This window comes from Schistocerca piceifrons, chromosome 6 (assembly GCF_021461385.2).
Source record: "Schistocerca piceifrons isolate TAMUIC-IGC-003096 chromosome 6, iqSchPice1.1, whole genome shotgun sequence".
Lineage (NCBI taxonomy): Eukaryota > Metazoa > Arthropoda > Insecta > Orthoptera > Acrididae > Schistocerca > Schistocerca piceifrons.
Window position 1 is genome coordinate 488,306,975 of NC_060143.1, and position 144,179 is coordinate 488,451,153.

Genomic DNA, 144,179 nt, shown 5'->3' on the forward strand with positions numbered 1-144,179 from the left:
CAGATATGCTTAACTACACTCAGTTTTAGCAACGTCCCGTACGCCATATTACAGCGTTTTTCGTTTCACAAAGAAGGTTAACGACTGCCAGAAAGCGGCGCGAATAATTAACCTGAATCTGTGACTTGCGAACAGCATGTCTTAAAGCGAGCAACGAGCAAGGCTGGCTAACGTATAACGACAGACACCAGTTATCTTCATTGCTACTGTGCTTAGTAGCATGAGAGCACAGTGCGAATAAGTAGCCGCGGTGGTCGAGCGGTTCTAGGTGCTTCAGTCCGGAACCACGCAGCTGCTCCGGTCGCAGGTTCGAATCCTGCCTCGGACATAGATGTGTGTGATGTCCTTAGGTGAGTTAGGTTTAAGTAGTTTTAAGTCTAGGGGACTGATAACCCATAGTGCTCAGTGCCATTTGAACCATTTAGTCATAACTAGACCACGGATTTTTAGGTCGTAAAAAAGTGTGTTTTAGGCACCTAAAATAGGCTCCTTCAGTAGTTCATTTAGGCTATATAAAACCTAAAATAGCCTCTAATAAAAATGATGCAGAGAAAATAAAAATAAATTAAAATACACAGTGTTGACAGTATGAACATCTTATTTCTCATTAAAACAAGGAGATTGAATATTTACACAGTTACAGAGCACAGCAATCTACAACATTAATGTTGAACATAACTCAAAATATTTTTGAGATCCTGCAAGATAAAGAACTCCGTAAAAAAGATGTGGCAATGGTTTAATTAATACATTCGTAGTTTCACATATTCTGACCATAGCTGTCTTCACAATAAATAACCAAAATCTTTTCTACGTTTTCTAGTGAAAAACTGTGGCGCTTGTCAGTCAGAATCAATTTATACACTGAAAAAGAACGTTCTACATCAACAGATGTGACATGGGGCGTACTTCATTTTCGGCACATGTTGGACAGAAATGCTGCAGTCAGGAGTGCTGGATTTTCCACTAAGTATGTCGGCAGTTGCACACAACTCCTTCAGTCCAGTGTTCTGCAAAACCGTTTGCATTTTTGCCCGTACTTTTTCCCCTGCTTCACCTGGCGCTTCATTACTTTTCATTTTGACTTCTTCAAGCAAAGAAATATTGTCGTAGATTGGTCTCCCTGGGCCTTCTAATTGTGAAATTATTCTTGCCATAAATGTGTAGTGGGCCCTAATGTAAGATAGGTTCCATTTTAAAGAAGAATCTTTGAGTAACTCCATTGCTGCAGTTACAGTAACAGCATCTTCTGGTATATTTTCAACCACCTTCTGGACAGCTGAGAGATGCGTACTATAGTATTCTGCTGCTATCAGCCACGTGCCCCAGCGGGTGACAACAGGCTCTGGTGGTAATGGGACATCTGGAAGCTGTTCTTTGAATGCCTGTGTTCTTGGTGGTGCCTTAACAAAAATTTTCTTCACCATAGATATTACTTTATTTACTTTAGGAAATTGTAGCCTTACTTGCTGTGCTATGCGGTTGATCCCATGCACTACACAAATTACGTGCAGCATCAATGGGAAGAATACTTTCAATAGTTGAAACACTGCTATCATATATGCAGCAACATCAGTGACGGCCAGAAGCACCTTATTCACATCCACTCCGTTTGGGTATAGCACCTTAAGCCCATTGTTCACAGACTGTGCTATTGTTTGTTGGTTAGTTTCTGCAAGCTGTTTTGAGTAAATCAAATGAGCCCTGGATGGAGCATCTGGATCTAGCTTGCCAATAATCACGTTTGCAATGTAACGGCCAAGACTGTCAGCAGTTTCATCCACAGAAATAGTATTTTGTACCTTTGTTATTGTATTCTTATGTTATAAAATTGTAATTGACACCAGTTCATCAAATTAAGTAACTTGTAAGTTACATTTCACTGCACACGTTTCTGTGGGTCATAGTGTATGGACAATATGTGAGAAGTAGGGACTGATAGTGTTTGCAAGTGTGTTAATAATTCACCAAGGGACTGGATAACAGCATTGCTGGTTCTAAGGACATTTCAAGAAAAATTTTTTGTGAGTGCACGAGTGGTGGTTTATGGACTTGCTGTATTGTCCGCAAGACTCTTCGATGGTGATTGTGTACCTGCACAGTCGCAACAGATGGTTGCTGGCCGTCTCTACAAGGACTATCCTGGCAGGGTCGCCATATGAAACGTCCCCTTAGAAAAATTTATACAAGACTGTGCTTAACCTGACACACAATATTTTTAGCGCAACACAATCTGACTTTCAGAAATCCCTACAAAAGAATGGCCCTGACTAACAATAATCTATACCTTTCACAAATCACTTACCTCACCAAAAATCTTCGTTACTCGAACTACTGCAAAACAGCGAGCGCCACTACTGCCAGCTAAATAAAAGATTCAAACTACGGAAGCCACTAACTACTGATAGGCATAGTTAGCAAATGAAAGATTTTAATAGAGAACAAACAATGTATTTACCTTAATAGTGTTGAAAAATCATAATATACATAACAGATCATGACATCCAGTCTTAGAAATTTCCCAACTCCGCCATCTCTATCCCCACAGCCACCACTGCTGGCGGCTCACCTCCAACTGCGCAAAGCTACGCGCTGTTAACATCCAGCTGCCGCTGCCCAACACTACAATGGCAGACAACAATGCAAACCAGACACAGACTGCACACAGCACAGCCAGTGATTTTTATACAAAGGTGGCGTTACCAATAAAAAAACCTAAACAGCCTACTTACAAAATCCATATACAAGATTCTCCAACATCTTCTCGGATTCTGTGCAATGCAGCATTGTAAGCTGAATCCACATAATTCTTACGTAAAGTTGACTCTGCAGGAATAGACTGACGGCAGTACTTCTCAAGAAAGCCTCTGAAAATAGGGTTTTCTAGTTTCCGAAAGGGGACGTTTGCTGCCACAAGTTCATGACACAAATCACTGCAGAACTTGTTTTTTTCGGAGGATTCACAGTAGTTTGATAGGACTGCCTGTAGACAGCAGCGAGAAAATGCACGAAGGGCAGTAATTAGCTATAGATGGCGTCTACGATTAACATTGTGATTTTTTAATCCGTGCTCAGCTTAAGGCCTACGAAACCGTTTCTTTGCGAAAATTCACAGCTGGTCAGAATCCTTCGAACGAAATATTTTCAAATATAACATTTAGTATTCCCACGTTCGATTCTAATGTGTAACTCAAATCTTTGACCGGTTCCCATTCGCTCACCGAAGTTAGGCATTGTCGTGCTCGGCGCGTACTTGGATGGATGACCATTCGACCGTACCGAGTGCTGTTGGTAGTAAGGTAAGCAAAGGAATTGTAAACAGTCTCTAACGACCTTCGCCTTCGACGAGACGTAAAGCCCTAAGTTTACTTCCTTTTTCTAATCTTTGAAAACACAAGAACTCTATGTCAGATTAACGAAAGATGTACTTTTTAGGATTTTGATGCCGAAATAGGCAAAATTAGGCGTCAACGTCGAAATACGCAATTTTAGGTCCTATAAAACTAATGGTATTCAGTTTAGTTAGTCATGAAACGCATAAGTACCAACTTATATGCAAACTGGAGCTTAGGGAAAAAATAGGTTTTAACCTAAAGATCCGTGATCTATTCTTTACATATGAATAATAAAACACCTATAAAGAGTATTTGGTATTAACAGGGATAGCGATATAAAAAAAATAAATAAAGACCGAAGTCAACGTCGAAATACGCAATTTTAGGTCCTATAAAGCTAATGGTATTCAGTTTAGTTAGTCATGAAACGCATAAGTACCAACTTATATGCAAACTGGAGCTTAGGGAAAAAATAGGTTTTAACCTAAAGATCCGTGATCTATTTTTTACATATGAATAATAAAACACCTATAAAGAGTATTTGGTATTAACAGGGATAGCGATATAAAAAAAATAAATAAAGACCGAAGTGTTAGGCAAATACGAAGCACGAGCCATATCAACTAGTCACCTTGCTGCACGCTGGGCAGAAAATATTTTTTTCCATCTGTCGTATAGCGTGGAAAAACTTGGAGCCACTGTCTTATATGATGAAATAGGCACTTTTTAGGATATTAAAGCCGAAATAGGCAAAAATAGGCACTATCGTTGAAATAGGCTTTTTTAGGTCCTATAGAATTAACGCTATTAAGTGTAAATAGTCATGAAGCGCTTAAGAACAAATTCTTATGCAAATAGGAACTCAGGAACAAAATAGGTTTTTACCTAAAATCCGCGGTCTAGTCATAACATATTATTCAAACATACACGTTACAACCGTGTGCAATTAGCGAGAGTGAACAGTCAATACCGACGCACTATCGCAGCTGCCTACTCGCTACAGCAGTGCTACGCCACATGCACGCAGAAAGCAACAATCACAATTTCAAAAAGCATTATCATACGTGTGTTAAAAATCCAAGGAGTATGAAGTGTGAAGAACAAAACACGCCAAACGAAAAACAGCAACAAGAGAGAGAAACGCAAAAGAAATGCTGGACACGGCTAAACCTGCAGTAGCTGCAGTAATACCCTGCGTAAGCCATATCAGTCAACTTACAAAAAATATCACAAAATATAACAATTATTCCGTGGTGGGTGAACATAGGATGGTCTTCTTTTGACGCACTGAAAATAGCCTTAGAAGAAACATTTAACATACGTGGAACTTGATCAAATACAAGAAAACAACGCCCCAACTACGTCTGAAGAAGAGGTATCGAAACACTATAGTACTGTATTTACCAAATGTAAGGCCGGCCGCGGTGGTCTAGCGGTTCTAGGCGCTCAGTCCGGAGCCGCGCGACTGCTACGGTCGCAGGTTCGAATCCTGCCTCGGGCATGGATGTGTGTGATGTCCTTAGGTTAGTTAGGTTTAAGTAGTTCTATGTTCTAGGGGACTGATGACCATAGATGTTAAGTCCCATAGTGCTCAGAGCCATTTGAACCATTTTTTGAACCAAATGTAAATAAATACTTAACTTAGATCGGTTTATGTGTGTACCGGTACACTTGAAGACCATCAGCTGTTCTCCAATGTTATAGCGACGACATAACCTACTCCTGAATCTCTTCAGCTTTACAAAATGTTAACGACAGTTACGAGTGTGAATGTGGGTTTCCTTTGTGACGACTGTCGCGAGCGTATAGCGGTGTCTGTTCCATCGAATATGTCCAGCAAAACAGACACCCCTCAAACGTATACATTTATACTGGAAAATCAATGGTGACGGATCTCCTCACCAATTCATACTGGTAATTACAGACCTTCCTAACAGAATAGATATCGACAGATTGGTCCTTCGGGAAACAAAAAACTGTTCCGCACGCTTCTAGATTTTTATATTTGTGAAAATTAAAACAATAGATTACAAAGAAATTCCGACAACTCTTGAATATATGAAACGCCGTATGACATAGAGCTGTGTGCCGGTAAGTCCATATGAAGATGAATGTGCAGTACTGAACCCTTCACACGACATAACAATAAACACAAGAGCGGACAGAGCCGATCAAATGGTTCAAATGGCTCTGAGCACTATGCGACTTAACTGCTGAGGTCATGAGTCGCCTAGAACTTAGAATTAATTAAACCTAACTAACCTAAGGACATCACACACATTCATGCCCGAGGCAGGATTCGAACCTGCGACCGTAGCGGTCACGCGGTTCCAAACTGAAGAGCTAGAACCTCAAGGCCACACCGGCCGGCCAGAGCCGATCATTTGCTTACACTTGGTAAGTTAGGCCACACATCTCTGGGCCCTCTTTTCCTGAAGGTAGCATAGTTGTTTGCGGCCCTGTCACCTTGTTAGTACTTGATCAAGTTGAACCTGTTTTATCGCTAAATCCCGTTCCGAAGGTTCTTTCAAGTCCGACAGGGAAAAGGTGTGCAGTTCCGTTAAATTTCCAAGTCGATGTCATTTTCCGCCAACTATAAACGATAAAGATTACTTGTGTGCGTCAGAAATCTCGCAACATTGTCAAATGTAAATCTGCGAAAGCAGCACTTTGTTATATTTCCTTCCTCTGTATACTTTTTGTGTGGCGTCCATGTATTTATACTACGTGATTGTCGTTACACTACTTACTCCACAATAAGAAACCGTGGTTAGCAACAAAACTGATTCTCGCAACGTCTGTGCCACATCACTCCTTTGGCTTTGGGTAGGTGTTAATAAGCTCCCAGTCTTTCGCTGTGTTCTCGTGTTTTATACAAACACTGGCGCCTCAGCAGACACGTGTGGATAATCGCACGGATTTTTCGCAGGTACTTAAGCAACGACGTCTTACTGTAGGTAAGTGCAGGAATGAAGACCTTCACAAACAAACGGTGCAGTGTGGCTGACGGATGCGGAGTGGCAGGTGTCTTCAACAACACTGCAGCGTCATGGCCCAATACCAAACCTATCACCAACGGGAAGATGGTTGAAGAGGGGCAGTTGGCCGAAGCGAAGCCGGCTACGTGGCCTCAGTTACTTGCTGCTATTGTGGGTAAGGCGAGAAATAAATCGTTATTTGAATATGTGTGTGTGTGTGTGTGTGTGTGTGTGTGTGTGTGTGTGTGTGTGGGATGGGGAAAGGGCTGCGGGTTTGCTCATGCAAAATAACCACAAATAGAACCGAGTCTCGAAGAGCAGATTATTTACAATCTTCTCTAGTTGCTGCAGAGCTTTAGAACCAAACAGTCAGCACGTTCTATGAAAGTTGGCAGTCGCTTTTTCACACAACAGCTATTGGCATGACAGAGAAAATTCTTTCCAACACATACTGCAGCATGAAAAACGCAAAATTCTTTAGCGTCATGCTAATATCTGTAGCTACGTCCATACTCTGTTGAGCTCTGTACAATGTGGAAAGATGTTTTTCTTGTTAAGTTTATTTTAAACATCTAGGTCCGTAGGATCAAATAGAGGGGCAAATTTCCATGGTAACAGAACGTGTCGGTACTTGAAATTACGTCAGAAAAGTAATAATAGATAAAATACAATATTTATGAATCCTACAAAGACGAAAAGCTATCTCCTTTGAAGACCGATTCCATCTTCCCGCTTACCGAGTAATAAATCGATGCACTCTCTTGTTTTACCTACCACTAAGGATATGTTACCGGTACATTTCATATCCCCAAATATATTAGATTTACTCGAATGATTGTGGTTCCAACTGGGTAACAGTGATTTTATTTTGCAACAGTAAATTCAGGGCAAAGAGTAGTCTTTATAAATTTCATGGAGAAATGAATTGAATAGGGGATATATCGTCAACTGAGATCCTCAACATGGAACACTGGGAGAAGGGAGTAACGCACAGTTAATGGTTTTTCTGTGACATCCATCCTGGACGATCAAGACTGCCGTAGGGACATGTAAAATAGAATTTGTTTTAGGAAGGACATAAGCAGAAGGATTCGCACGGGACATCCTTCGACCTCAGCCTTATTCCCAGAAAGTGGGTTCGCATTGAGTATAGTCACTATATGAGTCGGGGGTAGTGTGACAGATTTTCAAGACCAAGGACAGAGTACAAAGTACTTCGAGCGTCAGGGCAGGGGGATATTAATAAATGGGACGACGTTTGACATTTGGGTGCTATATTTTTGATTCCCAGGAACTGTAACAGGAGGTACAGTCCTGAACATAACATATCCGCTACTGACATTGCCCGGCAAACCTTTGGGAGTATTACCAGCCGAGACCACGACCTTCGCTCACGATTCCTTGTATCTCACCTAACCCAGTGCGCTGGACGAGGCTACAGCAGTACAGAAGGAGCACATCGGTGCAGAGCAAGTGTTTCAACATGTTCAATAGTATCGCAGTAGAACCTCCACAGAATCATAGTGATGGGAATATTATCAACGGGTACCATCTTGATTATGGTTCTCACTTGTGCAGCCCGTGTCTTTCCATAACGGAGAACCATACACCTTCCCGCACTTCCCAACCACCATACTCTGACTGAGTGGGTTGGTTCAAATGGCTCTGAACACTATGGGTCTTAACTGCTGTGGTCGTCAGTGCCCTAAAACTTAGAACTTCTTAAGCCTAACTAACCTAAGGACATCACACACATCCATGCCCGAAGCAGGATTCGAACCTGCGACCGTAGCGGTCGCGCGGTTCCAGACTGTAGCGCCTAGAACCACTCGGCCATTTCAGACTGAGTGGAAAACGTGCAGAGTTTAAATAATCAAAAGTATCTCATCCATTATGCGCAGAGAGGTGTGCTGGACTAGTATCAAGATAGTTTGTGCAGTTACTGTAAATACACACATAAAGAGTGCACCATCTCGTTTCCTAGAATTCCGGATCCTGTGCAGAAAATTTGAACAGAGATCAACATACACATCATTTCCACCCATTTTATTGCTCATGAAAACTACACATTGCATGTTGTACCACCGTACAGAAAGACCTTCAGAGGAGGTGGTCCAGACTGCTGTACACACTGGTACCTCTAATAGCCAGTAGCACGTCCTCTTGCATTGATGCATGCCTGTACTCATCGTGGAATACTATCCAAAGTTAATCAAAGCACTCTTCGTCCAGATCTCCCCACTCCTCAACGGGGATTCGGCGTAGATCCTTCACAGTGGTTGGTGGGTCACATTAACAGCCCTTTTCAATTTATCCCAGACATGTCGATAGGGTTTATGTCTGGAGAACATGCTGGCCACTCTAGGCGAGCGATGTCGTTATCCTGAAGGAAAACATTCACAAGACGTTCACGATGCGGACGCGAATTGTCATCCATGAAGACGAATGCCTCGCCAATATGATGCCGATATGGTTGCACTATCGATCAGAGGATGGCATTCAGTCGGAGGTTGGCATTCACGTCTCGTACAGCCGGTACGGTGACTTCCATGACCACCGCTGCGTACGTCGGCCCAACATGATGCCACCCCAAAACAGCAGGGAACCACCACCTTACTGCACTTTCTGACCAATGTGTCTAAGGCGTTCAGCATGACGGGGTTGCCTCCAAACACGTCTCCGACGATTGTCTGGTTGAAGGCATATGCGACACTCATCAGTGAAAAGAACGTGATGTCAATCCTGAGCATTCGGCATGTTGTTCGGCCCATCTGTACCGCGCTGAATGGTGTCGTGGTTGTGAAGATGGACCTTACCATGGGCGTCGGGAATGAAGTTGCGCATCACGCAGCCTGTTGCGCACAGTTTGACTCCTAACACGACGTCCTGTGGCTGCAGGAAAAGCATTTTTCAACATGGTGGCGTTGCAGTCAGCGTTACTCCGAGCCATAATACATAGACAGCGGTCATCCACTGCAGCAGTAGCCCTTGGGCGGCCTGAGCGAGGCATGTCATGGACCCCGTCTCTCTGTATCTCCTCCGGACAACATCGCTTTGGTTCACTCAAAGACGCCTGGACACTTACCTCGTTGAGGGACCTTCCAGGCACAAAGTAACAATGCAGACGCGGTCGAATCGCGGTATTGACCGTTTAGGCATGGTTGAACTACAGACAACATGAGCCGTGCACCTCCTTCCTGGTATAAGGACTGGAACTGATCGCTGCTAATGCATGGCTGTTTACATCTTTGTGCGGTTTTAGTGACATCTCTGAACAGTCAGAGGGACTGCGTCTGTGATACAATATGTACATTACGTTGAGCACGGATATCTCGTGCTGCTTCCACTTCTTGTTGAATGAATGCCTGCTGAGCTGCACGACCCATGCTACTCAAAGATCGCAATGAACATTGTGTTATACGTGGTATCACCTCACTTTTAATAGGCTATTAATACTAACCATTTAAATGTCTTACTTAGGGGAGGAAACTTACAAGTCTTTTTTTTATTGAAACAAATGATTAACATGTGTCTAAGCCTCCTAATAATGACACTGAATTTTTGTTCGTTTAGAAATAGTTATATTTAGAGTAACCAGAGGAGAAATAAAATAAAGAGAATATGTTCTTCAACTAAACCTCCGTAACACAAGAACCGCAGTTTTTTGGAAGATTCAAAACTGTGTTTTGAAAGACAAAGAACTTGTTATTCGTGACCAAGGCAGGAGAAACAATGAGGGAACAATGAGGAAAAGAGAACTAGTTGGAAAATCACAATCGATGAAAAAACTGCCAGACAGAGCATCGTGTGAATGATGAAAAGGCGTAGTAAATCTATGACTGTTTGAGGCTGGTAATGAATGGAACTTGCGATAGAAAAGAGAAAAATTTCTGTAATGTTTAGAACATGTTGAGTCTTAGCCCAAGTAAGATACATGCTGGCTAATGACAGTGAAAGGCTCCTAAGCTGTTAAGGTTTCCAAGCTCTTAATCAAGGGCTAACCTACTACAAAAGCAATATGTTACAAGGCAATGGTTGTTTCTCATTATCAGATTCTTGTATAAATTCGAAGGTCTAAAATTAGAAACAAATTAAATTTCATAGTAGGCTTCGCTGAAAAGATTATGTATATACAAAGAAATACGACAGAAATAGCTTCAAGCTAGTTTTAACTACGAGAAAATGTAATAGAAATACTGGAAACACATAAGTGGCAGACAATCACTGAACGAGGCTTCACCTTATGAAAAGTGGTTTATAAAATTTCCACAACCGGTTTAGGGTCAGAGCTTCCGTATTTTGTAGGTACGTCGTCTATCAAAGTAATAGAGGCCGCGAACAACTGAAAGTGCTATGTTATCTTTTCTCTGTAAAGTACTGAATGGATTAAAAAGAAGTTTTTGAACGCTAGGCATCCTTTTTTTTATTTAACCGAGGCGTTCGATTGTGTTGATCACAAAATATTGCCCCAGAAGTTGCACCATTATGGAATATGGGGAGTTGATCACAATTGACTCACCTCTTACTTTAAGAACAGGCAGCAAAAGTAATTCTCCACAGTACTGAGAATGGCTAAGAAGTTGGGTCCGAGTACAGCACAGTTAATTGGGGAGAGAGAGAGAGAGAGAGAGAGAGAGAGAGAGAGAGAGAGGTGCCTCAGGGATCCGTACTGGGGCCACAACTTTCCTTATTTATATAAATGGTATACCTTCTAGTATTACTGGTGGTTCTAAAATATTTCTCTTTGCTGACGACACTTGCTTGATATTAAAGGATGTTGTGTGCATCGCTGGCACTGTTTCAAATAGTGTAGTTCAAGACGTAAGGTAATGCCCTGTAGAAAATAAACTAACGTTAAATCACAGTAAGACACAGTTTTTACAGTTTATAACACCCAGTTCAATAACACCTGACGTTTTAATTACACAGAATGGGAATACTGTTAGTAATACCGAATAGTTCAAATTTCTAGGTGTTCAGATAGAAAACTGGGTTGGACAGCCCATGTTCAGGATCTTGTTCAAAGGCTTAATGCTGCTACTTTTGCTATCAGAACAGTTTCTGTAGTAACTGATAGTTCGACACGAAATGTAGTCTACTTTGCTTATTTTCATTCGTTTATGATGTATGGTGTCATATTTTGGGATAACTCTTCCCATTCTCAAAGGATATATTTGGCTCAGAAACGGGCGGTTCTCGCAATAAATGGTGTAAGTTCGCAAACCTCTTGTCGACCCTTGTTCTGCCTCTGGCCTCTCAATGTATATATATATATATATATATATATATATATATTCCTTGGTGTCGTTTCTCGTTACAATATCAGTTTCTTCCCACGAATTAGCAGTTTTCACTCAGTTAATACCATGCAGAAATGCGATATGCATTTCGATCGCACTTCCTTCACTGTTGTGCAGAATGGCGTGCAGTATTCTGTTGCATCAATTTTCAGTAAGATACCCCAAGAGTTTAAAAATCTTAGCAATAATCCACGTGCATTCAAATCTAAGCTGAAGAGTTTCCTTATGGGCTACTCCTTCTATTCTGTTGAGGAGTTCCATGTAAAATTAACGATCATGTAATACTGTTCAAGTATGTGGGATTCATACCAAATAATGCCATGAGAGGATACTGAACACTTAAAAAGGTGCCGGCCGAAGTGGCCGTGCGGTTAAAGGCGCTGCAGTCTGGAACCGCAAGACCGCTACGTTCGCAGGTTCGAATCCTGCCTCGGGCATGGATGTTTGTGATGTCCTTAGGTTAGTTAGGTTTAACTAGTTCTAAGTTCTAGGGGACTAATGACCTCAGCAGTTGATTCCCATAGTGCTCAGAGCCATTTGAACCATTTGAACTTAAAAAGGTGAGCCGCACGAATGTTCACACTTGTTCCTACCCATAGGAGAGCATCACGGATATTCTGGAAAACCTGAACTGGTAGTCGCATGAATTTAGACGCAATTTCATGAAAGACTTCTTAAAGAATAACAAGGAACAGCATTAAGTGAGGAATCTAGGAACATACTACAGCACTCTACCTATGGCTCCCGGAGTGACCGCAGGGACGAGATTAGCCTAATTGCAGTGCGCACCGACACGGTTAAGCAATCGTTCCTTCTGCACTCCATACGCTTATTACACACATAAAAGACCAAATAATTGCTATAATGCCCTGTACTTCACAGTGGTTTGATGAGTACAGATGAACAGCTGGACTTGTCTGTGTGATGTCCGCGTTCGAGGAATTACACAAAATCGTTCTTACATGGAAAGCGTACATCCAACTATATTGTTCTACCGTCATACAACCAAGGAACGGAATAGTGAGTACGAGAAATGGATCTCAGCTAATGTGTACCCTACTGCACGTAACGAACGACGGGATACTCAGCATGAGTGTATGATGTAGACATACAAATCACCAAGGAGACGAAGACTAAATTTTTTTTATGATAAACAGCTTGGTTAGTATGCGCGGCAGCAGGAAAAGGTATCAGCCACTCACGGTACCATGTGAAGCTTGTTTTTTGGTTCATTAGTCTTGTAAGACGTAGTGGTCTCCTGACCTTCATTGCTTACATATTCCGCCCTCACCATCATATTCTACACATCAAGACGCTTCATTCGAACCCAAACTCGATAAGATAAAGTCAATGTTGTATGAATTCATGTAAACGATATGCAAATAACTAATAAATCGCAAGTGAACACTGTGGTTGAAATACTCGAGGACGGCGTACACAGATACATTCCAGACATGACGGCCACAGGAACTTTTAGTTCGAGAGAGGCAACCGCACGCCAGGAGGCCAGTCCCAACCCTTCTACGTCGGTCGGTGGCCGCCCATGAAGCAGACACCGTTCGCCGGAGGGAAAGCAGGAACGACCACGTGTTCGGCTTAAAAGCAACTTCCGCTACATTGTGTGGGAGCGGCCAGCCTACGCATTCTTTACACATAGCACGCAGTTTCAGAGATTTTCACAGGGGACAGCAAACGCCAAACGTCGATACTACAGATTTCGGGATTGGTCGCCTTAAACGAAACGTCATTCTCCAGTTTTAAAAGAGCAATGCTGATTGGCAGACGATATTTCTGACGCCTTGAGCTGAAGGAGTAATGGAAGAGACCGAAAGATATACCCCTTCACGTCTGCCGTGGAGAGGCGCCGTTCCATTGTCGCTCTTGGAGCGAGGAACAAGTCTCTCCTCAGTAATTCACTGGGAGAGCACCTCTGTCGAGAGCGAATTGAAGTGCGACTCTCTATATTGAGTCCTTGCGATTAAGCGTTGTTCAATGTGTTGGCCAACACACTTATTGTGCATTGTGAACGGACAGAGTTATAGTTAAACGCCTGCAAGTGAATTTTGAGTGGCATCGCGGTGGACTGGTTATCTGACCGGTGTACCACGCCAATAGTTAGACTAGGGCGAATAGGAATCCTAGACTTCATCAAGGCATAGGGAGAGTTTGACTAGCGAAGGTCAAACCAGATAGAACGAGAGTTATCTTATTTGTCAGCAGTGAGCGGCGCAGACAGCAGTCATCGCAGCTTACAGCATTGTGCGCTACAGCTATTGCGAGCCCCATATTTCCTCCACAACAGTACACTTCACTGCATTTCACATGCGACAGCCTTGACCGTACCTAGCAACATTCTAAAGGATAATTATTAAAGTTGAGTAGGCGCGCCTCTCAGCCATTCTGCCAACTCAACAACAATCTTAAACTTTATATGGAAATTTCATTAGCGAATCCTATCCTTGAGAGGTAACTTCACTTTCCAAAAAGAACCAAGATATAACTTGTTCAATTCATAACTAAAAGTGCCATTGCAATCTTTCAGAATTTTTGCAAAATAAATAATAATTTTCATTAGTTTCATGCACTACTCCAGTACCCAAGTATCCCACTAGTTATGTAAGAAATTTTGTGAATTTTTGTGTCATTTCCTTATAGCGGACGATTCCAGAAGATATTTATTGCTGAAAGTTTTTCAGGCATTTCTCTTTAGAACGTTAGGAGCGTCTGTCTGACTTCTGTAGTAGTGTGGGAGTGGAAATTGCATCTTTCAGGAGCCACAGGGCAGAGGGTACATCTCAGATTAATCCGTTGCGCAGAAAAACAGAATAGCAGATCATCCCCACGCTCACAGTCTTCCCACTGGCATGACGCAACCAGCCACACATTCGTCTCGTGACCCAAGCTCTTCGTCTTAAAATTACCATTTATACCCAATGTCCTCAATTTTTTGTATGTTTTCCAATTTCTGTCTTCCCCTCTACAGCTGCCCCCCCCCCCCCTATACCATGGAACTTATTCATTAATGGCTTACCACATATCCTGTCACCCTTTCCCTTCTTCTTGTCAACGTTATTCTTATGTTCCCCTCCTTGGCTATTCTGCGGACTGTGTGCTCATTCCTCATCTTATCAGTCCATCAAGTTTTCACATCACATCTCAAACACCTTGAAGGGTTGCTGTACCTATATAATGTGAGTAGACGTCACGGCAAAATTGTGGATGTGAGCACAGTCTTACTTTGATTTAATTATACTTGCAACAAAAACTGCCTAAGTCGCTGTCCTTACGTACACCAAATTCACTTTTCACACATACCCTGGACAGATTTTAGCGCAGAAATCAAAGGATTGGCCCGACAAAAATGTGGAACGACCACCCATGAATTATTTAATTACGGGACGGGTAACGCGAATGTTAATTTGCATGAATACTAAGTAAGTATGTACGGCTTAGTGAAAGTGGCGTCATAAACATGAAAGGTTCTCTGAATCTTCTACATACAGGTAATCAGCCCTTCCTAACATTCCTATTACACTTTTGTCAGGATATATAACGCTTTGAGGTTGCTTGCAGCGACGAATGAGGAAGAAATAAGTGATCGGGATATAAGCTTCTAAACTAGTTTAATTTAATTTTAACTGTTTCATTACAATTCGGAAAACCAAACTTGACATGCTAGTGCTTATGTTCTCGCAATTAATTATTCAATGCACACAAAATATCTGCGATAAAAGTGATCCCTTAAGGTGAATTGAAACACACAAACTAGATTTATTTAACCTTGCACATTGCTGATAGGACCGAGGACGCGATAACTCTGCACGGTTAAAAAGAAAGGCTATACTCGTTTTCTCAAACATCGATCGGTATATTCCCTTTAAGTTACTGATCTTTGCCATCCAGTAGATGCTGAGACACAATCTGATGGCAATATCTGACAATGTTTGTACTAAAAAATGCTACATGTGCGTAAATAATCTCGATAGAGAGGATAGAAAAGAAAATATATACAAAGCGGTTACTAAAAAAAAGATGAAACTTCCGCTGATGTACTACTGAAACAAAATCCTAGCAATTACGTTCTCAAACTGCAAAGCCAGCCGGAGTGGCCGAGCTGTTGTAGGCGCTTCAGTCTGGAACCGCGCGACCGCTACGGTCGCAGGTTCGAATCCTGCCTCGGGCATTGGTGTGTGTGCTGTCCTTAGGTTAGTTAGGTTTAAGTAGTTCTGAGTACTAGGGGACCGATGACCTCAGATGTTAAGTCCCATAGTGCTCAGAGCCATTTAAACAATTTTTTTTCAAACTTCAAAACAACAAACTATGTAGGAAACACCACGTGGTTGGATCGTGGGACAAAGTTAAAGTATCGTTCAGAAAGAAAATTAGTCAAAAATGTGAGACTTCGCGTGCCACATGAATACAATTGTTACAGCACACGCACAGTCCTTTATGAAATGTTCTGTCTTAGAGACAGAATAACCGACGACATATCTGGTTGAGGGCCACAATAACGAAGATGTGAATCAGAAGCAAAACTAGTTAAAATTACGAAAATTTACACTTAAGTTGTATATCATCGTGCTTATTGTAACACGCGCGGTCATTTTCTAATCGTTCTACATTGGCAGGGGAGAGTTAAAGACTACTTGGTTGGCTGAAGACCACAACAGCAAAGATATGGATCATAAAGAAAACTAGTTATAATGATGAGGTTTCAGGCGCTTTCCATACGAAGTATACTCAATAGTCGAAAAACTAACACGACCCCTAGTAAAGCCTACAACGCCTAGAAACTGAAAAGAAAACGCTACGTAAGTGCCAAGGACCTCTGTCGATAGAATTAAGAGCGCACTTACCAGAGACTTCCACACCTTACCGGTCGTGCTGCCAGGAACCTAGTAGCTCACGCACGTCTCTCTGTCCCAACGACAGGACTAGTCATTGGTTGGGAAAACAGGTACCAACTGATAATAAGATGCATGCGGAGACGGTGGTTCGACAGTACTAGCAGGTCAGCTTCTTCGGTCCCAGCATTACCTACCCAAAAGTTGGAGTTTGCAGTATTACATTAAACCCTAATAGACAACCAAACACTCTGACAATGCTGAAGCGAGTTTTGTGTTCTCTTTTCCCTGTTTCCTCATTCATCCTCATTCATACAGGTTGAATGCAAGGAAGTGGGGCTGTGTATGGGCAGAAAATCAATAAATAGGAGCATTCCTCCTCCAGAGTCTCTGTGTGGGATTGTGAGTGAGCATGTGAAAGAAATTTCGGACATGTCCGAAAGAACGGACATATACCACTTCAGGCAATGATGGCCAATGATCCCTTCAGTGTAGAGGCACACGAAGGTTGAAATGGCTCTGAGCACTATGGGACTTAACATCTGAGGTCATCAGTCCCCTAGAACTTAGAACTACTTAAACCTAACTAACCTAAGGACATCACACAACACCGAGTCATCACGAGGCAGAGAAAATCCCTGACCGCGCCGGGAATCGAACCCGGGAACCCGGGCGTGGGAAACGAGAACGCTACCGCACGACCACGAGCTGCGGTTGGCACACGATGCTCTGACTCTTACTGGAATTGGTGAGATGGAGCGACTAATGAGGCTAAAGAGCAGTGGCACTACTTCAGTAGTGTGTAGTATAAGTAGAGAATTTGAGCCTGACGGGAGGTGTGCTAGGCTAGTCCACGTGGTTGTAATGACTACTGTGTCCAGATGACATAGTGGTCCGCTAACTTACCTAGTAATCAGGAGACCCGGTTCGAATCCTGAAATGGCATAAATTTTCAACTTAAATCAGTGCCCACTGGTAGCTAATATCTTCAATTTCTTTGACTCTTCCAATGACCTCATTATCGACAGGACTTTAAACTCACTTCTTCCTTCCTTCTTCCAAGGTGGGAGAAGTGCCTCATTTCACCTACGGTGTGGTCACCAATTTTGATGTTAAGTTTATCAGTAATCTTATTTCTGGTAATTCTCATGGCTTTCGTCTTTTTTGCGTTACTCTCAATCCATATTCTGTGTGTATTAGACTGGTCTTTATTTTTAACAGGTTCTGCAGTTCTTCCTTACTTTAACAGAGGGTGACATTGTCATCAAAGAATCTTAGATAAATACTATCCTTTCACTCTCAATTTTTATCCCACTATTGAACTTTTCTTTTATTACCGTCATTGCTTCTTCCACGTGTAGACTGAACAGTAGGAGGGAAGGACTACATCCTTGTCTTATATCCTTTCTTAATTCGAGCATTTCGTTGTTTACCTTCCATTCGCATTTTCCCCACGTACCCGTTTTTCCCCATACCTTTCATCTCTATTTGTGCTAATCCCGAACATCTTGCACCATTTTACATTTTCGCAGGTTTTTTTCTAGGTCGACAAATCCTAAGAATATGTCTTGATTTTTCTTATGCCTTTCTCCCATTATCAAGCTCTATGTCAGAAATACCACTCTGGTGCCTTTGCCTTTTCTACAGCCTAACTGGTCGTATTCTAACAGTTGCTAAATTTTACTTTCCACCGTTCTGTGCATTATTATTGTCAGCAGCTTGGATGCACGAACTGTTAAGCTGCTTGTGCGATAGTTCTCGCACTTACCTGCGCTTTCTATCTAACGGTTTGTGTGGACAATATTTTCCCATGAATCTGATGATATTTCTCGTATCTCGTTGATTCTACACACCCACTTCAGTAGTCGTACGGTTGGCACTTTCCTAATGGTTTTAGAAATTCTTACGCAATATTATTTCTGCCCTTCTCCACATCTGATCACAGTTCTTCCATAGCTCTGTTAAACTCTAATACTGGCTCTCCAGTGTCATCCGTAACGACTCCAATTCATCTGTCACACAAGGCTAGTCGTCGTCCTCGTAGAGGTCTTCAGCATACTTTTTCCATCAATCCGCTTCCTCGTCTGTGTTTAACATCGGAACTCCCATTCCACTCTTGCTTTCTTCAACAAGGGATGCTTTGGCTTATTTATGCGCTGAATCAGTCCTTTCGACGACCATTTATTTTCTGATTTCTTCATACCTCCCCTGCAGTCATTTCGCTTTCTCTTCCGTTTTTTTCAAGGCACTAGACCTTTCCTCACCCTCTTAGAGGCCTTCAGTGTACTCTTACCACCTATCCTCTCTCTCATCGTATTTAACATCAGAGATCGTCTTATACTATTAATGTTGACGCCTTTGCTTTTAATTTCACTGAAGATTGTACCGAATTTTCTATGTGCTTGCGCAGTGAGCCTGAACGTATTCGCCATGGGCTCGGCCATGGTGTGGCCGGCGATGGCGCTGCCACAGCTGATGTCTGCAGACAGCGGACTCCGAGATCGGCCGATAACTGTGGATGAGGCATCCTGGGTGGCCTCTCTGCAGCTACTCAGCAACATGGCGTTCATTCCCTTGACTGCGGCTGCCAGCGCTCACGTGGGCCGCAAAATGCTCGGCTACGCCACAGCAACACCGCTGCTCGCCAGTCTGATCATCCAGATGTTCTCAACTTCCATCGAAGCTCTCTACATCGCAAGGTAAGAGTGGTAGTCTTGAGAATTATGGAAACCTGCTTAATTTTTTTTCCCCTTGATTTAACGCAGCCCACCGTGACTTCTTCTCCTGTGCCAGAGTCTTTCCTCACCTCCTCATTTGCACACAACGTCCTGTATTATTTGTTGGGTATGTTCCTACCTCTGTCTTTCCGTACAGCATATCTCCTCTACGGCTACAATTAGTACGTCACTTCCTCTAGTCACTTTTTTCCTGCTAATTCCTTTCCCCGCCAGTTCTTTGGAGAACCTCTTCATTTGCATAAGGAGGCCGCTTTAATCTGAGGAAGAGCAGCCAGAGGCAGTTCACATGTGTCACTGCCCAAGGCCAGGACATTTCCTAGCGAGAAGGCGATAGGCGTCCTCTCTTTTGGCCACGAGAGAATTTTCCGTTGCAGAACTGTTGTAAGTAGGCTGTTTAGGTTTTTATGTTGGTAACGACACGTAGCGCTCTATATGAAAATCACTGACTCTGCTGTGTGCAATCTGTGGCTGGTTGGCATTGTTGGAATATTTGCTATTGTAGTGTTGGGCAGTTGGCTGTTAACAGCGCGTAGCGTTGTGCAGTTGGAGTTGAGCAACCAGCTGTGGTGGGTGTGGGGAGAGAGAAGCCAGAGTTTTGAGATGTTAATATGAGTGGACGATTTGAACGTGTGTCAGTCAGAAAAAGGAATCTTGCCAAACTGGATGTCACAAATCATATAATGAATAATGACCTTTTGATCACTGTTAAGGTAAATACATCTTTTGTTGTCTATCAAAATCTTCCATTTGCTAACTATGCCTATCAGTAGTTAGTGCCTTCAGTAGTTAGAATCTTTTATTTAGCTGGCAGTATTAGCACTCGCTGTATTGCAGTAGTTTGAGTAACGAAGATTTTTGTGAGGTAAGTGATTCATGTAAGGTATAGGCTATTGTTAGTCAGGGCCATTTTTTTTTTTGTAGGGATTATTGTAAGTCAGATTACGTTGCGCTAAAAATATTGTGTGTCAGTTTAAAGACGAACAAAATAAGTAAAGAGAGAAATGTCTGACTACGTTCAGTTTTGCACAGCTGTTTTTTTAAGGGGATGTTTCACTGTAAGAGCCTCCACCGTGCCTTCCAAATACAGTGAAGGCCAAATAAACTGGTACACCTGCCTGATATCGTGTAGGGGCCCCGCGGGCAAGCAGAAGTGCCGCAACACGACGTGACATGGACTCGACTAAAGTCTGAAGTAGTGCTGTAGAGAACTGACAACATGAATCCTGCAGGGCTGTCCATAAATCCGTAAGAGTACGAGAAGGTGGAGATCTCTTCCTAACGGTATGTTACAAGGCATCCCAGACATGTTCAATAATGTTCATTGTAGTGTTGGCAGAAGAGCCAACACTGTGTTGCTAGAGGAGGCCGAAATGCACGCGTTTAATTACACGCTGACTGGTGTGAGGTCTGTAACAGTTAAGGGAATTAATAGTAGCAAATAAAGTACGTAGTTGATATAATACTTAACTTTAATCCACAATTGTATAACATCTCTCGTTACGGTACATGCTTCATAATATTAATTATCAAATGCTATGGCGCCTTGCTAGGTCGTAGCAAATGACGTAGCTGAAGGCTATGCTAACCATCGTCTCGGCAAATGAGAGCGTATCGGTCAGTGTAGCTTCGCTAGCAAAGTCGGCTGTACAACTGGGGCGAGTGCCAGGACGTCTCTCTAGACCTGCCGTGTGGTAGCGCTCGGTCTGCTATCACTGACAGTGGCGACACGCGGGTACGCCGTATACTAACGGACCGCGGCCGATTTAAAGGCTACCACCTAGCAAGTGTGGTTTCTGGCGGTGACACCACATTCATGTCTGGATAGTTTAGTAGCCAACGGAAGTGTTTAGACTCAGAAGAGTAGGCTCACTTCTGGAACCACTCTGCAGCAATTCTGGACGCTTGGGGTGTCGCACTGAAGAGCTGGAATTGCCCAAGTTCGTTGGAATGCACAGTGGACATGAATGGATGCAGGTGATCAAACTGGAAGCTTACGTACGTGTCACCTGTCAGAGTCGTATCTAGATGTATAAGGGAACCCATATACTCCAACTGCACACGCCCCACACAATTGGCCGGCCGGTGTGACCGTGCGTTTCTAGGCGCTTCAGTCTGGAACCGCGTGACCGCTAAGGTCGCAGGTTCGAATCTTGCCTCGGGCATGGATGTGTGTGATGTCCTTAGGTTAGTTAGGTTTAAGTAGTTCTAAGTTCTAGGGGACTGGTGAACTCAGATGTTAAGTCCCATAGTGCTGAGAGCCATTTGAACCATTTGAACCCACACAATTACAGAGCCTCCAAGAGCTTGAACAGTCCCCTGCTGACACGCAGGGTCTGTGGATTCATGAGGTTGTCTCCATACCTGTACACGTCCATTCGTTCGACACAATTTGAAATGAGACCGTCCGACCAGGCAACATGTTTCCAGTCATCAACAGTCCAGTGACGGTGTTGAAGGGGCCAGGCGTGGCGTAAAGGTTTGTGTCGTGCAGTCATCAAGGGTACAAGAGTGGGCCTTGGACTACGAAAGCCTATGTCGATGATGTATCGTTGAACGGTTCGCACGCTGACACTTGCTGATGACCCAGCATTGAAACCTGCATCATATTGCGGAATGGTTCAACGATTCTCTTTAATTGTCTTTGGTCTCGTTCTTGCAGGAACTTGTTCCAGTCGCAGTGCTGTCGGAGATTTCATGTTTCACCGGATTCCTGACGGTCAGAGTACATTCGTGAGATGGTCGTACGGGAAAACCTCATTTCATCGCTACCTCGGAGGTGCTGTGTCCCATTGCTCGTCCGCCGACTGTAACACAACGCTCAAACTCAATTAAATCTTGACACCCTGCCATTGTAGCAGCAGTAACCGATCTAACAACTGCGCCAGACACTTGTTGTCTTATTTAGGCGTTGCCGACCGCAGCGCCGTATTCTGCCTGTTTGCGTATCTTTGTATTTTAATACGCATGCATATACCAGTTTCTACGAAACTAAAAGCTACTGTTCGTTGGTTTAATTCATCATCACCTACACTCTGTAAGTTCAACACGGAAATAATCTTCTTGTAGAAGTAGTAAACAGCTATTCAGTTGCAAAATGGATGGTTTATTAAAACTCTTTCACCATTGTTTCAACGTTTATAAAAATGTCTTCTTCAGAAAGAAATATTGACGACTGGATTACATGTCGTGGCAGAGCTACGTTATAATGCAGCTGAAAGGCATCAGTCAATTATAAAATTTCACCTCCTTAATAATTAAGACATCCATAACATGACGCGTCTTTCGACTGTATTTTAAGGTGTGTCTGCCTTAAGATGTAATGTAGCTGTCAATATTTCTCTCTGTGTAAGAGGTTTTTTTTAACGTTTAAACCATGGTAAAGGGGTATTTATAAACCTTCCGTTTTTCAACTAATTGGCTGTCACTGTTTCTACAAGAAGATTTCAGTCTACGGTTGGTGCTGCAGCCATATACCAAATTTTTAAACGGAAATAATCATTGCGATTGTTATTACCCCAGAACTTAATTGACGCCTGTCGATTTCCAGCATCCTTCTGTAAAAGTACATCTCAAACCCACTTCTCCTCTTTCTCGACGTTAATTATGAAAAACCACAGTTCGTACAGTTCTGTTCTGTTGCAAACATGCCACCTCTTATTAGCCTCTTATAATAAGACGCAATAGATAAGGAAGAAAGTTAAAATTTCTTTTGTGTTCGTACTCGTGAAAACTTAAATTTAAAAAACTGTGCTTAGCAGAGCTGCTACGCTTAGATTCTCTTGCTTCTGCCACAAAAATAGAATGCCAACTTTGGGGATATTTTGAATATTTTCATTGTCAAACGCCACACAAGATAAAATTATGGTATACCGCAAAAAATCATTGTACAAAGAAAGTAATTAGAATTATGTGGAGGGTTCACACGTGTACTTTTTTCAGGCAGCTCCAACCAGCTGGGAACGTCAACTATGGCCTCACAAGACATTTACGCATTTACGAAATTTGCTATGAACATTCCATCTGTTTGGGAAAGCAGAGACATTAACAATGATAATACCACAAATAAATAAATCTGCGATAGTCTTTAACGATTCCAGCTTTGGCGCAAAAAGGGGTGAAATACGTAGCTGCAAAACTGTTTGGCAATCTACCCAGGAAAATAAAACGTCTGACAGATGGCGGAAGTATTTTTCATACGTAGATTTCATAGGTTTACTCCACACGGAGTAGCCGTACGGTCTGCAAAAGTTCGCGCGGGTCGCCCCGTCGGAGGTTCGAGCCCTCCGTCGGGCATAGGTGTGTGTGTTGTCCTTAGTGTAAGTTAGTTTAACTTAGCTTAAGTAGGGTGTAAGCCTAGGGACCGATGAACTCAGCAGTTTTGTCCCATAGAACTTACCACAAATTTCCAAAATTTCCATAGGTTCACGTTACCAACACCTAAAAAAAGAATAGTTCTTGAATAGAAAGTAATCAGTCATTTTTAGAGGGTAAAGCTATAAACGGCCAGCATGTAGGCTTATAAATATTTTTGCAGCTTTTCGCATGTAGTTATTTTATGTTCTATACCGCCTCTGTAGCGAATGGTTAGCGCAGTTGCCTTCGGTGCAGAAAGACTTGCGTTTTATTGTCTATATCTCCTCGGATTTTTGTGAAGTAAGGAGGTCTGGAATGGGGTTCTTCACAGACGAATGGCAAAACTGGTCGAAGCCGACCTCGGGGAAGATCAATTTGGATACCGTACAAATGTTGGAACACGTCAGGCAATACTGACCCTACGACGTATCTTAGAAAATAGAGTAAGGATAGGCAAGCCTACGTTTCTAGCATTTATAGATTTAGAGAAAGCTTTTGACTGACCTCTGTTTAAAATTCTGAAGCTGGTAGGGGTAAGTAAAACACAGGGAGCGAAAGGCTAGTTACAATTTGTACAGAAACCAGATGGCAGTTATAAGAGTCTAGGGGCATGAAATGGAAGCAGTGGTTGGGAAGGGAGTGAAACAGGGTTGTAGCCCATCGCCGATGTTATTTATTCTGTATATTGAGCAAGCAGTAAAGGAAACAAAATAAAATTCGGAGTAGGTATTAAAACCCATGGAGAAGAACTAAAAACTTTGAGGTTCGCCGATGACATTGTAATTCTGCCAGAGACAGCACAGGACCTGGAAGAACAGTTGAACGGAATGGACAGTGTCTTGAAAGGAGGATATAAGATGAACATCAACAAAAGCAAAACGAAGATAATGGAATGCAGTCGAATTAAGTCGGGTGATGCTGAAGGAATTAGATTAGGAAATGAGACACTTAAAGTAGTAAAGGAGTTTTGCTATTTGGGGAGCAAAATAACTGATGATGGTCGAAGTAGAGAGGATACAAAATGTAGACTGGCAATGGCAAGGAAAGCATTTCTGAAGAAGAGAAACTTGTTAACATCGAGTATAGATTTAAGTGTCAGGAAGTCGTTTCTGATAGAATTTGTATGGAGTGTAGCCACGTATGGAAGTGAAACGTGGACGATAAATAGTTTAGACAAGAATAGAATAGAAGTATTCGAAATGTGGTGCTACAGAAGAATGCTGAAAATTAGATGGGCAGATCACATAACTAATTATGGAGTATTGAACAGAATTGGGGAGAGGAGAAATTTGGGGCACGACTTGACTAGAAGGGATCTCTTGGTAGGACATATTCGGAGGCATCAAGAGATCTTCAATTTAGCATTGGAGGGCAGGGTGCGGGGTAAAAATCGTAGAGGGAGACCAAGAGATGAATACACTAAACAGATTGAGAAGGATGTAGGTTGCAGTAGGTACTAGGAGATGAAGAAGCTTCCACAGGAAAGAGTAGCATGGACAGCTGCATTAAACCAGTGTCTGGAATGAAGACCACAACAACAACAACAATTTCATTCTGAAGTTGGTGTTCACTACCGACCAATCTCGCTTCTTCTTCTAGGCGCTTTTGCCTTATTTCTTCCCCATCATATATATAAGTATCTTCGAGTATAGTCTTCCAACAAAAAGGATAACTGTCAATCCTCTAAAAATATTTGGGTCATTCCGTGGCCCTTTTCTATGCACCAGTGTTATGTAATATGATATCCATTCCGATGGAACGTCTTATCCAGTTAGTATACTTTCAAACAACTTCCTTAGTATCTCCAACAACTTCAGTGGTCTGAACTCCACCAGCTCTGGATATATTAATCCTTATCATCTTGCCTAACTCATTTCATAGAGCCTCACAGCTTGATGAACTTTTATATGTAAAGGCCGTGTGTCCTCCTATTGCCTCATCGCCTCCCATACTTTTTCCTTTTTAACACGTCTATTTACAGTTGTGTATGGAGGGTCCAATACTTTGACTGCCATTCACATTCAGGATTCTTTTTTCATTCCTTTCATCTCAGGTAATTCTAGATCCCGCCAAACTTATTTTTTCTTCGTTTCATATTCTCCAAATGCTTCTTTTGCTGCTTCATTTATGGCCTTCTTTATGTTCTCATATTCCTCTTCTACTTTTCTCTCTGCACTCTCCAGTTTTTTTGACAGGTGCTGATGGTATAAGTACTCAGTACTGTCTACTTCGGGCTGGTCAGAATTTTGCGTCGTATTCTGTGCGCCACAGCTTCTGTAAGTATAGGAGAAATATACTTTATATTCCACCAGATGATGGTCACTTCCACAACATTGTCCTCTTTTAACTCTGACATCCGCTATTTTTATATTGGCCTTTTGCCTAAAGATTAGATAATTCGTAACTGATTTCAGCCCTCTCGTATGGTTACACTGTGATAATTTATGTATATCCTTACAAACATTCGTAAATCATATCGCTCTAATCAATCCACCAAACTTTTCACATTCTCATTCCTAAAATCATCCTCAACTTCTTAAGATATAGAATGCAGTATTTTGCCTCGGCAGCGAGTGTTCATCAGAGACATGCGTATCGTCAGGACTGCTCCAGGTAAGTGAGATAGGACGGCTGTTGTTCTCTATACAGGGTGTTACAAAAAGGTAAGGCCAAACTTTCAGGAAACATTCCTCACACACAAATAAAGAAAAGATGTTATGTGGACATGTGTCCGGAAATGCTTAATTTGCATGTTAGAGCTCATTTTAGTTTCGTCAGTATGTACTGTACTTCCTCGATTCACCGCCATGAGTTCATACGGGATACTCTACCTGTGCTGCTAGAACATGTGCCTTTACAAGTACGACACAACATGTGGTTCATGCACGATGGAGCTCCTGTACATTTCAGTCGAAGTGTTCGTACGCTTCTCAACAACAGATTCGGTGACCGACGGATTGGTAGAGGCGGACCAATTCCATGGCCTCCACGCTCTCCTGACCTCAACCCTCTTGATTTTCATTTATGGGGGCATTTAAAAGCTCTTGTCTACGCAACCCCGGGACCAAATGTAGAGACTCTTCGTGCTCGTATTGTGGACGGCTGTGATACAATACGCCATTCTCCAGGGCTGCATCAGAGCATCAGGGATTCCATGCGACGGAGGGTGGATGCATGTATCCTCGCTAACGGAGGACATTTTGAACATTTCCTGTAAAAGAGTGTTTGAAGTCACGCTGGTACGTTCTATTGCTGTGTGTTTCCATTCCATGATTAATGTGATTTGAAGAGAAGTAATAAAATGAGCTCGAACATGGAATGTAAGCGTTTCCGGACACATGTCCACATAACATATTTTCTTTCTTTGTGTGTGACAGGAATGTTTCCTGAAAGTTTGGCCGTACCTTTTTGTAACACCCTGTATACACAAATGATTTGGAGGATAGAGTGGGCAGAAAACTGCGGTTGTTTTCTAATCATGCTGTCGTGTACGGTAAGATTTCGAAGTTGAATGACTGTCTGAGGATACCCGCTGAATTAGACAAAATTTCTAGTTGGTGTGATGAATGGCAGCTAGTTCCAAATGTAGAAAAATGGAAGTTAATATGAATAAGTAGGAGAAACAAGCCTGTAAGATTCGGATACAGTATTAGTAGTGTCCTGCTTGACACAGTCACATTGTTTAAATTTCTGGGCATAGCAATGCAAAGTGATATTAAATGGAGCGATAATGTGAGCACTGTGGTAGGGAAAGCGAATGGTCGGCTTCGGTTTACAGGTTTTACTTGTAGGTTCGAACAACACGTGTCTCGGAAATGCTTCGAGAACACAAGTGGGAGTCACTGGCGAGAAGCAGACGTTCTTTCCGAGAAACACTATCGAGAAAATTCAGAGAACCGGCATTTGAAGCTGACTGCAGAACGATGACGATGCTACTGCCACTTACATAGATTGCGAGTAACGACCACGAAGACAACAAACGATAAATTACGGCTCAACGGAGCATACAGACAGCTGTTTTTCCCTCCTCCACTTGCGACTGAGCAGGAAAGGAAATGACTGGGAGTGGTACAGGATATCCTCTGCCACGCGCCGTACGGTTGCTTTCGGAGCATCTATGCAGATGTAGATGTAGATGTCAATAGCTTTACTGTTGCGCTCTTTCCCTACTGTTCTGTTAAAATCTCCTGCCAGTAGCAATTCATGGTCACTTGGAACGACTTCTATAAGCTCTATCAGCTAATGTTCAAAATCATTTTTACTTTCACGGGTGCACCGTCGGTAGGAGTGAAGACTCCCGTATTCATATTCATAGATCTATCACTTAGACTGAGCATTATTAATCTTTCCTTAACTGCTTTTCTCTAGATAACATATTTAGACCATAGTTTACTTAGAATAATGGACAGTCCTCTTCTCGTCTGTTTTTGACTACTCTACTAAAACAATGGGCGAACTCCTGCAGATATTCACAGCAATACCTCTCCTCTTTGTTTCGGTAAGCATAGCAACATCAGTGGTGTACAGTCTTATGGTGTTTATTCCGGATTCTTTGTACAATCTAGAAATCAAAATGCTAAGACTAGTTTCACCTCCGTCGCCGAATTCCACGAAAACCAGCCGGAAACCCAGTCATATTGCCAGATATTTCAGCTGGCTATCGGCGAGGAGCTGGCCCGTAATACAATCCCCAACCAGGATTTGTCATCACGGTTATCTTTCCCTAGGAAGATTAGCTTCACCAAGCCTTAGAGTTCCGTCTACCTTACCATCAAGAAGATGGGAAATTAGTAACTGAGGGTAGCAAAAGAAGCCGAGTTACTTACTTCACCCACCGACTCTTGCGGGTAAGGAAAGGAAAGGGAGTGGTAGGTCGCTGTAGGACACAGTTCGTGATTCATTAATCGTAATTCATTGAGTATATCTTTAACAAAATCTTTGAGTATTTGCCATATCTCATTTCAGGCGCGAGGAACTGATTACAGCCGCAACTGAAACGGGAAACCATTATCAACAAAACTGTATCCAGTTTCTAAGAACCAAAGTGTAATGTCAGCCTTTCTACAAATTTTTTTCGTCGGTGACTAACGTCCTGCTTTCAAGTGCTAAGGAATGCTGGAGGTGCAGTTCGGTGATAAGTGCGCTACCTCCATGCGTTTGGCGTATGGTATTGGTTGTGGTGGTGATGAGTTCCTATGGGACCAAACTGCTGCGGTCATCAGTCCCTAGGCTTACACACCACTTAATCTAACTTAAACTAACTTACGCTACGGACAACACACACACCCATGCCCGAAGGAGGACTCGAATCTCCGAAGGAGTTAGCGCGCGAACCGTGGCAAAGTGCCTGAGACCGCCCGGCTACCCCGTTCGCGCATGAGTAAAAATTCCGATATCTACGGTTTATTTTTCCTACGCCACCCTTCTTGTTCTCGGTGCAAAGTTAGCCTATCCCAATAAGGCGGCTGACGACTGTTAGCTCTAGAAACGAAATATCGGACCGTTCGTAGGGTTGGCATGCTATACTCGTTGTCTCGCTTTTCTGTGCCGTTCCCTCGAGTACAATCGCTTGTTCACAGATACAAGCGAAAGGTAGTGAGCACTGGCAAATTATCTGAGAATGCTCGTTCGCTTTTGACCGCTTCCATTCGCTGCAGTGTAAACGATACAGTACGCTTCCGTATGTTCACTTTCGTTTCACTTGAACATCGGTATCTCTCAAGATCGCATATACCGTGAGTATCTGGAACATCAGCTGTATAGTCCACCACTGTTTATGCTTGAAACACTGAGCAGACCTTTCCTGTGACACTGAAACATTCACGACCAATCATCTGACCATCCCCATCGCTGTTATTTACGGCCTCTCGTGAAATGCGTGCAAAAACAATGATCTCTTTCGTCTACTGCTGATCACCTAAGTGTTACAGTACTTCGTTTTTTTGGGAGAGCATTTGCGACGTGTCCATCGGATGTATACTATTCCTATCACACGTACAAAATGACATCATTCTCATCTCATCACTGTCTGCCAAAATTACATCGTAGGCGCCTAACATAACAGTCGCTCCAAATGTTAACATAAATTAAGCCGTTAATGAGACCAGGGTACATACGAGGTGCACTTGTAGGTAATCCAGACTTAAGACGTCGTAACGTATTAATTACGTGTAACCTTAATTTTCTTCAGTGGAAAAATTTCCGTGTCGCTGAAGTCGGCAGTGCGCTTCTTAAGACGTTCTTTGAATATTTTGATCCACTATCGTGTTCCTATTCCGCCCATATTGTTCAAAGACAACTCTTTCTGTGGTAAACAGAAAAACGCAGTGCGTTATCACAGTCTCTTGCCACTCGGTATCTTGTTACATTACGAATAAAGTAAAAACTTTGAATATATTTACATGCAATAAACCTCCCGGAAAAAAAATTGTCGCCTGGGAGATGAAAGTTAATTGCTACTTCAGACGACAGTACATGGCTCTGGACGAACCAGATGGATGAATCAATAGAAATCAGATGACATCTCTTTGCTTTCTAGATGCTGCCAAGGTTACCTAGTAGTCAACCAGATATGTATGGTAATTCCATTTACACGCCAGAAGTGGCTCAGAGGCTCCGACCACATAAATGTTATATGTAATCCAGCTTGAAATCATTCTATTTGATAACATGTTACTCCTATGGTACATTGTTGCCGATGGAAAAATGATTTATAGAGTAGCCTTGGAATTGGTGCAAACTGATGCCCATTTCGCCTGACGAGTGTGACGTGAACCCAAGGCTGATGTGGCGGGGTGGCCAAAGAATTTGACCATACCAAGGGTAGTCCAAAGAAGGTTGATGCAGGTTTTGGTTGATCGATCGCATCTACATTTGTTCCCAGATAGGAGCAGAGACTTTCATGTCAAAATTGTAGCCGAAAGACTATCATGTCGTATTAGGATTGGCAGCATGTTTACACCCTCGTGATTATTTATCAATTACCTGTGGATATTGAAAATATGCAGTCACTCTGTAACGGAAGAGTGTGGTTCCTGGCTCAGGCCGCAGAAGGATAGGTAACCCGCTAAATAAAGATCAAGGTCGCCCTCCCCCCACCCCTCACCCCTCCCACATTCTATGTCACGATATCGACAGGCCAACTGAATGAGTCAGAAACTGTGGGAGACTAAAAGGGGCCCTGTTGTACTGGTCGAGAAAGCTGGATGAGCCTACATGATTGCCAGATTTATCCACACCTAGTCAATTCACCTACCAATGAGATTAGATTGCGGTCAAGTTCAAGGTTGAGATTTATTTGATAGGATGATTTACATACAAAATTACACTGTCAGTTACACTTCTCCCACACAACTTCATGTCGTACTGAATACAGTTAACCACAGAGCAGCTGCTGTGTAAGTTATTCATTAGTTGACCCCACATTAGGTGACTGGCACAGAGTTAAGCAGAGCACATCGTAAATACTCTCTGTTAGTATTTAATACAGTTGAATGCTCTTTAGAGCATTCCTATGGACGTCAGAAAATCTCACTTTATAAAGTATAGCCACAGGTTCTTTTATACATCTTCGAAACTATTTCCAGTGCTTCCTTTCGAATATGCCTCTTGCTGCCTCAGTATTGTTCCCATGAAGGGGAAATAGTAGTTTCGTCTTGACACTCTGACTCTAGAATGCTTCGTCTCTCTTCTATTAAAGTACAGATATGTAATGTCATCCACCACTTACTTATCGAGTGCTTACATTAAATACTCATACCTTATATCACAAATTCCCATTACTTCCACTGTATAGTACTTTTTTCTAACAGTAAATGTATGTATAAAATCAGTTTAATATTATGAAAGTGGGAGAGTTTGTAAAGCATTCTATCACAAGAATGTAGGCAACAAATTATAATTGTAGTGTTACAGAGGGATTGTGTGTAACAGAATCAGGTATTTTCCATGCTACCCGTCCTAATGCAGCCTAGAGTCGATACTAGGTTAGTGGAGCATACAATTTGTCGTTGGCGTGCATTTCCTAGATAGCAAAGCCATTCTTAACAGATGACATGGAACAGCTCAGTGCAGGTCTAAATATCTTAACAACAGGTTTTTGCAGAGAATAAAATGATATTTTAGCCCTGCGGAGGGCGTCTACGTAAAAAAAGTTGATATTGTCTGACAGTTCTACGTTTTGACAAAAAATTCAGGATTCTTTTCTACAGGTCAGTTTTTCGAAGAAACATCTGACCTACCTAGGTATTATTTGTTTCTATTATGTGTTTCTACAGAATGTTTTGCGCTGTGTCTCACTGTAACGCATGTAGATGTCTTGTATCCTCCTTTTGTATCCAGATTTATCCCATACCCTCTGTTTTAAGTAATATGTAAGCCTTGCTTACAAATCAGCAGTGGTTTGTTCTTGTTCAGGTAGGAAGCTGTTTATAGTTTTCCTTCATGGCAAAGTTTTTCACGTTAACTGTATTTGAAGCAGTTATTTCTCTAATAAAGAGTAGCCTTAGTCTACTTGACACATTGCTATTTTTTTGTTAAGGCCTCAAGACCTGGAGAATAACATTATTTGTAGAAGATGTAACCGTTTATGAAACTTTTTTTCTTTCCTTAAGACAACATGTGCAATGTCCAGTCCACAATACAATATAACCACCCTTTTTTAAGAAGATCCAAGTGAGGTTTATAATCAGATTTTTTGTATGTTCTCTAATATAATAAACGCCTCAGATCCACCATTTTTCTGCAAGTATGCCAACATGTGACTACTTTCCATTACCATATATAGTGAATGCAGATATCCTTTCTTGCCTTTTGATCCAGATTTTTTTCATATTTCATGTCGAATTGTATATGCAAATTATTAAAGATTTTGAACAAGAATATTTTATTCTTGTTGGTTATCCTGTCAGTTGTAGGCAGCTTTCTTTACCATCAAACAGTGATACAAATGCCAAACCCAACCAGAGCATCTACTAAGTGATTGCAGGAGCACTTCTGCTTCTTCCTCCTCCAAATGATTACCCAGGTAAACTTTTATAAACGCACACAATGCAAACTGCCAAAGCCACCCCTTATGTGGTCTGTGATGGAGTGGGTTAAAGTGTTAGTTATCTGAAATACAGCTTTATGGTTTGCGATTCTTGCAAAAGTCACTCCATGACCCCCCTGACGAATGTGACACCCAGTCTCATTTTCTCATATGTTAATAACTCAGAGTACTGATCAACTCCAGCTGTCAAAGCTTTGTATATGCTCTGAAAATCCAAAATGTATGCAAGAACTGGAAATAATTGTAATCACCTAGCCCTAGTCCTATTTTGTGTATATGCTGGTTTGTTGCCAATGCCCCAAGACCCTACCCTGGACCTAACACAGGTGGACATATCCAAATACTGTTCCAGATGTACCACAGGTAGATACACCTCTGAACCCTACCCAGACCTAATGCTGATAGATTCACCTTCAGACACTATCCCAGACCTAAAGCTGGTGCACCCATCTCCAAACACTATTCTGGTCCAGTGAGGGTGGATTCACCTCCAAACCAGACCTGAAGTTAGCAGTGATGAATTCACCTCAGCACTCTGCTCCAGACCTATACTGTGATCTGGGGTCACTGCCACAAACCACCACATACACAAAGTAGTGCACGTGGGGGCACATTTTTCTCATATGCAGACTGCAGTGGGTGGAAAGGGAAATGGCACGACCCTGCTGTGGCTCATTCAGACACCACAGCCAATTGCAACCACACTCCAGATGCGATGTGTGCATGCTGGTTTGCACTCACTGGCTGTCGATTTTCGAGTATGCATGTGTACAGCATTGTTGCATAATAAAAACTTCATACCATTCCTTCTCCACACTGTACTTGCAAAGTGTGCATCATGTAACACAGACTTCGAAATGGTTCCTAAACAGCGTGCTAATCTCCAAAGTGTGACTGCCGAAGTGAGCTATAGTGTAAATGTACTTGTGAGTCATTTTGTTCAATAAATCTTGATCTTGAAGATTGCAACCAGCTTTTTTGCATACTAAAGACTTCTATAGTTGCATCCACCCTTCCCAACGGCATCCCCGTCGTTTAATTGAAAAAGTGAGTTACATTATACATGTAAAAATAAATAGAATCATTGTAGCTGCCAATATAATTGTGCTCGTAAATCATCCTACCCAATAAATCTCAACTTGAGCACAATCCATCCTCACTAATAGATGAATTGAATAGGTCTCGATAAATCTAGGAACCATTATGTAAACTTAAATCTTTATCCACTGTTCAATAGGTCGATAAGTAAGTATTCACTTTGCTGTTGAGAAGTGAAATATTGGCGTGTTTCGAGTTCTGACAATCATCAGAAATATCTACCAAAGAAGAATACAACGCCATAACCATAAATGTAATTAGCAACATAGCACATATACTAAGTTTTACAAAAGATGTTACGTACATCTGACAGCAGAATGGCATGACAAAGCTTAACCGATATCAGTTGCTGCCAGATACCATGAATGCATAACAGAGTCGATGTACTGTGTTCATAGAATAAGTTGAACTACCTCTATTAAAAATGTAAATAATAAAAGGAAAAAGTTCAAGAGTAAAGCATGAAATATTGTAAAACAATGAATATATACAACAGTGCATTTAGAGCACAGGATTCAATAAACAAAATGTAGCCGACAGGAACAACTACCACGTGGCGAGACTGAGTTAAAAATGACGTTATGTGCGTCACATTAGTAGTAAATGGTAAAATACAAATAACTCCCAATTCATAATTCATACAAAAAGCAAAATATAAAGTAAAATAGTGAGTGACAATATATAACCACAAAGCATTGCAGTAAATAGGCACATTTAGGATGAGGAGAGGTATGTCTGTTGCATATGTGGTGCCACTTTGACAAAACGTTAAGAGTGTGAGCTATTTTATAATAATCATTGGTTCAAAAGTCTGTGTGTGTTTTCATAATTATTTCCTTATATCGTTACTATACAAAGCACAAACATGGTACAATGTATAAAATATTCGAAAAATGTTGACAATGTCAACTGTATGCAATATTGTAAATACTCCTCTTTTTCTAAGTTCATACACAGATTCCTTTCCTTTCATTATTTATGTTTTTAATATAAGGTTTTTCGGCTATTTCTGTTGGTACAATACAGTGATACAGTCCTTATGCATCCACAGCACCTGGTGGCAAATGAAGTCAGTGATGCTATGTAAGGCTGTCCTCCTATCAGTTAAGTTCTGGTTACGATTTGTGGTATACATGACTACATTCTCTATATGAAGATTTTGTTCATATTTTTAGTGTGTCTCCTCCTCTACTTCATGCAACAATTCTCGATAAATTTTATACAATTGATGTGTTGGTCATTACATTACTGGTTATGGCTTTGCATTGTTATTTGACTAGAGTTCTGACGATGGGCAGAGCCCAAAATGTGTCAATAAATCACTTCTGAAAAGCAAAGGGAACATTTCTGTTAGCAACCGTGTTTAAATGTGTTCTACACTTTGTTACTGGGGGACGATAAGAACAACCACAAGGTAAATGGTCTATACGTAAACTTTCCAGGCACTCAGGACCCACAAAACATTATAAACTGTGTTCTGTTTCCCTATGTGGAAATTATTAATGCAGATTCCAACAGAGAAGACGTAAGTATTATACATAAATGTTGTATTAAAGCTGTAGAAACATAATTTTCTGAAACCAAGACGACGATCTCCACAATACCATCAGATATAGATATTATCGAATTAGGATTGATTCCTACAATATTATTCCACAGGCCTTAAAGGAAAAAATGCTGTCTCATACACAGTTAAACCAATCTGTATTAAAGTTGTGGAGTATAAAATGCCTGTGGATGACTGCTGTGACATATTGCAATACACAATAGTTTGCATTATATTTCAGACGTAGGGGACGTGGACGATAAGTTGACCTTTTTGATACCCTACACTGAAGAGCTAAAGAAACTGGTAAACCTGCCAAATATTGTGTACAGCCCTCCGTAAGCACGCAGAAGTGCTGCAACACGACGTGGCATGGACTCTACTGTAGTAGTGCTGGAGGGAATTGACACCATAAATCCGTAAGAGTACGAGGTGGAGGAGATCTCTTTTGAACAGCACGTTGCAAGGCATCCCGGGTATGCTCAATAATGTTCACGTCTGGGGAGTTTCGTGTTTAAAATCAGAAGAGCTTTCCTGGAGGCATTCTGTTGCAATTTTGGATGAGTATTGTGTTTCAATGTCCTGATGGAATTGGCCAAGTACGTCGTTCGTCGGAATGCACACTGGACATGAATGAATGCAGGTGATCAAACAGAGTCGTATCTATACGTATCAGGGGACACACATACTCTAACTGCACACAACCCACACTCTTACAGAGCCTCCACCAGCTTGAACAGTCCCCTTCTAACATGCAGGGTCTGTAGATTCATGAGGTCGTCTCCATACCCGTACACGTCCATGCGCTCGAGACAATTTGAAACTAGACTGTCCGACCAGGCAACATGTTTTCAGTCATCAACAGTCGAATGTCGATGATGACGGGCCCAGGCGAGACGTAAAACTTTGTGTAGTGCTGTCATCAAGGGTACACGATTGGGCTTTTGGTTCCGAAAGCTCATATCGATGATGTTTCGTTGAATGGTTCGCATGCCGGCACTTGCTGATGGCCCAGCATTGAAATCTGCTGCAATTTGCCGAAGGCTTGCACTTCTGTCACGTTGAACGACTCTCTTCAGTCGTCGTTGGACCCGTTCTTGTAGGATCTTTTTCCGGCCGCAGCGATGTCTGAGTTTTGGTGTTTTAAGGGATTCCTGATTTCACGGTACATTCGTGAAATGGTCTTAAGGGAAAATCCGCACTTCATCGCTACCTCAGAGATGCTGTGTTCCTTCGCTCGTGTGCCGACTGTAACACCTCGTTCAAACTCACTTAAATCTTGATAACCTGCCATTTGTTGTCTTATATAGGCGTTGCCGACCGCAGCGCCGTATTCTGCCTGTTTACATATCTCTGTAAGTCAATATGCATGCCTATATTAGTTTCTTTGGCGTTTCATTGTATATAACTTACCTTGCGTTTTAGATACACGGTCACAAATCCTACCGTAGAAATAGCAAAATGTTGTATCATTATATACAGCCATACGCAGTTAATGGATTGTGCGTGTTACTGTGGACATCTTAGGAGTCTATATATGTTCACACAGTTGGAATAAGACATTCAGGTAAGTGAAACAACCTCACTGCCCCAGTACTAAAATATAATTCTGACCTATCTCCCTATTCTACTACACACAGTTGTGGTAGCACTATAAATGTTTAAACAAAATGTGACAGATATATTTACGCCTGGGTAATCATCGTATAAAACACCCTGATATGTTTCTCCCTGACTAAAGAACATAGTATTAAGCTGTTAGTTACGTCATCATGGTGGTACTATGTCGTTTGCATACTACCAGTCGGTTTTTACATAAATTGGCAAACAACCATTTGTTTGTTAAAGTTACAGAAAATCTAATTCTATACACAAGCATACAGGGAAAGCATTTGCTAATGTGCACCCATCTGCTAAAGCCTATCTCAATGTCATCCACCCATTATAGTGACCACTTTATGAGGGTAATTTCTGAAATTAACAGTTGATTGACATTTCCTTGTTTACCGTCTTCGGTTGTTCACCTGGGCATCACATCTTAAAAAGATACGAGGCCGATACTTTATTAAATACACGCCACTAAATTTGTTCCGTAAGTAAATGTTTTTAAGTGCAGAGTGCGACGAGAAATGTCTCATCGACCTTATTAAATATCCTATTAAGCTGCTGTTTGCAACGCCATGGTAGTGCTAGACATTTTATGTATAAGTATTAATAAATATCTACACTTAAGTAAATGTATGATTGCTAAAGAAATATCCTCCACATTCTACAAAGTTATAGCAACGATCTTGACAGAAGCAATCTATTAAGAAGTCGAAATTATGAGTTAGAAACCTTTATCACCTGGACGGACTAGAAATCAATGACTTTGTACGAATTTTGTCTCAAAATCGGTAACAGATTCTTTTAGGATTCCCAATAATATTCTTGGTTACATGTAAGCTTACAGAATTGCGATAGTTTACTCCTTACATCTCCATTTTACAACAAAATTGTGGCAATCTACTCTGATGACAGTAAAATCTTCAGGCATTTAGTAGAATACTACACACATTGCAAATTACAATTGCATAGCTGTACGGGAATTTTATAAATTTTCCAGGAAATTGAATTCTCAAACAAACTTCGGGCTTTCAGCCGCTCGTCATTGAACGATTCTGCCCGTGCACCTGCCAGTCATCACCAGGCCAGCAATCGACTGACGATGAGTTGCTCCGTTCCACCTTGTTCAAGTTGGCGGACGGACCACACTTCAAGGCGGCAGCGCCCTCGCTGGTGGAACTGCGTAACTCAGATGTCTTCTGCGTTACTGCTCGCCGCGACCATTGGCGCACTCTGTCGTCTTCGAACAGAACCAGCCGTGTAGATGAGGGTGTTGCACGCGTTGTTAAACTGGGAACTGCTATCACAGTTCATTAGGTTTTGCGCCAGTTTCCACGGATCCTTCAATAATGGAGTCCCAAAAATATGTAGCTGTGGTCAGAATCACTGTTACACCATAAAGACTAAAACTCCGCCCGAACAGGTCATGGGGCCCAAAGATACCGACCGGCCGCCGTAACATTCTCAGCCCACAGGCGTCGCTGGATGAGGATTTTGAGGGGCATGTGGTCAGCACACCGCTCTCCTGGCCATTTGTTAGTTTACGAGACCGGAGCCGCTACTTCTCAATAAAGTAGCTCCTCAGTTTCCCTCACAAGGTCAGACTGCAGCCCCCTTGCCATCAGCGCTCGGCAGACAGGATGGTCACCCATCCAAGCGATAGCCCAGCCCGACAGCTCTTAACTTCGGTGATCTGACGGGAACCGGTGTATTTTCATGGACATTCAATGAGGACGGCAAGGCCATGAAAACATAGTGTTCGGCAACAGTGGGCTTGCTTGTTTGCAAAAGGCGAGTGCAACGTTGATGTTCAGTGCACCATTACTTCATAGTGCGTGTGGTCTGTCCTATGTAAGCCATATCACACTCATACGGTATTTTGTAAATTACGGCCTTCCGTAATAACAAGTCGTCCTTCACCGATCCCAAAACGTCTGCAGTCTTACACGGTGGACGAAAAATAGCTTCCACTTCAAATTTACAGAAGAATCTTGCTATTTTAAACGAAATGTGCCCGCAAAAGTAAGAAAGGCTAAAGATTTTGCCGCGTGTTCTCCTTTTTATCAACTTCCCGATTCTTGATTTTAAGTGACATTGTCCATTTAATCTGCTGGGTGGAATACCCACTCTTTCTGAGCACTGACTTCAGGTTGGCGAGTTCTTTAGGTAAATTATCCAGTTCTGAGACGGTGTGAGCTCTGTGTACGAGTGTTTCAAGCACGCTCATAGACCCATCATTCTTTCGTCTAACCCAGACATCCAAGAAAGCCGAATGTTGTTATGAATGGAGTTGAGGTGGAGAAGAAGTTCCGTCAGTTTACCTTCTCCACGAGGCCACACAATGGAAGTATCGTCCACGTCCCTCCAAAACATAGCTGGTTTAAGGACAACTGTTTCAAGCTCTCTCTCCTCGTAATCTTGCATAAAAAGGTCGGCCACCAAGGGAGACAGAGGGCCGCCCATGGCGACGCAGTCAGTCTGTTTAAAATATTCTTGATTGAACGTAAAAGAGGTTGAGGATAGACGATGCTGAAACAAAGCAGCGATGACGGCCTCAAACATTTTACCAATTAGTGCCAATGAATCAGCGAGGGGGACCGTTGTAAAAAGTGATGCCACATCAAAGCTAACCCAACGGTCAGAACTGCTTAGACGGAAAGCCTCATGTCCACTGATAAAGTGGGCGAAGTTACGGATGTGATGGCATTTTACCACCAACGATCTCAGCAACGAAGCAAAACGTTTGGATAAATCATACTTAGGCGCTTCATTGTTGCCCACTATTGGATGTAATAGAACACTTTCGTTGTAAATTTTGGAAAAGCCATACTGTCTTCGTGGTATACAACCATGTGGTCTTAATTTCGTAAAGACCTCCTGAGGTGTTGAAGGAGGAATTTAACAGTGCTGAAGTTTTCCATTGCACATCTCCTGTAGGGTCGTATTGGCCCCTATAGGTAGAGTCGCTTAGCAGACAATGCATCTTATCGTCAGACACACTACGAGGTAAAAAATCGGATGCATTATCTTTGTCAGCCTTCAGCCTTCAGTACCACTACATAAGGGGCCTCTCTGAGATTTCGTAATCTTTTCAGAAAAGGCTTCACTACAATTTTTCCTACAATAAGGTCCTGTTCATTGTTTCTGTAGCACTAACAGTTTGCGCATATCGAGTGAGAGAATACGGAAATCATGTGCTCAGTATTTGCAGGCGTTACAGGTGTTTCAGGCTGCATCTACATCTACATGGATCCTCTGCAAATCGCATTTAAGTGCCTGGCAGAGGGTTCATCGAACCACCTTCACAATTCTCTGTTATTCCGATCTCGTATAGCGTGTGGAAAGAACGAACACCTATATCTTTCCGTACGAGGTCTGATTTCTCTTATTTTATAGTGGTGATCGTTTCTCCCTATGTAGGTCGGTGTCAACAAAATATTTTCACATTCGGAGGAGAAAGTTGGTGACTGGAATTTCGTGAGGAGATTCCGACTGAACGTAAAACGCCTTTCTTTTAATGATGTCCAGCCCAAATCCTGTACCATTGCTGTGCCACTCTCTCCCATATTTCTCGATAGTGCAAAACGTGCTGCCCTTCTGTGAACTTTTGCGATGTACTCCGTCACTCCGATCTGGAAAGGACCCCACACCGCGCGGCAGTGTTCTAAAAGAGGACGGACAAGCGGAGTGTAGGAAGTCTCCTTAGCAGATCTGTTACATTTTCTAAGTGCTCTAACAATAAAACGCAATCTTTGGTTAGCCGAGGGCCCACTCATTACTCTTGATGACTGCACGAACAAAGCTTTACATCTCGCCTGGGCCTGTCAACGCAGACATTGGGCTGTTGATGACTGGAAACATGTTGCCTGGTAGGACGAGTCTCGTTTAAAATTGTATCGAGCGGATGGACGTGTACGGGTATGGAGACAACTTCATGAATCCATGGACCCTGCATGTCAGCAGGGGACTGTTTAAGCTGGTGGAGGCGCTGTAAGGGGGTGGGGCGTGTGCAGTTGGAGTGATATGGGGCCTGATACATCTCGATACGACGCTGACAGGTGACACGTACGTAAGCAGCCTGTCTGTTCACCGGCATCCATTCACGTCCATTGCGCATTCCAAAAGACTTGGACGATTCCAGCAGGACAAAGCGGCCCCACACGTCCATGATTGCTACAGAGTGGCTCCAGGAACATTCTTCTCAGTTTAAGCACTTCCGCTGGTCACCAAACTTCCGACACATGAACATTATTGAGCATATCTGGGATGCTCAGTAGAGATTTCCACCCTCTCGTACTCTTACGGACTTATGGACAGCACTGAAGGATTCATGTCGTGCCGGCTGCGGTGGTCTAGCGGTTCTAGGCGCTCAGTCCGGAGCCGCGCGGCCGCTACGGTCGCAGGTTCAAATCCTGCCTCGGGCATGGACGTGTGTGATGTTTAAATAGTTCTAAGTTCTAGGGGACTGATGACCACAGATGTTAAGTCCCACAGTGCTCAGAGCCATTTTGATTCATGTCGTCAATTTCCTCCAGCACTACTTCAGATATTTGTGGAGTCCATGCCACGTAGTGTTGCGGCACTTCTGCGTGCTGGCGTGGGCCTTGCACGATATTAGGCAGGTGTACCAGTTTCTGTGGCTCTTCAGTGTACATATTACTGAATTATGACTGGTTCCCACAAACAAAATTAGTCCAATGGTCTTGGGAAAAATAACCAGTCTGCCAAATGGAATTATTATAGAAATTACTCCATTTAACACTCTCGCTGTTAGAGACGTGCTCTTTGCATTCCGTCCTTGGGCGGATTTTGTTATAGCTGTACTCCTCGCTAAGTATTGGTGCTCGTGTGGCGATACGGTGTTCTGGTCGATATGAAATACTTATTATCTGATGATTCGTAAAAAACTAGGTGAAAATATCGACTCTTTCACATCTTAAATTCTGATGAATTCACTTAATATAGAAGTGAATTTATATTCCTTATACGTCATACTTTCTGCGCTGCACCAAGCTAAGCGAAACATTGCACGAAATTTTAACGTTTGCATTGCGTAAACTTTGCGTGCGGTTGATTTCAATTCGTACACTGTAGTGAATGAAATGTGCGTAAGGTAAAGAATTTTTTTATAAATTTGAGAGAAAAGCGATATCTCATTTCCTTCTCAAGTTCAAAATGGTTCAAATGGCTCTGAGCACTATGGGACTTAACATCTGTGGTCATCAGTCCCCTAGAACTTAGAACTACTTAAATCTAACTAACCTAAGGACATCACACACATCCATGCCCGAGGCAGGATTCGAACCTGCGACCGTTGCGGTCGCGCGGTTCCGGACTGAGCTCCTAGAACCGCTAGACCACCGCGGCCGGCCCTTCTCAAGTTATTGGGTTTTATATCAGATGGACGGGTGAGCGTGACTCGCATAGATCCGTCCATGAGGACTGGCCGGCAGCTAAGAATTACTCCTCATCTGTTTTCTAGAAAACTGTTAGGTAAAAAAAAAATGATTTTTTTTTCACATCTCACAATCTGATATCTTCATATCATAAAAGACTGAATTTCTTTTCGTTACATCCCATTGTTACAATGCTGCATGAAATTAAGTAAAACATTACGTGAAATTTTAAAAATTTTGCAGGGTTACAAACGCATTGCGTAAACTTTGCATATGATTGATTTTAGATCGTAGAAGCAAATAAAATGTAGATAAGATACCGAAACTTTATTTAAAACTGAGAGCTAAAGGATATTTCATTTCTTTGTAGAGTTATTGCGTTCTATAACCGAAGGACGGACGCGCCCTACACGCCCCTTCACGTCCTTGCGCATCACGAAACGTGGTCATAACTATCGTCATATCTCACAAACTGTTCGAGGCCTCGAGCCGAATCGTAGTACGCAATGAGTCAGATATATAGTATGATAAATACTCGAAATGTTTTTATTCACCTGGATATGTAAGTAACTCATCCGCGGCAGTGAGAGGTCGGCAGCTCACGACGCATACAAATGTCCAAAGCACTGTAAAAAAAAAACCTAAGTGGCGGGCGTATACACGTCCACAGCACCTGGAGAACGCCGTACCAGGATATGTACACACACTACCACAGAAGCGGAAGGGCGAAGTGCAGTTAACATGTTTTGCACATAGAAAAGAATACTGTGGTATATGACGACAACGATTGTCATAAACTACTGCTGAAAAGACAACAGGACGAGGCAATTGTGTGGGCGAGTCTTGTACATTACATTAAACACAGTTATGGGAAAGTTTGGAAATGATCAACCAGTACAGAATACCAGCATTTTCTGTTAATACCGATGGAAATTGTCCATATGTTGGAACACTCACAGAAATCAATGGATCCATGGACACTCACTTAACCGAAGAATACAGCAATTTTCTTAGAAATATCCACTCACATTTGGATTTGTTTAAAGGGGGGTAGGACGTCAAACGGGACGACTTGGAGCAGGAAAGACGCCACAGGACATTTTAATTTCCACTGTCTATACTTTTAAAAATAAATTCATAAAAAATTGTCACAATGGCCAGAAAGGGTTCAGAATTTACACTTATAGTGGTGGAAGTTCAAAATTATAAGAAAATAATTTATTTTTTTACATTTGTATTTCACTTTTTTTCACTTACCATTGGCTGCATTTGTTGCTATAGGTACACTTTTTTCATAAGTAAAGGAGATTATTCGATGAATTTTGCACAGCATACAAACCATACTTACAGGTGTATGAAACTCTAGAATTTTCCAAATCTATTAAAAACTGTGGTAAAAATTGAGATAATTAACTATAAAATTTGAGTTTTTTCTAAACATGATGTTTAAAATACAACAGCACATTCATTTTTTCATAAATTAAATAATATCTAGAGTTTCATACACCCATCAGTATGGTTTGTATGCTGTGCAAAATTCATCGAAGAATCTCTCTTACTTATGAAGAAACGTGTACCTATAGCAACAAACGCAGCCAATAGAAGTGAAAAAATGATGAACTTTAACAGGTAAAAAAAAATGATTTTGCTATGTTTTTGAACTTTCACTGCTATGATTGTGAAACCTGAATCCTTCCTGGTCATGCTCACATAGTTTTATGAACAGACAGTGGAAACTAAAATGTCCTGTGGTGTCTCTCCTGCTCCAGGACGGCCCGTTCGACGTCCTACCACCCTCAAAAAGTATGGTTATATTGCACCTAAATGTGGTATACTGGACATCATGCATATTGCATTACCACAAGTCTTAAGGAAAAAAGTGTATTTTCAGTACATGGAAGCAGGATTGAAAAGAAAATCGCTAATACAGTTACGATAAATCCCCTGTGGTTGCAGAGTATGAGTAGACCCAGTGCAAAACAGTGCACAATTGTTATGGAGACGCTAGACAACAAACTCTATTGGCCTTTGGTACAAGACACATGTCGCTTATCACTGGATGAACACTGTTTCACTTCAGATAGTTACTCTCTGGGTAACATAACTTCCATGTATGTCTTGTGAAATGACCACAATGAGCAATTATTGTTTGTAATTCTTCCCAAGTGAATATAGCAAAACACAGTCTTCATTTCGAGCAGTAAACTCACCCCATATTTATGTACACCAGTAGATATTCAGATACTTACAATAAGTGTCTACATACAATGTCGAGGACACTATGAGAAGCTGATACAGGCATAAATTATTTACCACACAACTGGAGAAGAAACATAGGTTAAATGACTGCTGTACTCTACTCCAAATATCATAAGATGGTATGCAGGTGTTATGTATCTGATTTTTTTTGTATAATACATATAAAAACTATATCATCATGTGGGAAAAGCACATATATACAATGTTATCTATTGTAAACAGTATAGGGGGTGTAGGTATGGATTATGTCAGGGTTGAAAGGTAAATCAGTTATGTTCTCCCATAAGAAATCATTGTAGTTTTTAGGAATTTATTTTTGTCATTGCGATATCAGTCTGCATAACCAGTAACAGGTTGCAGGTTGGGACGATTTTCTGTGCAATGGAACGAGGGTATTCCATCATAACAGAAATCACTTTCTGAAGTGGCAAGGCGAGATAACTCTTGAAACAGAATAGACTACTGCCCATTACAATTGCTACACCAAGAAGAAATGCAGATAATAAGCAGGTATTCATTAGACAAATATATTATACTAGAACTAACATGTGATTACATTTTCACACAATTTGGGTGCACAGACCCTGAGATATCAGTATCCAGAACAACCTCCTCTGGCCGTAATAACGGCATTGATACGCCTGGGCATTGAGTCAAACAGAGCTTGTATGGCGTGTACAGGTACAGCTGACGTTTTCAATTGGTGAGAAATCAGGAGAATGTGCTGGCCAGGGCAGCAGTCGAACATTTTCTGTATCCAGAAAGGCCCGTACAGGACCTGCAACATGCGGTCGTGCATTATCCTGCTGAAATGTAGGGTTTCGCATGGATCGAATCAAGGGTATAGCCACGGGTCGTAACACATCTGAAATGTAACAACTGTTCAAAGTGTCGTCAGTGCGAACAAGAGGCGACCGAGACGTGTAACCAATAGCACCCCATACCATCATGCCGGGTGATACGCCAGTATGGCGATAACGAATACACGCTTCCAATGTGCGTTCACCACGCTGCCGCCAAACACGGATGCGACCATCATGATGCTGTAAACAAATCCTGGATTCATCCGAAAAAATGACGTTTTGCCATTCGTGCACCCAGGTTCGTCGTTGAGTACACCATTGCAGGCGCTCCTGTCTGTGATGCAGTGTCAAGGGAAACCGCAGCCGAGCTGATAGTCCAAGCTGCTGAAAACGTCGTCGAACTGTTCGTGCAGATGGTTGTTGTCGTGCAAAGGTCCTCATCTGTTGACTCAGGTATCGAGACGTGGCTGCACGATCCGTTGTGGCCATGCGGATATAATGCCTGTCATCTCGACTGCTAGTGATACGAGGCCGTTGGGATCCAGCATGGTGTTCCGTATTACCCTCCTGAACCCACTGATTCCATATTCTGCTAACAGTCGTTGGATCTCGACCAACGCGAGCAGCAATGTCGCGATACGATAAACCGCAATCGCGATAAGCTACAATCCGACCTTTATCAAAGTCGCAAACGTGATGGTACGCATTTCTCCTCCTTACACAAGGCATCACAAGAACATTTCACCAGGCAATGCCGGTCAACTGCTGTTTGTGTATGAGAAATGAGTTGGAAACTTTCCTCATGTCAGCACATTGTAGGTGTCGCCACTGGCGCCAAACTTGTGCGAATGCTCTGAAAAGCTAATCATTTGCATATCACAGCATCGTCTCCCTGTCGGATAAATTTCGCGTCTGTAGCACCTAATCTTCGAGGCGTAGCTATTTTAATGGTCAGTAGTGTATTATCTGACAGGGATACCATACAGTACTATAAAGGAGGACTGATAGGTGTACTTTCTTTAATACGTTCTCCACACATTGGAAGTTTTCTGGCAATAAAACACAGTTCTTTCAGGTCCTTCTATCTAAGAAAGCACCAGTCCTACCTGTTGTGATTTCCTTACATTATCAGTAGCAGGGAGACAATGCTCCAGCAATAAGACATGTGCCTCATCATGGCCTTCACGAATCTGCTTCGATGTAGAGTGGCAAAAAAAGCTCGCCATTTTGCTTGGGGTTGGATCGGCCACAGCCTTCATCCAAGGTGTCACATTCCCTGGCGCTCACTGTGGCTGACATGGTTTCGCATCGTAAGCACGAGTCTAGTGGTGTCAACCATGGCCATACAACGTCTGTGAGGTGGGCAGTTTGGACTTTCCCAGCATTTGTAACTCATCCAGTTGGTCTAGAAAAGTGAGGAAGAGAAGGCGAGCAGGGAAGAAGGTGGGGGAGGGGTGACCTTGACTTTGCGGGCTGCCTGAGCCAGGAACTACACTGTCCCTTTACTTGCCTCAAAGCTGATTTCTCCCATCTAGGTTCTCAACAAAGGTAACAGAATTGCAGTGACATTAAACAACTTATCTGAACTTTTTTTACTGATACTATCTCGTAAAGTTTCCAAGTAATGGGGTGTATGTGTCCGTATAGCCAGTACTTCGCATGTCCCGGCCCTCCTTGGCTTGCAGGGTGCTGGCTGCTGTGCAGAGTGCTGGCTCTGTGATGCTCACGACGCTGTACATCAGCGAGACGGTTAGCGATGAGGTGCGAGGCAGCGTGGGCTGCATGCTGCCCCTTCTGTGCAACAGCGGCATCCTGTTTGCTTACATCATCGGCGCTTTCCTGCCTTACTACGTCGTCCTGTACGTGAACGTCGCTCCTGTGGCCATCTTCTGGTTCTGTTTTGCCTTCATGCCGGAGACCCCATACAGGCTGGCATCTACTCATCGATATCAAGAGGCAAGAAAGGTAATGATGTTGCGTGGCCTTCCTTTTGTGTCTTTATCAAAACAACCGTGAAAAAGATTTATTGCTACAAATCGCGTTATTGTTTAAAAAAATACTGCCAATTACTTACACTTTTTGAAGCTTCCACACTAAGTCTGAAAGCTTTTTTCCGGTAATGAAAATCTGGGCAATCTTAAGACTTAATCCTGGGTTTCCTGCTCTTGGCAAACTGTCACTTTAACGATATGGCTCTCTGATAATGAGTACAGACCTGACCCTAACCTTTATTGTCACTGTGGTAGTACCATATGTGAAAAAAGAGCCAGAATTTATTTATGGGGTGTAAGGGTGCACCAGGCCCACCTGGTTGGCCGTGCGGTCTGACGCACGGCTTTCTGGGCGCGAAGGAGCGCCAGTCCGCGGCACGAATCCGCCCAACGGTTCCCCTTATTCCGCCCCAGTTACACTATGTCAGCGATTGCTGCGCAAACAAGTTCTCCACGTACGCGTACACCACCATTACTCTACCACTTAAACATAGGGGTTACACTCGTCTGGTGTGAGACGTTTCCTGGGGGGTCCACCAGGGGTGGGTTCGGTGTGGGGTGGCGGAGTGGTGAAGTAGACTGCGGTAGTCGTCGTGGGGTTGTGGACCACTGCGGCTGCGGCGGAGATGGAGCCTCTCCGTCGTTTGTAAGTCCCCGGTTACCATACAATACAATTCAATGCAAGCATGCACCACGTATGATAGCAGACTGTGGCTAACGGTGTCTTCAGGATCTATATCAATTGAATTTAAATGAGATGAATGGAGCTATTTATTTGTTTATTTACGTATTTATTTCAGCTGTTACCAATTATTTACGCATTTATTTCACCTAACCAGACATCCTTTGTGAGCCAACACATCCGTTCTCAAGACATTCTCCGGCAGAGAAAATTGTGTACAAGGTTTCTGCTAGACACCTCGACTCCAAATCAAAAACGACGCGTGGACACCTCCGCAATTTGACTGAAATGCAAAATGTGGAATATCATTTTCTGGAAAAAAATCATCATAGTAATCAACACGAATCTACCGCGAAACAATGAAGTCCAGAAATTCACGTGAACGGTCAATGCTTTGACGACATTACGACAGTCAAGCCTGTGTGACATGCGAGTTGTCGGCCGGAGTAGCCGAGCGTTTCTAGGCACTTCAGTCTGGAACCACGCGACCGCTACGGTCGCAGGTTCGAATCCTACCTCGGGCATGGATGTGTGTGATGTCCTTAGGTTAGTTAGGTTTAAGTAGTTATAAGTTCTAGGGGACTGATGACAGACGTTAAGTCCCATAGTGCTCAGAGCCATTTGAACCATTTTTGACATGCGAGTTGAAAAACGCCTCGCAGAAGGTCTCTTCTGACAGTTTCACATGGTTGTATGAACGTTTTGTGCGCTGCACTGAAGTGAGACTACGTAAAACATCTGAAGAATCTCCAAATCAGTTATCAGATTCACAAGTAGTATGTTACGACGCATGTCGGGCTATGATATATAAACTGGTGCCAGGTGTTCACGTTTCGACACCTGGCTGAATATGTTAAATAAGAAATAAGGTGCCTTAGAGTCCTAAAGGTAGGATTTTCTCTTTGGAAATCTAACAATCCTAGTCTTTGGACAAGTCGCCTTGAGATTCCGATGTAGATAAGGTACAATGAACAGGTGGAGCTTTCTTTTCTAATACAGTGAACAAATGGAGCAGTTATTTATAATGTACAGAAGGAACAAAGGAAGAGGAAGAAGTTGGGAGATCCTTCGCCACAGTTATTAGACCACAGTTAGCAGTCCGCTGCAGTATACACAAAGCACGACACAAAGCTTTACGCCACGCCTGGCCCCTTCAACACCGACATTGGACTATTGATGGCTGGAAACATGTTGCCTGGTCGGACGGGTCCCATTTCAAATTGTATCGAGCGTATGGACGTGTACGGGTATGAAGACAATCCACAGACCCTGCATGTCAGCAAGGGACTGTTCAAGCTGGTGGAGGCTCTGTAATGGCGTGGGGCGTGTGTAGTTGGAGGGATATGGGATCCCTGATACGTCAAGATCGACTCTGACAGGTGACATGTACGTAAGCACCCTCTTTGATCACCTGCATCCGTTCATGTCCACTGTGCATTCCAAAGGATTTGGGCAATTCCAGCAGGACAATGCGACCCCCCTCATGTCCTTAATTGATACAGAGTGGTTCCAGGAACACTCTTCTGAGTTTAACCACTTCCGCTGGCCACCAGCCTCCCCAGAGATTATTGAGCATACCTGGGATACCTTGCACGTGCTATTCAGAAGAGATCTCCACCTGCTCGTATTCTTACTGATTTATGGACAGCCCTGCAGGATTAATGTTGTCAGTTCCCTGCAGCACTACTTCAGACGTTATTCGAGTCCATGCCACGTAATGCTGCCGCAGTTCTGCGTGCTCGCGGCGGCCCTACACGATACCAGTTTCTTCGGCTCTTCAATGTATAACAGAGAGCCTAATGGAGGATGTGTCTTCAGAGTCACAATTCCAACCAGCCTTTCCGACCAATGTGGAGAATGTTGTAGCATCTCCCGAATCTGGCAAAAAACTTTCTGGGCCTGAGGATTTTGGAAATTCAGTGTGAGTATTCTTCGGGACGGACAATTTGATAAACTCATAAGTGTGACATGAAGAAAGTGTCTCAGATCAAGAACAAAAACAGTTCTAGTATCGAATGGTGAAATTAACTCGCGAAAAAGAAACTGCGGATGACAGTGATCGAGTAGGGAAAAGATAAGGGCAAACTTACGAAGAACACTTTGGTATTTTATTATTCTTGTTTGAGAAAACTCTATGATCACCACTTTTTTTCTGATCAACACTTTTCGGGAATACACAAAATAAAAGCAATTCTAACAGAGTTAAAGAGGAAACAGCTGGACGGTTTGTAGGTAAAATCGTGAATGCAAACAAATTTACAAGACGAAAATGCCTCACATGTGGAAAACGAAGAATGAGAAGAAAATATTTATGAATGAACTACGTGTTGCGAACAAGGAAATTCTTCTACAACACAAAAAATTATAATTAATGTATTTCGTGGGTTATTAAGGACTTACACAGTTGGAGAAATAAAAGTGGTCTGAAGAATGGAGTTCCAGGGTCAAAGAAACACAGCAGAGGAAAGGGAATACAGTACTAAGCTGACTATCGCTGATGTTGAAAGTGACCAAAATTCATATCTTGGCACTTGTGGACACTGGTGAGGAAGTTGCTGAAGGTGGATCGAAGCTGGACTACTGGAACTGCTGAAATCTCACCCGTACAGTTCTACTGCAGTTCTTGAAGACTATGGTATACATTACATATACCAAAGACTCGAGGACTCCCGACACAAATTAATCACACACTGACAGATCAGGTAACCTGGGTGACAAGCTAGACCAGCAACTAGACTGACCTCTGCTAACAGTTCTGTCATGAAAATTGCATAAATGCACTCCAAGGTTCAGCTGGCTGTATGGACAGCTTCTCCATTCTGTATGAAGTAAATGTAGGTCTTTTCCTCCTCCGTTAAAGCTGCCACAAATGGTCTCCAATCGTCTGGGCCACTTCCATTTGCCCCACCCTGTATAGTGCAACTGAATACAATGAGCCGTCTACAGTGTAGTCACAGAGTCTGATAACAGGGTGTCGTTGACAACATTTTCTAGTGACTAATATCTGTATGTCAATGTCGGTATCTCAGAGTAGCGAGATTGGAAGAAATGGACAGGGAGTGGGGACAGGTGGTACTTGTTGAGAATGTGGATCGGATGTGTTCCGGATGGAGCAGTGGTTAACATACCTGCCTACTAAGGAGGAGATCCCGGGTTCGAATCCGCGTCCATTATACATTTTTACTCGTCGCTGCTGATTCTGCGTAATGTCCCGATGCAGCCAACATCGGTAATCTCTTTCCTTTCCTTTCATTTCCTTTCCTTTCCTTTCCTCCCCCCCCCCCTCCCCACCACCTCCCTCCCCCCCACCCCCAACCCACTTTCAAAATACTATGAAGAAGATAGAGATTAGAATACCTTCAGTAGATAATTGTGGACATAGATTGCAAGTGACACTCTGAAATGAAGAATTTTGGTCAGGAGAGGAATTTGTGGCTGGTCGCTAGTGACTAAAACAGAAAAGTGGAATTTCATTCCTATTACTCCTCCCCCCTTTGGGAGCTTTACCTTTGCTGTCTGGCAGTGTTAAGTCATTCTGGAATGAAATACATTAGAAGCGGAGGGAAGAAAAAGCGAAATGGCTGCATAAAAATGCGAAAAAATTAGAAAAGAAATGCTAGTTAGGACTGATTCAACATACATAAAAGTGCAAGAGGAATTCCACCGAGGAGAGACAGGTAGAAGGAGTGCACTGAAGCCATGGCCGAGGAATTGTCTGATGACGTGATAGACGAAGAAATGGTAGTCGATATGGAGGACACAGGGGCTCCAATATTAAAGTGAGAGTTTAAAAGGACTTCGGAAAATAAAGTGGAAGTCATCGATAACGTTCCTTATGAATTTCTGATATCATTGGGGGAAGCGGCAACAAACGAGTAATCAAGTCAGTGTGTACAGTCTATGAGACTGGCGACAAATTATCCGACTCTGTGCGAGACCTAACGAGCAGTCCGCTTGAGAACTAAGGCATCAAAGTTGCCGAGAAGAGTAACACACAGAGACGTATTAGTATCAGACATCCACCTTAGTCTGAGAAGGAAAATTCTGAGAATTTACGTCTGGAGCATAGCATTGTATGGCAATGAGACGTGTACTATCGGAAAACCGGAACGGAATAGAATGGAAGAATTTGAGATGTGGTGCTACAGGAGGACTTTGAAAACCTGGGTATTTTATAAGAAATTAGGAGTTCCTTCGCCGAATCGTCGAGGAGTTAAACATGCGGAAAATACTGACAAGAAGAGGGGAGAGGATGGTATGATATCTGTTGAGACATCAGGAAATAATTTCCTTGTTCGTAGAGAGAGCTGTAAGTTGTATAAACTATAGGGAAAGAAAAGGACGGGAATACATCCAACAAGTAACTGAGGACGTTGGGTACAAATGCAGAAGAGGTTGATACATTAGAGGAATTCGCGGTGGGCCCCATCAAACCTCTCAGAGGACTGAGACTCAATAGCTTTGCACCATGAGATATAGGCCAGTGTGTGTCAGCTTCCACTAAACAGAATGCTCTAACAGCCCATCTGGTTTTCGTTCGAGCAAAATACCTTAAAACTTTCTTTTTTCTCTACATCCCAGCTGTGAAACAGATAGTAAGATGTAATCTCTTCATACCAACAATGAACAGGTGGAGAGCTTCGATATCACTTCGAAAGGTATCTATGAAGCATTAATCCAAGGATGTCGCGACGGAAAAATACGTTCTCAAATAACTCAGTCCATATTTTGTTTGATACTGTACATGACCGCAATTTTGGAATTAAATGTTGACATCGTGCAGAGACCAATAGTTTTCGAAAGTCAAGAAATACTGCGTTCTCCCGATTGCCTTGAGCATGGATTTGAGGATATCACACGAGAAACGCTCAGCGTTAAACACCAGAAATTTGGAAAAAATCATTTTTTGTGCCACCAGCTTTACAATTTTATTTAGTCTCTACCGGTTTCGTTACTGGCTACTGTCTTCAGATGAGATACTGCAAGGTGCAAAGCAGGATAACACAAGTATATGCTTTCCTACAATCTTACAACATGAAAGTAGGTGCAAAAGTTCTTGAAGCATGACGTATTATTTACGTGATTTACACCAATTATTCAAAAATACGTCTCTGCCAAATACGGTAACATCTATGTGAGGAATTATCATAAAAATTGATTTACTGAATTTTCACTTTAGGAGATTTACACAATCAAATTGAGTAAACACGTCCACTCTTATTAATATTAAGTTAATTAATATTAATTTAGTTATATTAATTTTTAACATTGTAATTTTATCTTTGGACTGATGATGATGATGATGTCAATGTTTGGTTTGTGGGGCGCTCAATTGCGCAGTTATCAGTGCCTGTACGAAGTCCCAATCTTAACACAGTCTAGTCTCGCCACTTTCCTGATGATAAGGAAATCAAGAGGACAATGCAAACACCCAGTCGGCGGTTGGAGAAAATCCCCGACACACCGGGAATCAGGAGCCCGTGATTCAGAGGCAGCAACACTAGGCACTTTTTTTTGGTGCCTTCCTGACGCCCAAATGGAGGGGTGGGAGGCAAAGTGGGCAGGGGTCGCAACCCGAGGTCTAGCTACCATGTCCCGTTCCACCCTCCAGGAACAAAGGGAAGTAGAGGGGAGGGGGTAGTCTCCTCGTGATCCGTGTTTACGTTTGGTGATTTTACTGTTTCCTCTTCGTTTACAGCTCTCATATCAAATGAACACAAAGCGGATTTCTGTTGTCGGGAGCCATTAAGTGAATTAAAACACAATCACATAACTACAGAAGGCTAAAATATGTTATTAAGTTTTCTTATTTACATGTTTTTGACACTCAAGCATTAATCCCCAGCAAAACAATGAAGTTATTTTTGTCGATTAGCAAAAGAAATGTGGTCTTTATTAATCTTTTCGGACGAGGCAGTCTATTTATTTGAAACGAAGCGTTTCATTCCATACTGTTGGCTAGTTTCAACTGTTCAATGAATTTCAAGTGCATGTTTTCATCTTCTGGCACATGTGGCATTATGCCATAATAAAGAACTGAAGTGGTGCCATTCCAAAAATGTTTACATCCCCAAAAACCAAAGTTAAAAGCTTAATATCAGTCTGGGGTTTACTTCATTGTGAATCTGGACATACGAATGTGCACTGTAAGTCGAATTATGGGTTTTAGTATGGCTTACGAAACTGCGATGCTCTTGGAGTTTCCTGTGATGTCCTGCTTCTTTTATGATATGATTTAAGATCACTCAATTCTTTATACGTACAAGCATGCGGGCTTCCTATTTCATCGTAGCTGTGCACGAGCTGTATCGCCTGTTTCCTGGCGCTCTCTGGCAACTTCTGAAGTGAACATATTTCTAACAAGTAGCAGGAAAATTGCGAATGGTTGCTTGAAAAGCGTTACTTTCAAAGTAAACTTCCTTTTACGCAAGATGAATTATGTTAAGTGCGAGAACGTGCGATGAATTTCTTAAATCACAGAGCGTTTGACTCTCACTTAAACTTAATACTTTGAGAACCAGCGTCTCTGAAGAATTTAGAGCGCGGAAAACTGGAAATTTATTCCATTATTAAAATTTTACTGGGACATTTGTCTGATGTATCTTTCAAGTGCAACACACGCAAGAAAGACCAATGTAAGTGAAAGCTTCGATTTTCTTGTAGCTTATTAATCTTAGAGTTCAATATTACATGAGAAAGCTTAGCTTTTCTCGTAGGTACACAATGTATCTTAATTTAAACCATTAACTTCTTCTAATTGTGTCTTACTGCCGCTATTTAACAGTGCTGCTGCTATTGGCCGATTACATCACGTACCCAGCCATCGGCTGGCGTGATCAGTGACATGAGCTTACAAAATCGGATCGTTATCTCGATTTCAATACTTCGGAATCGAACGTGCTGTTTACGGTGGAGTTCAAAATTATACTTTCATGATACGAAAATATGCTGCATATAGTAATAGGAAAATATGCAGCATACATGTTGCTGTACATCAAAGATCTTTCAAAGCCAGGCGGTTCTAGGCGGTTCTAGGCGCTACAGTCTGGAACCGCGCGACCGCTACGGTCGCAGGTTCGAATCCTGCCTCGGCATGGATGTGTATGACGTCCTTAGGTTAGTTAGGTTTAAGTAGTTCTAAGTTCTAGGGGACTGGTGAACTCAGAAGTTAAGTCCTATAGTGCTCAGAGCCATTTGAACCATTTTTGACCTTTCAAAAACGTGGTTCTTTTTCTAAAGAGCTGGAAAGTTCTAAGACGGTGTGTAAGACCTTGACCATTCAAAGGGTTGCTAATTTTTATAGTTATGAGGAAAAGTATACTGCCATCCGGGAAAAAACTGTATTTTTATCCGGGAAATTTGAGAAAAATCTGGGAATTTCTTTTCTTGTCCGCGAGCACACTCTGTTTATCTTGAACAACAGGTCGTGGCAAGAAAATGAACCCAATGCCGCTAGCATAAGGCGGGCCATGAATGGCGGAGTAGAAGGAATCTGTGCCATGTGGGGATACGTGACGCCAAATATACATTAACACTAGCTATACCCGGCGAACTTCGTTCCGCCTCTGAAAATCTTTATATGTTATAGCTGACCCGGCAAACGTTCTTTTGCCATAGAAATTATCTCTAGTCTATAACAATAATGTATACGTATAACACAATGTATACGTGTAACGCAATTCTCGTTGTTGGTGGGAGCTCATGACACAAACAATAATAATGGCTTAAACTGTGTAGGGAATGAGAAAAGGCTTAGGGGGAAGTCCGGCAGTACCGACACTATTAGTTCTAGCGTTTCTACGGTAGATCGCGCGGATTTAACAACTGCAACCGATGCACAGCTCGTCCATGAGTATACAAACATAGCAGCAATTTCGTGTCGAAACGTGTTCGCCAGCATTATGAATAAGGCCAAGCCCACACGCATCGATTTTTATTGGTTCAAATGACTCTGAGCATTATGCGACTTAACTTCTGAGGTCATCAGTCGCCTAGAACTTAGAACTAATTAAACCTAACTAACCTAAGGACATCACACACATCCATGCCCGAGGCAGGATTCGAACCTGCGACCGGAGAGGTCGCTCGGCTCCAGACTGTAGCGCCTAGAACCGCACGGCCACTCCGGCCGGCGATTTTTATTGTACGCATAAATATTGTACGATGAAATTCTTTTAGAGGAACAAAGGAGAGCATGGGAACTTCTTTGTTCCACTAAAAGAATTTGATCGTACGATATATTTCCGTACGGTAAAAATCGATGCGTTTGCGCTAGGCCTAAATGTCGGTTTGGGAATGACACGTGCTACCTAGTTAAGCTTCTGGGTCTAATTAGGTCGATTCAAAGAGGGATATTCGAGTCGTTACTTTTGATACGTATTCTTCAATTACCTATCTATCGCACAGTGAAAGACTATCACCTGTAGACACCTGCCGGGGATAACTGATCAAGTGATAATTGATCAGTTATCGACCAGGGTTGAAAATTATTAAATTACTAAAACCGCTATTAAAAAATAGGGCTTGGTGGTAGAAGGTTGAAAATTTAGGGTTGCGTGTATTTTGTAATGCCACATCATAAAAAAATAAAAATAAAAAGTTCTGTCCAAAAAGTAAGAAAAAACTTTTTAGGGTGGACCACCCTTATCACTTAGGGGTATGAAAAATAGATTACGGCCGATTCTCAGACCTACCAAATATACATGTCAAATTTCATCAGAATCGATCGTGTCGTTTCGGAGCAGTATGCAAGTAACACTGTGACACGAGGATTTTATACATAAGGATATTGTGTCCATTGCAGAAGATCCACTTCTCGTAAACGGTGATCTAAGAGCCCACCACTTAGTTAGGAAAGAAGACGCCGGCTGTTGAGGATAGTCCTGCACCGCAGATCACTTGCGAAATCGAGTCTCCTGCGTCATCCGAACAAGACACAGACAGGGAAAAAGCTCCACAGGCGCAAAGATGCGATCTGGTGCCCGTATCATAGAGTCTCGCCACTTGCGCGAGTTCCACCAGCGCCACGGGCGGCGCTGAGGATGAAGATATCGACTTCGCCTCGCCCACTTGCCGGACGAGTACAACCCGCTAATGGCCGGACGCCAACGGACAGAAGCCTGCTCGGAAGACAGAAGAACAGCTCTCGCCCAATTGGTTACAGATCATCGTCTAGCTGACTTAGACAGGGAACGTCGATTAGTGAACTTCAACGAGGTGCATTCAAGTTCTAAGGCCTCCGATTTTTTTTCGAATTAACTACTCACCCGAAATAGATGAAACTGGCGTTACTTCTCGACGTAATCGCCCTGCAGACGTACACATTTTTCACAACGCTGACGCCATGATTCCATGGCAGCGGCGAAGGCTTCTTTAGGAGTCTGTTTTGACCACTGGAAAATCGCTGAGGCAATAGCAGCACGGCTGGTGAATGTGCGGCCACGGAGAGTGTCTTTCATTGTTGGAAAAAGCCAAAAGTCACTAGGAGCCAGGTCAGGTGAGTAGGGAGCATGAGGAATCACTTCAAAGTTGTTATCACGAAGAAACTGTTGCGTAACGTTAGCTCGATGTGCGGGTGCGTTGTCTTGGTGAAACAGCACACACGCAGCCCTTCCCGGACGTTTCTGATGCAGTGCAGGAAGGAATTTGTTCTTCAAAACATTTTCGTAGGATGCAAATGTTACCGTAGTGCCCTTTGGAACGCAATGGGTAAGGATTACGCCCTCGCTGTCCCAGAACATGGATACCATCATTTTTTCAGCACTGGCGGTTACCCGAAATTTTTTTGGTGGCGGTGAATCTGTGTGCTTCCATTGAGCTGACTGGCGCTTTGTTTCTGGATTGAAAAATGGCATCCACGTCTCATCCAATGTCACAACCGACGAAAACAAAGTCCCATTCATGCTGTCGTTGCACGTCAACATTGCTTGGCAACATGCCACACAGGCAGCCGTGTGGTCGTCTGTCAGCATTCGTGGCACCCACCTGCATGACACTTTTCGCATTTTCAGGTCGTCATGCAGGATTGTGTGCACAGAACCCACAGAAATGCCAACTCTGGAGGCGATCTGTTCAACAGTCATTCGGCGATCCCCCAAAACAGTTCTCTCCACTTTCTCGATCATGTCGTCAGACCGGCTTGTGCGAGCCCGAGGTTGTTTCGGTTTGTTGTCACACGATGTTCTGCCTTCATTAAACTGTCACACCCACGAACGCACTTTCGACACATCCATAACTCCATCACCACATGTCTCCTTCAACTGTCGATGAATTTCAATTGGTTTCAAACCACGCAAATTCAGAAAACGAATGATTGCACGCTGTCCAAGTAAGGAAAACGTCGCCATTTTAACTATTTAAAACAGTTCTCATTCTCGCCGCTGGCGGTAAAATTCCATCTGCCGTATGGTGCTGCCATCTCTGGGACGTATTGACAATGAACGCGGCCTCATTTTAAAACAATGCGCGTGTTTCTATCTCTTTCCAGCCCGGAGAAAAAAAATCGGAGGCCTTAGAACTTGAATGCACCTCGTAGAAGTGAAGAGGCAGTTTTTGTAAATTGCATTTGCATTTTACTGTAAAGTTTACTTAAGGTTATTTTCACTTAGCCGTCGAGGACTTTTTTGTGTTGTGTTACATGCAGTGCTGCAAACTTCATTATTCAAAGTCACAAAAAGAGGTAAACCTTTTTAACTCATTTGTGTGACTTTATTACTAATTTGTTGGCGTGTTGTAGAATCTTAGTTCTCCTAACCTATTACCTGACCCTTGGGCGTAGCTGTGCAATAGTGAAAGGGATAAATTGTCCTGGTGTACTGCACCAGAAGCCGTTTCACGAACTCACAAACTCGGCCTACCGTAACAACTGTGGCAACTCGGCCTCCACAGTAGTAGCGACGAAGCCTTTACAAAACTGGTGACGAGGGTCTACGAAAGAGTCCTAAGCATCGTGTAGTATCAGCTACGAGCAAAAGAGCAGCGCTGTCCGAAAGAAGCTGAGCACCTGTAGCCATGGTGCTCGATTTGTGGATGTTAAGGCAGCTAACAGGTGCTTCGCCGTAGGTGGTAACCATACCAGTCACTCCCCGACCTCAGCGCCGCTACGCAGAACAATGACGAGATCGTCCGCATAAACAATACATGGTCACAGAGAGACATCCCAGAGAGGCGTTGACAGAGGCCGCAAAGCAACGGTTGCTTGGCGAAAGCATACAACCGCGCACAGAGCGGGCAGCCTTGACGCACTGATCGACGTATCGAGATGGGAAGAGCGAGAAGGCCATTGTAGAGTACAAGGGACGTAGCTCCGCGTAGGATCGGCGTTCCGACGGCGACGGTAGTATCAGGGTATTCCGCATTGTGGAATACCTCTTCTAGATGGTAGGGATTGGCCCGATCGATTGTCTGGCTGAAGTCAAGAGCTGCCAAAAGTCCAGTCATACGACAAGCGTGAGCAAGAGCGATTACGTCCTGATAGCGACAGAGGGCAGTACGGATGTTGTTAGCACCTCCTTCAAGAAGTTTGATCGGGAGAAACCACGTACCGAGCTGTCCGTTTACGCTGCGCAGCTAACAGTCGGGTAAAAATCCCTGTGTCGCTATTGAGTAACGTCAAGGGGAGGCAACTGCACATCCGTGAGGTACCCCGAGGCTTGTGGATGGGGATGAGTAAACCATCGAGGAAACCGTCTAGAATTAGCATGAAATGTGACATAAGGTCCTGACAAATTTCCGTCCACACCGGTGCCTGAAGGGGACGAAATGTCTAATAAAACTCCAGTGGGAGGTCATCAGGGCCAGGCGACCTTTTCGTAGACCAAGTCTGGAGCAACTAGACCACGAGCTGCGTACTGTCTTTGGACTGAATTATGACCATTGTACTATATATTGATTGTGTAGATCATACTCCCCTAAGGGGCTGAGTCTGTGGTGGTTGTTTGCTGTTAATATCAAGAACGTACATGTTACCACACCTTTTTTTCGATTGCGTAAATTCTGTGAAACAATTGCTGTAATAATTCGTCACATGACATGGTTGATGTTGCCGTATTTGGCGAAGATTTATGTTTGACTAATTGACGTACGTTAAGTAAGTAGCCGATGCTTCAAACATTTTTGCACCTACTTTCATATTGTAAGATTGCAAGAAGTAACGAATTTGTATTATCCTGATTTGCATCTTGCAGTATTTCCTGCGAAATTAGTAGCCAGTAGCCAGCATAAAATTGTAAATTTATGGTAAGGTCCTATGGGACCAACCTGCTGAGGTCATCGATCCCTAGGTTACCTTAAAGTAACTTACGTTAAGGACAAAACACACAACCATCCCCCAGGGAGCCGAGCGAACCGTGGCAAGGCGCCTCCCCCGCGCGGCTAGCCAGTAGAGACTAAATAAGCTGTAGTACTGTTGGGACAAACAACGATTCTTTACAAATACACAGCCGGAAAATGTTACTGCACCTGGAAAGAAGATGTCGACCTTATTCCGATGACGACATATACTACCTGGGGGACAGCAGATGTACACTACTGGCCATTAAAATTGCATCACCAAGAAGAAATGCAGATTATAAACGGGTATTCATTGGACAAATGTATTATACTAGAACTGACATGTGATTACATTTTCACGCAATTTGAGTGCACAGATCCTGAGAAATCAGTACCCAGAACAACCACCTCTGGCCGGAATAACGGCCCTGATACGCCTGGGTATTGAGTCACACCGAGCTTGGATGGCATGTACAGGTACAGCTGCCCATGCAGCTTCAACACGATACCACAGTTCATCAAGAGTAGTGACTGGCGTATTGTAACGAACCAGTTGACCGGCCACCATTGACCAGACGTTTTCAGTTGGTGAGAGATCTGGAGAATGTGCTGGCCAGGCCAGTAGTCGAACATTTTCTGTATCCAGAAAGGCCCGTACAGGACCTGCAACATGCGGTCGTGCATTATTCTGCTGAAATGTAGGGTTTCGCAGGGATCGAATGAAGAGTAGAGCCACGGGTCGTAACACATCTGAAATGTAACGTCCACTGTTCAAAGTGCCGTCAATACGAACAAGAGGTGACCGAGATGTGTAACCAATGGCACCCCATACCATCACGCTGGGTGATACGCCAGTATGGCGATGACGAATACACGCTTCCAATGTGCGTTCACCGCGATGTCGCCAAACACGGATGCGACCATCACGATGCTGTAAAAATAGCCTGGATCCATCCGAAAAAATGACGTTTTGCCATTCGTGCACCCAGGTTCGTTGTTGAGTACACCATCCCAGGCGCTCCTGTCTGTGATGCAGCGTCAAGGGTAACCGCGGCCATGGTCTCCGAGCTGATAGACCATGCCGCTGCAAACGTCGTCGAACTGTCCGTGCAGATGGTTGTTGTCATACAAACGTCCCCATCTTTTGACTCAGGGGTCAAGACGTGGTTGCACGATTCGTTAAAGCCATGCGGATAAGATGCCTGTCATGTCGACTGCTAGTGATACGAGGCCGTTGGGATCCAGCACGGCGTTCCGTATTACCCTCCTGAACCCACTGATTCCATATTCTGCTAACAGTCATTCGATCTCCACGAACGGGAGCAGCAATGACGTGATACGATAAACCGCAATGGCGATAGGCTACCGTCCGACCTTTATCAAAGTCTGCAACGTGATGGTACGCATTTCTCCTCCTTACACGAGGCATCACAACAACGTTTCACCAGGCAACGCCGGTCAACTGCTGTTTGTGTATGAGAAATCGGTTGGAAACTTTCCTCATGTCAGCACGTTGTAGGTGCCGCCACCGGCGCCAACCTTGTGTGAATGAATTGCATATCACAGCATCTTCTTCCTGTCGGTTAAATTTCGCGTCTGTAGCACGTCATCTTCGTGGTGTAGCAATTTTAATGGCCAGTAGTGTACTAGTAATGGTTTCTACGTCGTCTGCTAACAGAGAGCGTAGTGGTATATCTACCTGAGTGCCATATGTGTCTATCATTTAATATGGACTGCTCACAGTGAGAGGGATCAGTGTGATGCTAACGTGTGAAGCAAGCAGGCAACCATGCCGTGGCGACTCGTGGATCCTTCAGCCAAACGAGCGAGTTTGGAAAGTGTGAAATTATGGCCTTCCGAGTGGCGGAATTGTCCTTTCGGAGAATTGCTACGCATGTTCGACGTGCTGCGTCAGTTGTGCAACAGTACTGATATGGCTGGTCACGTGAACATACGCACACTCGTAGACGAATTTTGGACGACCACACAGCACAGATGTCCGCCAGGATGGGGCTCGACTGGCGCCGTCAGAAGATCACTTGGGGGATGGAATGAGCGCCGTGGTCTTCAGCAAAAAAAAGCGGATTCTGCCTGCATGCAAGAGATGGCCATGTTCGCGTGCGACATAGACCTGGCGAGCGCTGCCTCCTGGAATGCACTCGTCCAAGACACACTAGTCCCATCCCAGGTTTTATGGACAGGGTTGCGACAAGCTACAACCTTTGGTGTTTCTGGAGGAGACGCTAAACAGCGCTCCATACGTGCAGAGTGTTATTAGACCCGTTCCTTTGCCGGAAGGTGGTGTGTTTTTTCAACAGGATAATGCTCGCCCACACACTGTCCGTGAAACTCAAACTGCTCTGCGAGACGTGCAGCACCTTCTCCGGCAACCAAGATCTCTGGACTTGTCTCCAATATGGCAGGTTAGGATATGATGGGAAGAGAAGTGACGCATGCGACTCGGCGACCAACATCTCTTACAGGACTACATGAACAGATCGAGCACAGGTGGCATAACGTATCCCAGAACAGTATTTGACAACTGAACGATCGACTGGATACCGGTCGGTGCCTGCAGTGCCGCGCGTGAAGGTTACACTACGTGCTAAATTTGGTATTTCAGCAAAGGCCGATACCTGGCACCTCATAACTGCTTGTGCTGTAAGGTGTCTGGCAAATCCAACACCTTCCATGAAAACCCTGACATGATAGCAAATCCGGCAATATGTCACATACCTCTGAATAAATCCTGACATTAAATTAACCAAAGTAATACGATCAATGAGTGAGCAAATGGAATACCACAGACTAACACAAGAACGTCTAAATGCATGTCATACCTTCCCACCGTTAAACAGATGCAGTTCCGAGGGGAGAAACGAGAACAGAACCCGAGAGCAGAGCCGTGTAGGCTAGAAGGACCTACGATAAGAGCGGGACAATAGGACACCCTCATCGCCAGCTGACCGTCAAGAGGTCCATCCCCCAGCCCCAGTTAAAAGATAGAGCCCTCTAGAAGAACAGTATAGATCTTACGATAACATTAAAAGGGTCACACCAGCTGCAAGTTTTAGTGTGAGACTATACACATCTCTGTTAAAAGCATTCCCCCCCCCCCCCCCCCCCAATGAAAAGTGTAAGGTTTCTCATTGGATAGACAGAACTTTTGTAGGCGGTACTTAAGGTTAACATTGAGACGCTGATTGGTCAGTTGAAAACAAAGCCAGATACCTTTTTCTTAAACCAACTTCGGTAAACAGTAGTAATGATAAGTTCGAGAGAGTTGCTACCGAGGCAGCGAGGTGTGTAGAGCTGCGCCGCCAGCCGCCCCTGATGCTGCCTAACCACCTACAAGGTAATGAACGCACGCAATGCCGCATAAGAGCGCATAAGGCTTCACTCAGAACTGCAGAAGTCTCATCTGTTACATCCCCTTTTTACGTAATACTAGTGTCGATTGTCAATTAAACTTCGTGGTATTCACATTTGCTACTTGAAGTTAAAATCTGAAACGCGATGATTTTTCTGTTATATAATTACTGAGAAGCCACATCAGCCACTGTAATTTACTAGTTAAATAAGTAATTAAAGGTAACTGAGGGTCACTGTAGACCATTTTTAATAGTTTTCTCTTTTATGAAACTTAATTTAAACCTAGATTATAGATGTGAATGGCATAGGTCATCCATTGATCCATTATAGAACTTGGAAATCCATTCAGGGAATATTCGTTCAGATTTCTGTTGAATGCAGTTGGTTTTTATCATCCTGTATTAAAATATTTCCTTTTATCAATAGTACAATTTATAAACAATGCTTTGTGAGTAGAATAATAATTCCGATGGTAAACTTAACTGCTTTTTCGATGTTATTTTACCAGCTAACTAAAAATAGGAAAGCCTTGAACCCCTTCCACTAAATTTAGTTAGTATTAAGATTCTTTTACAGGGAGTGCTGTGGAGCTGATGCTGAAATCATTAAGTATTTGATTATATCATCACTAGTCTCACTGAACTCTTCTGACCTCTACATGTGATGTGTGGTCTGGCGTCTCCTTACCAGCAACAGGTCTCAGGTTCAAACTAGTCAGTTCCCTAAAAAACACGCTCAGAGCGTCGTTGCGAGAAAGTGGTAGGGAGACACGACTTAGAACAAACAGACACCACGCAGAATGTTAGAGTGCTATTGACCTATAAATGTAATCATTTCGTGTACTCTATAGGAACTGTTGCAACAATAAATCTTGAGTGAATTGGAAACATATAAAAGGGTGTAGTAATTTTTTTCCTGCAGTGTATTTACAGGCTACCACTTGGAGGATCGTTTATCAACATCATAACGTCACACAATTTATTAGGATTTTCTGAGAAGGTGTATGTTCTGTGTCAAAGGCGCTGAGGTGGCTGCGCCGTGGAATCTCAGATGAGCAGGTGGAGCATGAGATGGAACGCATTCGGGCGTCCCTGGCTGGAGACGGCACCCAGGATGGCGGCGCTGGACGCGTCACGCTCAAGGAGATCTGTTCCAGAGCCCCGCTCAAGGGCTTCGCCAACGTCGCCACCCTCGGCGCCAGTGTGCAGCTATGCGGCTCCTTAGCTGTGCTTAACTATGCCGTCATGATGTTCGATGAGGCCGGCGGATCTGTGCCTTCCGAGTTGGCAACAATTATTCTAGGTGCGCTGCAGGTACGTTACGTAGCTCAGTACGTGAGGCAGTCTACGCGTGCAACGTTTCCCTTTCAAGTTAACGATATTTGTCAAACTTCATTGTAGCTGACCATCAGATGTTTATTTTTATATTATTTTTATACTCCACGCTACCGGTTTCGATCAACGGACAGACAAAAATCCTTAAAGTGCACAGCTCACAATATACCGACAAAATAAAAATTAGGGCGTTAAATAACGCAGCAATTAACTACAAAGAGTACCCAGCTTGTCACCATAACATTTGAAGTAAACAGCTTCGACGTAGATAGAAAAACTTAGCTTCTGTTGTAACAAAGAATCTGAAAAAGACATAGATATGTAGGAGACGCACAAAGACGATCGTACATTTCAGACTGAAGAAGGCTGTAACGGACTTGTAGTAAAAAAAAATCAAATAGCTATTTGACTATTTACATTATTAAAAGATAGATGTGATACAAGATTAATTCATTGTACCTATCGTTGTACTTGTTTGAGATACCACTGTTCACATATTCCTTTAATTGATATGATTAAAACACGACACGTAACCTTAAAGGATATTAACTCCATCTTTTCGTATTTACTTTTTACTATCTTGACATTGCATGTTTTGTAAAGATTTCTATGTCGACACATGTCACTTTACTGTAATCTTTTTCATGATTGTCCTTTGTTGACACCGTTTGTTAAGTACATTTTTCGTTAAGTTTACATCGCTGTTACATCGATGTTCTCCAAAACACTCCAAAGCCCTCACATGTACCTGCGATATGTACACATGATCGATGCTACAGCTATAGACACTGTCTTACCGTCTTTGTTCAAGATTCACAACGATTTGAATTCGATCTTTGCCGTTAATTTTTTTTCAGTAAGTCCGTTACAGTTTTCTTCATTTTGAAATGTGTTATCGTCTTATGTGCGTGTCCTGTATAACCATATCTTTTGGAGATTAGTTTTTGCAACAGAAGCTACGTTTGTGTATCTGCATCGAAGTTGTTTACTTCATATGTGGTCGTGATAAGCTGGTTACGCTTTGTAAATAATTGCTATGTTATTTAACATCATAATTTTTATTTTGTCAGCATATTGTGACCTATGCACTTCAACGGTTTTGTCTGTCCGTTAGGTTTCAGCTTGATAATGGTCTACTGATCGAATCCGGTAGCATCGAGTATAAAAATAAACGTCTGACGGTCATCTACAATGAAGTTTCACAATTATTTGACAGATCTAAAGTCCCACCTCATCACAAATCTAATCATCAGTATTTTATTTGGTGTGACGCCTTCCTCAGTCGCCTCTTACCACAGGTTAAACATTACATCTCTACATAACAACTACACCAAACATCGTCCGCAAAATGTTGCGCTTAAACAACTCTTAGTCTGCACTAGGCGAATTTTTCAGATAAGCGAAAACGTGAGGGAGAACAAAGATCCGGCCGTAGTGGCCGTGCGGTTCTAGGCGCTACAGTCTGGAACCGAGCGACCGCTACGGTCGCAGGTTCGAATCCTGCCGTGAGCATGGATGTGTGTGATGTCCTTAGGTTAGTTAGGTTTAATTAGTTCTAAGTTCTAGGCGACTCATGACCTCAGAAGTTAAGTCGCATAGTGCTTAGAGCCATTTGAATCATTTTTGAACCAGAACAAAAATAGTGGGAAGAGGGGGGTGGAATAGGGGCGGGACAAAAATAAGGAATGAAATAATAAGCAGTCAATTGCATAAAAGAAATTTAGATTTCCAAACTGGTTGCTTAATATTTCATTATATACGACTACAATTGCTGAAGATGAATGAAATAGTAACAATAAGAAAAGAAGATGTAGGGAATGGTTTAAAAGACGTTAAAATAGGGAGACAGTAGAGGCACACCGACGGAAAAAGCTGCAACATAAAGAAGGAGTTGTGTGACATAGACGAAAGTTAGTAGGCGTGTTTCTACATCTGAAAGATGATGTCTGTTCAAATTTCAAGCCAGACCCATTAGAGGAGATAGTAGCGCCACTATGAGGAAGCAAATCAAGTTTGCTTCAAACTGACGCTGTAACAGTCGTGAGCGTTAGTTACCTTCTAGACTGGACGCGGTGAGTCGACAATCAAGAATGCCTTAAAGGCGATAAAGACGCAATTATCAGCACCTCACTGAGGTTGAACGATGTCATGTAATAGGCCTACGAGAAGCTGGATGTTCCTTCTGTGATACTGCGGAAAGACTTTGCAGGAACGTAGCCACTGTATGTGATTGCTAGTAGTGGTGGTCACGAGAACGTAAGGTCGCAAGAAGATCTGGGCCCGCATGGCCACACAGCACTACGGAGAGGGAAGACATTCATGTTCCGCGTGTGGCTGTGCCGCATCGTACTGAATCTACAGCAGCAATCTGAGAAGCATTTGGAACCACAATGACAGAATCGGTTAATTCAAGGATAGCTTCAAGCCAGACGCCCTGAACCCTGCATTCCTCTGGTCTCAAACCACCGCCGTTTGTGGTTTCGTTGGTCTCAAGCTAGGGTTCGCTGGAGAGCACGGTGGAGATCTGTTGTGTTTCCTCATGAAAAGTGTCAGTGATAGCCATGAGTTGATTAGGAGGAAGCCAGTTGAGAAATTGTACCTAACCCGTCCGCTTGCTAGACACACAGGTAACGGTCTTTGGTGCCATTTCGTATGGCATGGGATCATTCTCGTTGTTACTCCACGCACCCTCACTGCAAAATTGTAAGTCAGTCTGGTGATTCGATTTGCATTGTTGCCATTCATGAACGGCGTTCAAGGGGTGTTTTCCAACAGGATAACGCTCTTTCACATAACCCAACATGTTCTGAAGGGTGTGTACATGTTGCTATGCCTGCACTATCAGCAGATCGAACACAGATATGGCATATCATAGGACAACAACTCCAGTGTCATCGACAAACAGCATTAACCGTCCCTGTACTGACTCACCAAGAGCAAGCGGCATAGAATTCCACCGCACGATCTGGTATCCGACACCTGTGCAATACAATCGGTGCTGTGATTTTTCTGTTGGTTTATACGGAAAGGAATCATGAGGAATTTTGTATTGCGCTCTGAGGAGCAGCACTTCCATAAGACCTAGGTCTCTCTCTTGCTTGCAGATCCTTTTTTCTTGTGCTTGTGCGGTTCTAGGCGCTTCAGTCTGGAACCGCGTGACCGCTACGGTCGCAGGCTCGAATCCTGCCTCGGTCATGGATGTGTGTGATGTCCTTAGGTTAATTAGGTTTAAGTAGTTCTAAGTTCTAGGGGACTGATGACCATAGATGTTAAGTCCCATAGTGCTCAGAGCCATTTGAACCATTTTTCTTGTGCTTGGCTTAAAAAAGAAGCCACTCTCGTTATGCCAAATGATCTAACGCAAGCGTAAAGAGTGTACACTGTCTGATCAAAAATATCTGAACATTTATTACTGGACATTAACATGAGGTGTCCCCTCCCTTTGTGTTTATGATGGCTTGAATTCTGCTGCGGACACTTTCAGTGGCCTGTCTCAATGTCGGTGGAGGAATCGTAGTCCATTCTTCCTAAAGAGCCGAAACTACAGAAGTTTAGGACGTTAGGGTCTGAAGCAAAGTCGGCGTTGTAATTCATCCCAAAGGTGTTCCATCAGGTTCCGTTCGGGAGTCTCTGGCGGCCACTTCATTTCAGGAATGTTATTCTCCACAAATCATTGCCTCATACGTGCTGTTTTATGACATGGTGCATTCTCAGGATGATCAAATAATCATCGTCTGCCAATTATTCCTCTACCGTACGGTGTACACAGTTCTACAAGTTGTATCGATATCCTACTACATTTACCGTTTTCTTAAGTTCAATAAGGGGACCACATCATGACCAACCTTCCGTATCCCGATCTCTTTCGCATTTCATTGTTGGCGCTGCGCAGGATGGCTAGTAAATGTCCTTACTCATTTGCCACTTACAAGCCCTTCCATTGGATTGTAATAAGGAATAACGTGATTCATCAACACAATTAATTTATTTCCATTCACCCACTGCCCAATGGCGTCACTCTTTGTATCATTATAAGCTACGGTTTAACATTGACTGCATATACAGGGTCATCCATTGATCGTGACAGGGCCAAATATCTCCCGAAATAAGCGTCAAACGAAAAAACTACAAAGCGCTAAACTTGTCTAGCTTGAAGGGGGAAACCAGATGGCGCTATGGTTGGCCCGCTAGATGCCGCTGCCATAGGTCGAACTGATAACTACTGCATTTTTTTAAAAATAGGAACCCCCACTTTTTATTACATATTCCTGTAGTACGTAAAGAAATGTGAATGTTTTAGTTGGACCACTTTTTTCGCTTTGTGACAGATGGCGCTGTAATAGTCACAAACATATGGCTCACAATTTTAGGCGAACAGTTGGTAACAGGTAGGTTTTTTAAATTAAAATACAGAACTTAGGTACGTTTGAACATTTCGGTTGTTCCAACGTGATATATGTACCTTTGGGAACTTATCATTTCTGAGAACACATTTTGTTACAGCGTGAATACCTGGAAATAGCACATTAATGAAATAAATGCTCAAAATGATGTCCGTCAACCTCAATGCATTTGGCAATACGTGTAACGACATTCCTCTCTGTTGTGGGTTGGCAGGAGAGCCAACACCGGGTACTAGAGGAAGCCGAAAGGCACGCGTTTTAGCTCACGCAGGCTGGCGTGAGGTCTGGAACAGGACAAGGAAATTAGACTTTAGAAAAAAGGACGTAGCTGGTGGAATACTTAACTTTAATCCATTAATGATGAGCGTCGCTCTTGACGGTACATGATTACAGTATCAATGTTGTTGTTGTTGTGGTCTTCAGTCCTGAGACTGGTTTGATGCAGCTCTCCATGCTACTCTATCCTGTGCAAGATTTTTCATCTCCCAGTACCTACTGCAACCTACATCCTTCTGAATCTGCTTAGTGTATTCATCTCTTGGTCTCCCTCTACGATTTTTACCCTCCACGCTGCCCTCCAATACTAAATTGGTGATCCCTTGATGCCTCAGAACATGTCCTACCAACCGATCCCTTCTTCTCGTCAAGTTGTGCCACAAACTTCTCTTCTCCCCAATCCTATTCAATACTTCCTCATTAGTTATGTGATCTACCCATCTAATCTTCAGCATTCTTCTGTAGCACCACATTTCGAAAGCTTCTATTCTCTTCTTGTCCAAACTATTTATCGTCCATGTTTCACTTCCATACATGGCTACACTCCATACGAATACTTTCAGAAATGACTTCCTAACACTTAAATCAATACTGGATGTTAACAAATTTCTCTTCTTCAGAAACGCTTTCCTTGCCATTGCCAGCCTACATTTTATATCCTCTCTACTTCGACCATCATCAGTTATTTTGTTCCCCAAATAGCAAAACTCCTTTACTACTTTAAGTGCCTCATTTCCTAATCTAATTCCCTCAGCATCACCCGACTTAATTAGACTACATTCCATTATCCTTGTTTTGCTTTTGTTGATGTTCATCTTATATCCTCCTTTCAAGACACTGTCCATTCCATTCAACTGCTCTTCCAAGTCCTTTGCTGTCTCTGACATAATTACAATGTCATCGGCGAACCTCAAAGTTTTTATTTCTTCTCCATGAATTTTAATACCTACTCCGAATTTTTCTTTTGTTTCCTTTACTGCTTGCTCAATATACAGATTGAACAACATCGGGGAGAGGCTACAACCCTGTCTTACTCCCTTCCCAACCACTGCTTCCCTTTCATGTCCCGCGACTCTTATAACTGCCATCTGGTTTCTGTACAAATTGTAAATAGCCTTTCGCTCCCTGTATTTTACCCCTGCCACCTTTAGAATTTGAAAGAGAGTATTCCAGTCAACATTGTCAAAAGCTTTCTCTAAGTCTACAAATGCTAGAAACGTAGGTTTGCCTTTCCTTAATCTTTCTTCTAAGATAAGTCGTAAGGTCAGTATTGCCTCACGTGTTCCAGTGTTTCTACGGAAACCAAACTGATCTTCCCCAAGGTTGGCTTCTACTAGTTTTTCCATTCGTCTGTAAAGAATTCGTGTTAGTATTTTGCAGCTGTGACTTATTAAGCTGATAGTTCGGTAATTTTCACATCTGTCAACACCTGCTTTCTTTGGGATTGGAATTATTATATTCTTCTTGAAGTCTGAGGGTATTTCGCCTGTTTCATACATCTTGCTAACCAGATGGTAGAGTTTTGTCAGGACTGGTTCTCCCACGGCCGTCAGTAGTTCCAATGGAATATTGTCTACTCCGGGGGCCTTGTTTCGACTCAGGTCTTTCAGTGCTCTGTCAAACTCTTCACGCAGTATCGTATCTCCCATTTCATCTTCATCTACATCCTCTTCCATTTCCATAATATTGTCCTCAAGTACATCGCCCTTGTATAGACCCTCTATATACTCCTTCCACCTTTCTGCTTTCCCTTCTTTGCTTAGAACTGGGTTTCCATCTGAGCTCTTGATATTCATACAAGTGTTTCTCCTTTCTCCAAAGGTCTCTTTAATTTTCCTGTAGGCGGTATCTATCTTACCCCTAGTGAGATAGGCCTCTACATCCTTACATTTGTCCTCTAGCCATCCCTGCTTAGCCATTTTGCACTTCCTGTCGATCTCATTTTTGAGACGTTTGTATTCCCTTTTGCCTGTTTCACTTACTGCATTTTTATATTTTATCCTTGCATCAATCAAATTCAATATTTCTTCTGTTACCCAAGGATTTCTACTAGCCCTCGTCTTTTTACCTACTTGATCCTCTGCTGCCTTCACTACTTCATCCCTCAAAGCTACCCATTCTTCTTCTACTGTATTTATTTCCCCCATTCCTGTCAGTTGGTCCCTTATGCTCTCCCTGAATCTCTGTACAACCTCTGGTTCTTTTAGTTTATCCAGGTCCCATCTCCTTAAATTCCCGCCTTTTTGCAGTTTCTTCAGTTTTAATCTACAGGTCATAACCAATAGATTGTGGTCAGAGTCCACATCTGCCCCTGGAAATGTCTTACAATTTAAAACCTGGTTCCTAAATCTCTGTCTTACCATTATATAATCTATCTGATACCTTTTAGTATCTCCAGGGTTCTTCCATGTATACAACCTTCTTTCATGATTCTTAAACCAAGTGTTAGCTATGATTATGTTGTGCTCTGTGCAAAATTCTACCAGGCGGCTTCCTCTTTCATTTCTGTCCCCCAATCCATATTCACCTACTATGTTTCCTTCTCTCCCTTTTCCTACTGACGAATTCCAGTCACCCATGACTATTAAATTTTCGTCTCCCTTCACAATCTGAATAATTTCTTTTATTTCATCATACATTTCTTCAATTTCTTCGTCATCTGCAGAGCTAGTTGGCATATAAACTTGTACTACTGTAGTAGGTGTGGGCTTCGTATCTATCTTGGCCACAATAACGCGTTCACTATGCTGTTTGTAGTAGCTTACCCGCATTCCTATTTTCCTATTCATTATTAAACCTACTCCTGCATTACCCCTATTTGATTTTGTGTTTATAACCCTGTAGTCACCTGACCAGAAGTCTTGTTCCTCCTGCCACCGAACTTCACTAATTCCCACTATATCTAACTTCATCCTATCCATTTCCCTTTTTAAATTTTCTAACCTACCTGCCCGATTAAGGGATCTGACATTCCACGCTCCGATCCGTAGAACGCCAGTTTTCTTTCTCCTGATAACGACATCCTCTTGAGTAGTCCCCGCCCGGAGATCCGAATGGGGGACTATTTTACCTCCGGAATATTTTACCCAAGAGGACGCCATCATCATGTAATCATACAGTAAAGCTGCATGCCCTCGGGAAAAATTACGGCTGTAGTTTCCCCTTGCTTTCAGCCGTTCGCAGTACCAGCACAGCAAGGCCGTTTTGGTTATTGTTACAAGGCCAGATCAGTCAATCATCCAGACTGTTGCCCTTGCAACTACTGAAAAGGCTGCTGCCCCTCTTCAGGAACCACACGTTTGTCTGGCCTCTCAACAGATACCCCTCCGTTGTGGTTGCACCTACGGTACGGCAATCTGTATCGCTGAGGCACGCAAGCCTCCCCACCAACGTCAAGGTCCATGGTTCATGGGGGGACAGTATCAATAGTAACTGGTAATGGCGCCTTGCTAGGTCGTAGCAAATGACGTAGCTGAAGGCTATGCTAACTATCGTGTCGGCAAATGAGAGCGTATTTTGTCAGTGAAGCATCGCTGGCAAAGTCGGTTGTACAACTGGGGCGAGTGCTAGGAAGTCTCTCTAGACCTGCCGTGTGGCGGCGCTCGGTCTGCAATCACTGACAGTGGCGACACGCGGGTCCGACGTATACTAAAGGACCGCGGCCGATTTAAAGGCTACCACCTAGCAAGGGTGTGTCTGCCTGTGACACCACACTCTCAACAGCGAGTAGTTCGCCTTCCGTAATGTTCGCACATGCATTGACAATGCGCTGAGGCATGTTGTCAGGCGTTGTCGGTGGATCACTATAGCAAATATCTTTCAACTTTCCCCACAGAAAGAAATCCGGGGACGTCAGATCCGGTGAACGTGCGGGCCACCGAATGATGCTTCGACGACCAATTCACCAGTCATGAAATATGCTGTTCATGCTTCAACCGCACGTGAGCTATGTGCCGGACATCCTTCATGTTGGAAGTACATCGCCATTCTGTCATGCAGTGAAACATCTTGTAGTAACATCGGTAGAACATTACGTAGGAAATCAGCATATATTGCACCATTTACATTGCCATGGATAAAATGGGGGCCAATTATCCTTCCTCCCATGATGACGTACCATGCAATAATTCCCCAAGGTCGCTGATATTCCACTTGCCGCAGCCATCGTGGGTTTTCGTTGCCCAATAGTGCATATTGTGCCGGTTTACGTTACCGCTGTTGCTGAATGACGCTTCGTCGCTAAATAGAACGCGTGCAAAAAACCTGTCATCGTCCCGTAATTTTTCTTGTACCCAGTGGCAGAACTGTACACGACGTTCAAAGTCGTCGCCATGCAATTCCTGGTGCATAGGAATATGGTACGGGTTTAATCGATGTTGATGTAGCATTGTCAACACCGACGTTTTTGAGATTCCCGATTCTCGCGCAATTTGTCTGCTACTGATGTGCGGATTAGCCGCGAAGGCTGCTAAAACACCTATTTGGGCATCATCATTTGTTGCAGGTCGTGGTTGACGTTTCACATGTGGCTGAACAATTCCTGTTTCCTTAAATAACGTAACTATACGGCGAACGTTCCGGTCACTTGGAAGATGTCCAGGATACCGAGCAGCATATATAGCAAACGCCCGTTGAGCATTTTGACCACAATAGCCATACATAAACAGGATATCGAAATTTTCCGCAATTGGTAAACGGTCCATTTTAACACGGGTAATGTGTCACGAAACAGATACCGTCCGCACTGGCGCGATGTTACGTGATACCACGTACTTATACATTTGTGATTATTACAGCGCTATCTATCACAAGCGAAAAAGGTAGTCCAACTGAAACATTCATATTTCTTTACGTACTACACGAATATGTAAACAAAATGGGGATTTCTATTTTAAACAACGCAGTTGATGTCCGTTTGACCTATGGCAGCGCCATCTAGCGAGCCAACCATAACGCCATCTGGTTTCCCCCTTCAAGCTAGACGAGTTTCGTTCTTTGTAGTTTTTTCGTTTGATGCTTATTTCGTGTGATATTTGTCCCGGTCACTATCAGTGGACCACCCTGTATAATATACAATGGCCGGGTGCTTCCTGTCGGGAGATTCAAGTGGCATCCTGGAGTCATATACGCTGGTGGCTCAGAAGTCCGATGCGAGAGCCGACTTGGCGCCCACAAGCGAGGCAAATATGAGTCGCTCCAGCGGGTGGGTTAGTCATAAGCTCATGTGTGTGCGCGATCGTTTTGCAGCTAAGTTGTGAAGCCATACTTGGTCGGGCATCTCGCTTCCATCTGCAGTCAGTTTCCTATATTTGCTGCGATCGTCAGCGAGTTGCTCCCACTTGTCACTGTCAATATCAACTGCCCACGTATCAGGCTTGTCGCAGTCCCTAAAGCGTAGTGAACGTCTTCCACGAGGTCTCTATGTTCCTGCTATTTCACTGCGCACTGTGCGCCGGGACAGACGGGAGTGGTCCACGCGATGCAGATGTCCTAACCACCGCAGGTGACTTTGCTTCAGCGTGGCAGTGATACTGTGTTGTTTTCCAGTTTTCAGAACCAAATCATTTGTCGCACGATCCTTCCATGATATTCCCAATACGCGCCGTAAGCACCGCAGGTGAAAGGCGTTGAGCATTCGTTCCGTTCCTGTTTGGCATACGACGTCCAAGTGTCAGCTCCATACAGGAGAGTACTCAGCACACAATATTGATCCACAAAAATTGTTGTCGACAATGTGAGATGTCTGTTATCCCATACACGTGTGCGGAACTTCCCGAAAGTACTGGCAGCTTTTCTTATTCGTGCATTTATCTCGTCATCCAGGGAGAGATCTTCTGTCATTATTGAACTAAGATATCAGAACTTACCGAATACCTTCAACAAGGAGGATCTGTGTATCCTTGTGCCATGACAACTGTCTTCTTTACGTTTATAGCCATGGAGAAGGGCTTGCATGCAGTAGAGAATTTATCCTTAAGCTCTTGCAGACCGTCTTGGGTGTGCGCTACAAATGCAGCATCGTCAGCAAATAAAAGGCTATTTACAATTAAGTCCCCTCGAAAGCGCTTGGATCTGAGTAGAGAAATGTTGTAGAGCTCCCCATCAGATCTGGTATACAGACGAATGCCCAGATTAATTTCACCAAAAGCAACTTTGAGGGGTGCTGAGAAGAAGGTATTGAACAGTGGGGGAGCCAATACGCAACCCCACTTTTCACAGCAAACGGGTCAGATGCGATTCCGTCGAAGACCACAGCACCTTCCGTATCTTCTTGAAAATCCTTGATCATCTTTAAGAGCTTTGGAGGACACCCTGTCTTCAAAAGTACTGCATACAGTCCTTCACTGATGACTGTGTCGAAAGCCTTGTATAGGTCGATAAAGGCAATGAACTAAGGGGTTTTCTGCTCGCAGCAATTATCCTGAATTTGTCGGAGTGTGAAGATCATGTCAACTGTAGATCGCTGAGGATGAAACCCACATTTTTCCTCAGGGTGTAAGCGCTCGGCAAGCTTCTGAAGTCTGCCGAAAACCACACAGGCAAATGATTTTTCCAGGTATACTCAGAAGTGAGATTCCACGGTGACAGTTACAATCGCCGCGATCACCTTTACCTTTGTGTAACAATATTGGCATCGCGCATGCCTTGCGGCACAGTAGCCTCAGCCCAACATTTCAGTAAGAGGTTGAAAAACAGCGGAAAAACTGGCTTAAGTTTTAAAGTTTCTATGGAGATGTTGTCTTTGCCAGGGCATTCCCACATTTGAGCAGTGCAATTGCTCTTTCAAGCTCCAGCATAGTAGGCGTGACATACACTCCTGGAAATTGAAATAAGAACACCGTGAATTCATTGTCCCAGGAAGGGGATACTTTATTGACACATTCCTGGGGTCAGATACATCACATGATCACACTGACAGAACCACAGGCACATAGACACAGGCAACAGAGCATGCACAATGTCGGCACTAGTACAGTGTATATCCACCTTTCGCAGCAATGCAGGCTGCTATTCTCCCATGGAGACGATCGTAGAGTTGCTGGATGTAGTCCTGTGGAACGGCTTGCCATGCCATTTCCACCTGGCGCCTCAGTTGGACCAGCGTTCGTGCTGGACGTGCAGACCGCGTGAGACGACGCTTCATCCAGTCCCAAACATGCTCAATGGGGGACAGATCCGGAGATCCTGCTGGCCAGGGTAGTTGACTTACACCTTCTAGAGCACGTTGGGTGGCACGGGATACATGCGGACGCGCATTGTCCTGTTGGAACAGCAAGTTCCCTTGCCGGTCTAGGAATGGTAGAACGATGTGTTCGATGACGGTTTGGATGTACCGTGCACTATTCAGTGTCCCCTCGACGATCACCAGTGGTGTACGGTCAGTGTAGGAGATCGCTCCCCACACCATGATGCCGGGTGTTGGCCCTGTGTGCCTCGGTCATATGCAGTCCTGATTGTGGCGCTCACCTGCACGGCGCCAAACACGCATACGACCATCATTGGCACCAAGGCAGAAGCGACTCTCATCGCTGAAGACGACACGTCTCCATTCGTCCCTCCATTCACGCCTGTCGCGACACCACTGGAGGCGGGCTGCACGATGTTGGGGCGTGAGCGGAAGACGGCATAACGGTGTGCGGGACCGTAGCCCAGCTTCATGGAGACGGTTGCGAATGGTCCTCGCCGATATCCCAGGAGCAACAGTGTCCCTAATTTGCTGGGAAGTGGCGGTGCGGTCCCCTACGGCACTGCGTAGGATCCTACGGTCTTGGCGTGCATCCGTGCGTCGCTGCGGTCCGGTCCCAGGTCGACGGGCACGTGCACCTTCCGCCGACCACTGGCGACAACATCGATGTACTGTGGAGACCTCACGCCCCACGTGTTGAGCAATTCGGCGGTACGTCCACCCGGCCTCCCGCATGCCCACTATACGCCCTCGCTCAAAGTCCGTCAACTGCACATACGGTTCAGGTCCACGCTGTCGCGGCATGCTACCAGTGTTAAAGACTGCGATGGAGCTCCGTATGCCACGGCAAACTGGCTGACACTGACGGCGGCGGTGCACAAATGCTGCGCAGCTAGCGCCATTCGGCGGCCAACACCGCGGTTCCTGGTGTGTCCGCTGTGCCGTGCGTGTAATCATTGCTTGTACAGCCCTCTCGCAGTGTCCGGAGCAAGTATGGTGGGTCTGACACACCGGTGTCAATGTGTTCTTTTTTCCATTTCCAGGAGTGTATAAGTCATGGTACAGTGTCATCTGAGGAGTTTCATCCATTGCTTCTGGACTAATGTTGATGGGATTTGAGTAGAGGCTGGAGTAATGTTCTATCCAACGGAGCAATTGACGATTTCGATCTGTGATGACTTTTCCATCTATTTCCTTGAGTGGTACGCTCTTCTTTGGAATGGATCCACTGGCCCGTTTGAAGCCCGAGTACACACCACCAATGCTGCCAGCATTGAAATACTCCTCTAAGCCAGTGCAAAGTTGCTCCCAATAGGTATTGATACAGTCGCGGAGAGTGCGTTTAACAGCTGCCTTTGATTTTCTTAGCTCCCTGCGTGTAGAACTGCGTGGGTTTATTATACCAGGTGACAGCGGCCTGACGCATAGCCTCAAGGAGAGGTTTCAGGACATCTACGTTCTCGATGAACCAATCCTGGGATTTTGCTTCCAGATTACGAACACATTTCCAGCCGTAGCGATAAGATGCGATTTTATCTTCTGCCAGTCTTCAGAAATAGGAGCGGCTAGGTCCAAGGGATTAACCTCTTTTCGTGTCTCTTTACCAAATACATTTACTGCAGCAGTATTTATTTTTTGGCAAAGATTAATTTTTGTTTTGCAAGGTGTTCTGGCAGAGTGAAACGTTTTAGTCACGAGGCGCACTTTTGTCGCTGCTACTGCTTGATCCGTGTCACAATCTGCACTAAGGACAGAATTTGTATGAAGAAAGTTTCAGTTAGAATAAGATCTAATTAGTGCCAATGTTTTGAGCGGGGGTGCATCCAGGAAACATTGTGGCTCAGTTTGCCTTTATAGTATGTATTGGTGACACGATAATTTGCTCAGAATTCAAGCAACCGTGGATCATTGTCATTCATTTTGCCCACTCCGTGTTTGCCTAGGCAGTCAGGCCAAGTAGCAAAATCACTAGTAATACGAGCGTTGAAATCACGAAGGTTGCATATACGGTCCCGGTGTGCGCTCCTTGTACTACATCACTAAGCTGTTCATAAAACTGATCCTTGACATTTGCAGCTGAGGTAAGTGTCGGTGCATATACAGATATCAGCGTCAGTGGTTCACTGTTTGTTGTGAATCGTAGTCACAATGCGTTCAGAGATCTCAGTCGGGTTTTCGGTACAACTCAGCAAGTCATTGTGGACAGCATAACCGATTCCGTGCTGTCTGGGGCTATCAACATCTTTGTCCTTCCAGAAAACAGTGTAGTTTTTTTCCCGTATTGAGCCTCCTTCTGGTAGCCTGGTTTCTCGCAGTGCTGTTATAGCGGCATTGAGTCTGACTAGCTCTAAGTCGATAGCAACCGTTTTGCGTAGCTCTTGTGAGCTACCACAGGTGCCCGGGAAGTCTTGCAGCATAGTGTGGATGTTCCATGTACCGATGCACCATGAAATATCTTTACTTTTTATTTTATTTTTATTTTTTATTTTGTAGCAGCGGATGTCGATATTATGGTGACGACTACTAGCAAAGCTAGTGTTCCATACTCCCAGTGGAACAATCGGCACCAGGATGGGCCAGTGCCTATCTGACTGGGGGCTGCCCAGCTTGAAGCAGGCGGTGACTGGCCAGTGGAGCTACGATGGGCCCTCCCACTGTCAATAGCGATCCCTGGCGGCCGCTCCTACGACCTATTGAGCGAGCTTATGACCGGTAACTGCAGCTATCAGTGTTTTTTCTTTTTTTTTTCTGGATGGAGTATCCTCTACGTGGATGCTACTGCGTCTGGGACGCAGATTTAGGTAACGATGAGCTTGCCCACTACTCGTGCCATCCTCTCGGTCTAGCTGACTGGTTCCACAGAAGTGAAAATACACGAAATACGGAGTCAGGTTGGCTACAGACAACTGCCGCTCATTTCCGGTTGGACCGTACTTGCGCCTGACGGAAGTGCCAATTCCGGGTTTGCCGGCCGGAGTAGCCGTGCGGTTCTAGGCGCTACAGTCTGGAGCCGAGCGACCGCTACGGTCGCAGGTTCGAATCCTGATTCGGGCATGGATGTGTGTGATGTCCTTAGGTTAGTTAGGTTTAATTAGTTCTAAGTTCTAGGCGACTGATGACCTCAGAAGTTAAGTCGCATAGTGCTCAGAGCCATGTGAACCATTTGAACCAATTCCGGGTTTCCATTTATAGTTGCCCCTCTCCTATACGGATGGCATGCCAGTGCTAACGAAGTCCGTATCTCCGAAAAACAGGACAGGATTAGAGGAAAGAAAGGGCGTTGTGAGACACACTTTGTCCAGCTGCTGTGCAGAAGCCCGTCCGGCTTAGGAGGCCCTGCCGGTAGCTACGCTACTACTGGCATGGCCCTCTGCTTCCCTGGAGCACGCAAACCATCCCGTCCGCACGGACAGTGTTACTCTAAGGCGCTGTCTCCTGAGAGGGTGACTACACATACGGGTGGCTTAAGAGGAGCTGCTACACTGTTCTACCTCATTCTTCTTAACATCCTAAGTGCAGTTATAGTGCTAGCTGTACTGCTGCTAGTTGTTTGGAACTCACGAATGTTTCCTTTAGCTAATTTCCTGCAATTTCTTGCAAGCACCCGGTCCATGTTCGTCAGCACAAGAGTTGTGATTGGGCAGCTTTAGAAGAGGTGAAATGTCTCTGGGGTTGTAGAAAAATATCCGCTACCAGTCACAATAAAAGGTTGTTTATTCTTCACACGACCGGTTTCGGGCTTGCATCCATCTTCAGCTGTTTATACATTCGTTTGCATGTTTGTACTGTCGGAGATCACTGTATAAATACAAAAAAAAAATTATTTGCTGGCGACTACACAAATACAAGTGGGACAATTGTAAGTGGTAAGGCAGCATTTGACGAAAATATATCTGTACTTACAAAAAGATGAAGCACCAATATTACAGTTATGCTGTGATGATAGTTTTGCCACTTAGTTACACACTTATCGTCATTTGCACGTCCATATATCAGGTATATCACCACATTACACTATTATGATGTGCACTACACTATGTTCACATACAAACATGCGGGCTGTGGTCAAAGAACTTCCATGTAACATCTGCTATATAAACATCTGAAGATGGGCGCAAGCCCGGAACCGGTCGTGTGACGAATAAACAACCTTTTATTGTGACTGGTAGCGGATATTTTTCTACAACCCCGTAAAGGAACAGTCACGGAGTTCGGCAGCATCCACTATGGATGAAATTCATGAAATGTCTCTGATGAATATGTTACTCAGGTGACTAGTCGACGTACGAAGCCACTCATCTCTCTCGAGTGACTCTTTCTCCTATTATTGCTTTTCTACTGACAACACAGTTCTCCACGCCTCCTTTCATACTGGCGAGTCTGCCTCGTGTGACGTCTAGTGAACAATTCCGCATTACATAGGTGTACGGATGCTTCTGGCCCGATGCTGTATTTCGTTTTTGTAGCCTATTACAGCTTAGCAATGATGGGAAATGAAACAGTGCAGAAGAAATCGAGTTGCTGGACTGTTGGAATGAGCGTTGTTTCGCGTTTTGACTTGTCTCTCTTTTTCTTGGTCATCATTCTTCTGATTGGCTTGATGCGTCCCGTCACGAACTCTTCTCCTACGCCAACCTCTTCATCTTAGAGTAGCACTTACAACCTACGTCCTCAATTATTTGCTGGATATATTCCAATCTCTGTCTTCTTCTATAGTTTTTGCCCTCTACACTTTCATCTAGTACCATGAAATTCGATGCCTGATGTCTTAACAGGTGTCCTATCAACCTGTGCCTTCCCCTTTTCAGTGTTTTCCACATATTATTTTCCTCTCAGATCCCGGCAGAATCTCCTCATTCCTTACCTTATCAGTCCATCTAATTTACAACATTCGTCTGTGGCACCACATCTCAAATGCTTCGATTCTCTCCTGTTCCGCTGGCCGGGGTGGCCGAGCGGTTCTAGGCTCTACAGTCTGGAACCGCGCATGGATGTGTGTGATGTCCTTAGGTTACTTAGGTTTAAGTAGTTGGAAGTTCTAGGGGACTGATGACCTCAGAAGTTAAGCCCATAGTCCTCCGAGCCATTTTTTTTCTCTCCTGTTCCGGCTTTCCCACAGTCCATGTTTCATTGCCATACATACGAATAAGAATTACTGGTATGTAACTCGCGTTTATCTCAATAAAGGAGTAAATACACTAACTAAGAGAGATTTCCTGTGGTGGGATCGACTTTTTGAAACCATCTCTACGGTTGTGTAGGTTAATATCCCAGGTATCACACACTGTAGCCACGCACCCTGGAGAGCTCTCGTTTGTAAGTATTGTCGACAAAATTTCAGAATTTTGCGTGATTCTCAGAATCGTTAAAAAAGCTGAATAAAGTTTTCTAGTTGCGTAGCGTAATGGATAGGATTATAGCTTCACATGCTTGAAGTTGTGGGTGCGAATCTTGTCACATATAGCCAATTTTTCATTCATAAATCTTTATCGAAATTACGTTGATCATTATTTTTATTCAGTTAATTACTTTAACTGCAATTTCTATTCTGCTGTCACATCATTTTAATCATTGTATGAACTTTTTTCATTTGTTTCAATGTTTCCTTATATCATTTTTTTCCATCGGAATGTTTGTGAATATGAATTTCACTAAATTTATCAATTATAATATTAAATTATTTAAAAATTCCGATTTATCAGTTAAAAACAAAAGACTAAATATGTTTATATTGACTACAGTGTTGTGAAAATGTACACACATCAAAAAAAGTTTTACATCTGGTCGGTTCCGAGAGTTCCGGAACATCTACAGAAAATTGCAATAGAGATCAACATAAACATCATTTCCGCCCTTTTTATTGCTCATGAAAGCCACACTTTGCATGTTGTACCACCATAGAGCGAGACCTACAGATGTGGTGGTCCACATTGCTGTACACACCGGTACCTCTAATACCCAGTAGCAGGTCTGTGTGCATGCCTGTATTCGTCGTGGCATACTATCCACAAGTTCATCAAGACATTTTGGTCCAGATAGTCCTACTCCTCAACGACGATTCGGTGTAGATCCCTCACAGTGTTTGGTGGGTCACAATGTCCATAAACAGCCCTTTTCAATCGATCCCAGGCATCCTCGATAGAGTTCATGTCTGGAAAACATGCTGGCCACTCTAGTCGAGCGATGTCGCTATCCTGAAGGAAGTCATTCACAAGACGTGCACGATTCGGACGGCAATTGTCGTCCATGAAGAAGAATGCCTCGCCAATATGCTGCCGATATGGTTGCACTATCGGTCGGAGAACGGCATTCACGTATCGTACAGCCGTTACGGCGCCTTCCATGACCACCAATGGCGTACGTCGGCCTCACGTAATGCCACCACAAAACGGCAGGGGTCCTCCACCTTGCTGCACTCGATGGACAGTGTGTCTAAAGTGTTCAGCCTGATCGGTTGTCTCCAAACACGTCTCCGACGATTATCTAGTTGAAGGCATATGCGACACTCACCTCTGCTCAATCCTGAGCGGTCCATTCGCCATGTTACTGGGCCCGACTGAACCGAGCTGCATGGTGTCGGGTTGCAAAGATGGACCTCGCCATGGACGTCGGGAGTTGAGTGGCGCATCATGCAGCCTATTGCGCACAGTTTGAGTCGTAGCACGACGTCCTGTGGCTGCAGGAAAAGCATTCTTCAACACGGTGGCGTTGGTGTCAGGCTTCCTCTGAGCCATAATCCGTAGGTAGCGGTCATCAGCTCCAGTCGTGTCCCTTGGGCGGCCTAAGCGAGGCAAGTCATAGACTTTGTCTCTCTGTATCTTCTCCATGTCCGAACAACATAGCTTTGGTTCACTCCGAGACGCCTGGACACTTCCCTTCTTGAGAGCCCTTCCTGGCACAAAGTAACTATGCGGATGCAATCAAACCGCAGTAATGACAGTCTAGGCATGGTTGAACTACAGACAACGCGAGCCGTGTACCTCCTTTTTGGTGGAATGACGAACTGATCGGCTGTCGGATCCCATCCGTCAAATAGGCGCTGCTCATGCATGGTTGTTTACATCTTTGGGTGGGTTTAGTGACATTTCTCAACAGTCTGTGATACAATATCCACAGTCAACGTCTATCTTCAGGAGTTCTGGGAACTGGGGTGATGCAAAACTTCTTTTGGTGTGTGTATCTTTCGTTGCCAGATGTGCATTCTTTCTTTTTTTTTGCACGGTAATCGTCATATAAACATTTAAAACATATCCTAAATACCTATTGCACTATGGACAAAATAACGCAGATGAAGAGTCAAATGAAAGAAGGGTTTATAAGCACAACGAAATTTTAAAAAAATGAGTAACAGATATAATGAACACGATAATGTGGACAAAACAAACAGGGTGATAAAACCAAAGAAAATAAATCAAAACTAATACATAAAATTAATTAAAGACACATGACCTAAGAATACAAGTAGAATAGGAAAGATAGGAAGAAAAATGAGAGCAAATGAAGAAGTCGATATTATCATTAAAATGATGTGACAAAGGAATGGAAATAAAAAATTACATTACTGATTGTCTATGCACTTATGTTAAGTTCATCTTACAACATTTACTGGTTATTTTCGTATAAAGTCCAATTATATGCAATATACAAATATGGTCCACATATAAAAATAAATTGTTTTGAAAATATAGACCAATTCCTACATTAAAAACGTATAAACTGTCCAATTATAAAAGCAAATTGCTTTATAAACAGTCTAATTGCATTAAAACTATAAAGAGGAAATTGTTTTAGAAACATAGTCAAATTATAGTGGTTACTGTAACCATAGCCCAGTTATAAAGAGTATAATGCGTCCATCAGATCTAATTAGGAAATTGTAGTGCATCATCAACAGCACCAATACCGAGTAAAGAAATCCTACTGCAGTTTTAACTCAAAATAGGAGTTATTAATGCACTATACGTGATCAAAATTCCTTAGGAACTATAGTTTAATCTGATTATATGACTATTATCATTGAATTATATTATATTAACTACAGTACCCCACTGATATTTAACACAAGTAATTGCCACTGATGATGAGATGTCAGAAAAATTTTCTAACAATTTTCAGAGTGATCCACATACTCCTTGACTCTTCTGTGGATTGTTCCAGTCAGGTACTGCACCATATTTCACTGAATGTTAAGAGGATGAATGCATTACAGTGTTAAATCTTACTTTATATCAATCTTACGTTATATCCACTTGCTTTCCAAAGGAGTTTTAGTAAAGTAGAACTGCCACACAATCACACCCACTCACCACTGCAAACCCCCCCCCCCCCCCCCACACACACACACACACATTATACATGTATATTTACTCTTATACATCTGTACAGTTAATACTCCTAAAATTGATTACAGTGTAATTATAGCATGTGGCTACATCAATCCACGACACTTCACTCAAAAATAAACTATGTAAGTAGAATCAGTTGACCATGTGTTTATAAAAGGCGGATATCGATATTCATTTAAGATATCAGAATGATAAATTTTGTTTCTTATATTTCTGCATTCTCTAGCTGTGAGGAGAAACCAGTAGAACAGTGTCAAATTATGAAGTTGCACTGTGACAGCCTGGTCAGTAGTACATGCCTATAGCCAAAGTGATCGTTTCACCTCAATGGATATACATATTTTGGGGCCTTATCCATTGGAAAGCATATTATTGTTGTTGCTGTTGTGGTCTTCAGTCCTGAGACTGGTTTGATGCAGCTCTCCATGCTACTCTATCCTGTGCAAGCTTCTTCATCTCCCAGTACCTACTTCAGTCTACATCCTTCTGAATCTGCTTAGTGCGTTCATCTCTTGGTCTCCCTCGACGATTTTTACCCTCCACGCTGCCCTCCAATACTAAATTGGTGATCCCTTGTTGTCTCATTACACGTCCTACCAACCGATCCCTTCTTCTTGTGCCATATGCTCCTCTTCTCTCAAATTCTATTCAATACATCCTCATTAGTTATGTGACCTACCCATCTAATCTTCAGCATTCTTCTGTAGCACCACATTGCGAAAACTTCTATTCTCTTCTTGTCTAAGCTATTTATCGTCCACGTTTCACTTCCATACATGGCTACACTCCATACAAATAATTTCAGAAACGACTTCCTGACATTTAAATCTATGCACGATGTTAACAAATTTTTCTTCTTCAGAAACACTTGCCTTTCCATTGCCAGCCTACATTTTATATCCTCTCTACTTCGACCATCATCAGTTATTTTACTCCCCAAATAGCAAAACTCCTTTAGTACTTTAAGTGTCTCATTTCCTAATCAAATTCCCTCAGCATCACCCGTCTTCATTCAACTACATTCCATTATCCTCGTTTTGCTTTTGTTGATGTTCATCTTATACCCTCCTTTCAAGACACTGTCCATTCCTTTCAACTGCTCTTCCAAGTCCTTTGCTGTCTCTGACAGAATTACAATGTCATTGGCGAACCTCAAAGTTTTTATTTCTTCTCCATGGATTTTAATTCCTACTCCAAATTTTTCTTTTGTTTCCTTTACTGCTTGCTCTATATACAGATTGAATAACATTGGGGAGAGGCTACAACCCTGTCTCGCTCCCTTCCCAACCACTGCTTCCCTTTCATACCCCTCAACTCTTACTACTCCCATCTCCTTTCTGTACAAATTATAAATAGCCTTTCGCTCCCTGTATTTTACCCCTGCCACCTTCAGAATTTGAAAGAGAGTATTCCAATCAACATTGTCAAAAGCTTTCTCTAAGTCTACAAATGCTAGAAACGTAGGCTTGCCTTTCCTTAATCTTTCTTCTAAGATAAGTCGTAGGGTCAGTATTGTCTCACGTGTTCCAATATTTCTACGGAATCCAAACTGATCTTCCCCGAGGTCCGCTTCTATCAGTTTTTCCATTCGTCTGTAAAGAATTCGTGTTAGTATTTTGCAGCTGTTACTTATTAAACTGATAGTTCGGTAATTTTCACATCTGTCTGCACCTGTTTTCTTTGGGATTGGGATTATTATATTCTTCTTGAAGTCTGAGGGTATTTCGCCTGTCTCATACATCTTGCTCACCAGATGGTAGAGTTTTTGTCAGGACTGGCTCTCCCAAGGCTGTCAGTAGTTCCAATGGAATGTTGTCTACTCCCGGGACCTTGTTCCGACTCAGGTCTTTCAGTGATCTGTCAAACTCTTCACGCAATATCATATCTCCCATTTCATCTTCATCTGTATCCTCTTCCATTTCCATAATATTGTCCTCAAGTACATCGCCCTTTTATAGACCCTCTATATACTCCTTCCACCTTTCTGCTTTCCCTTCTTTGCTTAGAACTGGGTTTCCATCTGAGCTCTTGATATTCATGCCAAGTCGTTCTCTTTTCTCCAAATGTCTCTTTAATTTTCCTGTGGGCAGTATCTATCTTACCCCTAGTGAGATATGCCTCTACATCCTTACATTTGTCCACTAGCCATCCATGCTTAGCCATTTTGCATTTCCTGTCGATCTCATTTTTGAGACGTTTGTATTCCATTTTGCCTGCTTCATTAACTGCATTTTTATATTGTCACGTTTCATCAATTAAATTCAATATTTCTTCTGTTACCCAAGGGTTTCTACGAGCCCTCGACTTTTTGCCTATTTGATCCTCTGCTGCCTTCACTATTTCATCCCTCAAAGCTACCTATTCTTCTTCTACTGTATTTCTTTCCCCCACCCCTGTCAATTGTTCCCTTATGCTCTTCCTGAAACTCTGTACAACCTCTGGTTCTTTCAGTTTATCCAGGACCCATCTACTTAAATTCCCACCTTTTTGCAGTTTCTTCAGTTTTCATCTACAGTTCATAACCAATGGATTGTGGTCAGAGTCCACATCTGCCCCTGGAAATATCTTACAATTTAAAACCTGGTTCCTAAATCTCTGTCTTAAAATTATATAATCTATTTGATACCCTTTAGCACCTCCAGGGTTCTTCCATGTATACAACCTTCTTTCATGATCCTTAAATCAAGTGTTAGCTATGATTAAGTTATGCTCTTCGCAAAATTCTACCAGGCGACTTCCTCTTTCATTTCTTATCCCAAAACCATATTCACCTACTATGTTTCCTTCTCTCCCTCTTCCTACTCTTGAATTCCAGTCACCCATTACTATTAAATTTTCGTCTCCCTTCACTACCTGAATAATTTCTTTTATCTCACCATACATTTCATCAATTTCTTCATCATCTGCAGAGCTAGTTGGCATATAAACTTGTACTACTGTAGTAGGCATTGGCTTTGTGTCTATCTTGGCCACAATAATGCGTTCACTATGCTGTTTGTAGTAGCTTACCCGTACTCCTATTTTTTTATTCATTGTTAAACCTACTCCTACATTACCTCTATTTGATTTTGTATTTATAACCCTGTATTCACCTGACCAGGAGTCTTGTCCCTTCTGCCACCGAACTTCACTAATTCCCTCTATATCTAACTTTAACCTATCCATTTCCCTTTTTAAATTTTCTAACCTACCTGCCCGATTAAGGGATCTGACAATCCACGCTCCGATCCGTAAAACGCCAGTTTTCTTTCTCTTAATAACGTCGCTTCCTGAGTAGTCCCCGCCCGGAGATCCAAATGGGGGACTATTTTACCTCCGGAATATTTTACCCAAGAGGACGCCATCATCATTTAATCATACAATAAAGCTGCATGCCCTCGGGAAAAATTACGGCTGTAGTTTCCCCATGCTTTCAGCCATTCGCAGTACCAGCACAGCAAGGCCGTTTTGGTTAGTGTTACAAGGCCAGATCAGTCAATCATCCAGACTGTTGCCCTTGCAACTACTGAAAAGGGTGCTGCCCCTCTTCAGGAACCACACGTTTGTCTGGCATCTCAACAGATGCCCTTACGTTGTGGTTGCACCTACGGTACGGCCATCTGTATCGCTGATCACGCAAGCCTCTCACCAACGGCAAGGTCCATGGTTCATGGGGGGGAAAGAATATATTTCTCCCATAAATATAATCATAATGGGTTAAGCTATGTGATTCAGCCTTGTTATTCGTGTAATATTACACCCGTATCATTTGTGTTTCATCCATAAAAATGTGACTGTTTAACTATAGGCACCATTTGCATCTTTTATTTTTTGGTGGTATTTCTGTAACTACATACTATCCCACACTGTAATTAGACAGCAAGTGAATTTTCCTAATTAGCTGTTTGACATATTGTTGTGTCTGTAACATAAGATCTTTGGACAACAGCAGCAGTAAACTACATACTATTGGCTGTTCCATGCACTTTAATGTTTATATTCTATGATATAGGAGATGTTGTGTACAACACATCTTATACTGAATTAGTACATTTCAGAATGAGTAACCATTGCAGCTGGGAAATAGGCAGCTGAATAAGTTTGAATATATGTTGTTATATCTATGTCACACTGTGTGCGTAATACTCATACATATAAAATGTATGTTGTAACCTTCCCACAAAAATGTAAAAAGACTATAATTTTCCCGCAAATAATGTAAAAGACTATATTTGAATGTTAACCGAAATAGTGCCAAATGTAACTTCCCAGCAAAAATAAAAGAAAAATCTATGAAACTGAAAACGAGCCAAATATTTGGTCCCCACAAAAGTTATAGAATAATAATGACCAAAATGTAAACTCGACACAAAAATTGAGAAATGAAATTTAATCATTAAACCCACAAAATAGGGCAGCATCGCTGACCTTAGGCCCTGTGCAATAGTTAATGTGATAAATTGAAGGGCAGCGTCGCTGACCTTAGGCCCTGTGCAATAATTAATCTGATAAATTAATTCTGGGAGGAAAAGCATAGGAGATATTGTTACAATTGGAATGATTCTTTTCTTAAAAACGATTGCTTTGAAAACAAAATTATTATAGGGGCATTTCTTGAACAAATTAAAAAATATACAAAAATGGATTATTAAACTGAAAGAAGAAACGCATTTTATGCTGAAAAGTAGTGAACTACGAATTAACAGGTAGTGAATGTGTATAAAAATGTGTTCCATAGCTGTCCTTTCCAAAACCTTCAGCCATTATACTATGCAATAAAACACCTGCTGTCAACATGAACTGCAACAAATACTTAAATAACTACATAGCATGAATACATAACTTCCACATTATCCTCATCTGTAAAAAAACTTCATTATCCATTACTTCATTATCTATATTATCATAACTCCATTATTATCATCACCTGTAAAGAAAAACTTCATTATCCATAGTAGCATATTCTTCATCATTATACATCAGTATTCATTATCATCTGCAAAAGAATCACTTCATTACTCATTATACAACTATTCCTTATCTCTAGCATATTTCATCACTAAAACTAAGATGTGTAGTTCTGTCTGACAGCCTGCATCAATCGCCTTGTATTCTGAAAGAAAAAATTAGTTAAGACTGCTATTCTACAATGTGTATAGTATATTCTTGTTAATACTTGTTAATTCTGATCCATTTACTCTTCCTCATAAGGTTTTTGCATCTTCTTTCGTCTATTCCGTAGGTGAAATTCCCATTTCTGTTTAGTTTATTTCCTTTACACGCATCATTTCTTTCTGAAGTTGATGAACAAAGATTAATGTCTTGCATTTACATCATATACTCACTAAATAATGACTGGTTTACGGTAACATAATTTAGCATTCAGCATAACATGACAAAAAAGTAATATGTCAAAATATATAGACAGTGTTCAGATGCAAAAATGTACACAGAATATCATAATGCAGTAGCAAAAAAAATGTAAAACAGTCACAATGTTGAGATATCATAGGGCAAAAATGTCAAAGTCAACTGGTGTTTGCTATATCTTAACTATTTCATAGTGCATACAAACAAAACATGAAACAATCATATATAAATAAAAAAATGGAAAATGTGCACGGTCTGATGTGCAACGACAAGAAAAGCGACCTGCTAACCTTACCTTGCCGGGCACTTGCCAAGAAAAAATACGACAACCATCAGTAAGTGTTCATGTGAATATAATTGCATAAGTGGTCATAAATAAAAAAAATTAGGAAATGGCATTACAGTGTGATAAATCATAAAGTATGTTCATTCAATAAAGGGTTTAATGTTGGAGACGTGGTGGTTTCCTTTGGATTTTCTGGTTCTCAAAGTATCAACGTGTACAACATTGGGTGAGGAATGCTGCGAATCCAATATGGTCCTGCGTATAGAAGTTCAAATTTACTGCACCTACCTTTTCCTTTATTGGACAAATGGTGTGTACGTACTAATATCTTCTGTCCAATGTGAAAGTCACGGCGTATACAAACCTGTTTTTGTTGTCTTCTCCGGCGCTCTGCGGCACGTTTGATGTTGTTCGGTGCAATGCCAATTATTTCATGGTGTCGTAGTCGACGAGATGTAGGAAAGTTTACTAATTCTGTAATCTTGTTAGGTGGTTCAACATTTTTCAGTATAACAGACGGAGATAACATAGTGGATTCATTTGGTATCGAATTAATTACATCTTGGAATGAGAATATGTGTGTGTCCCAATCAATATGTCTTTTGTGGCAGTATATTCTACACAGCTTACCAATTTCTTTCATTAACCGTTCACAAGGGTTCGAAGAAGCATGGTACTTGGATATATAGATTGGAGAAATGTTTCTAGCTCGTAACATACATGTCCATATAGCAGAACGAAATTGTGATCCATTGTCAGAAATTACTTTCAACACATGCCCTACATGAAATAGAAAATGCTTTACAAATGCTTTCGAAACGGTTTTAGCAGTAGCTTTGCGTAACGGAGTGAAGGTAACAAATTTTGAAGTGAGTTCATCAGCGACAAAGATGTAGCAAAAACCTCTATTAGTTCTCGGAATCGGACCAAAAATGTCTACAGCGGCCATGTGTCTTAATTTAACAGGTACAATGGGATATAATGGAGGAATATGTGAAGTTGTGTCTGACTTAGCTTTCTGGCAGATTTTACATGATGCTAAAACTCGTCGTATACGTTTCTCCATGTTGGTAAAATTACAGTTCTGTCTCAGTATAAGAAAACATTTTCTGGCTCTGTAATGTGCGTAACTTAAATGAGTATACCAGATTAATTTGTTAACAAGTTTATCAGGAATGCATAATAACCAATTGTTGCTGTCAGGGTGAGGGCGTCGGAACAGAATGTCATGGCGTACAGTGTAATGGTTTCTAATCGTAACATTATTCTTATCTTGCCAAAGGTGTTTAATTTCTTTCCATACGTTGTCTTTACTTTGCTCTTGTGCTATGTCCTGTAATGACGATGAAATGAAATTTTCAAATGCAACTTGTTGGATGTACATCACGCTGAAATTTGCTTTGCAGTAGTTGGTTGCGACGTCTTGCTGATTGTTGCTCAGAGAACGAGATAGTGCGTCTGCTACAACATTTTGTGTGCCGGAAATGTGAACAATTGTGAAATTAAATTCCTGTAAATAAAGCTTCCATCTGCTTAATCTGTCGTGAGTGAATTTAGCCGAAAGTAAAAATTGTATCGCTCTGTGATCTGTGTAAACGGTGGCATGTCTGCCATAAAGAAAGTGCCGAAATCTCGTAACAGCCCAAACAACACATAATGTTTCCAGTTCTGTAACGGAATAATTTCGTTCAGCAGGTGACAGAATGCGACTTGCAAATGCGATGTTTTTAATTACTGTAGAGCCATCTTCTTCAATTTCCTGAAAAATGCGTACGCCTAAAGCGGTGTTGGAACTCTCGGTGGCAATGGAAAAATTTCTGGTAAGATCTGGGTGCGATAAAAGTGGTGCATTCAACAAAGCATGTTTCAGGTTCATAAATTCAGAATGTGCTTGCTTATCCCAGGACCAAATAGTGTTTTTACCTGTCAATTGACATAATCGGGGGGGTATCTAAAGCAGAGTAATGAATAAATTTACGAAAAAAGTTAATTAAGCCCAAAAAACTGCGTAGTTGTTTCTTCGTCGTAGGAACAGTAATGTCACGTAGAGCTTGAAGTTTTTTCGGGTCAGGCGCAATGCCTTCTGCTGAAATTACGTGTCCAAGAAATTTTATAGAAGTTTTACCAAAGTGCGATTTACTGAGATTAACTGTGAGTCTTTGTGCACGAAAAGTTTGTAACAGACGTTCAAGAATCATGTTGTGTTCAGGCCAGTTAGCTTCTGCGATAAGAATGTCGTCTACGTACGTCGTGATTCTCTCTTTAAGTTCTGTCGGAAGTATTGTATTCAAACCGCGAATAAAAGCTGCTGAGGAAATAGTTAAACCGAATGGTAATTTGCAAAACTGATAACAGTCACCAAAACAGAGAAATGCTGTGTACTTTCTGCAGTTCGGATGGAGCTGAATTTGCCAAAATCCCGATTTCAAATCTAATGTAGAATAAATAGCAGTACCGTGAAATTTCTGTAGAAGTTCCTCTAGTGTCTGTGGTCGATCTGTTTCATTAATAATTATGTCATTGATGTGACGTGAATCAAGCACGAGGCGAAGTGAGCCATCTTTTTTCTTAACAATATGTAGCGGGTCTATGTACGGACTAACTGCCGGTTCAATAATTCCTTGGTCAAGCATATCTTGCAATTCCTTCTTAACTTGTTCTCTATAGATATATGGAATGGGATAATGCTTTGCTTTAAGTGTGTCGTGCTGTTTGACTTGAAATTCATACATAAAACGGGACGTAGTACCAGGAACATTGTCAAAAACTGGAGCTTGCTGTAAAAGAATTTTGTGTAGTTGCATGCGTTCGTCGTCTGTATTTGCACTGCTTTGTTTAACTTTATCAGAAATCATCTGCATTACGTTGTAGTCAGCTTCGTCTGAAGTATTATAGTTATGGACGTACGTATCCGTGAACAATGTGGAATTACAGTCTATGCCACGTGATACGGAAATGACCTCTGTACAATTAATTGTTTGTTCTTCCGCAGATAAAGAGTGCTGAAATTCTAAAGCCAACTGAACATTTTCATCCTTTAGCATTAAATAGGAATTTTGAAAATCAATAACTGCGTCGTGTTGTACCAGAAAGTTCGTGCCTAAAATAACGTCTGTTGTCAATAAAGGAACAATCCAAAAATTTGACTGAAATGTGTAACCTGCAATACAAAATGATAAATGTGTCTCTAATTTAACGTCTACTCCTTTACTCGATACTGCTCCTTTCACTTTCGTTTTGCCTAATGGTAATGTAGGATAGGTATTCTCTTTGTTACACTCGTTGAAAGTTTCTTCATTTATTACTGACATAGGTGATCCGGAATCGATTACTGCTGAAAATTTCGATGAACCAATTGTAATTTCGATGACAGGATGTGAAATGGTTTTTGAACAACTGGTCTTTCCTGTAAAAGAATGTCTCTGATATCGTCAAAAGTAATAACATTTTCGTGAACAAAATTCTGCGTGTCAAAAGTAGTGCTTGTGTTACTGGAAGACGTGACCTGTACAGTATCTACTCAGATTCTATCTGACGTGTTATTATTTTCTGGAGGATGTTGTGGCATTTCGACTGTTTGTACTGTTCTATTATTTCTTCCAGACGTATTACGCTCTGGATGATACCTACTGTCGGGTTCATTCATGAGACTATGTTGCTGCTGATCGTTTTGCTGCTCGTAAGACCGACTGTTATTATACGTAGGCTGATAATTGTGCTCATTGTTTTTACGTCTATCGTGATAGTCATTCCTATACGGTGCATTGCGATAGGAACTGAAATATTGAGTTTTCTGTACGTAGTTATTTCCTTGCTGGCGTGCGTTACTATTTGTTGTAGCTGGGGCTATACGTGCACGCGGCGAAACATTAAAGTTAGGTTGACCTTGTGCATTACATTGTTGGTTAGGTATGCTAACTGGCTGGTTTTGTTGCTGTTGTTGTGAAAAACCTCTATTGTTACTAAAATGTGGTTCCTGTTCCTGCTGATAATTTTGTCGATACTTATAATCAAAATTTTGTCTGCTATTAAAGTTCTGGTGGTTGTCGTTCCAAAAGCGTCTATTAGCTTTGCTATTGAAATTGCGTGGTTGATCGTAATTACTGTAAGTTTGTTGGCCTTGGTTGTTATATGAAAAATTTTTGTTCACGAAGGAATAATCTGATTGCTACACTTCTAAAAGCTGCAACAGATCCCTGAATGCCGAAATATTTTCTTTTTGCTGACCCGTTAAAAGTGTCTCTTAATGATCGTGACAATTTAGAAATACATAATTGAATGAGTGCAGATTCACTATATGGTTCACTTAAGTGCTGGTTTTGTTGTACCATAAAAAATTGCATGACAGTGGAAAAATTCGAGTTCTCATAATTTGGTAACCTGATTAACTGATCTTTAATTCCACACTGTGTCGTCTTCGACCAATACGCTGACAGAAAAGCATTCTGAAATTCTTCTACCGAGTAGCATTGTCTCGTGATAGGTCTCATACGAGTTGCCAGTTCACCTTCCAAAAAACTACAAATAAATTCAAGTTTGTGCGTTACAGGCCAAGTCGGTGGAAAAGCAAAGCTAAATTTTTGTATCCAATCCAAGGGGTGAACCTGTGTTCTGTCATTTTTAAATACTTTAAATTTACTCACTGATAGAAAATGTTTGTAATCGAAATTATCGTCTCTGTATGACGGAACAGGTTCAGTATTGTAAGAGAATCTATTTGTCTGTGTCTGTTCGGAATCTAAGTCCCGTACTCTCTGTAGATTACCCAAATTATACGCGCTGCGTGAGTCTGACAAATGTTCACAAAGTGGCGTCTGCTGTGATGTGTTAAACGCTGAAACATTTTTTATCTCTGTTACCTCTTGCTGTAAACTTGACAATTTTCTACGTAATGTGTTATTAGATGAATCGATCTCATTGATTGTCTGTTGTAGATTTTGAAATTCCGGTGTTTGATTAAATGAAACCGGTGAAGTATCGTCTGATTTGCTGTCTTTATTACTTTCAATAACGTCAATACGACTGGCCAATTCATCATATTTTTCAGTCAGTATTTTACCTGGTCATCGTTCTTACTGTCAGAAGCATTAATCTGTTTTTGTAATTTACGTGTGGTTTCGTTCAATTTTTTAACGTCAGCTTTGACGACATCAGAATCCTGTGTTAGTTCTAATTGTTCGAATCTGTTTGTCACTGTCTGAATATCTGCTGTGTGTGTATCTGTTTTTGATTTAAGGTCAGAAATCTCATCACGTAATTCGGTGTTCAACTGTTCGATGGTATTAATTTTGTCCGATACTGTAGCAATATTGTTGTCTACATATGTTTTTGCCTTCGCAAACATTTTACGTTTGTCTTCTTGTCTCTGAGCAGTGAGTGTTTCCATGACTTGACGTTTTACTTTATTTTGATCCTGTATAAATTTGCGGAAACGCGTATCACTGTTTTGTATGTGGTGATTAAAACGTTCGTCAATCTGAGTGTTCTGTTGGTCGAATTTCGCGTCTATCTTTGCATCCATTGTGCGCGAAAGTTCTGATGTCATTAGTTTAAACTCGTCACGTAATTGTGTAGCCTTTTCAGAGCATTGTTTACCGACTGCACTAATTTCGTCTCGAAGTGTTGCTGTTGTAGTTGTTTGCATATCCCTTAATTCTTGAGCAACAGATCTAATTTCATCGCTACTTTTCCTAGCACAAGCCTCAATTTCTTCGCGTAACTGTTCTTTAGTATCATGACACTGCGCAGCAACGGCTGTAATCTGCTCGCTAAGCTGTCTGGAATTGTTGTCTAAATTTTCATTAAGGCTGTCATGTTTTTCATTAAGCTGTTTGATCTGTTCACTAAGCTGTCTGGAATTGTTGTCTAATTTTTCATTTAACTGTCTGGAATTGATGTCTAATTTTTCATTAAGGTGTTTGTTCTGTTCACTAAGTTGTTTGTGATTGTTGTCTTGTCTTTCATTCTGTTGTTTGGAATTGCTGTCTAACTTTTCACAAAGTTGTTTGAATTTTTCATCAAATTGTTGTAGCAATAGTGCTATAATGTGACCCGAGCCAGTATTACCTACTCTATTCTCTGTGCTCTTTAATGATGTGCCTGCAATTGTCACGCTTTCTGTAACCATTTGGTTATTTTGTGATACTTGAAAATGGGTGTTGATCAGATGTGCGTTGTTAGTCACTGCACCGGAATTAAATAAATCTGTCATACTTTGAGTATCCTGTTCATTTTCATTAGAAAAATTTATCTGTTCGTCACGTGAATTTTGCAAACCGGTTGTGTTAAGCTGGGCAGCGCTCATTGCAACAGAACGCCCTGCGTCATCAATTGTCGTCAAATTAATAGAGGACACAACTGAATTCGTCTGTTCATCACTAAGATCAAAATCAACATTAGTGGTCGGTATGCACTGATTGTCACTAAATGGAGGGTTGTCATCATTACATTGTGTGTCACAAGTACTATCGGTGAAGTTATTTAAATCGGTTATCTCACTCATTATACCTCGCGATGCGCTATTAACAGTCTTTCGCAGCATTTTTACACTAGTCACAATTATTCACAATGAAACAAAGACAATACGAAATGCAACAAACAAATACAACAAAGGGCAACGAATTGCCGATGATCTGAGGAAAGAAAGTCACACAATTAGTAAAAGCATTGCGCCAAAAATGCTAATTATATTAAGTAAATAAGAGCAGATATCTGACTACTTTTCAAAAGATTCTCAACGAAATACGATCCTGGTCCGGATGTCGCCAAGTGTAATCTTCCCACAAAAATGTAAAAAGACTATAATTTCCCCGCAAATAATGTAAAATACTATATTTGAATATTAACCGAAATAGTGCCAAATGTAGCTTCCTGGCAAAAATAAAAGAAAAGTCTATGATAATGAAAACGAGCCAAATATTTGGTGCCCACAAAAATTATAGAATAATAATGACCAAAATGTAAACTCGACACAAAAATTGAGAATTGAAATTTAATCATTAAACCCACAATAATAGGGCAGCATCGCTGACCTTAGACCCTGTGCAATAGTTAATCTGATAAATTGAAGGGCAGCATCGCTGACCTTAGGCCCTGTGCAATAATTAATCTGATAAATTGATTCTGGGAGGAAAAGCATAGGAAATATTGTTTCAATTGGAATGATTCTTTTCTTAAAAACGATTGCTTTGAAAACAAAATTATTATTGGGGCATTTCTTGAACAAATTAATTACAATTAACAGATGTTATTGGCTGAGCGCAATGCTGCTTCATTACCTTTGATAACAATATACCTCGTCCTGAATCGTGACCAGAGACCCATGTCGACGCCCGCCGACTCCTCACAAACGACTACTAGCACTGACTGAGTGCAACTAGCAACTGACAACTCGCAACTGAGTACAACTGGCAACTGAACTCTCACGCGGTCAAGCGCAGACTAGCCACGATAAACAACTCTCTGGTCAGAGATTCTGTCATGCCTCGCCATCGCTGGTACTGTTTCAATGTATGTATGTATGTATGTATGTATGAACAATCTTTTGTGAGGTGTAGTCATTGTATATACTTTATGTATAGTTTGTTTCCTTTGTGCAGATGACCCGTGGAATGTCAGAAATTGACCAAAGTCGATATTAAAAAAAAGAATAACTAGTACAGCTGTGTATGGTTTAACGCAGTTCTCACCATGCGTATATGCTGTCTGGCACTGCCTATAACAATATTTCCAATTAAACTGTATGTACATTCATAAATAATATTTACAATACCTTAAACAGTCACATCCTCATTACCAAAATATTTCGAAAATAAGCAATGTACAAATATTTCTGAACGTTGATTTTCCATTTGTTGTCTTTTTCGACAGGTTGTGGGCACTTTGGTGTCTGCACTGGTGATAGACCGCCTAGGTCGACGACCCCTGCTGTTTCTCTCTAATGGGATTGTCGGGACTTCGGTAGCAGTCCTGGGTGTCTACATGTACCTCAAGCAAGAGATGGAGGTGGACCTGTCTTCCTTTGGCTGGCTTCCTGCCACATGTCTCTCTATATATTGTTTTACACTGGCAGTTGGACTGAGCTCACTGCCATATGTGGTGCTATCTGAAATAGTGGCTCCAAGGATCAGGCCCGTGGCCGCCATTATCATGTACACAATGCTCAATGGCACTTCAACCATCATTACCAAACTTTATCCAGCCATGTCAGAGACAATGGGAGCTTACGGCACCTTCTGGTTCTTTGCAGCTGTCTGTCTGGTCTGTGCTGTCATCGAATGTTGGTTGCTACCAGAAACCAAGGGACGACCTCTGGAGGACATTATCAAGGAACTTAATGGTGCAAAGGATGTCATTATCGACAGCTCCCAATGATGTGCTATTTTGCATTAGGAGTATTTCTGAAATTTGTCACTTCTGTTTGCATAACATTTTGTCTCCTACTTGCTGTTTCACCCTGTAGTAAAGCATTGCCTCCAGAATACTGCTAAACTGCGGCGTAATCTGAAAAGTGCCTTTTCTTGATAATTGATGCGTTATGTTCCAAAATTATTTTCTTTAGCCACTAATCTGAAGAATCTATTAAAATAGACGTGAAATTGTGTGTATGATATTGACCCAAATCTCGCTCCTCAGAAATCTTTTCAGCATCTGCATCTAATTATTCACCACTGAAAACGTCAAATAAGAAGACTTATGGTGATAAGAGAGCTGGAGAGTGTTTTGTACATGAAGAAGCTTTAAGATTTTGACAGATGAAGGAAGATTCCATTGTAATAGAATTGCTATATGCTTAGTTACTATAGTGAGATCGGCGCACCATTACTGCGTGAATGTCATGCACAGTTAATTGTCAGTCATAGTGTAGTTAATTAACTGCACAGTTTTCGAATGTTGACTGCAAAAGGAAATGTTAGTGTGAGAGTCTACAACAAGCAATATTTATAGTTGATCAGTGATTCCCATAGTCTTTATGTTAAAAAGTATGTCGTGATCCGTCTTCCTTGCTTCAGATGTTTTCCGGACAGTATCAATGTGTTCTGCTCTACCTTTGGGACGGCAGCGAACTGTTGTCAAGTGCGTCACTCGTTATGGGGTGGCGTTTTGTGGGAAAACGAATAAGTTAAAAAATAAACCCAGATATAATTGTTTTGTAATGTAATGTTCACTTTGTTTGTCAGCACCTAATATTACAATATAATGCTAGTTCCAATTGCATCACTTTGCTTAATCATGTCAGACAGTTGCGAAATACACATGTTTCATTATTTTACATGTAACACTTGCATCTTTCATGCACCGTCAATACTCTGTCCCCAATGTTAATATTATCACTACTTCTACTCACAATTTCACGTTCTCTATCGTCGATTTCTTCACTGCTACCATCCGACCGACAATGACTGAACGTCGGCTCCGCTGGATGCGTTCACCAACATTGCACGCCACAATTACACTTATAGCCCACAGTGGTTGGCAGCAACAAGGCGGCGGAACATGCACCTTTTCACGTGAACGTAAGACAAGCGGAATAGTCTTCGGGAGAGGTCCTTCCCTTTATGGTACTTTTGTAATAAAAAAGCCACATAAAAAAGGGCACTGAGTTGTAGCTGAAATTTAGATATACATTTACATACACCGAACTATAATGTACACTAATAAAAATTTTAATTGAAATCTGAGGACTCTGAGGATACGGTCACCTCACATCATATACAAATTGTTCCCAATATACTATTCGTATGTATCTGCATTTAAATTCATCTTATATGCTCCATGAACTGGGTGACCAGCTTCACTGGTGTCAACGCCTCCTTATCAAGGGTCTGCAGGCAAGAGGTATACAGAACGAAGAAAAACGTGTAACGAAAGAACTCTCCAAGATGCGATCCTCACCATTCTATGAACAGCGCTGATTCGCATGCGGCATGCGCGCCAGTGACAGAGAAAACATATCTCGGCATATTAGAGAATTATGCAGTTCCATAGATGGCACCCGACGCCATTTCCAGCAGGACGATTCCTGCCCCTTCCCCTGTTATGAGTTCTGTGTTTTGTATCTGAAGGAGCGAAGGAGGAGGGGGTGGGGGGGGGGGGGGGGAGTGGCCCCTAGGTCTACGAAAACCACGTGTTTTTATGCTGTCAGACATAACACTCGCTTTATCCATTCTCGGTTTTTGTCCTATATGAGGATTCTCATTTCGTGACCTCTACTAAACATAGTAAAAAAAAAAAAAAAAAAAAAAAAAAAAAAAAAAAAAAAAAAAAAAAGAAACTGGAAGTACGATATATTGGACAACTATGTTTGTTGAGAACGCGAGTGTGATCAGGCATGCATTATTAACAGGTTTGTCGTCTGAAACCTGCACTGTTTAGCGATTTAAGGATTTCAAGCTAATGTTAATCACAGCTTTAAACTTGTGTGTTACATGGAAACTTCCAAGTTCGGAAACTGATATGAATCGCTCTCGTTATAAAGCATTTTGTGAATTCGTCTAATATGTTGGGTGCCAACAAAAGTATCTTGTCCAAAGCAAAATCAAATGTGTGTCTCTGACAAAATTATCACACATCAATACTTGGTTTCCCACCATAATGTTCTACAGATAGAACCCATTTTTGTATGTCCTGAGTACTACCCTGGTAATATTCCTATAATCTTGATATGACTGTAGTGACAGTACTTTTTTTTCCTTGAGTTTTGCAACTAAAATCTCCTAGTTATTGTGTATTTAGAATTTTATCCGTCTTCAGAAACAGTACTTCTATTTGTTGAAATAATCAGCAACCAGTTACACAAAAGAAATTTTATTTCTTTATCGCTTTCAGTCACCTAATGCCCTTCTTCAGAAGATGGAATGGTGTTTGTAGTTGATGTTTGGTTCAAATGGTTCAAATGGCACTGAGCACTATGGGACTTAACATCTGTGGTCATCAGTCCCCTAGAACTTAGAAGTACTTAAACCTAACTAACCGAAGGACATCACATACATCCATGCCCGACGCAGGATTCGAACCTGCGACCGTAGCAATCGCGCGGTTCCGGACTGAGCGCCTAGAACCGCTAGACCACCGCGGCCGGCAGTTGATGTTTGGTTTGCATATTCCATATCTCTACAGACTCTATGATTCACATGACTACAGTAATTTGCTGCAGGCGCCTGCCTATTTCTGACACTTTCTATGAACGCGATAGTTATAATCTTCTGAAGAATAGCACTAGTTGCCAGAAACCGCTAAAGGAATATAATCTCTTTTGCGTAAATGTCTGCTGATTATTTCAACACATCGTGTGTTTTTGTTGTAGATGAGCTTAATGGGCCACAATAATTCTCCATAGAGTGCAGTACCTAATTAGAATCTTCCAACATCTATGGAATGTATATTAGAGAATAACGTTAGGTGTCTTACATGGCGAAGTGCAACTGCGAAATACATTTTTGTCATAATCAAAATTTTACTTCTGGGCTAGAATCAAAAAATTTGAGAATGCTTCTTAGATTATTACAATGAATGTAACACAACAATGAGAAAATAGCTGTGATAATAAGAACATAGCCTTGTTAATGCCACTTTTTTATGGGAACAGCAGTTATCTTAAAGTTAAACAGTTAATTCCTATGGTATTTTTTGAAATTATTTTATATCTTCATCTCTTAGCCAGGAGGTGAATAAAAGGAAGTTGTGTGTTACAAAAAGCAATGTGTAAGAAGAGGAATACAAAATAAAATTTGAGCTAATAGCAAATTCATTACCAATAATTTAAATGATGCCAGATGATGTTACGAATGAAGTGCTAAAAGTAATACAAAGCGTTTGTTACTCACCAGATATTATTAATGAAAAACATAGAGAAATTTCAAAGAAGGGTATTCCTAGCCGTTTCTTTCTTAACTCTATCTTTTACATACATGAAATAACAGATATTTACCTAATAAAAAACAAAATCTGTAGGCACACTAACTTTCAAACGATATACGGATTAAATTTACTTATGTTCTTCCTTTTGTAGGGAAGGGGCAAAACATTCCTACGACAGTTTTCCATGGGAAAATGTTTGCAAATGTGATGATTACATAAAAGAAAGCTCGTGAAATAAACTAAAGAAATAAAGACAATATCACTCAAATTTATTAAATTTAAGCATCTACATTCATGAGGCAGATACAGGATTATCTTTGTCAATAAACCGTAACACTTTTACAGAAATATCGTCCCTAAAAAAGACGATTCGAAACTGGTCGTAAAAGATATCATTCCTTAATTTCAGCCTTCAAGCGTATAATTCAATGAGCTGATATAGAAAATATGTATGAAAATTTAACGACTAAAATATTTATTGCTTTCATGCATTTTCCGTGAACTTCACAAGACTTCACCACTACAGTAAAAAGCTTGACTGTAAACACTGAAACAAAGAAAAAGTTTAGTCTATAAGGCACTATCAAGACGTCGGTAACACCGTAACGTGAGACCATATGCTGCCTATTGTATCTGTGGCTAGACGCTTCAATAAAGGATCTCACTGATCCTAGCCACTCTTCGTCAAATAGGGTGAAACAGCGTTGTCGTGTATAAAAGGCAATGACACTTCCGTTAAAATGATACCACTTTCTTTCTTAGGTCGGGATGTTAAACATATAGTGCCGTAAATAAGTGTCTATAGGTTTTACTGAAAAAATAACAATTCATGCACTTTCACCTTCAAAATCTGGAATAACTTGAATTTTTGACTAAGATAGCTTGCACAGTATGTATACAGGATGTTACAAAAAGTTACGGCCAAACTTTCAGGAAACATTCCTCACACACAAATAAAGGAAAGATGTTATGTGGACATGTGTTCGGAAACGCTTAATTTCCATGTTAGAGCTCATTTTAGTTTCGTGAGTATGTACTGTACTTCCTCGATTCACCGCCAGTTGGCCCAATTGAAGGAAGGTAATGTTGACTTCGGTGCTTGTGTTGACATGCGACTCATTGCTCTACAGTACTAGCATCAAGCACAGCAGTACGTAGCATCAACAGGTTAGTGTTCATGAACGTGGTTTTGCAGTCAGTGCAATGTTGACAAATGCGGAGTTGGCAGATGCCCATTTGATGTATGGATTAGCACGGGGCAATAGCCATGGCGCGGTACGTTTGTATCGAGACAGATTTCCAGAAGGAAGGTGTCCCGACAAGAAGACGTTCGAAGCAATTGATCGGCGTCTTAGGGAGCATGGAACATTCCAGCCTATGACTCGCGACTGGGGAAGACCTAGAACGACGAGGACACCTGCAATGGACGAGGCAATTCTTCGTGCAGTTAACGTTAACCCTAATGTCAGCGTCAGAGAAGTTGCTGCTGTACAAGGTAACGTTGACCACGTCACTGTATGGAGACTGCTACGGGAGAACCAGTTGTTTCCGTACCATGTACAGCGTGTGCAGGCACTATCAGCAGCTGATTGGCCTCCACGGGTACATTTCTGCGAATGGTTAATCCAACAATGTGTCAATCCACATTTCGGTGCAAATGTTCTCTTTACGGGTGAGGCTTCATTCCAACGTGATCAAATTGTAAATTTTCACAATCAACATGAGTGGACTGACGAGAATCCGCACGCAATTGTGCAATCACGTCATCAACACATATTTTCTGTGAACGTCTGGGCAGACATTGTTGGTGATGTCTTGATTGGGCCCCTTGTTCTTCCACCCACGCTCAATGGAGCACGTTATCATGATTTCATACGGGATACTCTACCTGTGCTACTAGAACATGTGCCTTTACAAGTACGACACAAAATGTTGTTCATGCACGATGGAACTCCTGCACATTTCAGTCGAAGTGTTCGTACGCTTCTCAGCAGCAGATTCGGTGACCGATGGATTGGTAGAGGCGGACCAATTCCATGGCTTCCACGCTCTCCTGACCTCAACCCTCCTGACTTTCATTTATGGGGGCATTTGAAAGCTCTTGTCTACGCAACCCCGATACCAAATGTAGAGGCTCTTTGTGCTCGTATTGTGGGCGGCTGTGATACAATACGCCATTCTCCAGGGCTGCATCAGCGCATCAGGGATTCCATGCGACGGAGTGTGGATGCACGTACCCTCGCTAACGGAGAACATTTTGAACATTTCCTGTAACAAAATGTTTTAAATCACGCTGGTACGTTCTGTTGCTGTGTGTTTCCATTCCATGATTAATGTGATTTGAAGAGAAGTAATAAAATGAGCTCTAACATGGAAAGTAGGCGTTTACGGACACATGTCCACATAACATATTTTCTTTCTTTGTGTGTGACGAATGTTTCCTGGAAGTTTGGCCGTACCTTTTGTTCAAAATGTTCAAATGTGTGTGAAATCTTATGGGACTTAACTGCTAAGGTCATCTGTGCCTAAGCTTTCACAATACTTAACCTAAATTATCCTAAGGACAAACACACACACCCATGTCCGAGGGAGGACTCGAACCTCCACCGGGACCAGTCGAACAGTCCATGACTGCAGCGCCTTAGATCGCTCGGCTAATCCCGCGCGGCGTACCTTTTTGTAACACCCTGTATAGATGTAGGTAACCCCATTACATGATCGAAAGTTCTTGTACCCTTTAACATATGTCTCGTATTGTCTATACACGCGCATACAAGTTATTCATACAGTGTCATAAGCCTATATGAAATCATACTGAGCTATTACCAACAAACGTCGATGCGTGAATACCAAATAAATTGAAAGCCTCTTCAACCCACAGACAGGTGTCCCATTAATTATTTCATAATCTCCACCAGCATACAACTAAGAAAGGTATGTACCAACTGAAACCTACAGAAATAACAGTTATCATCACGCTCGGTGGATACGATTTCCAAAGACACTAAGACTAAATACGGAAATATTTCCTGTGCATCATACATTGAGCACATGGTAATATAACGTCTTGGACAAGGGATGTCCTAAGTTAATGGATGCAGTGCTACTGTGAACGTCGGGAGTAATACAGGAAGAGTGTGTGTTCAGTATTAGCCCTGAAAATGAGGGCTGTCTTCAAAACACTCAGTTTAAATTAGGAAATAAAAAGCGGTGACACATTACATGTATTATGCATAATCGCTACCGCTGAACACTTATTGATCAAACACATAGTTTAGTCACTAACACTAAATATATTACATTTCTTTACAAATTGAATTGGAATGTCCGCAGCTCGTGGTCGTGCGGTAGCGTTCTCGCTTCCCACGCCCGGGTTCCCGGGTTCGATTCCCGGCGGGGTCAGGGATTTTCTCTGCCTCGTGATGCCTGGGTGTTGTGTGCTGTCCTTAGGTTAGTTAGGTTTAAGTAGTTCTAAGTTCTAGGGGGCTGATGACCATAGATGTTAAGTCCCATAGTGCTCAGAGCCATTTGAACCATTTTTGAATTGGAATCTTTTTCTCTGACAGGATGGTCTTAATGTCAGAAGCTATATTACAATAGATTTCTAGAGCCATAAGCAGTATTACTTAGAGGTTGTAATCTCCCCATGGAAAATTACCCTCTACCACGCAATAATTAATAATTATCAATCAAGTCATCCACATTTATTCACTTTTGGAAAGTATCTGATCGGATTTTCTAGTAATATATGCGCCGACAGCTCGTCGACGCCAAGGTATTTTTCTAGTACGTTTATTCTTTGGAAGAACAGAGATACATATATGTATTCTCCATGGTTGTTAGGGACGGATAATGAGGACAGCTTCGGAAGTATCTGTTGGAAGATTGTCGGGTTGCTAAAAGAGACATATTTGCTCTTCTTCTCGCTAAAGCGAGCTACTAACGTTTGCGCCACTAGCGGGTTATTTGAAGAGAGAGAAAAACTGTAAACGCAAATTAAGTAAGACTTGGAATCAACAGAAAACGGAACATGTAATGGAGATGGATTGAATATACAATTTTCCTCGGAAATAAGGTTTGTGACCCTTTTATTCTAGAGTGAATGACGAATGAGTTCTCTGTCTGAATCATTGATGATTGTCTTGGCCCTGTAATTAGTGGGGAAGTTTCAGTTGTGACGAAGAGAGCCTGCAATCACCGAGATTTTATAAAATCGTCCAAAAAGGCTTCGGACACATCTGAAATTCTAAATCTGTCGTAAAATGAACGAATTGTTCAAACGATCGATTTTCCCAACTGAATGCAGCGCTTAACAATAAAGATCTTTTACAGCAAGCCAGCCGCTGAATATTAAGACGAAGGGCTCCACCAGAGATTCTATTGGGCTGAGTTCACGTAATGAAATATTATATCTAAAACTGTATATAGATAAAGGACAGAGAGAGAGACAGAGAGAGAGAGAGAGAGAGAGAGAGAGAGAGAGAGAGAGAGAGAGAGAGAGCGAATGAAATTAGAGAAAATACGCAGAATCCTCCATTAGTATAATTGTTTGCCTGTCTTATCACGGATCAGCCTAAAGATAAAACAGGAGGCCCTTATTTTACTGTACAGGTTTATGTGTGAGAGACATTACACCAAGTTAGCGGCAAGCTGCATTCACATATATTCATCAGTCAGTAATATAGATATAAAGATATTCTCCCAATAACATTATATTATTCATTATAATGGCCAATCCGTGACAGGACACGTTTTTGGACGTTGTTAAAATAATTTTGTTCTCTGTTTCATGTGAACTATGACGAGCCAACTTAACTGACGCTTGGAAAAGAGAAGAAATAGTCGCAGTCACATTAATTGGATCTACAAATAAGAACATAAAACAACACGCTGGGCGCAGAGAAAAGGCCAGATCTATAATTTTATTATTAAAGCTTGCTAGTATAGATAAAGTATACGCTTTTCTATTTAGTATTATTGGATATTTGAACATTGATTAATTGTGTTCATGCTAGATGTAGTTTGATTGACCTGCCCCAGTTGCATTTATTTGCATAAGTACAGTAAGAAACTAGCCACAGAAGTACTCTTGTGTGAACGGAGTTACATATAGTGACAGTAGAAGGGAGATTATATATATATATATATTTGACGGTAGAACATTTATATGGTTTTAACTAGGGCAATGTTTAAGATGAGTCAAGCAGAGCAGAGCAACACGCAACAGCCTTCAGCTGTTAGCACTGATAATAATGATGTAGTAAGAAGGCCAGATCTATAATTTTATTATTAAAGCTTGCTAGTATAGATGAAGTATACGCTTTTCTATTTAGTATTATTGGATATTTGAACATTGATAAATTGTGTTCATGCTAGATGTAGTTTGATTGACCTGCCCCAGTTGCATTTATTTGCATAAGTACAGTAAGAAACTAGCCACAGAAGTAGTCTTGTGTGAACGGAGTTACATATAGTGACCGTAGAAGGGAGATATATATATATATATATATATATATATTGACGGTAGAACATTTATATGGTTTTAACTAGGGCAATGTTTAAGATGAGTCAAGCAGAGCAGAGCAACACGCAACAGCCTTCAGCTGTTAGCACTGATAATAATGATGTAGTAAGAAGTGTTGTAGAACCGATTGCTACAGATAGCGCAAGAGAACGCCCTGTAGACACGGCTGGAGATGAAACGGCAAGTACGCAACATGGGTTAGATCCATTGGTCATTATCATGAAACAGATGCAGATGATAACCGAGAGCATGAATAATATGAATACAAAATTAGCCTCAGTTATTGAAGGGCAGGAAAATCTGAAAACCGACATTAACGCGAAATTAGCCTCAGTTATGGAAGAGCAGGAAAATTTGAAAACTGAGATTAAGCAGCAGTTACAAGACAGTTTTTCCGAATTAGAGGCGAAGACAAAGGAACTTAAAGATCAGGCCGAAGAGACGGAACGAAAATTAACTGCACAAATAGAATTGGTGAAAGCTCAATGCGAGGAATCTACTCACCGCGTACGTGTAGAAATGAAGGAGTATGTGGCTATTAAGATAGATACCGTACGGGAACAGGTGGAAATGGTTCCGCAATTAGTACAAAAGCAAGATGCCATGTCATGTGCAATTGCGCAACTTCCTGAATTGGCACGTACGCAGACTAACCTAAAGGAAAGTGTTGAACATCTGACAGAGCGTCAAGATGTTATAGACCACCAAATTAATGTATTAACGGGTAAATTATCCGAAATCACATTAGAAAACAAAAGGCTAATGTGTGAAAACGTTGAGCAAAATGTTAAGGCAGCATTCCAGAGTCTATTTGGCAAACAGGAAGAGAATTTGTTTGCGAAAGGACTTGAGGAAGTGCGACAGCAGTTAGGTGCTAATTTCGAGCATTGGAAACAAACGATAGAAGAGTCGATACGCGTTTCACAACAAGGCTCAGAACAAATGAATACAGGCCAGCAGCAGAAGTTGGCAGCGACTATAGAGCCAGTTACTGCACATTCGCACACGATACCGACTTGTGTAAGTAACTCAAACATTAAATTGCCTCGAGCTAGTTGTTCGCGTGAAGTCTTATCTAACGGAGATTACGAAAGCCTTTGCCATGCCGAAGAAAAAATGATAAAGCATCGGCAATTCCAGATTTTTAACACTGACAAAAGGGGGGTCCATCCAATTGTTTTTATTCGAAGTTTCAGAGGAGTGCTACCCAGAAATTGGTCGGAGTGGCAGAAGATCAGTTTCGTTACAGGATATATACAAGGTTCGGGGGCGATTTGGGCCTCGGACATGACTTCTGTTTGCTCGACATATGACGATTTTGAGAAGGCGTTTTTAGCAAAGTTCTGGTCAGAAGGGGTACAGGAATGCCTAAGGCAGGAGGTGCTCTACCCAGAGCCTTTCTCCTTTTCAAAAGGAAGCCTTAGGAAGTATTTTGAAAAATATATAAATAAAACTAGATACTTGGACAGACCTATGCCCTTGCCAGACATAATAAACATACTTAAGGCAAGACTACCAACTAGCATCCGGAATCAATTGATTTACGGCAACGATAAAGACTTGGCGTCGTTCCTCACGACGTTAGACCATATAGATATTATCGAAGAGAACAACCAGAAAGCCCGTAATAACAGATTCCAATATAGGGAGATAGAACCTCCGCCAAATGGTAGGCAAGGGAATGCACAGAGATCGTTAAATAGTGGAGAAACCCCTCAAAATCTCAATAGTAATACCGGCAATAGTCTTGCGAGGGGCTATCCAAGGAACAACAGGAATGGGAAAAGATACAATCCCGTATGGGGGAACGAAAGGAATTTCAGACCTCAAGCCTGGAACAATAACAGTAATAGAAAGTGGAATCAACCGGGGGGAATGAACTCAAATAACCAACATCAGTGGGGACGGACATCTGCGAATCAACCGGCAATTACCGAAGTGACGGACGATGTCAACCACCAGGCGAATCAAAATCCAACAAACTTGTAAGGACCCACTCGTGCCCCGGAGGAGCGGTCAACAATTGGTTGAGGGGCAACAGGATATGTGTACCCATGCTAACGTATAATGATGGACGATTACTGGCAGATGAATTGACCGAGGACTTAGAACCCCAAGATGAGGATAAGGAACAGGTGGCAGTAGCTGAAGTGCAAGTCATTTTGCAGACTGTACCTATAGTGGCGGTATTAGACACAGCTGCAACCACAAATGTTATTTCGGAGGCTCTATTCAACAAGATCAGAAATATAAGGCGAGTACCAATTTTTCCAGTTCAAAATTGCAGAATAATAGGCGCCGTTGGGGCTAGATCGGCTAATGTAAAAGTGCAGTCACTACTTAGTGTAGAAGTCGGAAATGTAGCAATATTAAGCACATTCCTTGTTGTGAAAAATTTGGTGGTAGACTGCATTATCGGAGTCGACAGCCTACGTCAATACGGATGCAGAATAGATTTTAAAACAGGAAAAATTTGGTTAAATGTAAATAAACAAGAAATTGAGTTGGACTTGTTGAAAAAAGAAAGCCTTACCAGAAAATATAATAGTGGGATCAGTGTGCAAGTAATCAGGACGGCACAAAATTCTAAACAGCATGTAATTAGTGAATTCCAAGTCAAAGGAGATTTCGGTCAATTAGTGTACGAGAAGTTAAATGAATCCGACTGCATTACTGAAGATCAGAAGAAGCAGCTAAAAGAATTATTATTAGCGTATAAAAACGTGTTTGATGAAAGGCCAGGAGTTATTAAGGGATACATATGCCATCTCTACGTTAAGCCGCACGAAACGTATTGTAGAACTTTCTATCCTGTTCCCTGGAGGTTAAAGGCTCAAGTCCAAAAAGAAATAGATCGCATGTTGAAATGGGGTTTGATCGAACCCTCTACAAGCCCATACTCCTCCCCATTGTTGGTCGTGCCAAAAGCAAATGGGACTGTGAGACTGGTACTCGACGCCAGAGAAATAAATAAAATCATAATTCCAGTGAGAACACATCCGGAAAACATAGACGAACTTATACAACGGTTCCAGGATGTCCAATATTTGACAAGCATTGATTTGCGGAGTTCTTATTGGCAAGTCAAGCTGGATGAGTCATCAAGGAAATATACGGCTTTCATTTATTCCGGAAGAAGTTACCAATTTACTGTAGTTCCTTTCGGACTCAACATTAGTGCTGGAATCTTTATAGCAGCTCTAGATTATGCACTAGGCCCAGAACTAAGAAGCAGGATAACAGTGTTTGTTGATGATTTGCTTATAGCATCGAAGACTTGGGAGGAGCATATTACCTTACTGAGTCGGGTGTTGGACGTGTTCAAAACCATGGGAATAACTGCTAACCTACAGATATCCCATTTTGCACTAAACAGAATCAAGTTCCTGGGGCATATAATTGACGCAAAGGGAATTATACCAACCAAGGAGAAGCTAATTGCGATTAGTAAGCTTCCAACACCTAGAAATAGGAGGCAATTAAAAGGGTTTATGGGTCTTGCCTCATTTTTTAGAAGATTTATAACAAATCTGGCCATGAACGCAATAGCTCTAAATAGTTTGCTGAAGAAGGATGTGCCCTGGCTCTGGACATTAGAGTGTCAAGAAGCATTCGAAGAGATAAAGAAGCAATTAGTAAATGCACCGCTTTTGTACCATCCGGACATGCAAGAAGAATTTTACTTGTCAATAGATTCGTCGAATGTGGGTCTTGGAGCGTGCCTTTTCCAAGTACGCAAGATAAATGGACAACTTACCTTCTGTCCTATTGCGTTTGCTAGTCGTGTTTTGTCCAACTGTGAACGAACTTACACGACGACAAAATTAGAGGCTCTTGCGGTCGTCTGGGGATTTAAAAAATTTCATTATTATCTATATGGGTCAAAGACTATCGTATATTGCGATCATCAATCATTAACGTTTTTACAAACGTGTAAACTGTTACACCCCAGACTGGCTAGATGGACTCTCGCTCTGCAACAATACCAATTTAAGATCGTGCATGTCTCAGGACAGCAAAACATTAATGCTGACGCTCTATCAAGGTCACCGCAGGGTTTAACCAAAGAGATTGAAGTAAATAATAACTCAGAATTCCCTGTATTGCTGCTGCAGGAAAATCCATTTAAGACGTACTACGTCAATTTGTGTGCGCATATGGCCCAGTTACAGAAAAGAGATGCTCAATGGGGAAGTGTCATTCAAAGGTGACAACAGCAACCTTCGGATCAGATGGCAAATTATTACAAGCTGGTAAATGGCGTATTATTTTTCCGCTGTGGAAGGCCAAACAAAGTCCGTTGGTGTGTTTGTATACCTGAGGCGCAAATAGAGAAACTTGTATGGTTCACCCATTTAATCTGGGGACATTTCGGTGCGACAAAATGTGCAGACAAGATAAGTGGGTACTGTTATTTTCCCAACATAAAGCGCAGAGTGCATGAGGTCTTAAAGAAATGCATAATCTGTCAAAAAACAAAGCCGGATTCAAAAGGGAGTAAGCACCCATTATGCTCTATATTAGTCCAAGAACCAAAAGAATTAATTTCGTGCGATCTGTGTGAACCGTTACCTACTTCAAGAGGTGGTGTTAGATATGTGTTGGCATTTCTCGATGTGTGTACGAAATACGTAAAGCTATACCCGATAAAGGCGGCTACAGCCAAAGTAATTGTATTAAGATTGATAAGGGATTATCTTCCACATGTTGGTACCCCTAAAGCGATCATAACAGACAATGCCAAGATATTCACGGGACTCCGATGGAAACAGACTTTGTCTCAAGTCGGTGTGAAACACATACTAACATCATTTTACCACCCACAAGGCAATTTGGTTGAGAGAATTTTTAGAGAGTTCAATCGATTTATGAGGACGTATTGCCATAATAAGCAGACTGCGTGGGCAAATTATGTGGAAGAGTTTGAGCAGATACACAATAACATGCCCCACTCCTCAACTGGATATACACCTCATGAATTGATGTTCGAAGCAAAAGAGGAAAACTTCTGGACTGACCATATGCCCAAAACTCAGAAAACTGAGATGCCTTGGGAAGAAAAAATAAGACAAGCCATCATAAATATGACGAAAGAGGCTGATCAGAGAAAACAACAATATGACAAATTAATCAAGAGGGTACAGACATACCATGTCGGAGAGAAGGTACTAGTCAAAAGACATACCAAATCATCCTTAATAAAGAAAAGTATAAAGAAATGGGAGTTACTATATACTGGCCCATACATTATCCTACAAATTCCGAATCCTGGGGCTTATCTGTTAGCATACCCGGGATCGAACAAAATAAAAGGGTTATTTTCCCATAACGACTTGAAAAAATTTAATGAAGATTAGAAGATAGGGAGGAATGGTGTTGCGAGTGACAGAGATGAACGCTCGTAAAAAACATAACAATAAACTGTGTGTGTAGTGTTAGAAAACTTTAAATTGAGATAATTAATCAGAGACATAGACTATAGAAATAGTGAAAAACTATTACTATCGCGTGTTGCAAAGAAGATAGTGGAGATAGGCTTCACCTGTGTTTGGGTGAACATGGAACTTTAGCATTGCTAATGTCATCAAGATTTATAAAGGATCTAACTGACCTTCAAGAAGAATGAAATGTTTCCCGTAAATGACGCTGAATAATCAAAAGAGGTTCCGAGTGAAGGTTCATATATAATTTCAAGTGCACGCTTAGATGTGTAAACGTGTGAAGGGATGTGTTGAGGCAGTGAATCATGAGTGACGGTTAACGCCGCAAAGATAATTTCCCGCGCAAAACAGTTGACGTCGGCGCGAGAGTTAGAATCGATATAGACGACACAGATATGCTTTGTAAGAGACTCGCACCAAACGCGAGGGTAAACTGATTCATGTTGAACTTTAAAAAGAAAAGGTGTTATAATTAGAAGTTAAGAGTTTTTAATTTATTATTGAATGTTTAAAGAAAGTAATATTCATAGAATTAGTAGTTATTTAATGGGTCGTGTTCGTTTGGAATTTTTGTTTGAAAAAAAAAAAAATCCATTTCCATATACGTGCATGTGTGAACGCCGTATGAATCAGAGAATAAATGAAAGAAGTGAATCCGCATTCCTCAGTGCTAATAACTTTTACATTACAACAATCAATTGGAGAAATATGTGTATTTAGGATAAAAAGTTTTTGAGTATAGATAAATTATATGACTTTCAATGAAATGAGGGATTATGTCTTTGTATAAAATGAACCACACTTTCCATTATTCGATTATTTGAATCCAAAATCTATTGTAAGTTGCATGAATCCTTTAAATTACGAAGAACAAATCAGTGATAGAAAATGTGTCAGAACTTTTGGACTTATAAGCACAAGTGGGGATGCAAAGTCAAAAGGAGTATTCAAACGAGAGTAAATATGATGATGCTTTTGGCAACATCATTAGTTAATGGCTAAATTCCTTGAAGTACGTCGTAACAAAAAGGATGCATGAAGCCATAAGGATTTTGCTTTCAAAAAGGAGAATCTTGGACGGTGCAACCTAACCAGTTCTTTTACAGGAAGAGTTTCCCTTTTGGTCATTGCTAATTCTTTTGGAATGAATGTTGCATGTGAATTCGAGTATCCCTGTCCCTTCTACTCTTCCCATTGTGGGCCGCGTAGAAGACCGACTACAAAGTGGGCCGCGTAGAAGACCGACTACAAAGTGGGCCGCGTAGAAGACCGACTACAAAGTGGGCCGCGTAGAAGACCGACTACAAATGTGGACGTCGGGGACATGCAAGACCCGGGGGAGTTTTACCACCGCAAGAGATTGTCCTAGGAACAAGATTGTAAAACGAAAACTTACGTTATTTATTGTAAAACGTTTTTTTTTTTTTTTTTTTTTTTTTTTTTTTTTTGCCAGAGGCACAAATCACTCTTCTCCAAAGCGTTATATAAATTGATCCCTATCTTTCCTTTAGAGATCTATTTCCACAATTATTTTTTTTCCTTCTATAGGCTTTCCTATCTTCTATGTACCGTAAGCTGGGGGTCTAGGCTTAAGAGGTTTTCCAAGGTTTCCCTGCTTAAGAAAGTTCCCGAATGGGTAGACCCTGATAACAGTTTCATGAAAGATCATCTTCCTTGGTTGTGCACAGCAGACATAACACCTTGATGCACGTAAAAGCAATACAGCCGCGGTACCTGTCTCTTCATTTCTTCTGTTTTCAATATTTCTTTTCTTCGTCTGTCTTAAACATAATATTCTTTTCCAGTCGGAGGACTGACAGTTATCACTTCCGGGTTATCCACACTAATAGATAGCTTGCGAAGTGTGTTCGGCAAATAAAAATTGAGCTCACAAACTTCGCTCGCTGCGAGGGGCATTGTAATCTCCCCATGGAAAATTACCCTCTACCACGCAATAATTAATAAATATCAATCAAATCATCCACATTTATTCACTTTTGGAAAGTATCTGATCGGATTTTCTAGTAATATATGCGCCGACAGCTCGTCGACGCCAAGGTATTTTTCTAGTACATTTATTCTTTGGAAGAACAGAGATACATATATGTATTCTCCATGGTTGTTAGGGACGGATAATGAGGACAGCTTCGGAAGTATCTGTTGGAAGATTGTCGGGTTGCTAAAAGAGTCATATTTGCTCTTCTTCTCGCTAAAGCGAGCTATTAACGTTTGTGCCACTAGCGGGTTATTTGAAGAGAGAGAAAAACTGTAAACGCAAATTAAGTAAGACTTGGAATCAACAGAAAACGGAACATGTAATGGAGATGGATTGAATATACAATTTTCCTCGGAAATAAGGTTTGTGACCCTTTTATTCTAGAGTGAATGACGAATGAGTTCTCTATCTGAATCATTGATGATTGTCTTGGCCCTGTAATTAGTGGGGAAGTTTCAGTTGTGACGAAGAGAGCCTGCAATCACCGAGATTTTATAAAATCGTCCAAAAAGGCTTCGGACACATCTGAAATTCTAAATCTGTCGTAAAATGAACGAATTGTTCAAACGATCGATTTTCCCAACTGAATTCAGCGCTTAACAATAATAATAGATATAAAGATCTTTTACAGCAAGCCAGCCGCTGAATATTAAGACGAAGGGCTCCACCAGAGATTCTATTGGGCTGAGTTCACGTAATGAAATATTATATTTAAAACTGTATATAGATAAAGGACAGAGAGAGAGAGAGAGAGAGAGAGAGAGAGAGAGAGAGAGAATGAAATTAGAGAAAATACGCAGAATCCTCCATTAGTATAATTGTTTGCCTGTCTTATCACGGATCAGCCTAAAGATAGAACAGGAGGCCCTTACTTTACTGTACAGGTTTATGTGTGAGAGACATTACACCAAGTTAGCGGCAAGCTGCGTTCACATATATTCATCAGTCAGTAATATAGATATAAAGATATTCTCCCAATAACATTACATTATTCATTATAAGGTGATGGAAGATGACAGAAGTGCATGACGGGGGTAAAGGAAGAGAGAGAATTAGACCATACTCTGTAAGAGTTTTATGGGGCTTGTTTCATCAGACAACGTTAACCAGTCTGGACATTTACCGATGGAATCAACTCAGATCTGTAGGCAACTGAATATCATAGAAAACTGCCAGATGCTCTTGATAATAAGCAAAATCATTTCTTACAATGTACACAACATGCATTCCCTCCACCATTACAGTACGAATTTATGTCTCCTAATGCTCAGACTCAGAATTTATTGTGAGCTAATGTAAAGCTAGATTAAAGATGTCTACTGACATGTCAATATCTGGTCTTCACTTCGAACTATAAAACCGCTGTACCTCGACCGTTAATTTACATAGTATGTAGTGTCTCTATACCACATAGTCCTCTGAAAAAGACAATAACAGGACTTAGTTTTCTATCTATAAACATTCAAAGAAATGAGTAATACAGTAAGTTAACACCAAATGCGATTATGTTCGTCTTCTAACTGCCAATTGAAGCTTCTGTGGTTTCTAGACGTTTCCAACTTCCGAATGCCGTACAAGCCATTAATTCAGTCTTTAGCAATCGGCAGATGGCAACACTATCTCAGCGTCTAGTTACTATCAGGCAAATCGCACTGAAGATGTGACGAGGAGAACTGACCTGTCGTTTTTATGCCCAAATGACAGGGAAGGGAGATAGTAACACCGTATAAGCTCGTGGTCTTAACAAGTGGAGCATTGTGACGTACCACACCGGCTATACCAGCATCTCAGTTAATGGCCCAAATAGAACACTAACAGACCCAAGGCATAAAATGTTATGGCGTGAAGTCAAGCGCCGGCACATCAGTCGGAAATGAGAGAGCAGAGGGTGCTGCGAAGAAATGCACGCTGACCGGACACACTCCAGGGCGACAACGCGCAGGCAGTGCCCTCTATGCGAATAATCGGCACTGCGACTGGTCGCGGCCCACTTCTACAGCGGCATCAAGATTAGACACTTCAAGACCAGCAACTCAGGAATTGTATATGCTGAAAGACATTGTTTATTTTGCATGTAGGCCTTTGCTTGCGACACATCTGTTTAACACAAAGTTAAGTACTGTCATCACTTCCTTTTGTAAGGAAATTCATTAATACGATTTGCCTGTATTGTTGTCTAGCGATCCGAGAAAGCAGGTTTCCTAGGCACCCGATATTTGACGAGTAGGCAGGATTCAACATACAGTGCTCGTATATTTATTTTTGCATGTTTCTTGTGATGCCTGTTATCACAGCAGCTGCACATAAATTGTAGTAGCTAGTGAGGAAGTTTCTTGCATACTACACATTAATTTTTGTTCATAAACCCAGACGCATTTCCTCTTTTTAACAGGATATTCTCAGTGGTTGACCTGCAGTATTACACGATTTTTCGTTTTCACATATTCACTTGTAGATTTAAAAAGGATCACGTAAACATTTTACAATAAAATGGAAAAGTACTTACAGTAAAATGTCTAATTCATTACATAAAGAATATGTATTTTTCCACATTGTGCAAAACGTACTGAAAATCATCATTTTTCGTAACATCATATTCATTCAACTATCATTTTTGGCGTCTACTGTGTCATCTGTTCCTGAAAGTGATACTATACAATACATTATTATTTTTAGTTTTTATTTGTGTGTGGAAATTCTTGAAAGACAGAGGAAACAGTGGAACGTCCCCTTAGAAAAATTATGAATTACAGTGCTGGTAAACCCCTTACGTTATTTGATTTTCAAACGGCTGAGCAAAACTGAACGTGCTCAGACATTTCTCTCTTTACTTATTCTGATCATCAATAAACTGACACACAATATTTTCAGCGCAAAGCAATCTGACTTTCAATAATCCCTACAAAAGAATGGCCCTGGCTAACAATAACCTATACCTTTCATGAATCACTTACCTCACAAAAATCTTCGCTACTCGAACTACTGCAATACAGCGAGTGCCACTACTGCTAGCTAAATAAAAGATTCAAACTACTGAAGACACTAACTGCTGATAGGCATAGTTAGCAAATGAAAGATTTTGATAGAGAACAAACAATGTATTTACTTTAATAGTCTTCAAAAGGCATTATAAAGTTCATGACATCCAGTCTTACAAATTTACTCTCTCTAATGGACACACGTCCAGATCATCATCTCTCAAAACTCCGCCATCTCACTCCCCACAACCCCCACTGCTGTCGGCTCACCTCCAACTGCGCAACGCTACGCGCTGTTCACATCCAGCTGCCCAACACTACAATAGCGAATATTCCAATAATGCCAACCAGCCAGCGATTTTCATACGGAGCGCTACGTGACGTTACCAACATAAAAACCTTAGCATCCTACTTACAATAGTTCTAGCGAAACCTTGTTCATTAAATTTAGTGAGCTGTACTCGAGCTTTGTTGCGGGTCTGACTTGGAGTGCATCAAAACGGGAACAGCGCTATGTGTCATCTGCTACACAGAATCTAAATCTGTGACAACGGTACTGCGGCATTATCGACACCAGTATGAGAGGATTCAAATGGTTCAAATGGTTCTAAGCACTATGGGACTTAACGTCTGAGGTCATCAGTCCCCTAGAACTTAGAACTACTTAAACCTAACTAACCTAAGGACATCACACACATCCATGCCCGGGGCAGGATTCGAACCTGCGACAGTAGCAGCAGCGCGGTTCCGGACTGAAGCGCCTAAATCTGCTCGGCCACAGTATTAGAGGGCAACACCGGAAAAATTAAGAGTAATGAGTTGGTTCGAAATCTTTAAGGAGACAGGCAGTGTCAAAGCCTCTCCTCAAAGAGAATATCCCCCTGTGTCCCACGAACTGGGGTAATTCATCAAGCCAAGCTAAAGTTTTCCGGGCACAAAAACGTGCAGTAAGAATTATATGTGGTGTGAACTCAAGAACATCCTGCAGAAGCCTGTTTAGGGAACTAGGGATACTAACTACAGCTTCCCAATATATTTATTCCTTAATGAAATTTGTCATTAAAAATATATCACTTTTTCAAACCAACAGCTCAATTCATGGAATCAATACTAGAAATAAGAATAATCTTCACAAGGATTTAAAGTCACTTAGTCTTGTACAAAAAGGTGTGCATTATTCAGGAACACACATTTTCAATAACTTGCCAGCAGCCATAAAAAGCTTAACAACCAATGAAATTCAGTTTAAGAGAAGCCTAAAGGATTTATTGGTGGCCAACTCCTTCTACTCCATTGATGAATTTCTGAGGAAAACCAACTGATTTGTATATAAGTACAACATAACTTCTGCACAATTTCAGTGCAGTAATGTGTTCACTGAAAATTTGTGTGTGTGTGTGTGTGTGTGTGTGTGTGTGTGTAAGTATAATCTAACTTCTGCACCATTTCAGTGCAGTAATGTGTTCATTGTAAATAAGTATTACAGTAGTTGTATTACATGTTTCTTACCTTATAAATAAATATAAAACTTTTTTATTTTAAATTCAGTGCAATAGTATTTGTAAAATGACTCTTAGTGTTCATTAAAAAATGACGATCATTCCACTTGGGACCTGTAGAATGGTACATTAGCTTATTTGTTTTAGTTTAAATATTTGTCATGTATTGTTGTTTTTCTGACATGTTCCACATCCTGGAGGACCTCCTCACTACGGATCAATTGGAATGAAAGTAAATCTAATCTAATCTAAAAACGGAGAAATAGCCGCATTTCAACACAGGAGTCAGATCGTTGTCCATCAAGCGAATCGCAGGGAGATGTACTGTACATAAAGTGTTACATAAGTGGTTACGCCCCTTTGCTTCGCAGCCGACGATCGTCCTGCGCAGTATGTTTTCGCCAGTTCCGTTATGGACTCCATATGCTGACAACGACAAACTGAAAATGATGAAGCAACGTTCCACATTTCTGGACATGGGAGTAACCACAACATTATCATTTCGAGCTCCGGAAACCTATACAACGCATGTCATCACACCAGTCATAGCCTGAAGATTAATGTTTGATATGACCTAATGTACGATAGAGTGACAGGCCGATTTTTCGTTGCAGAGAAGACCACGGCGGGAAAATTCAACCTGGACATGCTAAGACACATTGAATAACTGCAGTCAGTCATCATCTTCCAGCATGATGGTGCACCCATAGTAGGATTTTAAGCGTTCTGGATATGCTGGACGGCATATTTTCTGAGAAATTGGTGGGTCGTGACGGTCGCATCCTTAGTCTCTGTACTGTTCCGATGACACATCGCTACCCTTCGTGCAGAAATCAATGAAGCAACCCGAACTGTTGATTCACCAGTGCTGACCTGTATAAGGGCACAACTCACATATCGCCTTGATGTTCTACTTGCGACATAAGACACACACATTGAAATTTTGACTTAACAGAAAAAAACTGTGAGAGTTTGTAAACGTTTTACAACAAACCGCAGTACTCTCATAGCACTTCACCCATCCTTGATAGGAGGGACGATAGGATTACAGACGATATACTAAGATATACAGGGTGAGTCACCTAACGTTACCGCTGGATATATTTCGTAAACCACATCAAATACTGACGAACCGATTCCACAGACCGAACGTGAGGAGAGGGGCTAGCTTAACTGGTTAATACAAACCATACAAAAATGCACGGAAGTATGTTTTTAACACAAACCTACGTTTTTTTTAAATGGAACCACGTTAGTTTTGTTAGCACATCTGAACATATAAACAAATACGTAATTAGTGCCGTTTGTTGCATTGTAAAATGTTAATTAAATCCGGAGATATTGTAACCTAAAGTTGACGCTTGAGTACCACTCCTCCGCTGTTCGATCGTGTGTATCGGAGAGCACCGAATTACGTAGGGATCCAAAGGGAACGGTGATGGACCTTAGGTACAGAAGAGACTGGAACAGCACATTACGTCCACATGCTAACACATTTTTATTGGTCTTCTTAACTGACGAACATGTACATTACCATGAGGGGTGAGGTACACGTACACACGTGGTTTCCGTTTTCAATTACGGAGTGGAATAGAGTGTGTCACGACATGTCAGGCCAATAGATGTTCAATGTGGTGGCCATCATTTACTGCACACAACTGCAATCTCTGGCGTAATGAATGTCGTACACGCCGCAGTACATCTGGTGTAGTATCGCCGCAGGCTGACACAATACGTTGTTTCATATCCTCTGTGGTTGTAGGCACATCACGGTACACATTCTCCTTTAACGTACCCCACAGAAAGAAGTCCACAGGTGTAAGATCAGTAGAACGGGCTGGCCAGTTTATGCGTCCTCCACGTACTATGAAACGCCCGTCGAACATCCTGTCAAGGGTCAGCCTAGTGTTAATTGCGGAATGTGCAGGTGCACCATCATGCTGATACCACATACGTCGACGCGTTTCCAGTGGGACATTTTCGAGCAACGTTGGCTGATCATTCTGTAGAAACGCGATGTATATTGCAGTGCTCTCCGATACACACGATCGAACAGCGGATGAGTGGTACTCAAGCGTCAACTTTAGGTTACAATATCTCCAGATGTAAATAACATTTTACAATGCAACAAACGGCACTGATTACGTATTTGTTTATACGTTCAGATGTGCTAACAAAACTAACGGGGTTCCATTTAAAAAAACGTAGGTTTGTGTTAAAAAACATACTTCCGTGCATTTTTGTATGGTTTGTATTAAACAATTACACTAGCCCCTCTCCTCACGTTCGGTCTGTGGAATCGGTTCGTCAGTATTTGATGTGGTTTACGAAATACAGGGCTATTACAAATGATTGAAGCGATTTCATAAATTCACTGTAGCTCCATTCATTGACATATGGTCACGACACACTACAGATACGTAGAAAAACTCATAAAGTTTTGTTCGGCTGAAGCCGCACTTCAGGTTTCTGCCGCCAGAGCGCTCGAGAGCGCAGTGAGACAAAATGGCGACAGGAGCCGAGAAAGCGTATGTCGTACTTGAAATGCGCTCACATCAGTCAGTCATAACAGTGCAACGACACTTCGGGACGAAGTTCAACAAAGATCCACCAACTGCTAACTTCATTCGGCGATGGTATGCGCAGTTTAAAGCTTCTGGATGCCTCTGTAAGAGGAAATCAACTGATCGGCCTGCAGTGAGCGAAGAAACGGTTGAACGCGTGCGGGCAAGTTTCACGCGTAGCCCGCAGAAGTCGACAAATAAAGCAAGCAGGGAGCTAAACATACCACAGCCGACGGTTTGGAAAATCTTACGGAAAAGGCTAAAGCAGAAGCCTTACCGTTTACAATTCCTACAAGCCCTGACACCCGATGACAAAGTCAAACGCTTTGAATTTTCGGCGCGGTTGCAACAGCTCATGGAAGACGATGCGTTCAGTGCGAAACTTGTTTTCAGTGATGAAGCAACATTTTTTCTTAATGGTGAAGTGAACAGACACAATGTGCGAATCTGGGCGGTAGAGAATCCTCACGCATTCGTGCAGCAAATTCGCAGTTCACCAAAAGTTAACGTGTTTTGTGAAATCTCACGGTTTAAAGTTTACGGCCCCTTTTTCTTCTGCGAAAAAAACGGCACAGGACACGTGTATCTGGACATGCTGGAAAATTGGCTCATGCCACAACTGGAGACCGATAGCGCCGACTTCATCTTTCAACAGGATGGTGCTCCACCGCACTTCCATCATGATGTTCGGCATTTCTTAAACAGGAGATTGGAAAACCGATGGATCGGTCGTGGTGGAGATCATGATCAGCAAATCATGTCATGGCCTCCACGCTCTCCCGACTTAACCCCATGCAATTTCTTTCTGTGGGGTTATGTGAAAGATTCAGTGTTTAAACCTCCTCTACCAAGAAACGTGCCAGAACTGCGAGCTCACATCAATGATGCTTTCGAACTCATTGATGGGGACATGCTGTGCCAAGTGTGGGAGGAACTTTATTATCGGCTTGATGTCTGCCTAATCACTAAAGGGGTACATATCGAACATTTGTGAATGCCTAAAAAAACTTTTTGAGTTTTTGTATGTGTGTGCAAAGCATTGTGAAAATATCTCAAATAATAAAGTTATTGTAGAGCTGTGAAATCGCTTCAATCATTTGTAATAACCCTGTATATCCAGTGGTGACGTTAGGTGACTCACCCTGTATAACTAGCAGTAAATAAACGAACAGTTGCGTTTTCATCTCTGATTTATTCCAGAAGCAACAGGTTTCGGCATTCCTTTATGCCATTATCAGGTGCTATGAACAACATAGTAATAGCAGCGCAGCATCTGAGGTCGCATAATCTTCTAACAAACTTCATATGAATTATATTATTATATATTTTCATTATACAAAATTACAATAGGGAACGTGAAACTAAATGCAACAATCTGGCGTAGCACAGTTTAAAAGTGGAATTACACCACCATAGCAATATGCATAGGTAACAAACACTTACGTTACTCACTGAAAGAAATAAGGTATCGACAAAATAAAACTATCACCTTAAAACATGGGTCAATAAAAGCAGTGAATTACAAATAGTAAACCTGTATATGTAACCACTAGGGCACCATAATAACATAATTACATGTAAGTTGTGGCTAAATGAAAACAGACCGAATATACAGCAAATAGTAGACAAAGCTCCATGTCAAATGTAGTGTATGATGTCAAACCAAATATAAATCTGATCGATTTCAAACTAGTGTGTTGACGCCCGGTGAAGAAAGCCAAAGGTACAAAGACAAACAATGGAGTTCTCAGTTCTGTAAGTTTTTGCTTTTGTACACGACGCATCATCAAAATCGAACTGCCTGCACTATTGTTCAATATCGCAAAGTTGCAGACAGACGTGGCACAGGGCAAAAATGCCCCTATCGGAAAGCCCCAAAAAGTAGTAGAAACGCCATAAATAGCTAACGGAGTAAACTGACCGAGAATCAATCTCTCGATGACACCTATATGCAGCCAACGAACCATGACATACACGTAGCCAAAATAATGTACATAAAGCACGCGACTTACATGGATTTATTTAAATATGGTCTACTAATGGTAACTCGTGCAGGTTTAGTATGTGATTCATTGCTCTTATTTGAGTAGATTTTAGCATATTAGTGTCAGGGGACATCATCTAGAAGTACACGGGTAGCATCCATGGGGCCCCGAGCTGAGTCTGACATTGCTTCCACTTACTTGTGTCAGACACCTTTCTGTCTTCTTTCCTGTCGACCTGCCTTGGCCAGCTCATGTTTTCTTCGACCCCGATGGTATTAGGTGTCGAGGCCTGAGGGTGTCTTTCAGTTTCCAGCCTAAGCACTGAAGGCAACGGGAAACCACAGTGTTCTTTCCTTTCCCAGGACACTCACTGGTAAACGTGTTCTCCCGCGTCTTTAACACATGATGGAGAAACAAAAATGGAAACTACCCGAGGAGGTAACCCGCAAGGGAAATCCTCCACCATCAAAGCAGAAAAACATCATGGGTGAAGGTTTCGTACTGAAAAACTGAAGAACCTAAAATTGAGAGAGGAAGTGGTGAAAGAAATGGCAAACAACATGCCACCCATAGACGAGATCCAAGAAAGAAGTACTAATGAATCTTGGGAAAAGTACGCAATGCAGCTATCCAAGTTGCTATAGTCAAAATTCGTGTGTGTAAAAACAGCCGGCCGTTGTGGCCGAGAGGTTCTAGGCGCTTCATTCTGGAACCGCGCTGCTGCTACGGTCGCAGGTTCGAATCCTGCCTGGGGCATGGGTGTGTGTGACGTCCTTAGCTTAGTAAGGTTTAGATAGTTCTAAGTCTAGGGGACTGATGACCTCAGATGTTAAGTCCCATAGTGCTTGGAGCCATTTGAATTTTTCGTAAAAAACATACGTCTAAGCCCTGGGTGATAGAAGATACTCCACTGAAAATAGAAGAACGTAGAATACGGAAGGTGCATCATAAAAATGTGGAATAGCAAGATACACATAAACAGATAAATAAGATGGTTCGAGAAGCAAGAGGAAAGTGGATTGAGGAACAATGCACCGAAGCGCGAGGAATGCTGAAGTTACATGACTCGTATAGTTTCCATAAGCAGATCAAGGTTATAGCTGGATACTTTAAGAAGCAGAATCTAACCGCTTTAAGAGATGAGGATGTCCGCCCCTGGTAGCTGAGGGGTCAGCGTGACGGAATGTCATACCTAACGACCCGAGTTCGATTCCCGGCTGGGTCGGAGATTTTCTCCACTCAGGGACTGGGTGTTGTGTTGTCCTTATCATCATCATTTCATCTCCATTGACACGTAAGTCACCGAAGTGGCGTCAACTCGAAAGACTTGCACCAGGCGAACGGTCTATCTGACAGGAGGCCCTAGCCACACGGCATTTACATTTACAAGAGATGAGGATAACTGGATTATTATCGATTGGGAAAAATTGACAAAACACTGGGAGAATTACATATCATCTCTGTTTCGCGACAAAAGAGACACGACAGTAAATCAAAATGAAGAAGAATCTGGTTCACGTATCCTACAATTACAGTTAGAATATGCGCTGAAAGTAATAAAGAACAGAAAAGCGCCTAGTGGAGACAACTTACCCACTGAAATTTTAAAATGCATAGACCCAAAGCGTTGGCAGCCCTAATTAAAGAAATTTATAGCTCAGGCCAGACCCCAGATGAATGGCAGAAATCAGCCTTTGTCCCATTACCGATGAAAGCAAATGCAAACACGTGCTCAGAATTTCGATTAATCTCGTTGATGAATCATACTCTGAAAACTTTTCTAAGAATTATACATAACCGAATTTATCATAAATGTGATGAGCATTGTGAGGAAACCCAGTTTGGTTTTATGAGGGGAATGGGAACCCGAGAAGCGTTATTTGGCATGAAGATACTTATGCAAATATGCTATGACTATCACCAGGATATCCAAATATGCTTTATCGACTATGAGAAAGCATTTGACACCGTTAAGCATGACCCCCTTATCACAATCTTACGAGAAATAGGATTGGATGGTAAGTACATAAGAATCATTCAGCAATTATACTGGAATCAGAGAACAGAGGTCAGAATTAACAAAAATTTAAAAACAGAATCTGTGCAAATACTGAAAGGAGTCCGCCAGGTCTGTATGCTATCCCAATTACTGTTCAATTTGTATCTGGACAAGATTTTTCGATACAGTCAAGACAGAATTATTTGGTATAAAAGAAAATGAAGTGAAGATCTGGTACTTATGGTATGCCAACGACACAGCTTTGTTTGCGCCATCCGTAGCCGAGCTACAGAAAATACTTACAGAAATAGATAAAGCTGGTCAGCATTTTGCTATCAGAATAAATGCCAAGAAAACTAAATGGATGTCAATCGAAAGAACCCCTGGTCAAAACGAGTCCCCCGTCGTTAATGGCAGTAAAATCGAGAAAGTAACCAAATTTAAATATCTAGGATCTGTGATAAACTCTAAACTTGATTGTGATGAGGAAATTAAGATTCGCTGTGTGATTGCCAAAGAAACGTTCCTAAAGGTACTAAATGAGCTGATGTACACAGAGATGCCGCTCCATCTGAGAATAAGGGTCGTACAATACTATGTTATCCCCGTCCTGCTCTATGGAGCTGAAACGTGGTCAATTAAAGCAGCTTCTGTAAAGAGATTAGAAGCAACAAAAATGTCGTTCTTGCGCCGATTACTAAAAATAAAATGGATTGAGAAAGTGAACAATGCTGAAGTGCTGTGTAGAGCCATGGTGGAGAGAGAACTAATGGGGACAACTGAAAGAAGAAAGACATCGAACCTGGGGTACATTATGAGAGGAAAGAAATATGAACTTCTGCAATTAATTCTAGAAGGCAGAACAGAAGGAAAGCGCCCACAAGCTAGAAGGAAGCAATCATAGTCACAGAATATCAAGACATGGACTGGCATCAACAACTCTGAAGAGCTGGTTCAAGAAGCAAGGAAACGTCGCCTGTGAGCAGCCAATGCACTGCAAGTGTATAGCACCCAGAAGAAGAAGTTTTATTTTCTTCTTACCCCATTTTATTTCTGTCAGTAAGTAAGGTACAAGGTGTATTGCAATGTAAGATCCTATTAGGCATGAAGTGGAAACCACTGTGAAGACCTGATGGAACTTTGCACTGATGTGTTGAACAGTGTCTTCAGTCTACCTGTCGATCGTTTCACGTCGCTGTTTCCAATTCAGGGCGCAAAGTGATCACATAGAAATGCCTAAAACAACAGTATCTCCCGTCAAGTATTTGGATCCGGTGAGAGATTTCGCCTGAAGCTATGCAGCCCACATACCATAAATGTCTTGCATTTCTTTCTTCAAGGCAATTTTCAACCGCATTCTGCAGGGGCACTGAAGATGCTCCTGCAGCGTTTTCGATGGGAAGCGTCTGATCACCCACAATACAGACCTTAATTGGCTCCCTCCGTTGTTCATCTCTGCTCTCATGAACCGCTGGCTACGAAGTCATTTCGGCATAAACAGCGAAAGGCAGACCAGCGTAGAAAGTTGGCGGACGGCACAGACGGTTGCTTTCTGTGACGAGGGTACAGGAAAGTTTGTACAACGCCACGACAAATGTCTCAGTCGGAGTGGCAACTATTAAGAGTGGTAGCTGGGAGGTGTGTCTAACTGTTGCAGATAATAAGATTTTTGATTTCCACTGTGGTTTTCATTTAGCGACCGATCGGACCTTACTTTCCGAACAGCCCTCGTAATAGGAATCTACGCATACACAGGTTGCCGGCTGGTATATTCGAGGTTATGGAGCTGCTAGCCCCTACGTTAGCGACAAGGCGTGCTAAGAGCCACTTGTTGCGCTGTGTGCTCTATTCCCGCTGCCCCGCAATGACGGCTACTTGTTCGGCCACTTGCCTAGCTTCCTACCTGCCATATCACGACGTCGTCTTCGCCAACGCCGCTCCGGCAACGGCATCATTTTTCAGCTTCCCTATCATGCTCGAAATGCCGCACCCGCTGGATGCCGTTCACCGTCGACCTTACTGCATGGGCAGCATCGACATGCTAGTTCGATCACTAGGCGCTTCACTAGGCTTACCTGAAAGAAAGGGGAAAACTTATCTTAGAACGAATAAGAGTTACTAGAGGCTGAGATGCTATCACAGAAATTTAGTACGACTAAACGGAAAAAGATCGTAATTTGTCTGCCAATAGCAAGCGACCAATGCATCTTTGCTCCCTGAACAAGGATGTTTCAAACATGTTTCCTAAGCTTGTCACAGATCTATTCCTGACAGTATACTGATGGCCTGGTCTAAATAAAACCTGTGACTGAATCCTTAATTTTCGACGGCCTCGCATATGTCTAGCGGGCTGCCGCACTTCTTTTACAATTCCCATAATACTGTTCTGGTACTGCAGAATATAACAAAGCTGTAGACGGGACAGGGATGGAAGAAAAAAGTACCTGCCCTCGACATGGCGTTGTTATGGTTTATTTCATAAAACCAGGGCCGTTTCTACAATTAGGGAAGATTAGGCGGCTGCCTAGGGCGAGAAAATTTTAGAAGCGGCAGCGGGTGGAAAAAAATTATTTCAAATCAAAGAGTGAAACATTTAGCGAATGAGGAAAAAAATGAAAACCGAAGAAGAATTGGAGCACTGAATTATCTTCAAAATTATACGGAATAGTTACTTAATAAGTACCAGGTGATCAGAAAGTCAGTACAAATTTGAAACCTTAATAAACCACGGAATAATGTAGATAGAGACGTAAAAATTGACACACATGTTTGGAATGACATGGAGTTTTAATAGAACAAAAAAAAAAAACAAATATTGCTAGACGCGTGAAAGATCTCTTGCGCGCGTCGTTTGGTGATGCTCGTGTGCTCAGCCGCCACTTTCGTCATGCTTGGCCTCCCAGGTCCCCAGACCTCAGTCAGTGCAATTATTGGCTTTGGGGTTACCTGAAGTTTCAAGTGTATCGTGAACGACCGACATCTCTAGGGATGCTGAAAGACAACATCCGACGCCAATGCCTCACCATAACACCGGACATGCTTTACAGTGCTGTTCACAACATTATTCCTCGACTACAGCTATTTTTGAGGAATGATGGTGGACATATTGAGCATTTCCTGTAAAGAACATCATCTTTGCTTTGTCTTACTTTGTTATGCTAATTATTGCTATTCTGATCAGATGAAGCGCCATCTGTCGGAAATTTTTTTGAACTTTTGTTGGTTCTAATAAAACCCCGTGTCATTCCAAGCACGTGTGTCAATTTATATCTCTCGATCTACATTATTCCGTGATTTATTCAGTTTTCAAATTTATACTGACTTTTTGGTCACCCGGTATTTACCTTTACGGAAGCAAACATATTTCCTCTACCTACGCCGGCCAGGGTGACCAAGCGGTTCTAGGCGCTACAGTCTGGAACCGCGTGACCGCTACGGTCGCAGGTTCGAATCCTGCCTCGGGCTTGGATGTGTGTGATGTCCTTAGGTTAGTTAGGTTTAAGTAGATCTAAGTTCTAGGGGACTGATGACATCAGGAGTTAAGTCCCATAGTGCTCAGAGCCATTTGAACCATTTGGACCATTTCACAGGTTTGTGATCATGTTGCCACTTGATGCCTTACCTCCCTTAGACCCTCTTTCTTTTTTTTGTTTTTGTCTTTGCAAGTCATTTGTCAAGCGTCAGTTGTATTGAGTGGTTCTGTTGATGTTTTTAGTTCTACTATTAATTCCTGTGGATGATCGATCACGTATTCACAAGCTACGTTTCGTGCTTCTCTTTCAATAATTGAGGACAAAAAATAAGAAACTGAGGAAATTTGTTGCCCTCAATGAGCTTTAAAGAAACTGAGAACAAAGCAGAAAATGAGGACGTATCTTCACCTTAGTTTAATGATTAAAGGCATAATAGGATTTTTGCGGTGATGTGTCGTTGGACGTAGGTGGTGGTGGTGGTGGTGGTGGTGGTGGTGGTGGTGGTGGTGGCATGGAGGGAGGGGGGATATAGGGGAGGTCGACGGTAGTAAGAAAGAGGCGGCGTCATTTATCAGTTCTCTCCTAAGGCGGCAAAACATCTAGCAACGGCCATGCAGTAAACCGTTTATTCCACGCACTTGTGTGGTCTTTTATCATGACGACACACTGACCATACGTAGTACATCGCTAAATTAATGTAACTCTGTTCCAATCTTCCCTTGTTCAAATCCATAGTACATTGAATCCACTCCGAAAAATAATCTGAGCCTGCGAACACATTTCCGAGGGCATATAACACTCCACGGAAATTTCCGCTTCGAAAGCCACTTTCAGTAGTTCAGATTTACAGTCCGCCAGATTTACTATCGAAAGCACCTGCAATAATTTTTATATCCCAAACTTAGCGTCGCCGGAAAGTTTTCGAACACTTTCTGCTAGTAGCTGCTAGGCCACGCAAATGCAATGTTCCACCGGCTACACACAGTCCTCCCCTCTTGCAGCGCACAAATCTGACGACGCCGACATATACGGCCGCATTCCTTTTATAGGCTTCCGTCAGTCGTCGGAAAAATTACGTGGTTTTACTGTCCTTATTTCTGCGTAAAACCCATGTCTAATAGAGTCAACCAACTTGAGCTTAAGCACTGATTCGTCATCTTAAGACTTACCGCATTCATCGAAATTCCCAGTGATGTGCAGACTTTTTAGTACATAAAAGCTACACAAAATCTCACTGCTACTACGTATATTACGTACGAATCTGAAGGGACATTTCATCAGCTTTTATAGGATATTCTTCGTTCTGATGTATCTGATAGGGTAAGTACGTGACATCGAACGCTTAGAAGAGGACGGAAATATGCTCAGAATATACATGGTTGATCATCAAAACATTGGTACGAGATGTAAGTATGCAAAACTCCGAGTCTCATCACAAGGGAGTATAATGACTTTTCTGGAGACTAGAAATCTACTCTGTAGGAATCATCATGGGTTTCGAAAAAGACGATCGTGTGAAACCCAGCTCGCGCTATTCGTCCACGAGAATCAGAGGGCCATAGACACGAGTTCCCAGGTAGATGCCGTGTTTCTTGACTTCCGCAAGGCGTTCGATACAGTTCCCCACAGTCGTTTAATGAACAAAGTGAGAGCGTATGGACTATCAGACAAATTGTGTGATTGGATTGAAGAATTCCTAGATAACAGAACGCAGCATGTCATTCTCAATGGAGAGAAGTCTTCCGAAGTAAGAGTGATTTCAGGTGTGCCGCAGGGCAGTGTCGTAGGACCGTTGCTATTCACAATATACATAAATGACCTTGTGGATAACATCGGAAGTTCACTGAGGCTTTTTGAGGATGATGCTGTATTATATCGAGAGGTTGTAACAAAGGAAAATTGTACTGAAATGCAGGAGGATCTGCAACGAATTGACGCATGGTGCAGGGAGTGGCAATTGACTCTCAATGTAGACAAGTGTAATGTGCTGCGAATACAAAGAAAGAAAGATCCTTTATCATTAAGCTACAATATAGCAGGTCAGCAACTGGAAGCTGTTAATTCCATAAATTATCTGGGAATAGGCATTATGAGTGATTTAAAATGGAATGATCATATAAAGTTGATCGTCGGTAAAGCAGATGCCAGACTGAGATTAATTGGAAGAATCCTAAGGAAATGCAATCCGAAAACAAAGGAAGTAGGTTACAGTACACTTGTTCGCCCACCGCTTGAATATTGCTCACCACTGTGGGATCCGTACCAGATAGGGTTGAAGAGAAGAGATAGAGAAGATCCAACGGAGAGCAGCGCGCTTCGTTGCAGGATCATTTAGCAATCGCGAAAACGTTACGGAGATGATAGATAAACTCCAGTGGAAGACTCTGCAGGAGAGACGCTCAGTAGCTCGGTACGGGCTTTTGTTGAAGTTTCGAGAACATACCTTCACCGAGGAGTCAAGCAGTATTTTGCTCCCTCCTATGTATATCTCGCGAAGAGACCATGAGGATAAAATCAGAGAGATTATAACCCACGCAGAGGCATACCGACAATCTTCCTTCCCACGAACAATACGAGACTAGAATAGAAGGGAGAACTGATAGAGGTACTCAAAGTACCCTCAGCCACACACCGTCAGGTGGCTTGCGGAGTATGGATGTAGATGTAGATTGTTAGCTCGCTGACATTCAATACTGACGTTAGTTTCCTCAACGATTTCCCCGCATCCTCCGAAATCAGCGCCTGAGCCATTTCGATGACTGTCGCAGCTCGTGACACGCTCCTCCTCGAATGAGTTTTCCTCGCCGGTTTAGCGGAACCTTCCCCAGACTTCTCCGAAGCATTATACTCATCCACAATATCGTAAACAGTTGATCTCTTGCGCCCTAAGAATCGAACTATTCCAGTGGACAAACGCCCAGCGCGAAGACTGTCAATAATCAAAGCTCTTCGGTTGTACTCCGCACTTTTCGGTATCTCGGCCATTTTGAGGTTCTGACTATTTAGTAGATGCCTACTGCTTTCAAGAACGCTAGCCGCGTCCTACAGCAGAACTACGATACTGCGGGATATTCAAATCGAAATTTGTCGGGATTTAAGCGCCGCACCCTGTATTGCTGTATTTCTCTGTGGTCAAAATAGTTACGCTATCTGAACAACAAACTTTTTTACTGATCTGATAGCGCTGCACAACTTTAGAGTGCAGGTGCTGGATCTCAATGATATAGTCGAAAGACAGTAGAAGAGCACAACATGCACGTATCACTAAAGCCACTTTTCCAAATTCAGCGTCACTTCCACATTCAATCAGTGCAGTAACAACTACAAATATTATTTTTTTGAAATGTAATTGGTGTGGCGTTTGGTATTGGACTGTTTGAATGCAGAAGTGATTATGAATGCCAAGAAGTGGTGTTAGTGATGTTAAACGTTCTGTTCCACTTTGCTTTGGCCACTTCATTGAAAATAGACAACTGCGTTTTAAAGGCTGAACACATGTGCAATGCTATGAGGCCAGCAGAAAAACTTTGTTATCCAGGTAGCGTAATTGTTTTAAGGGGAGGTAAATGTAGCAATAATTCACGACATCGATATATTTGTGTTTTTGGTCATCTTATATCGATATATTTTCCATCATGTTACCGATGTCACACATGAAATCACTTAACAAGAGCAAGTCTTTCCAGACTGTATACCAATAAGGTTCCTTTCGGAGTATGCTGATGCATTAGCTCCATACTTAACAATCATATACAAACGTTCAAAAAAAAAATTGGTTCAAATGGCTCTGAGCACTATGGGACTTAACTTCTGTGGTAATAAGTCCCCTAGAACTTAGAACTACTTAAACCTAACTAACCTAGGGACATCACACATATCCATGCCCGAGGCAGGATTCGAACCTGTGACCGCAGCGGTCGCGCGGTTCCAAACTGAAGCGCCTAGAACCGCTCGGCCACCCCGGCCGGCTACAACCGTTTGCTCAACGGAAGATCCATACCCAAGGACTGGAAAGTTGCAGAGGTCACACCAGTATTCAAGAAAGGTAGCAGGAATAATCCACTAAATTACAGTCCCATATCGTTAACGTTGATACGCAGCAGTATTTTAGAACATATATTGTGTTCGAACATTATGATTTACCTCGAAGAAAACGGTCTATTGACACACAGTCAACATGGGTTTAGAAAACATCGTTCCTGTGAAACACAACTAGCTCTTTATTCACATGATGTGCTAAGTGCTATGGACAAAGTATTTCAGATCGATTCCGTATTCAAACAGAAGTGATTTCAGGCGTTCCCCAATATAGGGTTATAGGCCCTTTGCTGTTCCTTATCTATATAAACGATATGGGAGACAATCTGAGCAGCCGTCTTCGGTTGTTGCAGAGGACGCTGTCGTTTATCGACTAATAAAGTCATCAGAAGATCAAACTGCAAAACGATGTAGAAAAAATGTCTGAATGGTGCGAAAGTGGCAGTTGATCCTAAATAACGAAAAGTGTGAGGTCTTCCACATGAGTGCTAAAAGGAACTCGTTAAACTTGGGTTACACGACAAATCAGTCTAATCTAAAAGCCGTAAATTCAACTAAATACCGAGGTATTACAATTACGAACAACTTAAATTGGAAATAACACATAGAAAATGTTGTGGGGAAGGCTAACCAAAGGCTGCGTTTTATTGGCAGGACACTTAGAAAATGTAACAGACCTACGACGGAGATTGCCTGCACTATGCTTGTCCGTCCTCTTTTAGAATACTGCTGCGCGGTGTGGGATCCTTACCAGATAGGACTGACAGAGTACATCGAAAAAGTTCAAAGAAGGGCAGCACGTTTCGTATTATCGTGAAATATGGGAGAGAGTGTCCCAGAAATTATACTGGATTTGGGCTGGAAATCTCCTCACGAAATTCCAATCACCGACTTTCTCCTCCGGATGCGAAAATACTTTGTTGACACCGAATTACACAGGGCGGAACGATCACCACGATAAAATAACGGAAATTCGGAGCTCGTACGGCAAGATATATGTGTTCATTCTTTCCACGCGCTATACGAGATTGGAATAATAGAGAATTGTGAAGGTGGTTCGATGAACCCTCTGCAGGCACTTAAATGCGATTTGCAGAGTATCCATGTAGATGTAGATGTAGAAGCTCCTCTTTTAGACCTTGCATAGGTGATCACCGAAGTGTCTGTCGTGGTAAGACGCACAGTTTTGCATGCGAGTGGCTCATTCCATTGTTTTTGGAATGTGCATTCTGTTGGAAGGGCATTCTGTTAGCAAAATGGTGAATGGCCTTTCAGATCATGATGCACAAATTTTAAGTCTAGAAGATTTTTGTGCTGCAACACAGGTTAAATATAGTTACCAACTTCTTAGGAAAGCTGATCCAGTTGCTGTAGAGACTTTTGTAAACCTTATCAAGGAACAAGAGTGGCAAGATGTTTATAGTGCTGATACAGTATACGATAAATATAATGCTTTCCTCAAGACTTTTCTCGTGCTCTTTGGAAGTTGCTTTCCGTTAGAACGTTCAAAACAGGGTACTAGCACAAACAGGCAGCCTGGGTGGTTGCCTAAAGGTATAAGAATATCTTGTAGAAGAAAGTGGCAATTATATCAAACGTTAGAAACAGTCAAGATCTAAATGCAGCAGCCCATTACAAACAGTATTGTAAGGTAGAACAAAGTGGCAAATATATCAAAACGTTAGAAACAGTCAAGATCTAAATGCAGTAGCCCATTACAAACAGTATTGTAAGGTGCTTAAAAAAGTTATTAGAAAGGCAAAAAGTATGTGGTATGCAGATAGAATAGCTAAGTCTCAGGATAACATTAAAACCATATGGACAGTCGTAAAGGAAGTGGCTGGTCTGCAGAGACAGGTCGAGGATATAGAATCAGTGCGTAGTGGGAATGTCCGTGTTACTGATAAGTCGCATACATGTACAGTATTTAATAATCATTTTCTGAATATAGCAGGTGAACTAAATAGAAACCTAGTCCCAACAGGGAATCATATAGCGCTCGTAGAAAAAAGTGTTCCGAGACTTACCTGAAATGCTCCTCCATGATACCGACAAGAGGGAGATTGAGTTAATAATTAAATCACTAAAGACCAAGAACTCTCATGGATATGACGGGGTATCTAGCAGAATACTGAAGTATTGTTCCATGTATGTTAGCCCAGCACTTAGCCAATATCTGTAACTTTTCCTTTAGGAGTGGTCGGTTTCCTGACCGATTAAAGTACTCGGTAGTGAAGCTACTTTATAAAAAGGGAGACAGGGATAATGTTGATAATTATAGACCTATTTCTATACCATCGGTGTTTGCTAAAGTTATCGAGAGGGTTGTATATACAAGGTTACTGCAGCATTTAAAGTCACATAATTTGCTGTCAAATGCACAGTTTGGTTTTAGAAGTGGCTTAACAACTGAAAATGCTATAGTCTCTTTTCTCTGTGAGGTTTTGGACGGATTAAATAAAAGGTTGCGAACGTTAGGTGTTTTCTTTGATTTAACGAAGGCTTTTGACTGTGTGGACCACAAAATATTACCGCAGAAGTTGGAACATTATGGAGTAAGGGGAGTAGCTTACAATTGGTTCGCCTCTTACTTTAAGAACAGAAAGCAGAAGGTAATTCTCCGCAATATTGAGAGTGGTAATGATGTTCAGTCCCAATGGGGCACTGTTAAATGGGGCGTTCCCCAAGGATCGGTACTGGGTCCACTGCTGTTTCATATTTATATAAATGATATGCCTTTTAGTATTACAGGTGATTCAAAAATATTTCTGTTTGCTGATGACAGCAGCTTGGTAGTGAAGGATCTTGTGTGTAATATTGAAACATTATCGAATAATGTAGTTCATGAAATAAGTTCGTGGCTTGTGGAAAATAATTTGATGCTAAATCACAGTAAGACTCAGTTTTTACAGTTTATAACTCACAATTCAACAAGAACCGATATTTTGATCAGACAGAATGGGCATGTTATAAGCGAGACGGAACAGTTGAAGTTCCTAGGCGTACAGATAGATAGTAAGCTGTTGTGGAAAGGCCATGTTCAGGATCTCGTTCAGAAATTAAATGCCGCTTTATTTACCATTAGAACAGTATCGGAAATAAGTGACATTTCAACACGAAAAGTAGTCCACTTCGCATATTTTCATACGCTTATGTCATATGGTATTATTTTTTGGTATAATTCTTCTGATTCAAAAAGGGTATTTTTGGCTCAAAAACGGGCTGTTCGAGCTATGTGTGGTGTAAGTTCGAGAACCTCTTGTCGAACCATATTCAATAGTCTGGGAATTCTGACATTGCCCTCACAGCATATATTTTCTTTAATGTCGTTTGCTGTTAGCAATATTAGCTTATTCCCAAGAGTTAGCAGCTTTCACTCAGTTAATACTAGGCAGAAATCAAATCTGCATGTGGAATGCACTTCCTTGACTCTTGTGCAGAAAGGAGTGCAGTATTCTGCTGCATCCATTTTCGATAAGCTACCACAAGAACTCAAAAATCTTAGCAGTAGCCCAAACGCTTTTAAGTCTAAACTGAAGAGTTTCCTCATGGCTCACTCCTTCTATTCTGTCGAGGAGCTCCTGGAAGAGCTAAAAATTAAGCAAATTCCAGTGTTACATTCTTGATTTTCCTTATTTAAACTAATGACGTGTCGCCTGAATATGTTTCTTATATTTCATTTTATCTGTTTCTACAATCGTGTTATAACTTCATGTATTGACTCGTTCCATGACCATGGAGACTTCTCCTTAATGTGGTCTCACGGAACAATAAATAAATAAATAAATATACTAAACACATTTTCTTGTGGTTCCGATCTTTCTTGATCACGCACTTCTCTTGTCAGACGAGCAGGTGGACTGTCAGGCGACACCACTGTGCGGAAACCACAGCTAGGACGGTCCGAGGGAACCTGTCCGCTGTCACAGCTGTGGTGTCTCGGTAAAGTGAAGAGCGAGCAGCGCATGTGGCGGTGGTGGGGGGAGGGGTGGGAGGGGGGGGGGGAGCGGCCTTCTCCGGATGAACGCCTTACCCGCCGTACGGACACACTAAGTATCAGTTTCCCGTCTAGCAGTGTAGCACAGTACAGTGTGGGGTGGCCTACGTAGACGCCGCTGGTCTTGACCGGCATTTGGCTGGCGCTTCCACCTTCCCCAGCAATCTATCCTCCCGGCACATAGCAGGCATCCTGAGAGTATCGCAGGTATCTGTCAATAGCAGTCGCAGATTTTTATTACCATAGTATCATACAAGAAAATGATATTAGAAAAGTAATCAGGGAGCAGAAGAAGTACTTCGTACTACATTACGATTCATAATTCACTACACGACGAAACACGTCGAAAGTGCCTGTATGCTGTCTCGGAAATTACGTTGCATTTAGTTACCCAAATATAACAGGCAGACAAATGAAAAACGTAAGTAGACTGTTCATTATTTCAAAAGTGATCACCATAGCTGTTTATACTCGCACATTTAGCCCACTGTTAGAGAAGAAGGTCAAGATCTTCATGGAAACGATTGCCTACGAAACCACGATTGTACCCAGCTGTGCACCTCTTTGTCCGAAGGAATTCGACAACTACGAATCTCTTTCTTCGGGTCTCCAAAAACAAGTAAATCATATGTGGAGAGATCCCGACCGTATGGAGGGTGTGTAAGGGTTTTTCAGAGAAACTTCTGCACCGTAGTCGAAACAACCATGGCACCATAGGGGCCTCCGTACATTTCCTACCTCTCCCTGTACGATTTTCATGTTTTTGGTGCGCTGAAGAAATCCATTCGTGCTCGTGGATTCGCTTCGGACGAAGAGGTGCACGCCCGGGTACAATCATGATTTCGTAGGCAGTAGCAAACATTTCTGCATGAAGCCTCCGACCGTCTTGTCTCACAGTGAAACAAATATATTAACAGTTAAGGCGATTACTTTTGAAATAACGGACAGGTTACTTACTTTTTTCTATCTGCTTCGTTTACATTTGGCTATCCATTGTACTGTTACGACCTAGGCATCCAGTTTTTTTTGTCTACACCCTTTATATTTGAAGTAGTTGATTGCGTGACGTTGCCTGTTTTCGTATTTAGGCTACTTCTATATTAGGTAGGGAATGTAATTAAATGTCTGTGAAGAGATATCTTGCTTCCAACTGTTCTTAGAGATACTAACTTATATATGTACAACGTTTGGCTGAAACTGCTCCACGGATTCCACAAATACGCTTTGCGTTTCACCCGTCTTCCCACGCCCGCTGCTATCCGGATAATTTTGAAAAATATTTACAGTCTGTAAGCTTTGCGTTCCGCACCGTAATTCAGTAGAGAAAATATATAAGAAAACAACGTGTTCGAGTTGTTAGCTTTTCATAAATATAGGAAATAATTTAATGGATAAGTAATGATAAATTGTAACAAAAGTGCTTGTTTGTGTATGCATGTGACAAAGAGAAAGAGAGGGAGGGAGCGGGAGAGGAAGAGAGAGAGAGAGAGAGAGATAGAGAGAGAGAGAGAGAGGAAGAGAGAGAGAGAGAGAGATAAAATGCAGCCGCACTTGTGTCTTTCTAATTGTGAATGATCGGGACAGTCAGTGTGTTGGATATAAATGGAATGCTACGTTTACACCGAAACGGTTTTTATGCAAGCTAGTAACAAAGAGAACAAAGTCCGTAAAACTTTCAGAGTGGATTTTTCACTCTACAGTGGAGACGATAAAAATATCTGCATGACGGTCCACTCACCTAATTGTTAATCTAGCTATTCTTATTGTTACCAAAAAATGGGAACCATTCCACGGTAATACTGTGTTGACCTTTTGTTTACGTCGCTGAAAGCTCTGTGGCGGTCTTACTGTTTAAACCGACGAAGAACAACCAATGCGTTTGTAACTCCTTCCTTGTTCTCCTTAAATTAGTTTAGAATTATTTACCTACATCTTTACTTCGCAGATTGCCTTAGAACCTATAAAGTCAAGACACAACACACACGTGCACGCGCGAGCGCACGCAAGCACGCACGCACGCACGCACGCGCACACACACCAATATTACACTACTGGCCATTAACATTGCTACACCACGAAGATGACATGCAACAGACGCGAAATTTAACCTACGATGCTTTGATATACAAATTATTAGCTTTTCAGAGCATTCACACAAGGTTGGCGCCGGTGGCGACACATACAACGTGCTAACATGAGGAAAGTTTCCAACCCTACTTTTCATATACAAACAGCAGTTGACGGGCGTTGCCTGGTGAAACGTTGTTGTGATGCCTCGTGTAAGGAGGAGAAATGTGTAACATCACGTTTCCGACTTTGATAAAGGTCGGATTGTAGCCAATCGCGATTGCGGTTTATCGTATCGCGACAATTGCTGCTCGCGTTGGTTGAGATCCAATGACTGTTAGCAGAATATGGAATCGGTGGGTTCAGGAGGGTAATACGGTACGCCGTGCTGGATCCCAACGGCCTCGTATCACTAGCAGCCGAGATGACAGGCATCTTATCCGCATGGCTGTAACGGATCGTGCAGCCACGTCTCGATCCCTGAGTCAACATATGGAGACGTTAGCAAGACAACAACCATCTGCACGAACAGTTCGACGATGTATGCAGCAGCGTGGGCTATCAGCTCGGAGACCATGGCTGCGGTTACCCTTGACGGTGCATCACAGACAGGAGCGCCTGCGATGGTGTACTCAACGACGAACCAGGGTGCATTAATGGAAAAACGTCATTTTTTCGGATGAATCCAGGTTCTGTTTACAGTATCATTATGGTCGCATCCATGTTTGGCGACATCGCGGTGAACGCACATTGGAAGCGTGTATTCGTCATCGCCATACTGGCGTATCACCCGGCGTGATGGTATGGGGTGCCATTGGTTACACGACTCGGTAACCTCTTGTTCGCAATGACGGCACTATGAACAGTGGACGTTACATCTCAGATGTGCTACGACCCGTGGCTCTACCCTTCATTCGATTCCTGCTAAACGCTACATTTCAGTAGGATAATGCTCGACCACATGTTGCAGGTCCTGTACAGGCCTTTCTGGATACAAAAAATATTCGACTCCTGCCCTGGCCAGCATATTCTCCAGATCTCTCACCAATTGAAAACGTCTGGTCAATGGTGGCCGATCAACTAGCACGTCACAATACGCCAGTCACTACTCTTGATGAACTGTGGTATCGTGTTGTAGCTGCATGGGCAGCTGTACCTGCTCACGCCATCCAAGCTCTGTTTGATTCAATGCCCAGGCGTATCAAGGCCGTTATTTCGGCCAGAGGTGGTTGTTCTGGGTACTGATTTCTCAGGATCTATGCACCCAAATTGCGTGGAAATGGAATCACATGTCAGTTCTAGTATAATATATTTGTCCAATGAATACCCGTTTATCATCTGGATTTCTTCTTGGTGTAGCAATTTTAATGGCCAGTAATGTATTTCATGTACTCAATATGCACTGTTGCAACAACGAACCTTGAGTGAAGTGGATACTTCTAAAAGGGTGTACTAATTTTCGTTCGGCAGTATAGATTTTATGGTACCATATACACTTCAAGCTGTAAGTTAGATAGTAAGTAGGAGCATAAGAACTTAAATGTGTTTACGTAGAGTATTGTTTCCCTGACAGTACGATAAGGTGCGTAACATGTTCTTTGCATAACATCTGCTTACCACCTCAATGTGTGTGATAGAGGTTAATTAACCTGGGTCCAGGTAAACCTATGTATTAGCTCTAATTTCCTATTATGATCATTTCGTGAGATATTTGTGCGAGGATGTAACACCTTGCCCAAAATGTAACCTCTAGGAATTTTCTACAGTAATCTCTCCAAGATGCACCAGACCTCTCTTGTAACGAATGCCAATGGAGCTTCTGTAACGACCACATCCCACTCTGTGGTGGATATTGTCTGTCTCTTCCATTAACCCATTCTTGTGCAGACTGAGGAGAGACATGTATTCCTAGAGAGCATTACAGATAGCAGATCATATGTAGTTCTGACATGTGGCGGTCTTATGAAAAGAATTATCGTCATAAGTGTGTCGCCATTTCTACCACAAACTCAAATCCGTCATAACTAGAAAGTTGAAAGTTCCACACCAGTCGTAGCTACGTCAGTCTGCTGGATACAAATATATAAGCACGCAACAAACATGGCATATTTGCACAAAATTTCTCTCATTTGCGATTCATTGCAATCAGAACAAGGATTTCGCCACCAAATTATCTTATTTTGGCTCCGAATTGCTTCGATGTCTTTCTGTTGTCCGATTTTTGTTTCATTGCTGTAGCGATTCGAGTCAGTGAGTAGATGTGCTGCATTCTCGCATCGTTATGTCTGAACACAGAGATGAAATCAGGCTCTTATGAGGTTGTCAAACACTTCTCAAAATTTGACGTGTGCCTCTCTCATGCAAACTCGTCGAAACAATGATTACAATCGCGAAACCTTTCGTAGTAATAGTGGAGTCGTTCGTTTATTTCGAAAACTGCATTTGTTACTATAAAACGCTGTGCGTGATAGGATGGTTTCTGCATTTTGTGTGTTAAATTCGAGACATATCAACATCATTAGCAGCACTTTCGTCCTGTGTATCACAAAATCACGTTGCACTGTATATCGACACGGTATTAAGAAGTCATTCCCATTTTCGAAGAACTGACAGTAAACCTCAAATGTTTCTTGATTTCGGTACAAACAAAATACTCTGACTGATGGCCTTACGCGTCAAGTGATGAAACCTTAGTGAGAAGAGAACGAGTCTGTACTTTCGTACGAGTCCTGATTTTCTCATGTCTTCGAGCTCTTTACGTGAGATATGCTTTCATGGCCGTCTACTGTTTTGCTCTGTCACAAATGTATGTTCCCTAACCTTTGTCAGTAATAACTCGAGAACAAAATGCCTGCAAATTATTTTGATCTTCCTTAAGTGTCGTGAACTGCGGTGCGTCTATCATCTGTCAGCACATGGTTGGATTGACAGAAAAGACAAATGAGATCCAATGTGGAGTGGCACATTTTCGAAACGGAAATACTATATAGCAAACTCCAGGCAGTCGCTACAACAGAGGTTTCCGCACTGCGGTGAGGTTTACAGCTGAAAAAATTCTAGACGTTATATTCTGGGCAAGATATTACATCCTCCCACAAATGATCATGCTGAAAAATTAGAACTAATACGTAGGTTTACCTAAACCTGAGTTAATGTACCCTCTACCACCCAAAGTAAGAAGAATGATGGCTATATGCATCTAATAACACTGTCTTGGAAAGAAAACTCCATGGACTCACCTTTAAGTTAATCGATATGATGCTACCGATTACGTGCAGATCTCCTGAACTGTCTTACAGACTTTGATACGCTTCTCACTAATAGATACACTGATTTACGAGGAAGATTTTTGTATCTAATTTATAAATATTTCATACAAACTGTTTGAGTTACGATGAGTTGAAGTTAAGATGTGAAAACGACGCCGCTGCCACATAGCAAAACGCTTTCTGCTTTTCTCGAGTCAAACATATATGCGAACACGATCCTCTGCGCGGTGGGGTGAAATATATAATTTCTTAGAACACTTTCAAATTACACAGATGTCTGGTATACGATTCTCCACTGGCGAGAAAGAGATTTAAGCATTTTAATGATCATAAAAACATGGCCACAATCTGATTGAACGGGATTCGTAAATTCCTTGTGAGTAAATACACGAGATTTAGGGATTTGTCTACAGATGGTTGAGGAATGCATTTTGCAATATGACGACAATTTTAGACTGTTAATTTTTGTTTCCCTTGGGTTGTCAGTTGCAATTCATACTCTTAATTCAATGCAAATTTTTCAAACAACGGACAATTGTATACGAGCGATAAATGAAAGGTAACCACCTTATCATAAAGCTGTAATTTGAGACTTACATTCTGAAATAATCAAATATTTTAAACAAATAACTATTCTGCCATCGTCTGAGAACAATTGTATAGCGGAAAAAAATTTGAATCCAAGAAAGTCC

General features: G+C 42.0%; 1 protein-coding gene across 1 annotated transcript; it reads left to right on the top strand.

Moving 5' to 3' along the window:
* Positions 1-18,887: 18,887 nt before the first annotated feature.
* On the top strand, positions 18,888-99,171 carry LOC124803406 (facilitated trehalose transporter Tret1-like). The gene is made up of 4 exons (XM_047264590.1): positions 18,888-19,156; positions 46,990-47,269; positions 64,639-64,932; positions 98,668-99,171. The coding sequence occupies exons 1-4, from the start codon at positions 18,888-18,890 to the stop codon at positions 99,169-99,171; spliced, it is 1,347 nt and encodes a 448-aa protein (XP_047120546.1).
* The last annotated feature ends 45,008 nt before the right edge of the window (positions 99,172-144,179 follow it).

Bases quoted from the DNA above. Each gene is read 5' to 3' on its own strand.
- LOC124803406 (XM_047264590.1), top strand. From the start codon at position 18,888: ATGGGCTCGGCCATGGTGTGGCCGGCGATGGCGCTGCCACAGCTGATG. The intron at 47,270-64,638 runs GTAATGATGTTG...TCTGTGTCAAAG, and splicing joins GATATCAAGAGGCAAGAAAG to GCGCTGAGGTGGCTGCGCCG. The intron at 64,933-98,667 runs GTACGTTACGTA...CTTTTTCGACAG, and splicing joins TTATTCTAGGTGCGCTGCAG to GTTGTGGGCACTTTGGTGTC.